The following is a 121,896-nucleotide window of genomic DNA, read 5'->3' on the forward strand; positions in this document are numbered from 1 at the left end:
TTTCTTGTATCTTGAAGCCATTGGGTCAAGCCCTACCGTCCAGAGCAGGAGGAAACAGACTTGTTCTGTCTTCCATGTGACAGCCCTAGAGATATTTCCTCTCAGTCTCTTCTTTCCCAGGCGAAACATGCCCAGCTCCTTCAACCGTTCCTCATAAGGCTTGGTTTCCAGACCCTGGATCATCTTGATCGCCTTCTTTGGGTTCAGTCAGTCAACCATCTACAAATTTGCCTAAAAGGTATCTCATCCAGTCCATATTTTACTAGCTTCTCCACAAGAATATCATAGGGGACTTTGTCCAATGCCTTACTGAAATCAAGATACACTACATCCACAGCCTTCCCCTGATCCATATCTCCTCTCAGTCTCCTCTTTACCAGGCTAAACATGCCCAGTTCCCTCGACCATTCCTCATAAGGCTTGGTCTCCAGTCCCTTGCTCATCTGGGTCACCCTCCTCTGCACACATTCCAGCTTGTCAACATCCTTCTTAAATTGTGGGGCCCACAGTAAGTAGAGCCGGCTGGATGTGGCCAGTGGCCTATCTAGTCCAGGATCCTGTTCTCACTGTGGCCAACAAGATGCCTGTGGCAAAACCTGGAAGCAGGATCCAAGTGCGAGAGCGACTCTCCCCTCCTGTTTTTTTCCAGCAACGGGCATCCAGAAGCAGAGCATGGCAAGATGGTGGACCAAAATGCAACTTTGGCGTGTCGGGCCCAAACTCACAAATTATACTATCCTCTTATAAATCCCTTTCTCCCCCCATTAAATATCTCTGGGTACTCTCCCTGCTAATTGAACCAGGGCCGGATTAAGGCCCTAAACTACTGAAGGTAATGGGGCCCTTTATATGTCCAGCTGTCCTTTGTCAACAATTGTCACTGTTTTTTGTGTAGAATATATGCTGTATGGTCATTTATGGACCTCATAGGTATCTAAAGCCATCTGCACATAACAAAATGTGTCTTTTATCCAAGTAATTGTTGAACTGAAATACAATTAAGAAGTATATTAATAGCAAAATAATTATTAAGCTCTAACTTAAAATGATTTTTTATTCATAACAAACTTAATAATGCAAACACATTGGCATTTGGCAATAACAAAAGTTCCTTTAGAAACACAATTTACAAAGACTCATAATCTAGTCTCTAGAAACTTGCTATAACATGAAATAATAATAGCAAACCAGTGATATTTTAGGAGAAGGCTAGCAGGCGGGGCCCATTACTTACGACATAGGAGCCTACACAACACAAAACACTGTTGCTGTATGTGTGTAGGTTTTATTTTATTTGTTTTTTATCTTATATTTTGGAAATGTACATCCAGTTTTTTTTCTCCTTTCATTTTTTGCCCCCCCCCCCCGCAAGAGAGTGGGGCCCTAAGCTATAGCTTGTTTAGCTTATACGTAAATCCAGCAGCAGAAGAAGAAGAGTTTGGATTTGATATCCCGCTTTATCACTACCCGAAGGAGTCTCAAAGCGGCTAACATTCTCCTTTCCCTTCCTCCCCCACAACAAACACTCTGTGAGGTGAGTGGGGCTGAGAGACTTCAAGGAAGTGTGACTGGCCCAAGGTCACCCAGCAGCTGCATGTGGAGGAGCGGAGACGTGAACCCGGTTCCCCAGATTACGAGACTACCGCTCTTTTTTTTTTTTTTTGTAATAATTTTTATTAACAGGCCAATCACATCACATTGTTCAAATCACATTAGTTCCAGATTATACAGCCAAATTTTAAAATTTTTGGGGGTACCCATACATCAAGCTCCACACGAGTCCAAAATTCCAGATGACTCCAGACATCACTTATTTGCTGCTTTTATTAAACAGTTCCATCCAGTTCGATTCGGATAGACCTTTATTACTTTCTTTCTCTTCTTGTTGTTATCATTTATTCCTTTCTTTGCGATCTCTGATGATTTTCACAAACAGATTGAAGATTTGGCGTCTCTGTGTGGGTTTTGTGCTCTTCCAAGCTCATATTATTCAGGAACGACCTCTGTTAAATACTTCCATAAACAAAGTTAATCTTCGGTCGGTCCATTATTTTTCCTCAGGCTAGCCCAATAAATCAGACAAATCAGGGGGCTCTGTCAGGTCAAACTTGCATTCCAACCTTCCTTCTCTTTCAAGTAGTCTGAATCTCCTCCCCCTGTTCCTTCTGTTCCTTCTCCGGCCAGCCTGTCTTGGCGAGACGCCATATTTTTTTTAACTGCGTCATAGAAATTTTCCTCCTTCTCGCCATTCGATCTTCTCTTATTGTAATTATTTCCTCCCACACAGTCTTAAAGTTCTGTTTATGATTTTTAAAACGCGACGTTCTTATTTCTTTCTGGGGTGGAGGATTATTATAGTCATATCATGCAAAGGAAATAGAAAGAGTTTTTTCCTCCACCCCCCCCCTTCGTTCCAGCCTTACATTCTCATAGTGGTAATTCATCAAAAGATTTACTTATCCATCCGTCACTCCCGGTCACAGAGATGCATTAATCAGCAGTTTTATCGTCGAGCTTCACTTGATATATGTGCTTCAGCCTTCTTTCCAATCCGTTATTTCCAATTAGTTCCAATTATAATTCCAAGCTGAAGCAACCAGCACGCGCTGATTGGAATCGGCGTCGGGAAGATCTGATTCCATCGAGGGCTTGTGCCAAGTGTTCCGCACCCCCGTCTCTCGGATCAGGGGGTGCATTATGAACACGGCTGGCAGGGCAGTCCCCCCCATACCCTTGGGGGGGCCAGGAAGGCTGCCAACTTCCCATAGCAGCCCCTTAATACCTCGTATGGGTCAGAGAGATGTTATTGTCGGCCATCTTCCAACGCGCCACCTAGTGGCCCCTCGAGACTACCGCTCTTAACCACTACACCACACTGGCTCACCATACTGGATTCAGCAGTGAATCGAACTATAAAGAGGTGTAAACTAAGATAGACGTATTGACAGTTATTGTATTGTTCGTGTGCGGTGAGGCCCCTCACTCTTTCTCCCTGCTTTTTAAAAATAAATTTGCAGTTAAAACACTTCTTCTGTTTCTACATTAAAACAAGAATGAGGAGAAACACATGAAATTGTCAAAAAAGTCAGTATCTGGATGAGAGATGGATAATGCTGTGTGGACAGTGTGGAAGAGACACTTGCACTGGGCACACCAAATGAATTTTAATGTGCTGTGTGTATTCAGCCTCTGTAGGAATCTCATCAAACAGCACTGGGGGCACAGATCTCGTACATTTATCCCCACAGACTTCCTGTCTGTGCTTATCTAACATGTTTTGGAACATCTGCATCACCCTATAGACACCCTGTCAAAGCGAAACTCCTTCTTTGACCAAACCATCAACTGAAAAATTCTGATTTACATTACTGTTTACGATAACCAGAGAATGTTAAGCTATAACAAGAAGACAGAAGTTTTGTGCATTCACACAAAAATGCACAGCAAAAGCAAATATGCCAACATTAAAAAAAAAAAAACTTAACCGAGGTCATTGTGCCAGCTTGAAAGAAAGAGGAAATAACGGGATTTGGTTCTAGGGCATGTTAGATACTAGAAGAAGAGAAGAAGAAGAGTTTGGATTTGATATCCCGTCTTTCACTCCCTTTAAGGAGTCTCAAAGCGGCTAACATTCTCCTTTCCCTTCCTCCCCCACAACAAACACTCCTCTATGTGACATCCTTTTATATATTTGAACATGGCTATCATATCACCCCTTAACCTCCTCTTCTCCAGGCTAAACATGCCCAGCTCCCTTAGCCGTTCCTCATAAGGCATCGTTTCCAGGCCTTGGACCATTTTGGTTGCCCAAAAGGTATGACCAAGCAAAACATGTCTCTACCCCCATTTTTCATCCTAGACACTGAGGTCCAGCTCCAAGAGCCCTCTGGTGGTTCCCTCACTGTGAAGAAGAAGAGGAGTTTAGATTTGATATCCCGCTTTATCACTACCCTAAGGAGTCTTAAAGCGGCTAACATTTTCCTTTCCTTTCATCCCCCACAACAAACACTCTGTGAGGTGAGTGGGGCTGAGAAACTTCAAGGAAGTGTGACTGGTCCAAGGTCACCCAGCAGCTGCATGTGGAGGAGCGGAGACGCGAACCCGGTTCCCCAGATTATGAGAGTACCGCTCTTAACCACTACACCACATTGGCTCTCTAAACTTTTGCGATACTAAACTTTTGCCTAACTCCTGTACAGAATTTTCAAGTCTTTCCATTATATTGATAATAGCAGACCGTCTCGAGAGAAGATCCTTGTGCACCTATGTTGGCAAAAATTCATTTACAATTTTTATTTGTTTCATTTCTTTCCAAATATGTAAACTGCTCTGCATTTAAACAGAACAGAATCTAGAACACAATACAAACCAAAAGATAATGTTAAAAACATGAAGCCAACAAGGATTTAAAGCTACAGAATTAAAACAAACTTAATTTGGGAAGACTTGGGGGGTGGGGAGTAGAAGAGCAGTTTTCAACAAATGTCAAAAACACAAGTATTGGGCTTGCTTCATGGCTAAGGCAAGAAAATCCAGAGATCTGGGGTCACAATACAAAAAGCTTTGGATTGCAGCATGCTTTACCTAAGAGGTATTCAGAGATCTAAGTGTCTGGGGTGGAATGTTCCAATGTTTTATTTATTCTTCTATTCTCCTGTTCTCTCTCTCTCTCTCTCTCTCTCTCTCTCACACACACACACACAAAAAAACACCATTTTTTAATATTTTTTCCTAATTTACATTTCAAAATATTCATTTAAACTAAGGTTATCAGATGTCCCCGTTTCCCAGAGACAGTCCCCAAATTTACAAAACAGCCCCCATACAAAAGCCATTGAAGTTGAAAAGTCTTCCCGGATTCATTGAAAAAAATCTGGTAACCTTAATTTAAACAACCTTAAATCAATGACTTCCCTTCTTCTCTTTCTGCGGTTCATTTTGCATACCATACATCCCTGCATATTTTACATGAGCTAAACCATTCAGTAATCCATTGTTACATCCATCAAAACCTATTTACACTGTTGAATTTATCTTAACACTACCAGCATTTTTAAATGAACACAATGCCCTCCATATCTTCAGTAAACATTTTCCACTCTTTCTTTAAACATATGTTCTTCTTGTTCTCTTATTCTGTATGTTAAATCTGCAAGCGGTGAATATTCCACTAGTTTAAGTTGCCATATTTCTTTAGTTGGGACCTCGCTCGTTTTCCATTTTGGGGCTAGCAAAACACGGGCCTGTGTTTTGCTAGCTCCTACGATCCTGTTCAAGGGCGTTTGCAGCTAACGAACATGGCTAATTGCTATAAGGTATTTCACACAACCTAATTGACAGGGGACAGTTGCAGAGCAAGCACATATGTGAAAAGTGAGTAAGTCCGTCTTCTGCTATTGTTGAAAGATGACATGCCTCCCATGGTGCCATAAAAAATGACAGGCTGTCATGGGTTTTCACAAGCATCCTATAACTTAGGGGAGGGGGCCCTGTGGCTGTCCAGGTGTTTCTGTCCAGAAACCAAGCCACATGAGGAATGGTTGAAGGAGCTGGGTATGTTTCGCCTGGAAAAGAGGATGTTGAAAGGAACTATGATAGCCATCATCAAATATCTCAAGGGCCATCACGTGAAAGATGTTTTCTCCTGTTCTGGAGGGTAGGACCCGAATCAATGGATTCAAGTTACAAGGAAGGAGATTCGGGCTCAGCATCAGGAATTTCTGATGGTAAGAGCAGTTTGACAGTAAAACAGACTCTGCTTCTGAACAGATTTAGCTTTGAATATATGATATATGGTAATTTATGGACCTAATGGGACACGGGTGGCGCTGTGGGTAAAAGCCTCAGTGCCTAAGGCTTGCCGATCGAAAGGTCGGCGGTTCGAATCCCCGCGGCGGGGTGCGCTCCCGCTGTTCGGTCCCAGCGCCTGCCAACCTAGCAGATCGAAAGCACTTTCGGGTGCAAGTAGATAAATAGGGACCGCTTACTAGCGGGAAGGTAAACGGCATTTCCGTGTGTGGCTCTGGCTCGCCAGAGCAGCGATGTCACGCTGGCCACGTGACCCGGAAGTGTCTCCGGACAGCGCTGGCCCCCGGCCTCTTGAGTGAGATGGGCGCACAACCCTAGAGTCTGTCAAGACTGGCCCGTACGGGCAGGGACCTTTACTTTTACCTATGGACCTAATAGGTATCCAAAGCCATTTGTACATAACAAAATATGTATTTTATCAAAGTAATTCTTGAGCTTATCTTATATTTTGGAAATGTACATCCAGTGGTTTTTTCCCTTTAAATTTTATGAGGGGCCCCAAGAGAGTGGGACCCTAAACTATAGCTTGTTTAGCTTATATATAAATCTGGCACTGCTTCTGAAGATGGATTGGATGTGCGCACTGCATACATTTTAAAGCAGGTTACTTCTCCTGAAGTATCCCGGATCCGGTAGGTTGTTAAGGCTGCTGGGAACTGTAGTTCTGTGAGGGGTGAACTACAGTTCCCAGGATTCTTGGGAGAAAGGTTCTTGAGAGCAGAAGCAGGAAGGCCTACAAGACCTACACAATTATTCAAGCCTGCTAACTGCTGTTTAACAGCAAACTGCTAAGTCAATGTGATTCGGGACCCATCTTGGGTGATGACGGATTATCCTAATAAAAAGTAGTCAACCGATCTATGGGCTTTAGTCAGAGAGCTGTATGGATAGTGCATGGCGTAGTCTGTGGAATAGTGCTAAGGCAGACAGAGTGGCTCCAGGACTCTAGTAAATCAGTCTTAGTTCCTGTGCATCTCTGGAGTCAGACAGCTGCTATGAGCACTCTGTGTATGCTCTTTAACTATGCTGTTTCTGAACAACTTTATTTTCTCAAGAAAAAGTTTTCTTCTGTTTGCGAAGAAGACTCTGCCTTGATTAATTTACCGCTGCGCAACAGGGAGGGTGTGCTTTAAAGGGGACGCGGGTGGTGCTCTGGGTTAAACCATAGAGCCCAGGACTTGCCGATCAGAAGGTCGGCGGTTCGAATCCCCTTGACGGGGTAAGCTCCCGTTGCTCGGTCCCTGCTCCTGCCAACCTAGCAGTTTGAAAGCACACCAGGGCAAGTAGATAAAGAGGTACCCCTCCGGCGGGAAGGTAGGCGTTTCCGTGTGCTGCTCTGGTTCACCAGAAGCGGCTTAGTCATGCTGGCCACATGACCCGGAAGCTGTCTGCGGACAAACGCCGGCTCTCTCGGCCTATAGAGCGAGATGAGCGCCGCAACCCCAGGGTCGGTCATGACTGGACCTAATGGTGAGGGGTCCCTTTACCTTTACGTAAGCAGTCAGTGTCATGGTCATTGGTATTCAGGCAGCCAGCCATCATCATCAGCTATTAAGCACAGGATTTTTCTGAATTCATCAGAGACAATATATCCAGCTTCCAGCACGGATTCTGACTTTTCTGTACCTTCTGTTCCCCACTTGAACTGTCGATAAGACATTTTTCTGCTGATTTCTTTCTATGGTGGTTGTAAATCCCCTCTCACGAACATTCTTTAGAGGCAGCAAACTTTTGAAGAGAGGGGCATTCCCAAGAAAGCTGTTATCATGGCAAAGAGGAAGGGGACGAGCTCTTTTGTATTGAAGATGCCAAAATGCCCTGTTTGCGAGAATAATTAGGGTAGGAGAAAGGGAAATGGAAAAAAAAGTGCTGGTTCAGTTTACAGATTAGACCCCTAACTCTGCCAATAACCATTTTAGGGGCTTTTTTTTTCCAATTTCAGAATGCATGCATTCAAACCAGACCAGTAAGAAAGCAAATTCCCCTGTCTGAATGATTTTGGGAGATCAAGAGCATAACTTCCTTTTAAACTATTGTCTTTTGACTGAAGGTTTGTTCTGCTGTTGCACCCCACTTTTTGGGAACCTTTCCCCCCCATAGATAGATAGATAATGTTCTGTTAATGGAAAAATCCGAGGGCTCCCTTGGACAAAAAAACAAGGACACCAGCCAGGAATACCAGAGCAAAACAGCAGCCAGGTGAAACAAAATGGAAGCCCAGAACAAAAGAAGACGCCAACTTTTATTAGTTACTAATCCCCCAAACTACACCCCCAGAACTACATCACAACTACATCATGACTACATCATTGACACATCACAAAAAGGCGGGGTTGAGGGAGGAGTTATGGAGGTAACCTGAGTGTCTTGTCACCTGGCTGGTTCCTCCTTTCCCCCTCCCCATGAGTCTCTTCCAGGAGACAAAGGGGAGCTGGCAGTTTCCTGCCACCAGAGGGAAGATCTGATCATTGCCCTTTGTTCCAGTCCATGTTGAATCCACTCCCATATGCAAGTCCTTTGTGACCTTGATGGTCTTCTGTCTGGGACCATCAAGGTTGTCATGCCAACTGGGCAGGGCTCCTGTGTATGTGCTGGTATGGTTAAGGGATTATGGCCGTCCTATATCAAACCATCCCCCTTTGATAGTCCTTCCTTCATGGAGTCAAATAAAAGTGGACAGGTGTAAATCTGATGTATGGTTGATTTACTTTGAATTTATAACAGAATCATCGTGTGTGAGTGTGTGTGTGTGTCGTGTTTGTACAAACTGAATGATTGGGGTTCTGCAACAGTTCTAAACATTTTTTTAAAAAAACCTCCAGAATGAAAAATGCTCCTGCATTTCCTCGTTTGTAGCCACTGAGTCAAGTCAGAGCAGTGACTGACAAGTGAGTTGTTTAGTCATCAGACAAGAGGAATCATTGGGGTTCCTAAAGAATGTTGTTTTACCCTCCCCTTTAGTACACTTCTGTATCATTTCCTAGTCCTTGGGATCACTGCAGTTCGCCCTTCCTTTTCTTCTAGCAACTGGATCTTTCCTGTGGTGGTTTTCTCTGAGATCAGGTACTCTCTAGAAATTTAACAAAAAAGACGCTACACAATGAGTTTGTGTGGATGTCAAAGAACCCCACACTCTCCCCAAATGGCGATGCAAACTGAATTCTTTGCAGAGATCCGAGATCCTTAAATGTCTTCTGTTGCAAAGGTACTCATTAAGACAGGCATGTCCAAAGTCCGTTTTGGAGGTCTAATACAGCCCGCCTGTCTGTTTAACAACTTTGGGGTAAGATGATTGTTAAAAAAGCTGAGGAACCTCATGCATGTTCACTTCATCAATCTGGCTCTCTTTGAAAGAAGTCCCTGGTATACATGCAACGGTATATGTGTTTACTCGGAAGTAAGTCCTTTTGCTTGTAATGGGGCTTACCTCCAGGTAATTTTATGCAGGACTGTAGTCCTTGTGCCTTTAAGAACGGTGTGGTAGATACCTTGCAAGGGCTTGGTTGTTGGGGCTGCCACTGTCTTTTTATCCCCAAAATTTTTTATTGGTTTTCACAAAATTGCAAACACACACACAAACAAACAAACAAAAATCATAACCTTATTAAAATTAATCTTATTAACATTGTTAAGTGACTTCCTCGCATCCCCCTGGTTGAATTTCAATGCATATCCTTTTAACGGTTTTGCAAACAAAGTTCTTATAAGCTTAACTTAAACACTTAACATCATTCTATCTTACCAATTCAACATTAAACATATTGATTCAACACTTAACTTATTTAAATCCTAAGTCAATCTAGTAAAGGTAAAGGTAAAGGGACCCCTGACCATTAGGTCCAGTTGTGACCGACTCTGGGGTTGCGGCGCTCATCTCGCTTTATTGGCCGAGGGAGCTGGCGTACAGCTTCCGGGTCATGTGGCCAGCATGACTAAGCCACTTCTGGCGAACCAGAGCAACGCACGGAAACGCCGGAACGGTACCTATTTATCCACTTGCACTTTGACGTGCTTTCGAACTGCTAGGTTGGCAGGAGAAGGGACCGAGCAACGGGAGCTTACCCTGTCACAGGGATTCAAACCGCCGACCTTCCGATCGGCAAGTCCTAGGCTCTGTGGTTTAACCCACAGTGCCACCCGCATCCCTAGCCAATCTAGTACTTGCAAGCTATTTCCAATTAATGTAACTTAACGTATTTAACTAAGGGGCTGCCACTGTCTTGCTCTGTGCTGCGATCTGGTGGCTTAAGATGCAACAGCAGCGCTTCTGGTCTCCTTTCCTCCTGTCTTGGCAGGATCGGGCTATACCGGTAACTGTTGCCCTAGGGAAGCCAAACCATGTCTTCGGGTGAGGTAGAGGGCTGTTACCAGTGCTCCTGAGGATCATGCCAATGGCAGCAGAGAACTGCAACCCTTCTGATGTTTATGAACTGCAACTGCTCATCGGCCCTGACTATTGGCCATGTTTGCTTGGCCTGATGGGTTCTGAAGGACCACAGGCCAGCCATTCCTGGTCTACAGGCTCTTTGATCCCTATTCTTCCTGCACAGCTACAGTTCCCAAAGTAGTTTAACAGGGAACTCTGGGAGTTGTCGCTCTGTGAGGAACAATGATTCTTCAACATCAACTTCGTTGGACTGGTCATGTTGTGTGGATGCCTGATGATCGTCTTCAAAAAAATCTACTCTATTCCGAACTTTAAATTGGAAAGCGTAATGCTGGTAGTCAACAAAAGAGGTTGAAAGACTCTCTCAAGGCGAACCTAAAAAAAATGTAGTATAAACACTGACAATTGGGAAACACTTGCCTGTGAGCGCTCCAGTTGGAGAACAGCCTTTACCAAAGGTGTCATGGGCTTTGAAGACGCTTGATCTCAGGACACAAGAGGAAACTCGATCTCAGGACACAAGGGAGAAATGTGCTAAGAGGAAGGCACGCTTGGCAAATCCACACCATGATCAACTCCCGCCTGGAAACCTATGTCCACACTGGGGAAGGACGTGTGGATCCAGAATTGGCCTCCACAGTCACTTATGGATTCACTGTTAAAACTGTGTTTATGGAAGACAATCTTACTCGGCTACGAGGAATCACCAAAGAAGAAGACAACAATACTAGCAGAAGGGAGGTTTCTGACTGTTTTGCAGCCATGAGAGAGAGACAGAGAACACGCAGAGGAAACTTAGAGGAAGAATCACAGGAGCTGCTTGAATTGGCTGTCATTTCCCCCTTGCTACTTGTTGTTAGAATTCCTGCACCGTGATTGCAGTCATGGGATTATTGTCTATCACATGACGGTGTATGTTTTGTCTCCACAGAGTGGGAAGTGACGGAGACAGGATGTTTGTGTTACTGTGTTCCGTGAAGTGGGACTATTGTCCTTTGTTCTTTTTCTCTTTGCTGTCTGATGCTGGAGAGAGAGGAGCCATGTTGCAATGCTCTGTGTGTGTTTATATGTAGATTTATAAAGTAGATTAGCCAAAGTGCTGAGTTGCTGAGGTCTGTCATGTGAAATGCGCAAACTCTGTGGATCCCTAAGTGTGCCAGTGTCTGTTGGCATCGGTTGCTGTGATATTTGGGCTGAAGAAAGCTTATGAAGCTCCTGAAAATGCCAGTCGGGCATGTGTCTCTGCCAGAGTCCTACTCGAGTGTAGGCTGAACTCCTGACACTTATATGTGTTTCTTTTCTTCCAACCTCAGGTTTGGATGCTACTCACTAATCATAGAATCAAGGAATGTAGAGTCAGAAGGGACCCCCAAAGCTCATCTAGTTTAACCCCCTTCAGTGCAGAAATCACAGCCCAAAAATCCTGGACAAGACAACCATCCAACCTCTCTTTAGAAACCTCCAAGGAAGGAGAGTCCATCACTTTCTGAGGGTGCCCATTCCACTGTCGAACAGCTCAGGAAGTTCTTCCTAACGTTTAGTTGGAATCTCTTGGGCTCCGTCCACACGAGACTTTTATAAAAGCAGCCTCATGCCAGTTTAAACAGTCACGGTTCTCCCCCCAAAGCATTATGGGAACTGTGGTTTGCTGACTGCTGTTCGGAAAACACTATCCCCCTCAAAGGGCTACAGTTCTTACGGAGGTTCCTGTGAAGAGGGATTGATTTGGGAAACCAATCTGAGTGCTGTAGCTCTGGGAGAGAACTAATAATAATAATAATAATAATAATAATAAATTTTATTTATACCCTGCCCTCCCCGGCCAGAGCCGGGCTCAGGGCAGCTAACACCAATAAAACCACAGTAAAATCACAGAGAAGAAAAACAACAACAACAAAAACAAAAACCACAAATTAAAATACAGGTCAAAATGCAGTTTAAAATGCAGCCTCATTTTAAAGTAGCCGATAAATCAAGACCATAAGGGGAGGGAAACATAAGGGTCAGACTAAGTCCAAACCAAAGGCCAGGCGGAACAGCTCTGTCTTGCAGTCCCTGCGGAAAGATGTCAAGTCCTGCAGGGCCCTAGTCTCTTGTGACAAAGCGTTCCACCAACTCGGGGCCAGTACTGAAAAGGCCCTGGCCCTAGTTGAGACCAATCTAACCTCCTTGAGGCTTGGGACCTCCAAAGTGTTGTCATTTGTGGACCTTAAGGTCCTCCCGGGGCATACCAGGAGAGGCGGTCCGTAGGTACGTGGGTCCTAGGGGTGTCTTAACATCTCTCAGCACCCTGAACAAACTACAGTTCCCAGGATTGCTGGCAGGGAAACGACGACTGTTTAAAGGGGCAGAGTAGTGTTTCAAATGTGCAGAGGTTGCCTTTGGTGCCTAGAAAAAGAGACGACAGAAGAACAGCAGCAGCAGCAGCAAAATAAGTAAATTGCTGGAGCAGAGAGGAGACAGAAGCGATGGAAGCTTGAAGGAGAAGGTGGCAAGACCTGTAATGGAAAGGTAGCTTAGAAAGGAGAAGTGAGAAAGGACATTGGTTTTTTGGGAAGTTTTCTGTGCTTCAAATTGCCAATTCAGCAATGCAAATTCTGAGGCAAAGGGTGGGAAGGGGACTATGATGCAACTTTGCATATAGGATTTCTAAAAATAGCCCCTTGGCTGATGATGTAAAGGCCGGCTGTGGAATAAATAGAGCCCGTCTTGGCCACCAAAACTGCACCCTGGCAAGCGCTGAAGGCTGAGTTCTCCCTTTGCTGAGTGTGCAGCTGACAACCGAATTCAGAATGGGATCACGCTTCCTGGCTGTGCTGTTTGCCCTGCTTCTTACCTGCCACATCAGCTACGCAGGTAAGTGCCATCGTGGGGTTTTCTTCTCCTGCTATCCCCCTCTGATTGGTCATTCATGGTTTACGCCTTTGATTCGTTTAATGTATTTCTATACTGCCCAGTAACCGAGGTCCTCTGGCCAATTTACAGAATGGAGCTTAGAAACCATCAAATTTATAAAGCAAACTGCTTTTGTCTTTTGTTTCCCTGCCACCGTTTTGTCCGCAGAGCTCGAGTCTTTGCCTCACAACAATCCTGTGACGGAGGGCTGGGCCTGAGAGACAGTAGCCACCCTTTCTCTTGGAGGTGGGCAGAATTCTGAACCTGCCAGAAATGTTATTTCCTTTTACATTTCTATACCGCCTTTGCTCCAGAGGGTTTGAGGTGGGACAGGGCTCCCCCCCCCAACTGCTCGCTCGCTCAGAAACTAAAGGCCAGACCTATCGAGTGAGTTGTAAGGAAGCAGCAAACACTGACTTTACTATTGTGCCTCCTCTAGAGCATTTGCCCTTCCCCTGGTTTTCTCCACCTCCATCGTTCTGCCCGGACACTGAGGTCCAGCGCCGAGGGCCTTCTGGCGGTTCCCTCCCTGCGAGAAGCCAAGTTACAGGGAACCAGGCAGAGGGCCTTCTCGGTGGTGGCACCCGCCCTGTGGAACGCCCTCCCAGCAGATGTCAAAGAGAAAAACAACTACCAGACTTTTAGAAGACATCTGAAGGCAGCCCTGTTTAGGGAAGCTTTTAATGTTGAATAGGTTATTGTATTTTAATATTCTGTTGGAAGCCGCCCAGAGTGGCTGGGGAAACCCAGCCAGATGGGTGGGGTATAAATAAATTATTATTATTATTATTATTATTATTATTATTATTATTATTATTATATTGGCAGCCTTTGCCTCCCTCCCCAAGAAATTAGTGAGAAACTACAGTGGTACCTCGGGTTACATACGCTTCAGGTTACATACGCTTCAGGTTACAGACTCCGCTAACCCAGAAATATTACCTTGCGTTAAGAACTTTGCTTCAGGATGAGAACATAAATCGTGTAGCGGCGGTGCAGCGGCAGCAGGAGCCCCATTAGCTAAAATGGTGCTTCAGGTTAAGAACAGTTTCAGGTTAGGAACAGACCTCCAGAACGAATTAAGTTCTTAACCCGAGGTACCACTGTATAGGATTAGTGCTAAACAATGTAGAGATGCTGTTCTCAGTAAGCAGCTCTGCAAAGTCCCAGGTGCTTCGAAATGCCTTTATGCCTGCCTAGAGATGTCTCAAATTCTCAATCACTGTATCTTCTGCCCGCAGCTATCTTTGACCCGACAATAGGCTGCAAATGTGCAAAAGTAAGGTCCAGATTCATCCCTCCTTCTCAATACGAAAGTGTCAGCATTTTTCCGCCCGGAAGCGCCTGCAACAAGATGGAAGTAATGTAAGTGACCTCAGTCATGAATGACCATCATAGCAGAGATCCAAAATAACTTCCACGTTTCCTACATAACTTAGGGTTGCCATACGTCCGGAATTCCACACCCCCCCCCAACCTCTCCGGAATGCTGCAGTTGGAAGCAGTGTCCAGGCAGAAATCACTTAAAAATGTCTAGAAAAATCTGGAGGCATGGCAGCCTACGTTTTCTTTAAAAAATACAGCAAACAACAACAAAACATAGCTCAATGATTTTGGGCAAAACAGCTCAACAACTTTGCCAGAAAAAGTTCAACAGCTTTTCTGCCCGGATTTTCAATGTTATGGCAATCGTAACATAACTAATTACTCCCCTCCCCTCCATCTTTCAACTGATTTCTGTCTTCTGGTGTGGAAACAAGCCCTGTGCAAGTGTTCAGTATATAAAAAGAGCATGCTAAAGTTATTTGTGGTTAAGCCCAATGGCTTAAGTGTTCACTGACACTTAAAAGCACAATTCTTCGCAGGTTTACCAGGTTTACCTGGAAGTAAGCCTCACTCTCTTCAGTGGGTCTTATTCCCTAATTAGCAGATTTCGTCTATTTCCTATTTGCAGACAGGCAATTCCTGCACAGCGACGGCTCAGTGAGTACAGCATGAGACTCTCAATCTCAGGGCTGTGGGTTTGAGCCCCCTGTTGGGCAAAAGATTTCTAAATTGCAGGGGGTTCGACTAAACGACCCTCGTGGTCCTTTCACCTCTATGAATCACATCCCGACATCCAATGTTGTATATTTCCATTATTTTGTTTGGCTGTTATCCTTGCCATCTCTTGTGTATTTTTTTGTGTTCACACACTCCTGCTTCTCAGCACATATCTGCATTAAAGGTAAAGGGACCCCTGACCATTAGGTCCAGTCGTGGCCGACTCTGGGGTTGCAGACCTCATCTCGCTTTATTGGCCGAGGGAGCCGGCGTACAGCTTCCGGGTCATGTGGCCAGCATGACTAAGCCACTTCTGGCGAACCAGAGCAGCGCACAGAAACGCCGTTTACCTTCCCGCCACAGTGGTACCTATTTATCTACTTGCACTTTGATGTGCTTTCGAACTGCTAGGTTGGCAGGAGCTGGGACTGAGCAACGGGAGCTCACCCCGTCACGGGGATTCGAACCGCCGACCTTCTGATCGGCAAGTCCTGTGCTCTGTGGTTTAACCCACAGCACCACCCGCATCCCGCTATCCGCATTACTTGCCATTAAATATCACCCTGGCATGTGCTTTATTATGCCTATGGTGGGAAACCTCTGGCCTATGTGGTCCTAACTGACCTCCCCATTTGGCCCATGAGGTCATTTTGGTTACAAGAGATGTTCACACGTTATGCAACATGCATGTAAAGGTGCTTTGTGTGAATGACATTCCTGCATCTCAGGGGGTTGGACTGGATGACCCTCGGGGTCTCTTCCAACGCGACAATGCTATGGTTCTATGACTGCGCAGATGCTGGTTTTCAAAGTCAAAATAGCAACAAGATGCCTGAAAAAAATGTAGAGTAGCAATTGCAGGTGCTGCTGTACTTGCATGGTTGTTCCTGGGTGCAGGCTGCAAGTTGTCCTTCCTTGCTATCATAGAAGGAAACACAAAACTGATTAGACAAATAGGTGGGTGAGCTGGAGATAGGTCTCTGTGGCCATCAAGCAGTCTCCTCTCAAAGGTTTCTTGATGAGGCTTCCAGTTCAGCTTGTCTGCTTTGCACAAAACTGCTAATTCCAAATTCTTTCCACTTTCCTTGTTTTACAGAATCACAATCAGGGAGAAAGGAACCAAAGTATGCGTCAACCCCGAAGTAAAATGGGTGCAGAATTTAGTGAAGATAGTTAAAAGTAAGTAAGTTCTAATAGACATTCCCTTCCCTGGCTGCCTTTGAGCCTGCGAACTGGTCTGTCTAGCCGGACCAGCATTCTCTAACAGCCTGGAAGCAACATTCAATACTACTGCTACTACTAATTTATTTATACCCCGCCCATCTGGCTGGGTTTCCCCAGCCACTATGGGTGGTTTCCAACAGAACACAGAACACTAAAATACAATAACCAAAAGGTAAAGGGACCCCTGACCATAGGTCCAGTCATGGCCGACTCTGGGGTTGCAGAGCTCATCTCGCTTTATTGGCCGAGGGAGCCGGTGTACAGCTTCCGGGTCATGTGGCCAGCATGACTAAGCTGCTTCTGGCAAACCAGAGCAGCACACAGAAACGCCGTTTACGTTCCTACCGGAATGGTATCTATTTATTTACTTGCACTATGACGTGCTTTCGAACTGCTAGGTTGGCAGGAGCAGGGACCGAGCAACAGGAGCTCACCCTGTCGCGGGGATTCGAACCACCAACCTTCTGATTGGCAAGTCCTAGGCTCTATGGTTTAACCCACAGCGTCACCCGCATCCCTTTTATTAAACATTAAAAGCTTCCCTAAACAGGGCTGCCTTCAGATGTCTTCTAAAAGTCTGGTAGTTGTTCTTCTCTTTGACATCTGGTGGGAGGGTGTTCCACAGGGCGGGCGCCACTACCGAGAAGGCCCTCTGCCTGGTTCCCTGTAACGTGGCTTCTCGCAGGGAGGGAACCGCCAGAAGGCCGTTGGCACTGGACCTCAAGGACCCAGGCAGTGATCATTCTCTCCTCTCCTACTTGGAGATGCCCCTGCCCCCTTTCAGTGCTGATAAAGGATGCATTTCGGATAGCATGCACTTTGGCCTTAGAATGGAATTTCCCCATCTTTTAAACAAGCAGCCTGCAGAATGTGCAGGCCGCCAAGCTGACCGCGGTATTACTGGATTCTTGCCCACAGGCCTGCCGCGAAAAGAAAAGAGGAAGTTTACTGATCCTCAGCCTCTCTGTTCACCTTGGCTGGGGGTCACAAGTTCTGCAGGCCTGTGTCAACACAGAAAACGCGCTTTGGTGATTTTAACCATATTCCATTTCTGCAATTCAGTTGCAGGAACTCAAAGGTCTGCTGCTGCTGCGAACCGACGTCTGTGATGGCCTCAGAAGGCAAAAGGATGGATGGTGCCCAGGCCAGTCCCAAATGTGAAGCTTGACACTTTTCCTCTGCTTTTCAAATTCTGTCTGCCCAAGGAAATGGGGGGGGGGGAGACCCAGGGGCGGAGGAAGGGAGGTGCAGTGGGGGCGGGCCACCCCGGGCGTCACCACTGAGGGGGTGACAAAATACTGGGCGGCACTCAACGCGGGGCCTGCTGTGCGCCCGAGCCACGCGTCTCTCCTGGGAGCGACACGGTGGCTTGGGCTCCCACAGGCTCCGCGCTGCCCCATGTGTTGGTCCTGGGGGCTAACCGAGAGGCGAGGTCTGAGTCCAGTCCGAGGTTGAAGGTGTGGTATGGAGGCTGTCCGTCAAAGCTGTAGCTGGGTCCAAGGCGGGGAGTCGGGTGGGATCAGGAACTCTGACATAAGAGCAGGACAGGGTGCAGGCAGGAACAGGCTAGCGACAATGTTGCTCCCGCAACCTGGGACTGGGGCTGGCTGGCTTTTATCTGCCCCAAGGCATAGGGCGGCCCCGGTCCACAGGTGTCTCGCCTCTCCTGGCCTGGAGGCGAGCACTCCTCCTGCGGGAACTTAGTTCCCTCTGCCTCTCTGCCCTGAGCCTCTGCAGCTCAGGAGAGGCTGGAGGGTTACCGGACTCAGAGGCAACCTCAGCTTCCTCTGACGGGGCTGAGAGTGGAGCACCTGCAGGCAATGGGTCCTCCATCACCTCAGGAGCCAGAGCAGACTCAGCTGGTGCCTGCACCTGAGGATCCAGCACAGGTGAGAACCCTTCAGGCTCAAGCCCCAGCCCTGGCTCAGCTGGTTCTGGAGGCGGGGACTCCTGTCCAGGCTGGAATTCCTCAGGTTCAGCCTCTGAGTCTGAATCCCAGGCCATCATACCCCAAATGGACCACCCACCTCCTCCCCCTCAGCTGTAGGGTGGTTGAGTGGGAGGAGGCAGGCAGACAGACGCTTTAGAGCCCCCCCAGAGTGTCCTGCCCTGGCTGGCCCCACCCCCATGGCAGCTGGTCCTGCCCCTGGACGCATGGCACACGCACCACCCGATCGGCTTGCTCCACCGCTGGGGAGACCCCCAATCTTGTCCGAGCCGTAAATTAGACTGGGCTTGCATTTCTGAAAACCTGCCTCTCTCTCTCTCTCCAGTTCTGTGATTCTAACTCCACCTCTCCGCAAAATTGTAGCTTTAGGTGAGACTTAGGGAGACTTCCGCAGAACCTCAGGATATCTTAACATGGCGTTAGTATGAACTGTGCAAGATTTTCAGAAATGCAAAATTGTGATAAAGTATATGGGTCGTTGTGGGGAGGTTCGCCTGAAATTGAGAAGTGGCAACTGTTGTCCCACCGTGTGGTTGGAAGAAAATCTGATTGGGTTGGGGGACAAGCAGGAAAGTGGAGATGTTCCAGTTCTGCTTGCCTTTTCCACATGTGCCAATGTAGCCCTATATCTTTCCTCCACACCCTCCATTTTTCTCTGTCCTTCTGTGTTTTGAAATGCAGGTCTCTCCCTTCCCATAAATGCAGTTCCCAAAATTCTCAGGTTTGGCCTTTCCTTGGTTCAGCCTCTTTTCAGAAGCCTAACCACTTGCTTTCTAGCAGAATCGAAATATATTTAAAATACTGCTGGAGCAGGAATTGCAATATGATTAGAACCACGGAAGAATAATGTGGCAGTTCACTTGTTAGCATAAATGAAGGCAATTTAAAAAAACAGAAACGTGCTATTATATCTTCTAGCAGACTGTTGCTGTTTCCTGTAATCTGTTGTTGTTTTTTTAATTTACAATCCCGCTAGAATGTGATTATATTTAAAGTGATTGGGTTTTGGTTTTTTTGTTACTGTATGTTTAAGTACATAAAAGTCAAACAATAAAATTTATCTCGCTAAGTGATGTGTCTCCTTTTAATCGGATTTTAGAGAGTACTGGGTTTTGGCATTCACACAACAAGCATTTTGTGCAGCTACAGAAGCACTCAGAAGTGAAAGTCTTATATTTTGCTAGCAGGGCAATTCTATGAAAATGAAAAACCTACAGACTCTTTTTATTTTCATCTATAAGTCTGTATCATTCTAAAGGTGATTTTGCATTAAGTTTCATTACCTGGCAATAGTTTTTCAAACAGACATTTTACTTGTGTGTAAAACAACCAAAAATATGGCATGCAATATGACTAAGAATTTATCTGTTCCCTGTAGCCTTATGAGGCTTTGCCCTCGGGTGGGAAAAATATTGCGCCCGGGAAAGGAAAGTGGGAGTCAACAGACACTCAAGGAATAGTTTCGGAGAAAAAGCTTTTCTTTCTACCATCCATGAACTGGTAGAAGGAGCAAGTGTGATAGTTCACAAACAAGCACGAGTTCACAGTCATTTGCACAGAGTATATATTCCCCTTCCATTTCCCTCCCCCTTTCTCCTCCCTCAGGAGTCCTGCCCCATGAGTTCCTCTGAGCATGAACAGAAAGCTCATGTCTTGGGACTCTTCCCAGGAAAGGGGGAGGGGTGAGAAGCCAAGGGGTTTCAGAGTGTTCAGATATGTTTCAATCTTTTGTTCTGGCATAGTTCCTGGAAAGAAAATTGCAAGTCAAATGTACCGTTTGGCAAGGTCAACTATAGCCTGAGAAGCGACCTTTGTTACAGCAGAGCCAAATGTTTCTGATGCTTAGCTAATGCCTTTTAGCTGCTGAGAAAAATGATTTTGAAAAGCTTAGCTTTGAGCCTGCTTTGGGGGGGGTGACTTCGGGCCTAGGTGGGGTCACCTGTCCTCACCTCCTACATCCCCACCCCCTAAAGTTGTGTAAAAGAGCTCTCCAAGAGGTTAATTATCCTTTGTTTTATTGATACATTTGCCTTCTTGTCTGCTGAAATGACAATAAATTTTATGTTAGGAACAAAATCAGATGCACTCAGGGCAATAAAATTTGGTTGGCTGAGCCTGTTGTGTTAGTCACAAAAACACACACTCCTCCCTCTCTCAGACAGCAAAGGAGGATTCCTTGGGGCAAGGTGTTGAGCAGTGCTATTTCTCTAGAAAAAGAGGTACTGGAACTCACCATGAACACCTCCCTTGATCTATTAAACAACAACAACAATAAGAATAATAAACAAATTTTATTTATATCCCGCCCTCTCCAGCCAAAGCTGGGCTCAGAGCGGCTAACAACAGTAAAATTATACAGCATTCTAAAATCAATTCATTATAAAATCAGTCCAAATCAAATTAATGGCAACCCAATGGTTGGGTTGGCTAGAGTTCTGTGAAGAATTACCAAAGGAGGGGGTCAGGCTGTGCCCTGGCCAAAGGCCTGGTGGAGCAGCTCTGTCTTGCAGGCCCTGCGGAAAGATGTCAATTCCCACAGGGCCCTAGTCTCTTGTGACAGAGCGTTCCACCAGAAAGGAGCCACAGCCGAAAAAGCCCTGGCTCTGGTTGAGGCCAGTCTAACCTCTCTGTGGCCTGGGACCTCCAAGATGTTTTTATTTGAAGACCGTAAGGTCCTCCGTGGGACATACCAGGACTTTGAATTCTGTGACTCAAGGGCCAGCCCATGCCCAGGGTTTTCTTGCACATTTTGCTTCATCCTGACATGCAATAGTGATGCTTGCAAGCAATACAGTGGTACCTCTAGATATGAACGGGATCCGTTCCAGAGCCCCGTTCGCATCTAGAGGTAAACGTATCTAGCGACAGCACATCTGTGCACATGCGCGTCGCTTTTCGTCACTTCTGCGCATGCGCGTGACGTCATTTTGAGTGTCTGCACATGCACAAGTGGCGAAACCCGGAAGTAACACGCTCTATTACTTCCGGGTTGCCACGGAGCACAATTCGAACACGCTCAACTCAAAGCGTATTTAACCCGAGTTACGACTGTACAACAACAACAACAACAATAATAAAATAAAAAATGGCAATAATAAAATGGCTGAAATCCAGGACCATGCATGCGGGAAGCAGCGATTTCCTAAGCAAGACCCTCTGGGAGCAATGAAACACCTTCTCCAAAACCTATCAGTTCAGTTTTGTTTGAAGAAGTTGTGCTGATACGGACAAACTATTGCAGGGATCATTCCAAAAGTACAGGAGCTGAGACGTGTTCCTGGGCATATGCAGAGTGCATGTGTCTGTCCTCAGGCAGGGATGAGCAACCTGCAGCCTTGCAGATGTTATCCAGGTGAGTAGCCTCCAGCCCTCCATGCTATCTGGGGCTGATGGAAGTTGGAAATCCAATAGCTGCATGTCAAGATCCTACATTGGCTCCCAGTACATTTCCGAGCACAATTCAATGTGTTGGTGCTGGCCTTTAAATCCCTAAATGGCCTCAGTCCAGTATACCAGAAGGAGCATCTCCACCTCCATCATTCAGCCCAGACATTGAGGACCAGCACCAAGGGTCTTCTGGCGGTTCCCTCCCTGAGAGATGTGAGGTTACAGGGAACCAGGCAGAGGGCCTTCTCGGTGGTGGCACCTGCCCTGTGGAATGACCTCCCATCAGATGTCAAGGAAATAAACAACAATCTGACTTTTAGAAGACAACTGAAGGCAGCCCTGTTTAGGGAATTTTTTAATGTTAGATGTTTTATTCTGTTTTTAATCTGTTGGGAGCCACCCAGAGTGGCTGAGGAAACCCAGCCGGACAGGCAGGGTATAAGTAATAAATTTATTATTATTATTATTATTATTATTATTATTATTATTATTATTATTATTATTATCCCCACTGGTTAGGGGGTCAGGGTCTCTATGGAAGCTTGAGTCCTTTCAAGTTTTAAAGGACTCAACTTCTCACTGAAAAAAAACACAGGGTATCACAGGGTACATTTTCAAGAGAAGATGTAGGGAAGCAGGAATGTTCAAGTTGTGCTCCCTGCGTTGCTTTCAACCTCGTTCTCTATTTGTCTCAGGCGTCTGAGACATTGAACTTTCCTCCATAACCACAAGGCCACACTGCGCTCTGGTGGGCAGAGAGATCTCTGCAAGTCCCATTGCAATGAGTTCTTTTCAGTGACTAGCAGTTCATTTGCCAAATGTTGTGCAAATCAGCCTTGCAAGAGGGTTAAGAAAAACAAAACTCCTCTGAACTAACTTGTAGATCTCTTGGTCTATCTGTAGACTTTGAATTCTGTGACTCACGGGCCAGCCCACGCCCAGGGTTTTCTTGCAAATTTTGCAGGCAATACTATTCCTATTCACAACAGACCCGTCAAAGCTCTTTGTAAGGGCGAACTTAGATTTATTAATTTCAGTGGTTCTGTTCTAAGTAGGGCTAGCCTTGGCTACCTTTATATCCCTTCTGAGCCAAAGGGATGTTACTGAAGATAGGCAAGACCGCTTGCTAGTTTCTTTCTTTAGAGATGCCCTACTACCACATTTAAAGGTAAAGGGACCCCTGACCGTTAGGTCCAGTTGCGGACGACTCTGGGGTTGTGGCGCTCATCTCGCTTTATTGGCCAAGGGAGCCGGCATACAGTTTCCGGGTCATGTGGCCAGCATGACTAAGCCGCTTCTGGCAAACCAGAACAGCGTACGGAAACGCCGTTTACCTTCCCGCTGGAGCGGTACCTATTTATCTACTTGCACTTTGACGTGCTTTTGAACTGCTAGGTTGGCAGGAGCAGGGACCGAGCAACGGGAGCTCATCCCATCGCGGGGATTCGAACCACCGACCTTCTGATCGGCAAGTCCTAGGCTCTGTGGTTTAACCCAAAGCGCCACCCGCGTCCCGTGGAAGTTGTAAAAAAAAAAAATAGAAATCAGGGCTGTCCGTGCAAATTCAGAACAGAGGAAAAGTACTTTGTACAATGTTAGGCTCTGTGGTTTACCCCACAGCGCCACCTGTGTTCCTTCCACATTTACATGCATATAAACTGGCAGGGAACTGGCAGGACAATGAGGACTGGGCACCGGGAGACGAGGGGTTGGAGATTGGCTTGGAAGAAGGGCTTAGTAAACGGGGAGCTTATAACAACCAGGAGACGAGATACAGTTTAATGTTTAATGACTGACGTATAAATAATAATGTTTTTATTATTATTATTGAATAGGATGTCCCTATTTACACTGGAGAAATGTTGGAGGGCATGATTTTTTAAGGGGCAAGATTAGAAGCAGAGGCACAAACCATCTTTTTTTTTAAAAAATAAATCAAGTGTCACGGTCTGGTTCACGGGCGATCGAAGTCCCGGCAGGGGACATCGGGACCTGGGGCAAGATGGTGGGGTGGGAGCAGGAACGGGGGTCCAGAAGCCAGGAGTCAGGAAGCCAGGAGTCTGAGGGTCAGGAAACAAGGAGTCAGGAAGCCAAGAGTCCAAGGATCAAGAAGCAATGAGTCAAGAAGTCAGGGGTCCGAAGATCAAGAAGCAAGGAGTCAAGAAGTTAAGGGTCCGAGGATCAAGGATCAAGGATCAAGAATCATAGAATCATAGAATCATAGAATTGGAAGAGACCACAAGGGCCATCGAGTCCAACCCCCTGCCAAGCAGGAAACACCATCAGAGCACTCCTGACATATGGTTGTCAAGCCTCTGCTTAAAGACCTCCAAAGAAGGAGACTCCACCACACTCCTTGGCAGCAAATTCCACTGTCAAACAGCTCTAACTGTCAGGAAGTTTTTCCTAATGTTTAGGTGGAATCTTCTTACTTGTAGTTTGGATCCATTGCTCCGTGTCCACTTCTCTGGAGCAGCAGAAAACAACCTTTCTCCCTCCTCTATGTGACATCCTTTTATATATTTGAACATGGCTATCATATCACCCCTTAACCTCCTCTTCTCCAGGCTAAACATGCCCAGCTCCCTTAGCCGTTCCTCATAAGGCATCGTTTCCAGGCCTTTGACCATTTTGGTTGCCCTCCTCTGGACACGTTCCAGTTTGTCAGTGTCCTTCTTGAACTGTGGTGCCCAGAACTGGACACAGTACCCCAGGTGAGGTCTGACCAGAGCAGAATACAGTGGCACTATTACTTCCCTTGATCTAGATGCTATACTCCTATTGATGCAGCCCAGAATTGCATTGGCTTTTTTAGCTGCCACGTCACACTGTTGGCTCACGTCAAGTTTGTGGTCAACCAAGACTCCTAGATCCTTTTCACATGTACTGCTCTCAAGCCAGGTGTCACCCATCTTGTATTTGTCCCTCTCATTTTTTTTGCCCAAGTGCAATACTTTACATTTCCCCTGTTAAAGAAGCAAGGAGTCACGAAGTCAGCGGTCCGAGAATCAAGGAGTCACGAAATCAGGGGTTCCAAGGATCAAGAAGCAAGGAGTCAAGAAGCCAAGGTTCAAGGAAGCAAGGGTCCGAGGATCAGGAAGCAATAAGCCAAACACAGCAAGGCAGGGAACATGTTGCTGTGGCAAAGAGCCGAAGGGAAATGCTGACCTTATATCCCTTCCCAGCTCTTGCCACCAGGTGCTGTGAGTTACCAATCGGCCTCACCTGTGAGGCCGCGCCTTGCCTCTCCAGAACAAACTTAGGAAGGCTCCAGCCCTGCAAAGTCCTATTGGTCACAGGGCTTGGCTCCTGCACACACACCTGACATCAAGACTCCTTGCGCTCTGCTCTGTTCCCTCTTTCATCCTGCCCAGGGGCCCCTGTCCTTTGTCTGTCCCTCAGAGCTGGCTGTCACACAGGGCTGGGCTTCGGCGATGGCAGCTTCTCCTCCTCCTCGCCCGCTTTCCAGCTGCCGCCATGAGCTGCCCAAGAGAGGAGTCCGGCAGCAGCAACAGACATGGAGAGGCAATAGGATGCTCCCTCGCACTCAGGGCAAGCGCTGTCTCAACCTCCGCCTTGCGCTCAGTGGTGGCAGCACTGCAGGGTGGCTGGGTGGGAACCAGGGCCAGATTTAGGTTTGATGAGGCCCTAAGCTACTGACGGTAATGGGGCCCTTTATATGTCCAGCTGTCCTTTGTCAACAACAAATTGTCGCTGTTTTTTGTGTAGAATATATGCTATATGGTAATTTATGGGCCTAGCAGGTATCGAAAGCCATTTGCACATAACAAAATGTGTCTTTTATCCAAGTAATTGTTGAACTGAAATACAATTAAGAAGAAGTATATTAATAGCGAAATAATTATTAAGCTCTAACTTAAAATGATTTTTTGTTCGTAACAAACTTAATAATGCAAACACACTGGCAATTGGCAATAACAAAATAGAAATGCAATTTACAAAGACTCATAATCTAGTCTCTAGAAACTTGCTACAACATGAAATAATAATAGGAAACCAGTGATATTTTAGGGAGCAGGCTAGCAGGCGGGGCCCATGACTTACATCAGAGGAGCCTACACAACACAAAACACTGTTGCTGTATGTAGGTTTTATTTTATTTCCTTTTTGTCTTATATTTTGTAAATGTACATTATTATTTTTCCTTCAATTTTTTTTGGGGCCCCCAAGAGAGTGGGGCCCTAAGCTATAGCTTGTCTAGCTTATACATAAATCTGGCACTGGGGGGGGGGGGGATAGGGAATCAAAGCTTCTGGGATCAAATCAGAAGCTGGGACGGCTTTCATAATTCCGGGACTGTCCCTGGAAAATTGGGACCTTGGAGGGAATGGCAAAAGGTGGGGGAGAAAGTTCCACAGCACAAGTGGAAATCCTTGCCCTTCCGAAACTCTGAATATTGACTGCGAAATTTGCTCTGATGTTTCTTCAATTTGCACGGGTTTTGCATCATTCGCTGTTTGACTTCCACTAGTCACAGGCGAAGGGTTTTCCCAATGCAGTTTTTCAGGCCCTGAGACCTTGGCTGGTCCTGTTGCAAAAGGTGAAGACAGAACAATGACTTCCTTTGTGGCTCTGTTTAGGTCTTGGCAAGAAACCCCCCGTTTTCATCCTTCCCTGTTTCCTTTCTATTGCAGAACTCAAAAGGAAGAAACGTTTTTTGCTAAGAACAAAAATAACCTGAGTTGCGTTTCTTTCTTGTCCTCCGGCGTCTCGGAGAATAGAAAATTAAAAGACGTGTTCCGTATCTCTCCCATACATTCAGCTACTGAGTCAATGCCACTACTAGTCGTGATTGCTTTATAATTTCCAATATTAAAGACAAGATGCCTCAGAACATCAGTTTTTTGGGAATCCTGTTGTGGTTGTGTCCATAAGGCACTGTGAATTTTTCAACTTTCAAATTCCAAAAATGAGAGGTGCTAAGAAGTTGTAACCTGACTTGGGACTGCAAACGATATCTGGGTTAAATTTAAAATGATTGCCAAGTACTTGCAGTTATACAATAGAGTAATGTTGATGTTGATGATGATGATTTAGTTATACCCCACGCCAGCCACTCTGGGTGGCTTCCAACACACAAAAAACACAATAAAATATCAAGCATTAATTGTAGCAATCTGATCCAATATAAAAGTCACAATAACTTTAAAATAAACAGCTTATATCAAACAAAGCAATATTCAACAATCCATCGGATTCTAATACTAAGCAGTAAAATTAAACACCAGCAAATAATAATTCAGCAGTTCACACTTATCAACCACAATAATTACCAGTCTATAATCAATAAAAATAGCAGCAAATCACAATTCATAAACTACTACAAAACATACAAAACCTTGTAAAGAAACAAAAACACACAACTTATAAAACTTTTTATTTTAAAAAAATCCGGGAACGCTTCTCTTCCCAGCTGCTACTGTTCTCAAAGTTGTTGTTGTTTAGCATTACCTGACATTTTCAGAAGGTAAAATTACAATTCTTTGGTTTTCTGAGAACAGTTTGTGCTTTCTAATCAAACGCAACTTTACCAAGCTAAATGTTGTCCCGTCACAAAAATAATCGCAGATTTGAATTCCTCACACCCAAAAACATACTTTTAAGATCCGTCGCTGAAGAAGTTTGCAAAAATCAATTTTCACCCCTTAAAATGAGGTGTCCTTTTGCCTCCTGCTTGTGGCACCATCTTCATTCCTCTGCAACCAGGCCTTTGGCTGTTAATGAATGTTCGCATGTTAAAGTGTGTGTGGGGGGAGAGGTTTTAAAATGCATTTCTTCCCTTTGGCTTTAATGAATATCCAAGTTTTGCTTTGCTTTTGCAAAGTTGCTTTGAGTTGCCTGTGCTGAGAAAAAGCATGAATAAATCTAATCATCATCACTAGCCGGTTGAAAAGCATAATAATTAAAGCTGTTAAAAAACCAATTACAGCCGTTACATCAGGTAACAAATAAACCAACGAAACGACTTATGGCAGGGGTCAGAAACCTTTTTCAGCAGGGGGCCGGTCCACTGTCCCTCAGACCTTGTGGGGGGCCGGACTATATTTTGAAATAAATAATGAACGAATTCCTGTGCCCCACAAATAACCCAGAGATGCATTTTAAATAAAAGGGCACATTCTACTCATGTAAAAACACACTGATTCCTGGACCGTCCGCGGGCTGGATTGGGAAGTCAATTACGCCGGATCCTCCCCCGGGCCTTAGTTTGCCTACCCATGACTTATGGATACATTTTGCTGCTGCCGTTGTAGGGAGTTAGATTTGAGTTAAAGATTAAGGTAAAGATAATCTCCCATCCTCCCTCCCCACCCTGTAAGGGAAACTTCAGCAGAAGATAAGTTTGCTGGAAGTTACCATATGTGACGTGTGGAAAATTTGAATGGCTTTTCAACTGGGACTCAGAAGCAGAAGTGGTACAGACATTGAGGTGATTCCCTTGCTGCGTTAACCCCAAGAGCAGGGGGTACCCCCAAGAACCCAAAAAAACTTAAGCGATTGTGATCGCTTCCTGACACAGTTTGTGATTCTGAGCAGTTAGCCTCCTGGTTGCAGCTACATTCAGAGATGCCTGCCATGCATTCTCGGTGGTGGCACCCCGCCAACAGAATTTCCCCTCAGGGGAAATCCAGCAGCGGCCCCCTCTTTGTCTGCATTCTGGAAAATTCACATATGTGGGTTTTAAAAATCTTGACTTTTGGTGAGCACTTTTACAAAGTTTTCAGCCTGCTGCTGGTATCTGCAATATAGCATATATACAATTCTGCACCATTCGACATCCGGTGTGCTGGTCCGGGGTGTGTGTGTTACCGTGCGGCGTGGTCTGAGTCCGGTCCTAGATCGAGGGTAAGGAGGCTGTCCGTCAGGGGCAAAGCGAGGTCCAAAGCAAGGAGTCGGGCGAGGTCAGGAACTCCAGACGAGCAGGTCAGGGTGTTGGCAGGAACAGGTTTCCAGCGATGTTGCTCCCGCAACCTGGGACTGGGCTTGCTGGCCTTTGTCTCCTCTGGGGCGTAGGGCAGTCGCGGCCCACAGGTGATTCGCCTCTCCTGGCCTTAAGGCGAGCACTCCTCCTAAGAGAACTTAGTCCCCTCCGCCTCTCTGCCCTGAGCCTCTGCAGCTCAGGAGAGGCTGGAGGGTTACTGGACCCAGAGGCAACCTCACCTTCCCCTGACAGGGCTGGGAGAGGAGCACCTGCAGGCAATGGGTCCTCAGTCACCTCCGGAGCCAGAGTGGATTTATCTGGTGTCTGCTCCTGAGGATCCGGCACAGGTGCAGGCCCTTCAGATTCAAGCCCCTGCCCCGGCTCAGCTGGCCCTGGAGGCGGGGACTCCTGTGCAGGCTGGGATTCCTCAGGTTCAGCCTCTGAATCAGATTCCCAGGCCATCACATCTGCCCTTTAGTGCAGCAGAGGTTAAGGGGGGACACTGGCCCACCAAGCTCCACTTGTCTTTATCCGGTCCCACACCTACCTACCCGCCTTCTTGCAACTGGCCAGGGAGTGTGTGGCGGAGCTACATGTCTGTGATTTATTCTAGCCTAGGTATTTTCATACTTTAATTTCAGCCGAGTGGGGAAGGAGAGTTCTTAACCAGGAACTCTGGAGAAGGCTGACTACTGGAAAGCATGAAAACTCCTGATGTTTTGCTGGGATTGTACATGCTTTGCTGGTCACAATGGTTGAAGCGTGGTGGCGTAGCAACAGATAGCAGGTCCATGTTGGACAGGTCGTGGGCCAACTGACCTATACAAGTCGTGACATATGTGTGGGTGTGAATCCGGGCTCCACCCCTTTCCACACATCCTGATGTAGAAGAAAGAAGACTCGTCAGTGGTGGCTGGTGGGGCATAAGGTAGGGAGGTCAACAGCAGGGGGCGCCCAAGCCAGCAGCTGGCAGAGCTGACTCGTCCTCCTTGCTAAGTTCTATAAGGGGCAAACCTAAGGAGGAGGGAGTTGGTGGGCAACACCACCCCCAAGATTGGTTGTAAGTAAAAAGGCAGGCAGGTGTGGGCAGGGAGAGTGGCTGTGGATGGGCTGCGATGGATGGGGCAGTCTCAGTGGGTCTCCACTGAGACATTTAGGTATAGAATCATAGAATCATAGAGTTGGAAGAGACCACAAGGGCCATCGAGTCCAACCCCCTGCCACGCAGGAAACACCATCAGAGCACTCCTGACATATGGTTGTCAAGCCTCTGCTTAAAGACCTCCAAAGAAGGAGACTCCATCACACTCCTTGGCAGCAAATTCCACTGTCGAACAGCTCTTACTGTCAGGAAGTTCTTCCTAATGTTTAGGTGGAATCTTCTTTCTTGTAGTTTGGATCCATTGCTCCGTGTCCGCTTCTCTGGAGCAGCAGAAAACAACCTTTTTCCCTCCTCTATGTGACATCCTTTTATATATTTGAACATGGCTATCATATCACCCCTTAACCTCCTCTTCTCCAGGCTAAACATGCCCAGCTCCCTTAGCCGTTCCTCATAAGGCATCGTTTCCAGGCCTTTGACCATTTGGGTTGCCCTCCTCTGGACACGTTCCAGTTTGTCAGTGTCCTTCTTGAACTGTGGTGCCCAGAACTGGACACAGTACTCCAGGTGAGGTCTGACCAGAGCAGAATACAGTGGCACTATTACTTCCCTTGATCTAGATGCTATACTCCTATTGATGCAGCCCAGAATTGCATTGGCTTTTTTAGCTGCCGCGTCACATTGTTGGCTCATGTCAGGTTTGTGGTCAACCAAGTTTTCTGGAGCAGCAGAAAACAACCTTTCTCCCTCCTCTATGTGACATCCTTTTATATATTTGAACATGGCCCTTAACCTCCTCTTCTCCAGGCTAAACATGCCCAGCTCCCTTAGCCGTTCCTCATAAGGCATCGTTTCCAGGCCTTTGACCATTTTGGTTGCCCAAAATGTATGACCAAGCAAAACATGTCTCTACCCCCATTTTTCATCCTAGACACTGAGGTCCAGCTCCAAGAGCCCTCTGGTGGTTCCCTCATTGTGAAGAAGAAGAAGAGTTTGGATTTGATATCCCGCTTTATCACTACCCTAAGGAGTCTTAAAGCAGCTAACTTCTCTTTTCCCTTCCTCCCCCACAAAAAACACTCTGTGAGCTGAGTGGGGCTGAGAGACGTCAGAGAAGTGTGACTAGCCCAAGGTCACCCAGCAGCTGCATGTGGAGGAGCGGGGAAGCGAACCCAGTTCACCAGATTACGAGTCTACCGCTCTTAACCACTATACCCCACCGGCAAGAAATTAGGTTACAGGGAACCAGGCAGAGGGCCTTCTCAGTAGGGGCGCCCGCCCTATGGAACTCCCCCATCAGATATCAAGGAAACAAACAACTATCTGACTTTTAGAAGCTATCTGAAGCCAGCCCTTTTTAGGGAAGTTTTTAATGCTTGATGTTTTATTGTGTTTTTAATATTCTGTTGTGAGCAATCCAGAGCGGCTGGGGAAACCCAGCCAGATGGGCAGGGTATAATTATTATTATTATTATTATTATTATTATTATTATTATTATTATGTTATTATTATTACTACTACTACTATTTATATTCTCAGTAGAGTTGCTGTATTAAACTACAGTGGTGCCTCGGGTTACAGACGCTTCAGCTTACAGACGCTTCAGGTTACAGACTCCGCTAACCCAGAAATAGTACCTCGGGTTAAGAACTTTGCTTCAGAATGAGACCTGAAATCGTGCTCCGGCGGTGCAGTGGCAGCAGGAGGCCCCATTAGCTAAAGTGGTACCTCCGTTTAAGAATAGTTTCAGGTTAAGAACGGACCTCCAGAACGAATTAAGTTCTTAACCCGAGGTACCACTGTACAAGTTGAAAGCCAGCCTTATCAAGGAGGAAAGATCTTGAATGGTTTATTGTGCCCGATCGTGACCAATTCCTGTAAAACGCCAAGCAAATAGTACCATAGACAAAAGCAGGAATTACCCTACTTGTAAAGAAGTCAGTCCGTGTGGGAAGACACTTGTAACCACAGGAATTGCTCTTAGGTCAAGGGTCGCCAGTCTTTTCAAGCCCAGGGCACATTTGAATCATAGCATGGCCGAGTTAGAAGGGACCCTGAGGGTCATCTATTTCAACCCCCTACAATGCAGGAATTTGGAAGCCTAACCAGCTGCCCAAGGTACCATGGAATACCAATTCCACAGAGGAGAAACTACACCCAAAAATTTAGATTTTAAGTTTCAAACAGACTCAAAAACAGGGCTGAAGCGCTCCTGACTGCTGATGTTAAATCTCAATTTCTTAACAGGGCTATGTTTAAAACTTTTTTGAGTTTCTGCCCCGTTTTTTGAGTTTGCTTAAAACTTAAAACTTCAACTTCTTATCACTACTGCCTGATTCTTTTAAATAGAGCTACAGTGGTGCCTCGCAAGACGAAAAGAATCCGTTCCACGAGTCTCTTCGTCTAGCGGTTTTTTCGTCTTGCGAAGCAACCCTATTAGCGGATTAGCGCTATTAGCGGTTTAGCGGCTATTAGTGGCTATTAAAGGCTTAAGGGATTAGCGGATTAGCTGCTAAAAGGCTATTAGCAGCTTAGTGCCTTAGAAAAAGGGGGTGGGGAGCAAAAAAAAAATCGCAGGAACTCACAATACATTTTCGTCTTGCGAAGCAAGCCCATAGGAGATTCGTTTTGCGAAGCACCTCCAAAACGGGAAACCCTTTTGTCTAGCAGGTTTTCCGTCTTGCGAGGCATTCGTCTTGCGGGGCACCACTGTATGTTTAAAACGGGTCTTTGAGGTTTTCATACCTTTTTTGTAAACTCGAGGAAGCGTTTTCAGCCCTGTTCTTGAGCTTGTTTGATATCACTTAAAATATTATAATTTCCTTCTGAAGAAACTGATTAGTTCAGTGAAACGGGTTTTGTAGCCGGCATCCCGTAAAGTTTTTGTTTAATTCTAGTTTATTTTTTGATTTTTGTTATTTAATTCAATTCTTTAGTCGATTACTTCTCGTTTCAGGGATTTTCACGGTAATTCTTTTGCTCTATGTAATTTCTTGGTTCCGTGACCGTCTTTTTTCACAGAGGAGAAACTGGCTTTGAGCCCCACCCCACAAGCTAGGCACGCCATCTATGCGGGACCATGGGGGCTGAGCAGTGGCGTAGCGTGGGGGGTGCAGGGGGGGCCGGCCGCACCGGGCGCAACATCGGGGGGGGGGGCGCTCTCGCACTCGCAGCTCTCTGCCCCTACCTGGCTCACTCACTCTCTCTCACTGCAGTGCTGGCTGTGCAAATCTGATCCGAGCCGCCGGGTCGCCGCCCACTGTGGAGGGAAGGGTGCCAGGCGTGCGGTGCGGTGTGGTGCGGAGAGAGAGCGAGGGACTATCTAGGGGAGGGACAGTGCAGCGGGGGGGGGGCACAAATTACTTGCCTTGCCCCGGGTTAGGGGGCGCAAATTACTTGCCTTGCCCCGGGTGCTGACAACCCACGCTACGCCACTGGGGCTGAGGCTCCCCCAAAGTCCTCTGGTGGCTACATGCGCATGCGACAGGACGTGTTCGCTTCATACAAGCATGCCACAAGGCTTCCGCATGAAATGGGTTACTCTGATTGAGCCTGGAGACAGTGGCAAAGGGTCATGAGCCCCTTCGCCTGTGCCACAGTCTCTAACCAACTTTCCCTCCTTCCCACACCGTCCATTAAAGGCCCCCCAGACTGGTGAGTTGGGGGTTGTTGTTTTTTTTGAGCTTGTCCTCTGCAACATGTTACTGAAGCAATAGTTGCTGATGGATTTATTTCAGAGTGTCTGCACATCATTCTGCTGTATTAACTTGTTCCCGAGCACAATTCAAAATGTTGGTGTTGACCTTCAAAGCCCTCGGCCCAGTATACCTGAAGGAGCGTCTCCACCCCTATCATTCTGCCTGGACGCTGAGGTCCAGCACCAAGGGCCTTCTAGCAGTTCTCTCATTGCGAGAAGTGAGGTTACAGGGAACCAGGCAGAGGGCCTTCTCGATAGTGGCACCCGCCCTGTGGAATGCCCTCCCATCAGATGTCAAAGAGATAAACAACTACCTGACATTCAGAAGACATCTGAAGGCAGCCCTGTTCAGGGAAGTTTTTAATGTATGACATTTTACTGTTTTTTTTGTCTTTGTTGGAAGCTGCCCAGAATGGCTGGAAAAACCCAGCCAGATGGGCGGGGTACAAATAATAAATTTTATTATTATTATTATTATTATTATTATTATTATTATTATTATGCGATGCTTCCCCAAATTTTCTGTGTTATTTCCATTTGGAGGGACAAGTCTTGAACTACAGCGCAAGAAAAGCAGGACACAACCATGTCCAACCACGAACATTTGCAGCCGCGAAAGTTGCAGGATTTTGGGAAGAAGCTACAAGACGTGAGCCTCTGGCCAATTGGAAGCTCACTCACCCCAAAGCTTTTGCAGGTGCAAACGGGAACCCTTGGGATTGGCCGAGACGTGGAAATCGCTGCTTGGCCAGAGAATGGGAGATCGGTAGAAACAGGAGCAGCAGGAGAGGGTTGTTTTGTGCTCAATGGGTAGGGTGGGCTCCTGGTTTCTCTTTCCCGTTTGCATCTCTTTATTTAGACTTGAGGAAGCACAAAAGCATGGGGGATTTTCAGACTCACACAAATATATTTGTTGATGTGTTGTGTGGATTCCCTCTCACCCACCTCATACTGTATCTGAAAGTTCCCTTTTCCAGGGTGGTTATAAAGAGAAGGTTCCCCTCATCCACCCACAAAGCACAATCGCTGTGAATATCAAGGTGCGGCCACAATGAAGTCGTTGATGGTGGTGTTGCTGGGCTTCGCGCTGCTTGCAAGCAACATAGTCCCTCTCTATGGTGAGTAGCCTGGGTCTGCTTTCAGCTTTGCACTGTCAGTTCTCCGAATCTGAAGCTGGGCTTTACTAGAAGCCAACCCTGGAAGGTGTTAACTAATTATGAAAACGGTGTTCTGAGCTAGTGCAAACTGTCTTTCCATCACTCACCTGTCTGGGGCTAGAATCCACAATTTCAAGGAGAACTATTCATGTAAGTTCTAGCTGGAGCAATCACAATTTATTCTTTGGTTTGTCCCCCAAGGCTTCCACATTATTGCTGTCCGAAGGGGCTCTAGCGCAATCAAAGCCGGACAAAAATAAACCAGAGAATTTGTGGTGTAAGAAGTTAAGGGATTTCGGCAGAGAGTTGTGGGGGGGGTCTGCCTTGATTGGAAATGAAGCCAACATAAAAGTGACGAGGGACGGAGGATTGGAGCGATCATTCTATGATGTTGTGGCAGCGGGGAAGCATCCTGCACTCTCCAAATGGCTGTGGAAGAGCTTGGGGAAATGAGCTGTGGGATATGGACCACTCTGCCCTCCAAACCCTTGCCATCGCTCTCTGCCGTCTCCCGGCATCTGGCAACCCAGACCAGTGGCGTAGCGTGGGTTGTCAGCACCCGGGGCAAGGCAAGTAATTTGCGCCCCCTAACCCGGGGCAAGGCAAGTAATTTGTGCCACCCCGCTGCACTCTCCCTCCCCCAGATAGTCCCTCGCTCTCTCTCTGCACTGCACCGCACGCCTGGCACCCTCCCCTCCACAGTGGGTGGCGACCCGGCGGCTCGGATCGGATTCGCACAGCCAGCACTGCAGTGAGAGAGAGTGAGTGAGCCAGCTAGGGGCAGAGAGCTGCGAGTGCGAGCGTGCCCCCCCAGATGTTGCGCCCGGTGCGGCCGGCCCCCCTGCACCCCCCACGCTACGCCACTGACCCAGACAGCTGCCTCACTCTGCCTCATCTGAGAATCCAAAAGCAACACAGCAGGCTAATAATCTAATTACAATACTTTTATATCACTATTGAATTATATCTTAATTTACAATCAGATAACTTACACTACATACAGTAGTGATATAAAAGTATTGCAATTATATTATTGGCCTTACCCTGTTGCCTTTGGATTGTCAGATTGTTCTGTTTGCAACAGAAGGGATCTTTTTTGTTTCACTCTGCCGCATGGCAGAGCCGGCCCTTTACAGTGTGATAGGAATTTTATGGTCTTAGATATATGGTAATGTTCATAACTGCACATACATAGATCAGCACAGGAAGGCCAACCTGGAACCATTTTGATTCCTAAACTGACCAAATGTTTTCTCTACAAGGTCAAAATGGAAAAGCCTCCCCATTGTCTCTTTCCTCACAAATCCTGCCTTAAGCGTATATCTGTGTTTGAATAAGGTGTGAGCCTGTGACCTGGCCCAGGAACTAAGTATTTATCACTACTAAAGAATGACCAGGCTACCCAGGAAATCCAATCAAGTAACCTGCCAGACAGGAGATAAACAACGACAGGAGAAAAACAACATTCAAATGTTCTCTTTTAGACAGCTTTTTTTTGTGTGTGTTTATGTACGATGTTTCTGGGGGTGGTCTTGATCTACAGGATGGGAATTTCAAAAATCTTTATAAGGCCTTGCATGCGATTTTTCTGGGTCCTCCTCCTTTCCTCCATGTGAGGGGAGCACCCTGTTGCAACAGATCAATAAAGATCAAGCTTACTAGCTGCTTTGCTTCTCAATATTCTCTGGCTGGCCTCTGTTATTTTCTCCTACCAATAGGGAACCTATGTAGGGACTCTATATGGGCTCTTGGATACCCCATAAAGGAAAAGGGCTATTTTTGTTTACAACAACAGCAGGAAACAAGAGTGCAAAAACGAGAGTCATAAAACAATACAGTGGTACCTCGGGTTAAGAACTTAATTCGTTCTGGAGGTCTGTTCTTAACCTGAGGTACCACTTTAGCTAATGGGGCCTCCTGCTACTGCCGTGCTGCCGGAGCACGATTTCTGTTCTCATCCTGAAGCAAAGTTCTTACCCTGAGGTAATATTTCTGGGTTAGCGGAGTCTGTAACCTGAAGCGTATGTAACCTGAGGTACCACTGTAATGTAAAAGAGTCAGTTCAGTGGTTAGTGGACAAAGTGTCCTGGTAGGATCTGGGATAACGGGGTTCTGATCTGCACTCGACCACAGAGTTCGTCGGGTGACCTTGAACCCATCACACACACTCTCTCTCTCAGCCCTAACCTGCCTCACAGGGTTGTTGTGAGGCCGGAATGGGGAGTGAGAGAACAATCTATGCCACCTTGAGCACCTGGGAGAAAAGGTGCAATTGAAATGTAAAATAAATAAACAGTCACGGTCTGCTTGACAGAGAGTTTTTGGGTACCAGTGCTCCTCCTTTTGTGAAGCGAGCTATGCTTGCAATCTTATTGCTTGCATTGTGAACTTTATTTGATGGCTTTTTGTTTGAAATGATGTGCACCGGGGGAGGTAGCAGAGCTCAGCGGTAGAGCACATGTTTTTATGTAGAAGGTCTCCGCTTCAATCCCTGGCGTTAAAGGGGATCAGGCAGCTGGGGAAAGGATTCAGCCAGAGACCTTGGGCTTGTGTGTAGTCAGAACAGACAGTACTAAGATTAGAGATAGGGGAGAAATTTGATTCTGTTTGCATTTCAAGGCAAACGTGCCTAATTAGCCCTTGCTGGATTAATATGAGAACCAAAACTCAGCTTTCCTTCATAATTTGAACTTGTCTGAATCTTGCAGTGCAGTTTTCTAGCTAAGTAATGTGTACTAAAATGCATGTACTGCAGGTGTGCCTAAAAATGTATATTAGGGATGCAAAAATTATTAGGCAAAGATGTGTATATTTGGCAAAATTGCATTAAAATGCAGCAAGAGAAATATGTACTAAAAGGATGGTGAATTTCCGTGATGACTTTTTTTACAAATTGCAAACCGATACGGAAATGGGGAGAACTGGATTTAAGGTAGAAAAAAGGGGAAACTGAGAAAGACTGAAACTGGCAAATTCACCCATCCCTAACTGAGACAAATCCACGAATACCCTGTCCTTGCAAAACAGGGTTTGCGTCTTTCGGGTCTCTAACATGTTGCGCTATTGTTTGCAAAATTCATTTTTGCATATTCAGTGACTGCAAAGCTGGGGGGTGGTGGTGGTGGCTGAATGAAAATTGTGATCACACCCATTACGTTTGCTCACAACTCTCACCAACTTCAGCAGAAGGTAGAAACAGAATGTATACATGTGTCCGTGACAAGGGCACAGGCTCTCTCCACATGACCACACACTCCACAAATAACAGAGTATTCTACTGTACATGATGCAGAGCTGAAATACACTCAACTGTTTGCGCTGACCTTTGATTAAATGTAGAGAAGTTGGGGACGAAATTTGCAGAACCTGGAGAAACCTCTTCTGCTGGCAGTGAATTCCTGGGTCACCAGAGTCTGCCACGTATGAATAAACCCCCAAATTGAGAAAGAGAAGGAAGGCAAAATCAAAGATAACTCTGTTCGCAAATGTAACTGGGGAAGAACAAATAAATCTGAATTTGCTGTTTGGAGACATAATGAAATACAATGGAATTTCACGTCATTATACAGAAGACTTCACATTTTATTCTTTCATCTTAAATAAGATAGAAAAACGAGATATGAAACTTCTTTGTGTATTTGTGTAAAGTCATTATATTTAGTCAATTCTTAGTTGACTGTCCTATTACTATTGTAGTATTATTATTGGTAGTATTAGAAGCATAAATAACTCATGTAACATTAACTTATGTGTGTTTTCTTTTTCTTTCTTTCTTTCTTTCTTTCTTTCTTTCTTCTTTCATAATTTGTCATTCAACAATAAATGCACCTAGCTGTATGTTCTTAGGGCTTATTCACATTTTTGCTTGACCCGTATTTTGATCGTATCGGGTATTGTTTAATTCCCCTGGTTCTGAGGGCTTTTCTCATTTTTCTGCAGCCGTGCCTCTCAAAAATCAGATCTTACCCGCTGAACTGAAGCTCGTTTTTTAAGCAAAACCTCTCTTTGGATTTTCTGTGCACCTGGTAAGATCTGATTCGGCAGGTAAGATCGGATTTCACAAGGCACAGCTGCAGAACAACATAAAAGCTCTAGGACTTGAGAAAATGAATCGGTACACAAAACAATCAAAATATGGGCCAAGCGAATGTTTCAAAGGTTGGGGGGGGCAGGTGCAATCCTTCCTCTTTCCACAGCCCCTTTTGGGTGCTTCCCTCATGCAATTTCAATTGCACAAGGGGGAAGAGCAGGGCTGCGCTTCCTGCCCCCCCCGCCGCATTTGATGCGCCCTTGTCGCCTGGGGTGTCTGCCTCTCTCGTGCTCTGAAGTCCTTAGGCTTACAGCAGGCTTCCTGCTGCAAAACGTTACCCTTGCAACATGCTGGAGGCACATGGGCTGAGGCACCAGAAGGGTCAAGATGAGGCCAAGAAATGTGACCCCAGTCTCCCATTTATGCCCTTGGAAGTGCATGAAGTGAGGGACACGGGTGGCGCTGTGGGTTAAACCACAGAGCCTAGGACTTGCCGATCAGAAGGTCGGCGGTTTGAATCCTCGCGACAGGGTGAGCTCCCGTTGCTCGGTCCCAGCTCCTGCCAACCTAGCAGTTCGAAAGCACATCAAAGTGCAAGTAGATAAAGAGGTACCGCTCTGGCGGGAAGGTAAACGGCATTTCCGTGCACTGCTCTGGTTAGCCAGAAGCGGCTTAGTCATGCTGGCCACATGAGCTGTATGCCAGCTCCCTCGGTCAATAAAGCGAGATGAGCGCCGCAACCCCAGAGTCGGCCATGACCGGACCTAATGGTCAGGGGTCCCTTTACCTTTAAGTGCATGAAGAGGAAAGCCCAACAAGGACTCAATGGGCTTAGGGTATTCGCTCCTGTATGAAAAGGACGTGCGTTTATCCCATTGCACAACAGGCTTATGGTACAGGCAACTCCCTATTTATGTGGGGGTTATGCTCTATGCCTTTGCAGATGTAACTGAAATTGCGTATATTGGGAGCATCCTGGAGAGTCTGCCTGGCTCACGAGGAGACCCTCTCTGGAGCCTGAAGAGGACATCTGCATCAGGCTCTGGGGAGGGTGTCCCTGCAAGCTGGAGGCACAGCAGGGCTTTGCTGAGGCCTCCCCGACTAACAGCCGACTTGCAGGGTAGCGCAGCAGCCTCCGCTTCCTCGTGCTTCAGCTCTGCAAGCTGCAGCGTCCCTCCAGCTCACGTGCGAAACATCTGTAGGTCTTTTGCTCTTTTTAGGGTTCTGAGCACTGCCAGTCATTTATTCAGCTAGCCAAATATGTCTGCCCTTGCTTGCAGAACCAGCATGGGACAGGCAGGAGCTCTGCAAATTGCTTGAGGGATCGGGCTGGGACGTAAAGCAAAACTGCGCATCTCTTTCTTGCTGTTTAAGGACCTGCTGTATGTCCACTGCATACCCCCTACAATAGTAATTTGCTAAGAGCGTTGGGCTAAGACCAGTGGAGGCCGCTCCGTTAGTTAATAGGACGCTGACCCACCAACCTAAGTCAATCTCACTTGGCTGACCTCTTTCTTACAATCTTGGTCCAGGGGGGTAGTACTGCCTATCAGCCTCCTTCTTCCTTACTATCTGCTGCTCTTGTGACTTGTCAAGCTCAGCAGGGAGGATGGGGACAAAGCTAGAGTTAGTTTGACTCTGGCTGCACCTAACGTTGGGTCCCTTACCTTCTGCCCTACAAGTCCACCCCTTGCTAGGACTGGGGGAATCTGGGCTCAACCCTTGCTCAGCAGTGAAGCTCACAGGGACCTGTTCTATCTGTTAAGTATATCTCAGCCTAAGTTACTTCGCAGGGCTACTGGGAGAATCAGTGCAGGGGGGCCTCCCATGTCACCCGAAACTCTTTGTAGTAAAGGAAGCATAAACACAGAATGAAATTAACATTATGCGTGCAGGAATCTGAGTATTTCTCGTGGTGTTTCCACAAAGGTCTTGCGATGGAGGGTCACCTAGTCCACATGGGAAGTTGCAAATGCCAGAAGCACACCTCCACGGCCTTTGGCCCGAAACAGATCCAATCCATTCAAGTCATTCCCAAGAGAATACAGTGTGGGAGGACAGAAATAATGTAAGTGAAGCCAGCACGCCCACATCCTACCATTCTGAAGAGGGTGAGGAAGAACGCTAATAATGACCTCATCCTTACATTTCAGATTAACCCTGAAAAGCAAATGGCAGGTCTGTGTGGCACCTACTGCCCAGTGGGTGCAGAAATTGCTGAAGAGGCTGATAAAGAGGTACGATTTTGCATATTCAGTTACAGCTGGGTGACTTCCCTTGGCACCTACCAAGGCCCTCAGACCCTCCATTTTTTAAAAAAATGTTTTTGTTTGTTTGTTTAGCTGCTTGGTAGAAGGGCTTGCTTGACTTTCTGTATGAATTTTGCTTGTTGGGGGGGGGTTGTAGGTATTCTGCTCCTTTTACAGGGAGGGGTCTGAGCTGTGCCAGTTTTCCTTCTGCAAAACAGGTGTTATGTGTTGCCGGCAACATTTGCAGAAGTGCCCTGAAGCCTCCCAAAATATGAGGGCCTCCTGATTTAGGAGAATGCGGAGTTTTATTTGATAGTCAAGAAAAAATTCCAGCAACACGCAAATAGCAGTGGTCCTAATATTGTTCTCACCTGCATCCAGCCAATGTAGATATTAATATGCTTAATCAAGCTGCTCACTGGCGCAAGAACCAGCCCTGTACCAAGTCTGGGCATTCACAAATCTAGCTTAGTATCATCTAGAATAGGGTTACAAGACGTCCCCAGTTCCCGGGGACAGTCCCTGGATTTGCAAATCTGTCCCCGGACAAATTCCGTCCTCAGGATGTCCCCAGATTTGCAAATCTGTCCCTGGGAAACGTGGCAGCGGCAGCCTCAGCAGCCTGGTAGTGCAGTTGCTCTGGCTGGCTTCAGGAGCTGCTCACTGCCATGGTGCCCGCCATTTTCCTGCGCCACGGCAGTGAGGAGCCAGCAGCTCCTGAAGCCAGCCAGAGCCAACTGCACTACCAAGCTGGCACCTCCTGGGGCAACGCCTGCCCGCCCATGATTCCTGAGCCTCCCCCGATCTGTCAAAACAAAGGGGGAAGGAGATCGGGGAAGGCTCTGGAGTGGAGTCACGGGTGCGGGGCGCGCCATTGCCCAGTTTTTTTAAAAAAACTCTATGCAGTTATGTTTCACAGGGTGCGAAAGAAGGGCTTTGCACCTTTATACAATATGCATGTGTGCTTGGGCCCAGGGTCTTTCGCCTCTCCATCCCCACTACTGACTCCCTGTTGCTACTCAGCTTTTAAAAAAGTGTTCCCAGATTCATTTAAAAAAATCTGGTAACCATAAACTAAGACTATAATTGCTAGCCAGGGATGATGGTAGTTGTAACCCCAAAAGAGCTGGAAACTCAAGTTTGGGAAACACTGATCTAGAAGAACTTGCAGCGATTCTCCAGGGTTTCAGACCCAAGTCTTTCTCAGCCCCACCTATAAATGCCAGAGACTTAATCCAGGGATACTTGCATGCTCTACCACTGAGCTGAAGCTCTTCCCTTCATCTTTCATGCAGAAGTTAAGTCTGAAATTTGCTACCTGGGAAAATGCAAGCCAAGCAGCCCAAACTCTCAGTGTATAACCAGGAAAAACTAACGCTTGGCACACACATCGTCTAAGGCACCCCAATGACCAAAAAATTCTAGAAATGGGGACCTTTCACACCTGTCCCTTAAAATATGATTGTGTGTTATTGTTGAATAGTCCAAGTCACCTGAATCATAGGAAAAATCAAAAACCAAGCATTCTTTAATGTCCCGTCTCAGAGCAGAGAACACAAAATCCCTGTGTAGATGGCATGAATCGCTGAGATAATCTATGCAGTTTTCTGCTGAAAAGCAGTAGGAGGAGGTGCCTCTTAGAGGAGCTGCAGCGAGGGATGCTTAACCCAACACCCTGCTTTTTCACAGCTTCTACGCACCATTCCCATGGGGTTCAAGCTCAGCATACACCTGGAATTCTGCTGGGGGAAAGCAGCTGAGGAGGGTTGCAGCAGGAACGTGGTTACGGGAAAGGGTCAAGTCCCTCCTCCCTCCTCCTGCTTCTCTTCTGAAAACGGCTCCTCTCCAGGTGCTACTTTTCATTCAAGAAGCAGGTTGCAGGGTGGTGTTTTTTTTTTTGTTTAAAGGTTATGATTGATTTTCCTATATGTCCAGTTTAGTCTGAACACTCAGTGGCGTAGCGTGGGGGGTGCAGGGGGGGCCGGCCACACCGGGTGCAACATCTGGGGGTTAGGGGGCACAAATCCACGGGTTAGGGGGTGCAAATCCACGGGTTAGGGGGCGCAAATTACTTGCCTTGCCCCGGGTGCTGACAACCCACGCTACGCCACTGTGAACACTAACAGCAAAGGGACTGTGCCATGAATGAGGAAGTCTGCAGTTCGGTCTACCATGATCTCATTTTTAAAGCCTTACACACCTTAAGGAAGTCACATGACCTCTCCCAAAGATTCCTGGAAATTGCAGCTTACCCCTGACAGAGCTACAATTTCAACAAACTGTGGCTCCCAAGGTGGAAGTCATGTCCTTTAAATGTATAGTTTAAGTATGCAGCCGTCACTAGCTGACCTTAGGGCGAGGAATCTCTGCTCTCCATTTGCAATATGGGGACAATACTAGCTTACTTTGCTGGGTTGTGTAAGGATTATAAGGTAGCTTAATTTGAACACTCAGAGGTATTATTTTTACTTTTGGGGGGGGGTGAAGGGTGCCCAAATCCCACCACAACAAACAGCCAGGGCACTACACTTGTTCCTTATCGCTTCTGATGGGAGCCACTGATGAATGTGCCATCCTTACTGCGAAGAACATCTGTGACAGTCATGGCTTAAGTAATGGAATTTAACCAGTTTCTCTTTTACTAATTTCAACATATAGCAGCCAGTGACCGCAAATGGGAGTCTTCCTAAAGGTGGAAAAATGCACAAGGAGCCCGAAGAAACAGTGATGCAGTGCTGCCCTGTTATCATGCTTTCTATATTGTAATTATATATATATATTCAAAACCACACTTTAAAACCACTGTGTCCTTCTGAGATGGTTGAACGGTGGACATCAGTGACTGCTTTGGCTCATTTGGAATAAAGCACCAAGAATGCAAATTAGCACTAAGAAAGACGAATGCTAGCAGCCATTAAACAATTATACTGAACGGCTACTGTGCAATTTCTACATTATCAGCAGAGACGTTGCTCAAAATGTGCCAAATAGCTTGGGATAATTGGGCGATGTTACATTGCAAAAGGAAAGAGAGCTCTTCTTCTAGTTAAAGAAGCTTCCATTACCCATGAGTCTAGACCGGGGTTTCCTGAACTTGGGTCTCCAGCTGCTTTTGGACTGCAATTCCCATCATCCCAGACCACTGGTCCTGCTATCTAGGGATGATGGGAGTTGTAGTTCTAAAGCAACTGGAGACCCAAGTTTGGGAAACACTGGTCTAGCACAAATTCCAAATCTGAGCCCCAAGGCCTGCTCACACCCAGGCACTTGTTGTCTTCTTTGCAGGGCTGTCTTTCTAAAAAGTTTCCAAACTCTTGCCCTAATCGGAATGTAAGATCCTGCTGAATCAGGCCAAAGGCCCATCTAGTCCAGCATCCAATTATTGCAGTGGCTGACCACTGAAGACCATGAGAAGTCCAAAAGCAGGACATGAATGCAACTGCACCCTCTCCCTCCCTGACATTCAGACACAACCTAGCCCCAACAGGCAGAACATAGCAATTATGGCTAGTAGTCATTGATAAAGGTAAAGGTAAAGGTAAAGGTACCCCTGCCCGTACGGGCCAGTCTTGACAGACTCTAGGGTTGTGTGCCCATGTCACTCAAGAGGCCGGGGGCCAGCGCTGTCCGAAGACACTTCCGGGTCACGTGGCCAGCGTGACATCACTGCTCTGGCGAGCCAGAGCCGCACACGGAAACGCCGTTTACCTTCCCGCTAGTAAGCGGTCCCTATTTATCTACTTGCACCCGGGAGTGCTTTTGAACTGCTAGGTTGGCAGGCGCTGGGACCAAACAACGGGAGCGCACCTGCCGCGGGGATTCGAACCGCCGACCTTTCGATCGGCAAGCCCTAGGCGCTGAGGTTTTACCCACAGCGCCACCCGCGTCCCAGTAGTCATTGATAGCCTTATTCTTATTCCATTGACAGTCCTCCATTCATGTCATCCTCTTCTGAAACCGTATCTGTGCTATGTGTGTTGGGAATGAATTCCTATCTGCTAATACAAGTGTCAATGGTATTGTAAGAACACAACGTTTTGGTGGGTCACACAGAATGCAGAAGTCCTGCATTCGGTTTCAAAGAGGTGCCACCCAGCTATACCTGGAAAGCTCTGAACCAAATGCAATAAAACTCTAGTGTGGTGCAGCTGAAATATATACGCAAGGACGACGAATAAAGGACATGATGCCTGATAGCCATTCAGGCTTATTTTCAATGAATTTGTCCAGTCCCATTTTACCAAAGCAAGAGCTCAGAAGCCTGCATATATGCATGCAGATGCGTTCCAAGTTTGGTTCCCCCCCCTTAAGCGTTAAGATGTATTCAGAGTCAAATACATAACACTAATGCACACCAAGGCAGCCTAAGCAAAATGCGAACCCTCCCTGCTTCGTCTCTGACGAGTGGTAATCCATAGTCTAAATCATGAACACGGATCTCTCAGGTTCAGAGAGGTGTATGGCTAGTTCTACCTAAAAATGTAATGTTGAACAGGGTGTGGATCTAAGTAGTACTGGGGATTTCTGACAGAATGAATTTCTTCTTCTCACACAATATGCTTACTGATAAAGAGGAATTAAATTCTTTGTTGATTATCCTGTTTGTAGATAAGGAAAAAAACCTTTCAAGTCTGTTGACGGGAAAGTGGATTACAATACTAGCCTTCTCCCTATGCCTTGTTTAATCAGAATGGAAAACAGAGAAGCAAGCCATTTTTACCTCAAAAAGTCAGCAATAGGCAATGAGCAATACCTTTTCCCAGAGCCATTAATGGACCATCCCAGAGGCTGCCTATCTGCCTACAATCCACACTAGTAGAACTTCGGGTAGGTGGGTGGGTTAGTTTTTTCACAGTTCTGCCTGTTAATAAAGTTTTTTGGGGGGGCTCACATTAAATTTAATGATCAACTTTTCTTCTGAAAACATACTGTGTGCCAACACTTAACGGTACACAGGCGTCTCTCCACTTACACAGGGGCTACATTCCTGGGTACCGTGAAATTGTGTATAGTGGGGAACACCATCTGAAAAGCCAAAACTCCACCAAACTCCACAATCGCTCCCTCCAAACCGCCTTTCTCAAATGCCAACCCTCCACAGGACTCTTAAGGGCGGTACAATGGCATTTGGGTTGCTAGTCATTTCCTCTCTCTTTTTGCAGTTTTCCCTGTTCTTTCTGTGCCTTTCTGTGGTTTAAACTGATTTATTTATTTCCCGGCACCACGCAAATGTGTGTCAATGGGGAGACCCCTGTATACATTTTATTAGTTTCCAGCAATGCCTTAGGACACACGGAGGTGCTGCTGTGCGTGACGAGTGGGACTTCCGACACTTGGGGTTTTTACACACATAACCATTGCGATTTGTTCAACTGCAACGTCCTTTCCAGGTTCCACCCAAACATAGGGTCACAGTAGACCTTTAAGGGGCTTTTGTGGAGGAAACACTTTAACATGAACCAGCTTCTACATCTCAGCATACTGACAGCAGTGTTTACGATTACCTGAGCACGTTCAATGCAATATTTCCTTTTGAAAACGTGGGGGGGGGGGGGGGGAGAATGCTTATTCCCATTAAGAATAGGTGGACATGCCCAGTGCATCCAGCTGTCCCCATAGAAAACAGCCCTGATTTAATGAAATTGTTTCTTCACATGGGGAGAGTGTCTGGAAAGAAGAGGTTCTGTCTTCCTAGTGTCCTCAGCCACACACACACACAGCCCTACTTTGCACCTTCTTTGAGTGTTCCTGCCTGATTGGAACACCTCTTGCAATCAAACGCTGTCAATTTCTCTTGCTTCCCTGCATGGGGTGTGTGTGTGTGTGTCTCTCTGTGTAGCAACTAGCCGACTGTACAAATGTTAAGATTACATTCACTGTTCCACCTACTTTTTGCTTCTGGATCCACCCAGCATTGGTATGTGGGTGGCCCCAGAAGAAAATTCAGCCCTTGTTCTGAACAAATATTTCCAGTCCCTGCTTTTAAACCAACACTTTGGTATGTGGAAAAGGCACAAAGTCCTTTCAGCAACGGAAACCTCCTCCTGGCGCTTCTATGGCCAACGAAACAACAACTGCTTAAAGAAAAGAATTGTGCAACATTTCAAACAGGTGGTGTTTTTTTTTTAAAGACGGAGAGAAAAACCAAGAGAGTTACACAGGTTAAGATACAAGTCAACTTTGAAGCAGAGGAAAGCCATCTCAACTCCCGACTGCATCGGCTAATTACAACTAAACAAAAAGAGGAACTTAAACTGTTTGCAATGTTTCCCAATATTTTTATTTTATTCCCCACCCCCAACCTCCCAACAGCATTACAAAAGATTGGTGGGTTTTTATTAATAATAATAATTATCATTTAATAAACCGGCTCCTCTGCAGTTCATATACAATCACAGGCGATTTTTTTTTTTTAAACTCCATTTTATACAAACATCTCAAAAAAAATAGTTGGGAGTGAAGTATGGTAGGAAATATTGCTCACATTGCTAGTTAACATGCACATATGAAAAGGAGGAAAATTGTTAGTGCATACCTCCCAAGTGAAGATACAGCAGATGTCTTGGAACACATTCCAGGAGGGAAGTCTTTCGCGCAAGCCCCATTGAAATGAACAGGGAGTTGGGCAGCTCTTGCACATTTCAGTGGGGCTGGAGCAGGAGGACCTCCCAGCGGATTGGGTCCTTACAAAAATAAAAATAAAAAGAACCGAAAAGGCTAATGTCCACCAAATTAAGTTTTTCATGCTATTCTACTTTCCAGTACTATATTTTATTTGGGTTATCAATTCATATATACACGGCCGTGTAAGTAACACTTTTTGAGGTATATAAGAAGAGATACCTGCACCAATATTGGGGAGGGGAAAATGTTCTCTCTGAAAAGGAGATAACTTTGTCGTGCTTTATAAGCTGTTCTACACATTGGATGGAGCTACATGTTGTAAGAAACACAGGACGGCTGTCAAAAAGGGGGGGAAAAGGAGAAGCTCAGTGTCAAATCCCTTCCAAATCCAATACAATATACCTTCTTTGCTGCTGCTGTGACGTTTGGTGTTTCCCCATTCCCACTGGGGTGAGGGAACCAAAGATGTGATGTGAAAGGTTGGCAAGCACACAGAGGGAAAATTCGACCCAAGCCTGCCCTGCATTTGTTGCCTAATGTAGTTCCATCCTGAAAGTTTCACATAAATACAACCAATTCCAATCGCTAAAGAACTGTCAGCTGCAGGCACTTCCGAGAGCAAATTGCGGTCGTCACCAAAGCAACTCCTTCCTCTACGCACCAAAATGAGGCAGCATTTCCTTCTTTAGCCCAATTCCAAATTTCCTTTGCCGTTCTATACATAGCTAGCAAAGTGAGTGTGGGTAGGTGGGAAGAAATTAACTTAAGGTATATGTTTTGTGCAACAAACCGATTCAGCCGTTTCGCTTTTGTTTTTTTAAATTCTTCCTTTTTTAAGCGTATGAATGAGACAGATATAAGCTCTTTAAAAATTTTCATTCACATAATGGAAAAAAAAATTCTCATTTATTAAAAATATCACATTTTGAGACTAGAAACAGTAAAGTGCATGAAAAGTTTAAAATATAAGCTCAAGGAATCGTATATAGCAGCAAAGAAGCAGAATACAGAAAAACTTAAAGGAACGCAGACACAACCTTTCCTTGTTGACTGGGCTTTTTGCTGTTTGAAAGGCAGAGTCGGGCTCAATCTGCTCAAGAGGCTTTGCTGAAGCAACGTCCGTTCATTCTAACAGGCTTGCACAAGCTCCACCGAAATGAACAGAAGCTGCTTGACAGCTCCTCTGAGCAAACTGCAGCCACGGCTTTCTGAAGAGATGGCATGTATGGTTTTCCTGCTCTTTCAAGGCAAAAAGCTTATTATTATTATTAATGGCCACCAAGAAGAATGTGGGGGAAGGAAAGCGGAAGAAAAGTTTCCAAGTACATCTTAAAGGGAGCAATTAACTGTTGGGAATGAACCAGCAGCTTAAAAAGAAACCTTGATAGAAAACAAAACCAAATAAGGGCAGTTAAAAGCATGGGATGACTATTTGGCGACTAGGTCAGGAAGAAGATGAATCTGAGGATTGATGATGGCCAACACTTTCTCACCTTCGCATAGGAAAAGGGCACCCAGGAAAGCCAGCTCTCACACACAGAGGTGCAAGATGGCTTTCGGAGGCATTTCCTCATCTGCTCTTCTCAACTGAGTAATCCTAAAAGTTTTCTGGGGGAAGGGGAGGACGATGGAAAAGGTACAACAAAAAAGGGACCAGCGGATTGGATTGAAATGCATTTTCACTTTGTGAAAATCAAACCCAGATTTTTAATGGAGGACCCCCGCACCTGCCTCCTGGAAACTGCTGACACTCCCAAATTCTCCTCCGGTTAATGCAGTGTGTCTGTTCCCCAAAGCGGTCTGTTGAATTGCCAGTGTTACTCTGCTGGTTACTGTCGAACTGATCCCATCCATTATGCCGGCATCCTTCAAAATTCTTTGCAAGGGAGATGGTTCTCTTTTGGTAAGAATCCACAGCTATAAGCCAGTAGTTGGGCCTTATGATGGCACCTCATTGTCAGCTAGGCTTGTTCCTTCTATAGCAATACACAGAGCTCACTGGAGTCAGAGATCTATAGGTTGCACACAAGCCCAATTTGTTTTCCTGGGCTTGGACAGGATGAGAACTCCTACTGATCAGAAATGAAGATTAGAACAAACAAGTGGACCCTGGTATATGCAATTAGATGCTCCCAGGCAAATTCTCCACTGGAACAGCAGAATATTTTTTTCTGTGGCAGGAAGTCTTGCGTCTTGTACCACCTTTGGCTTTCTAAATTAACTTAACATTTCAGTAGAGATAAAGAGAGCAGTCTGTGCTGCAAATAATTTACAACGGCAAGTGCTATCTCCAGTTACCAAACCTTTCCCAACAGGACCGAAACATCAAATAGACCTACTCTATTTCAGGATGCTGTTTAAAATAAAATAAAATGTGAGAGTGGGCTGGGGGAAGAGAGGTATGGCTCGTTTTGCTAAGATGTGAAAGAAAGCATACGCAAACCCCGCTGTCTGACGTTGTTTTACAAAGGCAGCTTCCCAACGAAACAAACAAGAGCCCACCGGCTTAAAATGTGTGGGTTTTATATATATATATGCATACCTTAAAAGCAAAAACCTGGAAAAAGGGAACAAACAAAAACTTTGGTTCCAGCCCTAGTGCCAAATGGTACCAATATGCACCCGGGGGGAAAAAAGTGCAAAATTGTATCATCAACACATATAATGAGAGGAGCTTGAAGCAGCAGCTTTTAAAAGGTCGGCCATACTTCACTCCTACATACTTTGATTTACAACTGTACAGGTCCATAAACAAACAAACGGGTCCCAGCCCTCAAAAAGGGCAGGGGCCCCACTACCGCCTGCTGGCCAAGTGGATGCCATTGACAGGAGGCAGGAACAGAGGATGTAGCTCCAGCTGCGTCAACAGTGAGAAGTGGTCTGAAGGGATGTGAGGGTGGGGGCACCCGGTGATGTTGTTCTCAACCAGCCACTGAGGGTCCAAAGGCCCCAGGACACCAAGCACGTTCATGTGAGTGTTGGAATAAAAAATGTAGTCAATCACACCCTGCGGAAGGGAGGGAGGAAAAGTCAATTCAGAACGGGATCCTATGAACAAATCAAGCCACCAAGAACCTTCTATGCTGCCTGCCTTTGTTCCAATGCAATCCCTGCGCCACCTGTTGCACTGCTAGGTAGTAAGAGATGCTGGGAGCGTCTCGACTGAAGCCCAGGGAGAAATGCAAGGTTGCTTAGAAGCTGGCTGGGGGGGGGGGGGACACCTGGAATTTGCTGCAGCTCCACCAATCCTATAAACAGCAAAGGTGGTTGCGACATGTTAATAAAAGCAGGAGGAGATGCTTAAAGGAAAACATGAAGTGGGCACACCCTTGCAAGCTGCAGCCAGGACTGGGCTCTCCAATTCAAAGTGTTGGTGCTGACCTTTAAAGCCCTAAACGGCCTCGGTCCAGTATACCTGAAGGAGCATCTCCACCTCCATCGTTCTGCCCCGAGACTGAGGTCCAGCGCCAAGGGCCTTCTGGCGGTTCCCTCGCTGCGAGAGGCCAAGTTACAGGGAACTAGGCAGAGGGCCTTCTCGGTAGTGGCACCCACCCTGTGGAACGCCCTCCCACCAGATGTCAAAGAGAAAAATAACTACCAGACTTTTAGAAGACATCTGAAGGCAGCCCGGTTTAGGGAAGCTTTTAATGTTTAATAGGTTATTGTATTTTAGTGTTTTGTTGGAAGCCGCCCAGAGTGGCTGGGGAAGCCCAGCCACATGGGCGGGGTATAAATAAATTTGTTGTTGTTGTTGTTGTTATTGCCAATCAATGCCAAGAAGCACCAGCCTGCCTTTCATGTACAGGAGAATCAGAGCCAGGGATCAGAACTTAAATCTTGCTTCTACTTCTTCATACAGAAATGGCACGAAGCAGGGTGATCCTGCAACGACCACAGGGATCGTGGCAGGCAGATGGCAACAGTGGCCATTCATCTGTGCACTTCAATGCATTTGCAACTGAATCACGGTCTAAGCTGCAACTACCCATAGGTTTAAATGTGTTTGGTTTGAATCACGGTAAATATAATCATCCGTCATTCCAGTACCCAGCTGATATATTCCTAGTTGCTTCTGCCACAGCTCCACTTACTTTGAAATCAAAGGTGTAATTGGTATAAGGCATCAAGTTGTTTTCGTAAGCGCTCTTCAGCTGGAAGCCGTGAGTGATTCTTCCTTCAGGAGCCCCGTTCTTCCCATTGCCACTGAAGTTCATGAGACACTCGTTGTAACGCAGCTCCTTGAAATCTTTATGGTTGTCAGCTACTATTCCATTGCTTAAGTATTCCACGACACCTGTTTGCAAAACAAAACGGTCAATCTGTTGCTGCCGGATGCTAATGCTGAATTGTGCCACCTGTTTTCCTGTAGCTTAACATGAACTCAGTTCTGGAGCTCTATGCACACCATCAGCAGCCAGGGAATTATTAACACTGCAAATGTTTTCATGACCAGGAGGGAAGAATTATCACCCAAGTACCTATATAACCAGCTGCTTAAAATAGGAAATAAGCTATTTAGCAGTTAGAGAAATACCACCAGGAGTTGATTAAGGCTGACAGCATTTGTAATTAGAAAGGAAGTGATTATTTATGTACTAAATGTGATGGCGGTTCTTGTAATTTATCATTCATCTGGTTTTAAATAGCAGTTTCCCTGGGCAAACAATACTGGTTCAACAGAGGGTCTTGTTCACCTTACCAACCTTACTTGTTCACCTTACCAACCCCCAAATCTACCCTATTACCTCCTCTCCTCATTTTAGAATGCAAGACAACAATTCAGCAATTCACATTAAAATTTGCCCTTGAGACACAAGACATTGAAAAAGATCATTTTCCACTAGGTGTAATGTTGGTGGAAAGTTGATACAAGATAGTATTAACTTTCAATAATATATCCCTCCCCCCACAGCATACAAATCGATATGGTTAATCTGATCCAGTAACATTCCCCTCACAACACACAAACAAGACACACTTGCAGCCCACCGACTGCAACCAGCCATGCCTTGGGCCCTCTGGTCTCTTGTACCACCAACAAAAATAAAACACGTTTTAAGTGATGCTAACACAAAAGCTTTAAAGGTAAAGGGACCCCTGACCTTAGGGTCCAGTCGTGGCAGACTTTGGGGTTGCAACGCTCATCTTGCTTTATTGGCCGAGGGAGCCGGCGTACAGCTTCCGGGTCATGTGGCCAGCATGACTAAGCCGCTTCTGGCGAACCAGAGCAACGCATGGAAATGTCGTTTACCTTCCCGCCAGAGCGGTACCTATTTATCTACTTGCACTCTGATGTGCTTTCGAACTGCTAGGTTGGCAGGAGCAAGGACTGAGCAAAGGGAGTTCACCCCGTCATGGGGATTTGAACCGCCAACCTTCTGATCGGCAAGTCCTAGGCTCTGTGGTTTAACCCACAGCGCCACCCACGTCCCACACAAAAGCTTTACTCATATACTATATAAAAGAATGGAATTTTACTGTCTCCCCTTTTCCTGCCTTCTTTCCCCCCTCAATTCCATATCGCCTGTAACAGTAATGTCTCACTCTGAATGTGACTGACTTGTTTGAAGGATTCTATGACTTGAAAACGGAGACTCTGCATGTACTACTGTTACCCAATAAAACCTTTTAATAAATACAGTTTTAATAAAAAAGGTAAGTCTTAACTTTGAAGTAAAAGCAAAACTGCTATTTCTAAATACCTGAATCCGGCAGTGAGTTGAGATCTGCACACAGCACCAGAGGGATGGAATTCTTATCTGTTATTGGGCTTCCAGGCCGGCTAGAGGCTTTCTCAAGGATACTTTTCAGTTCCGAGACAAACATCATTGTCTGGACAAGTTTTACATCTGAATATTCAGGGTCCCAATGCATGTGGGCGTTTGCTATAATAAGCAGCTGGTTGTCCACGGTATGGAGAGGCTTCATACCTAAAGGCAATGAATTCTAAGTTAATTCAACTCCTTCCAAGATACAGAAACAAACAGAAAAGCATTTAATTACATGCAAAGGAAATGTTCTTCACTGTGCAGATACTGCTGGACTCGTGGCCTGGGAGGGTTTATGTGAACAACAGAGCACCTTCCCATGGCCAGCGTATCTGCATTTGTCTCAATTCCCGTGACAGTGGTGGCCTGGTAGAAATTATTACAGAAATTAAGGCAGTTGAGGGTACACTATGCACATGGCTGTGCCAATTCAGACCAAACAGTACTGTGACTTTGATCCCAGTCACGCGGCATACCTAGTGGCATCCATGCAGAGTTCCAGAGAGAATTGTGTTAGGAAAAACAAAATGCTATGGAAAAAAAAGGTCAGACTGAAGAAAGAAGGAACACATTCTTCCTAAGTGAGTGAGCTATGTGCTTTGGAGTGGCAAAAACCACACCTGCATGGACAAACTCACACATTGCATGCAGGAAATACAGACAGCTCCCCACCCCCCCACGCATGACGTTGGCAAATAATTAAATAATTCAATTCAAATCCGGAAATGGCGCTCGAGAGAGAGCTTGTGGCTTGCAAGGAGACCTTCCCCGGTGTTTGAAGAGGAAATCTGGGAAGGAGCCCTGAAGAGACCAGAGGCACAGCAGGGCTTTGTTTACGCTGCTCCGCCTCCCTGCCTAACAGCTGATGTGTGGAGTGGAGTAGTGCAGCAGCAGCAGTATGGATTGAAGAGAGAGTTGGCCAAGAGGGTGTTTAAGGGGTGCTGAGAAGGTTCTCCCCACTTTACGCAATTTCACTTATGCAGGGGCCGGAATGTCGCCCTTGCGCAAGTGGGGGGCCGCCTGTACCAGGTTCAAGCTCTAACATATCCTGTAGAAAGGATCACTGATGGGAAAGACCCCTGACTGAGCACTACCACAAGTCATAGCAGCCAGAACAACACTGGATAGACCAATGGTCACACTCAATTTAAGATAGCATTTTTGTTCATAGGGATGAACGGATCTGTTTCAGAAATTGCTTCAGCAAAGCGGTCCACTGAGCTGGTACTGTTTTGTCTCCACTTAATTTGTACTATAAAGTGACATTATTTCTATACAGTAAAGTTTCACTTGTTTAAAAACTAGTATGCCTTATGAAGCCTCTCCCCCTTCGTGTTGAAAATGCCTGGCACCCACCTGTCCCAAACAGTTCCTTATGCACCTCTAACACGACAGCAACGCCAATGTTGTCCTTTGTCATCACTCGATTCAACATAGCTTCTGATCCTTCGGAGTTCGCCATTGCCACCTGGTTGAATTCTACCGTGTGCTTCTGCACCAATGTGAACCTGAAACATGTAAAACATACCCAAGAACTCAGTCAACAGATATAAAAACCTACAAAGGTAAAGGGGGAAAAAAAAAAGACTACCAGAAAGCCAGGATATAAAACTTCTCCCTCTCATTTTTTAAATACAAAGGTCAATTTCATGTCCACATTAAAGCAACAGACACTGCTTTGCAAACTATCAGAGACATCTGAGGTACGGGCATGAAACAACAAAGTCAAATCAGCGAAAGTCTCTTACTTTTCTGTTTTGAAGAATACTGCACAACCATCCACATGCTTTCGCTCCTGCTCAGACATGATTTTGGCACGTGACTTTGGAGAAAAAAATCCATCATATCCACGCTCTTTTAATGCTGGCAGAAAGAGGGTGAAGTATTGCTCAGTTTCTACTTCCTGAAAAGGAACATCACACAATGGGTAAGTGTGTCTGGCTGTCAACCAGAAGGCTGGTGGTTTGAATCCATCCAGGGATGGCTGTGGACAGGATTCCTGCATTGCAGGGGATTGAACTAAATGACCCTTGGTTGTTAACATTGAAGAAAACTGTGCTGAGAAATGTAGGCTGTCTCATTTTTGCCTGTTTCAGGGAGGGTTACATTGGCATGGGAAGGACTGAGCAGTCACATTCACAAGTCATCATAAGCCACGGTTGCCAAGTTATTATGCTTTATTCAAAATGAACAATGGACAAAGGGCCCTGCAAAAAGTATTTGGCCAATGGCGATTTTTTGCTATTTTCGCATCTTAACATGTCTTTAACATACTTTTTTAAAAAAATTAAAGCTGTAAGACTACAGAAGAAAACATGAAGAAGTACTTTGAAGAGAGGCCCTTGACTTTCTATCAACATTTTAAGAAGAGAATAAGGGAACCCTATTCCTACTATTTCCTGATGAAAATCAAAGGGCTATATTCTGTTATCATTACCTGAAGACTAATGATATCTGCATCCCAGTTCACAATTTCTTCCATGATTCCCTTTTTTCTGTATTCCCAATTTAATGCCCATGATGGGCAGTAGCCATAGAGCTGTCGGGTGGCGTATTTATCACACAACACATTATAACACATGACTGTAAAAGAAGCTGGAAGGAGAGAAAATAAACATTTGGTGATGAGAACGTTGAGGTACCACACACTTTTCACTTAGAACAAGGAGATATCTCTGACTTAAAGGCCAGTTTTGCAAAAGCTTCCAGAATTCCTCTAATTTTTACATTGCAATTCTTTTATTTGTATTTTCAATGTTGTATTTTATTTTTGTGAGCCACCCAGAGAACTAAGTTGCTGTGTGGCCAACATAAAGACTGTAATTAAATCGTAACATTAAGAAAAAGAAACGTCTTTCAGATGCCAAGTACTAGTTTAAGAAGCTAGAGTTCATTAACCTCCATTTTAACTACATGGCTAACTGCTTTGCATAGGTGGAACTATCTGCATAAATAAACTTATACAGTACATTGCGGAGATGATCTAGCATACTTTTCAGGTTTACATATTTTTGCACATTACTTCAGCCAGAACAGATAACATAAAAGGCTATTAGGTTTTTCTTAAATGAGATAAAGCTGCAGCTCGTTGCTAATTAAATTATTCAAGTTGCTAAGAACCTCAGGTGAAAACTTAGATTCAACAGACAGATTCATACATTATGAATTGGCCCTTTCACCCTTAACGGTTCATATGAGCAGTACAACACCAGAGGATGACCATACTGATATTTCTGTTAAAAGGACTTTTCACTTTCTCAGCACTCCTCACAAAGTAGCTACACATTCTTCCAAGTGAACCCTGCTCTGATATTTCACTGATCGCATGCACAGAGCAAGTTTGAACAGATTCGTAGCACACAAACTGGTCCTCTCTCTACAAGTGGAAGCAGTTGTTGCTCAGTTACACTGACAGTAACTTCAGCACCAGCCCATTTGCCAATCTCTTAATGGTGATCACATGCTCCTGCCCCATAGCTTCTCCACTGAGATTAAGGCTTATGTTGGTACTGGCCCTATCCACAGCAAACTCTAATGAGGCCTCTTGAAGCAGGATTTGGCAACCAGTTGGTTAGCTCAAGGGGGAAGGAGCACATCTTCCTCATTCTCTTAACTGGATAAAGAGATTGCAAGCCTCACTTCTGCACGTGGCCTTATGATGGCCATGGAGAAAAATGTTCCAATGACCCTTTCTGGGAGCAGATTTTGAGTAGTTTAAAAAGGCCTGATAAATATGTGGATTTGTATCACGTTACCAGCCATCTGATACTATTGCAGACAGTTCAACCCCTGCTCCTTGGCTTCACCTACTGCAGCAGCACAAAGCTGGGGTCTTTCTGGGGTTCCAGTAACTTTGAGCTCTCCTTGCCTACTGCTGCCTTCAGACCCTCAAGGAACTTCCTGTTTCTGTCCCAGGCAGCTGCTTGGTTACACAAATAAAGCAGGCGGAGAACTCTCTTTTGGGGGCTGTGAGGTTTCTTCAATCATCATCAAGGATGAATAAAACTTGACAAATGAGGAGTGCAGCTGTACAAAAAGATATCTCCTTGCTTATCTTTAATTTACAGGAAGAAGAGAAAGTCACATAATTACCGGAGGGCAGAATTTGGTCTCGCTCTTTCAAAGTAATCCATGGCCTTGGAGGCAGCTGCTCCGGATGAACTGAAATATTGAGAAAGTAAACATTAATGAGCGCTAGAAAGCCCAGTATCCCTCAAGAACTTGCAATAGTCACACTCCATATTGTAGTACAGAAGTTCAGAAAAGAAAACATTTAACTGCAAGCTGAAAGTGGGATATGGGTAGAGAAAATGTTTAGATGGTGCAGGTTTCTCGTACTTTTAGATATAGATGGGCCCTGAACAGAACTGCTTTGTCTTTTAAGTAGCCTTTAGTTTCCATTTCACTTTTATCCTCACTGAGATTTCCAATGGTAGTACCAATTTTATTTGGGAACAATTATGCCTGATTTCATTCACCTTCTCTCTCACTCACTCAAACATGCACACAGGAACCTAAAGGAATAGCCACATTCTGGTGTGATCACTTTGTTGGATCAACTAAAGCCTGTGTAACATATACCCTAGTGGCATAGTTGCCACCCAAAACTGCTTCAAAGGTGCTGGGCGGAAATGTATGAATAGTTTATTATTTTGCCCATATGGTTGAATGATCACAAACCATTATCTGCAACTGCAAAAGAGGTTCAACAGGCATGCAACATTCCATGTGATGGGAATAAGTTACAGGGTAAACAATTCATACCACCAGCCTGCTGAGCCCTTCCATATTGAAGGGTTTTTCCAGTGACAATCATCCCATGCAAGCTTAATTAAAAGATAGAGCATGGTTTCCACTTGGCTCTTCAATCCAGAACAACTGAGATTAGCTGAAGCCAGATCCAGAAAGCTGTTTTGAGTATTGAAGACCTGGTGTACACACATAAGTTTACCAGCTACAAATGGTCTCTTTTAAAAAGGAATTATCAATATATACAAGCCAGTTCCTCCACCGAATGAACGGAAAACCTCACCAAGTAAGAGATGAATCCCTGATCTGGGAATAGCTACTACGTGGACCTTTGAACTCAAGACTCTTGCTGAGCTGACACTCAGCATCATTGGGCAGGTGTTAGACAGTTAGACAGATAGAGCCAGCTCCCAATATTACATCCCCCTGCAGTGTAACTGAGAAACAAGACCCAAGACAGAGCTATACAGGCAGGAGTAGGATCAGGCTTGATTTTGAATGGTTGGGATCAATGGGGAAGGGGAACAGGGGTTTCGCTTCTATCCTAATGTTATCAAGTGCATGCCTTTACTTTAGCCCACATAACCAAATGCCCACCATGTTTCGTTACAGTAAAGTATACTGCATTTGTGGCAGTTTTGTCATAATAGGCAAAGGCAATCCTCCCAATTAGCATTGCGTAGTGTACTGAAAGGGGCACATTGTGTTGGGAATGCATAGCACACCCACTACCCATCTAGGAGTGCCTGCAGTATGAAAACTCCCCCTCTACATAAATGCCATCTGTCATATAAGACGAGCCTTTCGCTGCTATCAAACTGAAGGCAAACACTTCTTACCCGCTAGATTGTCAAGCATGTAGTTCAGTAACTTCCGTGTTCCATCTGAGTCCTGGTACAGGCTGAGAATATCTTGTGATAAAGGATTGCCTAGAATAAAAGTGAGACATTGAACATCAGTTAGAGCCCTACTTCTCATTCTGTCAGAGGGGAGGACGGTAGATTTGAAAGGGATGTCCAAAGCAGTATCTGAATTCCAGAGGAGTGAAAGAGTGGTCAGAGCGTCAGGCTTCAAGTTACAAGAAAGGAGATTCCGATTAAACATTAGGAAGAGCCTTCTGACAGTAAAAGCTTTTTGAAAGTGGAACAGGCTCCCTCGGGACGTGGTGACTCTCCTTCAGTGGAGATTTTTAAACAGATATTGGATGGCCTTCTGCTATGGATGTTTTAGTTGAGATTCCGGTATTGCAGGATTAAGTGGGGTCCCTTCCGATTCTAGTCTATGATTCTAAGGGCTTTGTCTGGTCTGGATACAGCAGGAAGGCAGCAAGACAAAGGGCACAGCAAAAACCCAAAAGGACAATTCAGAACGCCTCCTAAAGCTTATTCATGAATAAATAGATAAACAAAATAGTAGGCTAAGAAACCCATTACCTACACTTTGCAAAAGGTTTTGTCCTTCAGCCCTACAGGGTTCTTTGGTTAGAAGACTGATCAAGGAATTGATAAAGGAAAGAAAGGATAGAGAACAAGGAATCATGGACATGTATGGTTTAATATTTCAATTACCTTTCAAACCTAGTGTTTGCAGCTGGAATAGCCGTCCAAGTTCATAAGGCAAAACTCGTAACAAATTGTTGTTTAAAAGCAATTCCCTAAAGACAGAAGAAACACATTAGCAGGGTCAACTTTAGAAGAATTCACATATTGTATGTTCTGTTTATCTTGCAAAATGTCAACTTTTGTTTTTATATTCCTTTGAGTGGCTCCATTGCTGAAGGGGAAATATGTGTGCATTAATGCACACATTAATGGCCACAAATAAATTAGCTATACAGTGGTTAAGTGTCTGCAGTTTGGTGTTCTGGAACAGCCTGCCCAGCTAGATGCCCCCCAGAGGCTTTGAACTATAGCCCCCAGCCATCACCTCTGAGAGAGGTTGATGTTCACAACTTCTGGGGGGCACTGAGTTGGAGAAGGCTGTTGGGGGGGGACCCAACATCCAACTCTGACTTGTTTTCACACTGAAAGGATGTTGGAAGGAAGTCAACAACCCCTGAAAAAATGCTAAATCCCCACCCAAGCCTATCATTCATCCTTGGATAAGGATCAAAAAAGCAGAAGGTGATGTCCATTGCTTTTCAGGGGAAAACTCCATCTCCCTTTTCGCATAGTAACAGTAAGTTAATCATTTTGGCACAAAATCCCAAAGGAAGACCTTCTCTATACAATGAACCATTAACATTATGAAGTTTGTGAGCAAATATGAAGGTGAAGATTGGCGTCATTGTGAAAGGTAGCCTAATGACATAACTACATTTAGGAGAAATGTGAGGGTGCTGCTGCTGTGTTCTCTTCTCCCCCCCCCCCCCCCCGTAATGTGTAGTAAAATGTAACACCGTCATCCTAGCGCTGCCCATTTCCTCACCCCCATCCATCATCATTGGCATCAGGTGGGCAAGGCACAATAAGAGCTACCAGAACTTGAGTATCATACCATGTAGTGCCACCCAAAATGGTTCAAAAAGAAGGCAGTCAAATTAAGTTCTGAAACTGTGTATATCGACAGCCAAGTTAAACTGCAACATCAATTTAACAAGCTGGACTAAAAGTAAAGTTGCAGCCGAAAACTTCTCTGTAATTATTTTGTAAGAGGCAGTGAAACTCCTCACCTGAGAGATACCATGTTTCCTAGTTCTGCTGGTAAACTTCTGAGTTTGTTGGATGAGAGATCCAAGTAAACCAGATTATGAAGCTTGGCAATATCAGGTGGAATGCGAGTCAGATAGTTGTCATTGAGGTGGAGAGCAGTCAAGTGTGTTAGTGACCAAAGAGACGTACTTAAGCTCCGCACTCTGCCTAAAATGAAGAGCATGTGGAGAATGTTAAGCGTTCAGGCAGCTGTTTCTACAAGTATACTGATAGTTTTGCAAGAAAAATGTGCTGATTTATCATCTCACGCCCACCACAAAGCATAATAAAAGGCAGGATATCTGCTATGACTTTTTGGCAAATGTAGCTTTTTTTCCTGGGGAGGGTGAGAAAAGCAGCTGAAAGGGTTTTTTTTGCTAAGGGGAGGGGGACGAAAGAGGGCTTCCCTCCAATTTGGAAGGGGGAAGGAAACAACTCTGTAGTCACGTATTTTAATTATTAATTAATTAACTAACTAGCTACATTTATATGCTGCTGTTCATCAAAAATACCATTGTGTACTTTACAACGTAACATAATACATAACTTAATATCTATACATTATAGAAATCAAAAGTTACATAAATGCAATTATAATAAAAATACATAATACAAATACAAACTAAAAATACAAAATACATAATAAAAATATAGATTCTCATAACAGCAAAAGCATAAAAATGAAGGAAGAGAAAATCAGATGCAGGCTATCTAAAGTGCACAAATATTACATTAATCTGATGATATCAGATGGGTTGAGTTCTATTATTCCCCATTAACACCCCTCACCTTCATCCCCAACTATCAACGATAACCAACAAGGGTCTAACCCAATCCCTTCTGAATTCATATTAATTAATGATTATTACTTTTTAATGGAGCCATGCAACTTTCAAGTTGCTTGAGCTTATTGTAGAAAATTGTACATGAAACCACTTTGAAGCCACTTTTGGAAGTAAGTGATAAATGGAAAACATGTTTTTTTCCTGAAATGAACATTAGATGCCCACCCCCCAATTTCAGATCTGAGAGGGGGCAGAACAATAGAAACACACATATTTCTCTGTCCAATCACCCCAGATGCATATCTCTAACTCTTACAGTGCCTTTTCTAAGGCATTTCATAAGGGATGCCCACTTGCATCTTAATAATGTGAATGGTTTCAAGCGCTCAGGCTGCAGGCAAACTGAAACCAGATATCTTGAAGGCAAGATTTTCACACACTGATGAACTCGCCTCTGAGGACCTGCTCCGCACTCACAAGTTTTATCAGGCAGGTGGATAGATACCTGGCCTAAAGCCAGATAGAACCACCTCCGCCTCCCACCTGATAGGCAAATCATTTCATAACTCACCCGAGATTTCCAATTCTGCCCAATGGGACTTCTTCCCATTGGCTACCTCCTCTGCTGACATGATGGTGTAAATTCTGCGAGGATCTGGAGGATCATATTTTTCCTTTGGCATCCCTATTAGTCTGAAAGAGAAACCATATGATTACCACAATGTGCTACCAATATTTTTCTTATCATTAAATGGGCCACCAGACTGAGCAGAACCCTAGTGTATAACATGTAAGACAGAAGCCTTGTCTGTTACAAGCATCCCTCCCAGTGAGTAATGAACTAGACATGATGGCAGACACTCTGCGTGTTTAAACAGAACTATTCCTGTTATGTATGCAGGGCAGAACTGGGAGAAGAAAACGGGGCACATACATGAGAAGCACAGAATCCTCCATCCAGTCAGTTTGTTGCTTCAATTTTCTCTCTCTCTTTAGGCACTTTCAGCTCAGATACTAGAAATCACAACAGCTGGACAAAGACTTAAACGGCAAGCACAGGGAATGTTCAACACCCCACACTGGGATTCTGCCATCATTTCAGCAGTTAAATTTTTTAGCCACACGAGGCAGTAAAGGTAAAGGACCCCTGGATGGTTAAGTCCAGTCAAAGGCGACTATGGGGTGCGCCGCTTATCTCGCTTTTCAGGCCGAGGGAGCCGGCGTTTCCCCACAGACAGCTTTCTGGGTCATGTGGCAAGCATGACCAAACCGCTTCTGGTGCAGCGGGACACCGTGACATGTGTCAGAACGCATGGAAACGCTGTTTACCTTCCCACCACAGTGGTACCTATTTATCTACTTACACTGGTGTGCTTTCGAACTGCTAGATTGTCTGGGAAAGAACAATGAGAGCTCACCCCGAACTGCCAACCTTCTGATCAGCAAGCCCAAGAGGCTCAGTGGTTTAGACCACAGCGCCTGCAACTGTCATGTCTAGTTTGGCCTTTAAGCAAATGCTGGAGAAGAATTGAACTAAGCACACAAACAAGAAAACCCAAGATGAGCAACATGAATTAAAGTGATGAATGTCTCTCCCCAAAAGCTCACAATTCAATCTTTTATGGTTGATAAAATTATTTTTCTGGCCTCAGCATAATATCCCAAGAGAGATACTATTTTTGCAGCAATTTAATGATGATTCCCAGTTTCTCTTCATGAACTAAAAACATTTTTTTTCTGGAAAACTTGTAACTAGGTATTTTTTTCCTAGTCAAAGTGTGCTGTTAACAAAAGTGATATTGATTAACTTAAAACATTCAAACCTTGGAATATATCACACAATTAATTGTTTCTTAGCCTAACGATTATAAAAAGCTAGTGAACTATGCTTTCCTTTAGAGTACTGTACTGACCCAAAATTTTGTGGACAGAAAAGTTATTACTTCCTGAATTCAAGTTAGTGAAGAAAAGCACAATTTGGGGGATGATGATGATGATTGACACTGTAGACTATGAGATACAAGAGTGAGTAACTTGTGTTTAGGAATTTTGAGATCCATGGTCTTCAACTTCATTTCATAATAGCCAGCAGGCAACACTATGGAGAAGAAGAGGGATCCTCTCCCACCCCATATCAAGGTATTCAGTGGTCATAAGTCTCCCTTCTATTCCACCTTCAAAGAAAGCTGTCCCTGGTCACCCAGACCTTTCACTTTATCAGTCCTGGCTTTGAACTCTAACCAGTCAGGAGAAAGGGTTGAGGGTCACATTCCCTTGGGGGAGAATCTGTGCAAGGCCAGATGCTGGCAGTGGGCAGGCCAGACCCCAAAGTGGCTTTTCCCTCTCTGCCATCTTCTCTCACTTTCCCAGTCTTCCTCTTCATCACCACCCAACAGGCTGCTAGGGCAGGGAAAGTTCACTCTCGTCAGAGGTGCACCAATTACCTGCAGAAGGCTTTCACCCCCTCCTTCCTCATTCCACCTGTTCTGACTCCCTCCACCATTCCCCCCCTGCCCCCACCCACCCACATGTATTTAGGCGCAGCGCCACAGGTTGCCCACCCATGATCTGATGGGAAAGACGAAGAGAACTTGATAGCTCCAAAGCTCTATTGTAACTAACTGACTTGAAATGAACTTGTAGCTAGCTAGTCCCTGCAGTGTACAAATCTCCAGGCAAGCCCCTAGTCACCCTTCCTGCCCTTAAAAACTGCTGGCTCTTTAAGGATAGATGGGAGTCAACAACAGCCCTTTGAATACCTTCACCTTCCACCCTGATTAAAATAAATCTATGCTCTGCAAGCTACATGTAACCAAGTACGGTATGTTTCTTTTGAAGTACCTCTAATTTCAATGGGACAAATTCCCATGCAAATATCATGATTACTGCCTTAGATCTAACAGCTGTAAATCAGAGAGAGGGGGGGGGGGAGAGAGAAATTTAGAACCAGACCTGCTGGTAGAAATTTTAATGGAAAGTTTCCATTTCACCCTGATGGATTGCTGCAAAAGATGGTGTATCTTTAAAAACAATTTTAAAAATTTCCAATTAGCAAAGGATTCATGGATTATTGGTGGTTCTTTCATTGTAACTTGATGTACGCTGCTTTCTTCCAGTGAATAATGCTCTTAGCCCTAGTTCAGAGTACATGTCAGTTACTGTATGTCCACAAAAAGGTTTGAAGAACTGAATGTACAGCGATCCAGTTTGGCAGAAACATGTTGAAAAGACCTTGCATCCCACGTATGTATCTCAAGAGTTGGCATTTGTGTTTAATGGAGACAAAACAATCCTCCAGGCTACAAATTTCCAAAGGCATCATTGGAAATACAAGTTGCCAAAAGAATTGCATTCCAGCCTGAAACACAACTGTACTTAGAACAAACAACCATTTTCTTAAAATAGCTGTTATCGTTCTAAACACATCTACTGTGGAAAGTACTCCTGTACCCTTAACAGTGTTTGAGAAAAGGATTTTGAAAGGGTAGCATAGAGCGTTACCACGCAAAGAGAGGAAAAGCTACAGATGCTGAAATACTCCTTTCACAGAATTATTCAAAGAGACAGGAGCCCCATCTGGGACTGATTATCACAATGTTTTACACTTACTAAGGTGGCTGCTTTGAGCTGTAAGTCTCTGCACAATACTCTCAAAAAAAGTGACAGGGGTTTTAAAAACAAACAGACAATCTCCACCAAGTCCCTATACTACCACTCATTCATACAGAGCGGGAGAACGATGGTGTGACAGGGGCAGGCCGGCCTGTGGCCCCTGAAGTTAGTAGCTGCAGATCTCGCATCCAAATAAGAGACTTGAGAGTAGAGGCAAGGCAGAGCCCTACTGTTGCCCCCCAGCCCTCACTTTGCCTGGCCTCTGTCCGGCCCTTCCCCACCCTGAGATGGGTTTTTACTCTGCCTGGTTCGCCCACAGGCAGATCAGGCCCAATCGCCTTCTAGGTCCGGCCCGCGGACGGTCTGGGAATCGCTACGTGGAGCACCAGCACGCATGTTCATTCCCTCTCCCTCACACGGTGGCGCTTTTCTCCTCAGGGACAGAGCAATCTTGTCCCATGCTGGGTGCCATTGAGTATGCTAGCCTGCCTGCCCGCCTCAGCAGGTTGGTGGCAGGCTCTGTCTTCTCCATGGTGCCTCTCTGGAAAAAGCAGGTGGTGGGTAAAAGCTCCAGCAAGGCTCCGGTTCCCCTACTTCCATCTCTGGCTCCTCCGCCAGGGCTGCTGCTTCTGTCTTCACCGGCCAACATAGCCTGCTATCCCACCACAGCGCCTGTCTGGCTGGAGAAGCCCAATTACGGCTATTGGGATGACAACTGGGACAGGTAAAGCAAAGCATCTTCAGGGCTCTTTGTGGGCAGGCAAAAATTGTTCACCCCCCCCTAATATAGTCTGGCCCCCCACAAGGTCTAAGCAACAGTGGACTGGCCCCCTGCTGGAAAAGTTTGCTGACCCCTGGATTAGACATTTCTTTTTCTTAGGAACAACTCAAAGGATGTTTGTAATATTCTGAATTCACAGTCACAATCAGATTTTAAGTGCATTCCCACTGAAACTAAGTGTTAATTTTCAGAGCTGTGCAGAGGAAAGGAAAACAGAAAAGCTACAAAGCAGAAAAGCTGCCCGACTCATTGCAAAAAGGCCACGCAGCAGCCTCTAGTCCTAACACAAGCTCTGCTCAGATATAAGTATGCAAAACAAAAAAGAGGCAATGTCCTGCGAACATTCCAAACAGAAGATATGCCTCCAGTTCCTCACACAATCAGCAGCTGCAGGCTGTTCTCAAAAACATCAATGAAGTAGGACAAAGGAAAGATCCCAGGTGAAGTTCAGCTAGCCATTAAAGTTTAGCCTCTAAATCTTAACTCTAGGCTTTTAATGTTTAAAAGGTTTATTTTAAGCAATGTAAACACTGTCAGATTCTCTAAATACAGTTTCAGAAAACTGACCAAAAAAGGTGGACTGATATTTTTGCTTTCAAGGCTTATTTATCCTGGAGAGCCAGCTAGATTGCTGTGCAAAGATATTCGTGGTAGATGACTGATGGCTTGCCAGAGGAACGCTATAAGCAGCTGTGCTGTTCCTATCTGGACACTGGTCAGCAGCTTTATCTGGAGTGGGGAGTTTCCTGCCTCTAAGGAGGAAGCCAACTTTTTCCTCTGTACACACTGCCAAATGATTTACACGATGGTATCCCCAAACATCCTTTATGAATCTACCATACAAACACTTATAAAGAAGAGTGATCAAAGGCCAATTCACACAACCGTTTCCTCTTTACAAACTGATTTCTGCAACTGTGGGATACTTGCAGAATAAAGGAATGCATAATTTATACACCACCGTACTGACACCCATGCCCCTTTTCCTGGGGCAGCTACAGAAATGTCTAGCAGCTGAGAAAATAGCAGTGGATGAAGGCCAGTTGCTTTGATCTAAGGCTAAGCAAGACCTCAGGGCAGGTGTTGGCTCTAAAATCTGTGTTAAGGAGCCATATAAATTATAACAAAATATAGCTGAGTCAAAACACTGGCTATTGCAGACTGCCAAACTGCACCTGAGGGTAGATTTAGGATGTTATTCTCCTCTTTCATCTGACTGAATATTGGATTTTATGTTTAGCTGGTTGACTGTTGTTATTTGAACTCTAGGTTTATTTAATAAAGGTCAGGATCTTGTTAAGTCACTTAGATAATAAACATAAAAAATATTTTGCCCAACTGTTCACAAAAGATCTCAGGGTGTTTGAGACTTTGTAGAGATATGCTGTCATGGTTGTAAATGCAACTCAGAAATTTGCCATCTAAAAACTTCCACCTTAATTGAGACACAGCAATAATTTCCGTTTCCTTCTTTGCCTTATAAAAAAAGGCACAGTGTTTGCTACTAAATTAAAGGTTATACACCAAAATATAGGCAAACATCTCAATGAGCATTTGTCTGAAGCCTAAGAGACATTTACAAGGTGTTTTTCTCAGTGCCAACTGCAGAAATTGTATAAAAGGGTCTTTTTCACAAATTAAAATTTTAATGCATACACCTAGAAAGGCAGGATGTGAACATGACAAACGAGGGTTTCAGGAATTTGTGTATGATACATCAGAAAACTGGCATTGTCTCCTGTTTGTCTCAATACTGTATGAAAAATGTGGTTTGGTGCTGAGTAATGTCTCCAAGTAACTAAAGTTTATACCTAGGGTTTCTAGACTCTGGCCCCCGAACCTCAATCAGGTGGGACATGATGTTTCTGTGGATGTGGTTGAAGACAGGAGATGGCATATCCATCAGAATACATATTCACATTGCCTTTTTATTGTTTCCTTTATTTCTTATATTGAATTTTATTCTACAGGCAACCCCCAGTTTGCATGGGGGCTGTGTTCTGGGTACACCAGCACACACCAGCAGTCATGCATAAGCCCATTCTACCCTCACCCTGCCACCTTCTCGGGTCAAAAGCATGTGTCAGCAGACATGTATCCATCAGTCACATGCGAAGTGGTTGCCAGCTGTATTACAACTTGAACACTATGGAATTGCAATTGCTACAACAAACAGAAAAATAGTTAAGGGTCATTCCACGCCAAATCACCTGATTTTAATACTCAATTGTGCTCTCATGTATCTGATTTTATTCAAAAATTTTGTGTGTGTACATACATATGCGATAATCTCTAATTAATTTTTTAAGATTTTTTTTTTGGTCCAAAATTGGTGTGGAATGACCCTTAAGTAGTCAATACCCTTAGCGATTTTCAAGTGGCCCATGAGGGGAAAGTTTGGGACCCACTGGTTTAGACTAAACTTCCATTTATGATACAGTATTCTGCTTTCAGAAGACTACTTCCCTATGAAAGAAATACTAACAGGTTCTGGGTTTGGGGCATTCTGGTGATTGGTTTTGAGCTACCGTTGCCCCACACTCATCATGCAAGGGGTGGAGCAACAGCTTTCTGCATGACAAGCGGCACAGTTCATATGTGTGTTGCAGGCATCTCACATGGGAATGGCTGGGTGAATGGTTTTTTCCATTGCAATATGCTTACGAAGCTGGCACTAGGCAGAACTTCTATATTATGCATGCTTTTCTTGGTATAGATATTAATACTCATGGCATAAAAAGTAATGCATTAAGTTTCTGTTTGTTCAAGTCCTAATATAGTACACAGATCACATGAAGTAGATTATGTTGATGCCTACAGGTTCTGGTGATACAGCTTGTCCTTGCTAGCACACACCACATGTTTTGCAAACTGGTGCAGATGACAGGCTTTTAATATATACTATACATTTAATGATTTATGCTTTTACACCTGACTCCTAAAAAATTCCACAGGTAATTAAAATGCTTCAGCTTCTATGAACACACTACTACGTATGTGTGCTTAGAGATGCGGAATACAAAAGCCAGCAAGTAGGAAACCACTAGGGCTTAGTTAGCAAGTCAGGAGAACCTATGATTCACACACAACTCAAGCATAAAATACACAATATTTTATGGATAGAGGGATGGAAAACCTGTGACCCTTCAGACGTTACTGGACTCCAAATCTCATTAGCCCCAGCAAGCAATGCTAATAGGGATTATACTCCGCTGCAATCTACACATCATTCTTCCACCTGTCGCAAGTTTGCTAAGCTTTCCCCATCCACTCCATGATGGACACAGATTTTGGGAACAGTTCCCATCTTCTTTCTTTCCATTCCTCACACTGAATAGAAGAGCGACTGTATAGATTACTCCATATCTGCATGTAACCCGTTGCAGTTTTATACAGTATATATACAATTTTCCTAAAGAGAAGTAAAAAAAAAAAAAAAAGCATGTAGGAAAAATCTTATGTGAAGCTGCCCCATTTGGGGATGATTATTCTGAGAAATTTCAGCTGGATGTTCTTCTAGTGCACGGGCAACAGCCATGTCCTGCCTGCCCCTCCATTTCAAAGGTTATTGACACTGTGGAATGGTACCACCAAAGCAGCCCACTTTTCAACTCACTTTGCAACATGAAGCGGAAAAAACCCTTTTTCTTTGCATCAGAAAAGAGACACAAGTGCTTAACTCTTCTGTCCTGGATCGTCAGATACAGAACTATGCGTCTCAGAGAAAGCTGTTTTGGGACTACAACTCCCACCATCCCTAGCTAACAGGACCAGTGGTCAGTGATGAACGTTTGTTCCCTTTCCCCCTGGTTGGCAGAAGTCAGCAGGGAAGTGAATATGACAGATTCCACTATATAGAATCCACCATTCCAACCCCAGCTACAATGGCTAGTTCATGTTAAAACATTAGTCAAACGTATGAACAACATGCCAGGTAAACACAATGTGATTTTATGCCAGCCATATGATTACATATACTGTGGTGGACACTGCAATCCCCCCTTCCCACACACGCAATCCTTTGATGCAGGTTCCCCTGTATGTTTTCTACAAAATGTGCCTTGAACAATTTACAGCAAATATTATAAATAACGCAAAAATAATCCTTGGGTAGGCACATGACTCCGTAGAGAATTTGGTCAGGGTTACATGCTATTTTCCAGTAAATAAGGGCTAGAAACTACTGTAGACATTAATTATTATTGTGCACAAGCTCCTTAACCACCAGACCTGACTCAATACTGACAAAATAAACCTTAAGATGAAGCAGCTGAAAAGTTGGAACATGGGCACAATTAAGAATGTTGTTTCTGTTTGTGCTGTACTTTTGTACTGTTTTATTGCTGTTAGCTGCCCTGTGCCCGGCTTCGGCTGGGGAGGGCGGGATATAAATAAATTTTATTATTATTATTATTATTATTATTATTATTATTATTATTAATCTGGAGCACCTAGTTTAATTTATGGGCTCTAACTGTTCATTTAAAAAAGCTTTGTTTTACAGGTTAAATAAATACACCAACCTGAAGATCTGTCCAGTGCCCTTTTAGAATATCTAATTTCTTTTTTAAAATTTGCCTTGTGGTTTACTGAAAGCAACTTTCATTCTATGAAACATTCTAAGAACATCAGCTGTTCTTTTAACATGGTAAGCCAAAGCTGCATATCTGGCCCTATCCCCAATATTCCCTCCAGCCTCCCTAAGACCCCACTGATTCTGGTGGAAGCAAAAATAAAATTAAAGAGTAGATGCAACACTGGAGCAGGTAGAGACATTTAAGCTTCTCCCAGCACCTGAACAGAGATGCAAATCAACCCTTTCCCAATGATCCAATTGATCATTTGATAAGCTGGGAGGGGGTAATAGCTCCTCCACCACCTCAACTAATCTGCATGGATCAGCCAAGGGGAATGGGTGTGTGTCTGCATGTACCTTGTGAGGTGGTAAGGTGGCCATACCCAACACTGGCACCCACAAAGGCTTGGCCAAGGGTAAATATGACCCTTACTACAAAAAGGTTAGTTGTTTTTATTATAAAAAATACCAAGGTTATGTTTCTGAGAGTTCTTCTAACACAAGTAAAAAAGTCAGCATACCACAAATAAATAGAAACTTCAGTACAGGGCTCAAGTTTGCTAGTAATTGCAAGTAAATTGTAAGTTTGCTAGTAATCAGCACAACTATTAACATAAATCTTGCAAATAAATTATTAACCCGGTGCGTCTCACATGCTATGCAAGTCAGTGTAAAGAAAGAAAGAAAAAAAGAGCAATTTACAAAATTTCCCTGAATGATCACCTGGAGGCAATTTTCACTCAAAGATGAACTTTGAAAATGGCTATATACTTGCCCAGAGGAGAACCACAATCAATACTGGAATATATTTAGCAACTCTTGATATACTGTTTTCCTCAAATAGACTAAAGCTGGCAGAGTACAGGGGTGCGCTTAATACTTGGGGAAAATAACCTGTGATATCAGAGCCTTAATTGGCACAGCTAGTCTATTTAAAATGTGTGCTAGCCAAAACCTGAGGCAAGGATAAGATGTATCAGCTGAGATCTGGCCCTGGGTCTTACAAGCACTCGATTCTACTACTTAATTTTTTAGTCTTAATTTACCCTTCAAAAGGGCAAATTTGTTACGTTTCCACAACAAAAGGATGCAAAAGAAGTCTCACACAAAGTGGAACATTCTACTGGGTGGGGAATGAATCTTGTGCCGGTTATTGAATCCCCAGAATTAGCCACTCTTTGCATTTACAAATAGACCAAACAACAAGAAAAATAAAATCCCAGCGCTTAAAAAAAAAAAAAAAGTTGGCGGGGGGGGGGGGGAGAGAAGAACTTGTCAGGTTACATTTCCAATAGTAGGAACTGATAATTCTGTACGTCCATCATCTAAAGCAGGGGTGGCTAACTTTTTTGTCCAGAGGGCCACTTTTGCTCTTGGTTAAATCTCTGGGAACTGCATGCCACCAGTGGGTACAGCTAAAAATTGTTGTGGGCATCTCACACTGCACGTGTGGACACACACAGGCATACAGCCTCCTACTGAATGGTCAATCTGATGATTGGGGAGGGGGCAATATAAGGCTACTGGGCTCTGCCCACTCCAGCACTGTGTCATTTTAAGTAGGTAGAATCTTGGAGTAGGGGGGAAGAGAAAATATTACTTAGCAGGCCAACTCAGACCTCTGAACTGAGGGTTAGCTGCAACAACTTCAAATAAAAGAATTACCAATAATGCTTTACCATAATTTGCCTATTCTTGATAACATTAATCAGGCATCGATTAATCAAACATGCAGAGTCCTGTATTGTAGCCATTTAGATGTCTCCAGTGTCTTTTGGCTGGAGGGAGGAGGAAGGAGGACAAAGAGACACTCAAACATGCATTTTTCTCTGGGAACACCAACTTTCCCCCGAGGTCATCCCTATTTCTAGGCTCTGAAAGGGCTGTAAGGGGTTGGGTTTATCAAACTGACATTCAGAGGGGCCTCCAAATCTATTTGGAATGACTGCAAACCCACTATTAGCTGAGAAGTCTGATCAAGAGCTGTAAGGAAAGAGGTCACATAGATGGCAACCAGCTGGTCTATAAATCAAGACCTTAGTCAACAACAGGTTGCATCACCTGATGTCTTCAGTTTCAAAGACACAAATACTTCTGTAAATTCAATTCCAGGACACATAGTTGTGCAACATTGAGATACAAACAAGCTGCACACTTCAATTGTAGCAAAGATTGTGAAAATGCAGCTTGGACAACCATTTTAATATGTTATGAAATTAGACCTTCAAATATATCTACCATTTTTGCTTTAAAAAAACATGTGCAGGGTTACAACCCCTCACATTAAATTGCCAAACAATTTGCTTGTTTATCAGATCCCTTTATTTTACAGCTTCAATTTACAGTTCTATTTTCTCATCTAACTTAAAAGCAAATGTGAGACACTGAATCCACACAGCTGAAGAGACTGAGCAGCTCTTCCATTTGTTTTTTGTTTACTCAGATTTCTATAGAATGAAGGCAGCCTTGAAACCCAAGCACTTGCTCCAAGAAATAAAGCATTGTATATGCAAGCAAGTCTTCATTCACTAATTTGCTCTAGTGAAAGTCTGCAACGCAAAAGATTTGGCTTCCCTTTTTTAAATAAAACTATGTATAGGCAGAGAAACAAGCTAAACATTATTCAACTGTAAAGCAGTTGCGAAGGCACTTGAGGCAGTATCATCATGTGATAGAAATTCTCACACAAGTGTGTAATAATTCATACCACACAGTCATAAATCCACTAGAGAACTTGGATCAGATCCAGCAAGCCTGCCTATTAACAGGTTTTAACTTGCTTTACAAACTATTTACATGGAACTGCTGCCTCTATCTACAAGCTGCTGAACATTAAGCTACATTGAGAGGAGCACTGCACATGTATACAGGGGAAACTTGAAAAATTAGAATATCGTGGAAAAGTTCATTTATTTCAGTAATTCAACTTAAAAGGTGAAACTAATATATGAGATAGACTCATGGCATGCAAAGCAAGACATGTCAAGCCTTTATTTGTTATAATTGTGATGATTATGGCGTACAGCTGATGAAAACCCCAAATTAACAATATCAGAAAATTAGAATATTAAATGAAATCAGCAAAACAAGGATTGCAAATAGAGCAGTATTGGACCTCTGAGAAGTAGATGCATGCATATGTACTCAGTACTTGGTTTGGGCCCATTCTGTATCAATTACTGCCTCAGTGCGGCGTGGCATGGATGCTATCAGCCTGTGGCAACTGCTGAGGTGTTATGGAAGACCAGGATGCTTCAATAGCGGCCTTCAGCTCTTCTGTATTGCTCGGTCTCATGTCTCTCATCTTTCTCTTGGCAAGAGAATCTATGGGGTTCAGGTCAGGCGAGTTTGCTGGCCAATCAAGCACAGTAATCCCATGGGCATTGAACCAGGTTTTGGTACTTTTGGCAGTGTGGGCAGGAGCCAACTCCTGTTGGAAAATGAAGTCAGCATCTCCATAAAGCTCATTTGCAGAAGGAAGCATGAAGTGCTCCAAAATCTCCTGGTAGACGGCTGCGTTGACCCTGGACTTAATGAAGCACAGTGGACCAACACCAGCTGATGACATGGCTCCCCAAATCAACACAGACTGTGCAAACTTCACACTGGACTTCAAGCATCTGACATTGTGTGCCTCCCCATTTTTCCTCCAGACTCTGGGTCCTTGGTTTCCAAATGAGATGCAAAAGTTGCTCTCATCAGAAAAGAGGACTTGGGAATACTGAGCAACAGACCAGTTCTTTTTTTCTTTTGCCCAGGTAAGACACTTCTGATGTTGTTTCTTGTTCAGGAGCGGCTTGACAAGAGGAATACAACATTTGAAGCCGTCTGTGTGTGGTGGCTCTTGATGCACTAACTCCAACCTCAGTCCACTCCTTGTGAAAGTCCCCAATACGTTTGAATGGTCTTTGCCTGACAATCCTCTCCAGGCTGCGGTCATCCTTGCTGCTTGTGCACCTTTTTCTTCCACACTTTTCCCTTCCGCATAACTTTCCATTAATGTGCTTCAATACAGCACTTTGGGAATATCCAACTTCTTCTGCAATTACCTTTTCAGGCTTTACCTCCTTATGGAGGGTCTCAATGACGGCTTTCTGCACAACTGTCAGGTCAGCAGCCTTCCCCATGATTGTGCTTCCTACTGAACCAGACTGAGACCATTTAAAGGCTCAGGAATCCATTGCAGGTGTTATGGATTGAATAGCTACTGCACCTTTTCACAATATTCTAATTTTCTGAGATTGTTAATTTGGGGTTTTCATCAGCTGTACGCCATAATATAACAATTATAACAAAGAAAGGCTTGACATATCTCGCTTTGCATGTCATGAGTCTATCTCATATATTAGTTTCACCTTTTAAGATGAATTACTGAAACAAATGAACTTTTCCAAGATATTCTAATTTTTCAAGTTTCACCTGTATTGGGAGGCCCCCTACTAAGAAAAGCTTAACAACTTTGGGGAGCCCCCCTAAAAAAACCCCTAAATTTGGGGGCATTGGGCGGATCTTTGCACCATGGCGCCGCATATGTTAAAGTCGGCCCTGAGAATGGTCATACAAGAATGAGCCTTTTCTGCAGTGTCTCCCTGCTTGTGGAATGTTCTCCCCCCAGGGAAGCTCACCTGACACCTTCACCTTTAGGCACCAGGCAAAAATATTCTTCTTCAACCAGGCTGATTAATATTCTATGTTCTTTTAAGTGTGGTGTGTGTTTTTTGGTGGGAGAATTATAGGTTTGCTTTGTTTTTATCATGTATTTAGCGTTTTTATTTCACATTTTTATGCTGTGAACCACCCTGAGATTTCTCAATGAAGGGCAGCATACAAGTTTAACAAACAAACAAACAAGCACAGTGGTTCTAGTCTAAGGGATTAATAACTTCATCAGCTATCTTACATTACAGCAATTATCTATAAATGCTGAGAAATATTTATAATGGGAAACAAAGAAAACTAACACTAATAAATTGCTATGCTGATTAATACATAATCATATCTGTTTGACTTTATCTTAACAGAAAATGATTTCTTAGCCAAAAGGCTGAGAATATATTTTATATGCTTACACACTTTTAAAAAAAGTTCATCGGATCATTCCAAGTTTTATTAAAAACACTGAACTTAGTTCAACCAACTACCAAGTCCTAGCTTTGAAGCATTAAGCATGAAGAGACACGGACTACCAGTCCAAAGTGTCAGTGGTCAAAAACCAGTCTAACAGAAATCCCATTTGAATGTACTAGAGAATGTATTTCTTACTCCTCAGTAGTACACTGCAATGACCCACTAACTCTATGGAGGGTGTTTCTAGTTTTGACATTTTTTATTCAATTGTTCTCACTTTCTTTACCAAAAACTTGGTACTTACAAATGGCCTGACACGGAATAGTTTTGCCTGGAAAATTACAAAACCTCAAAAATGCAACAACTACTTTCCCCAGAAGTATTAATTCTAAACAGCACAGATGTTACATTTTCTACAAAGCAAACCCTCTGTTCAGTTCTTTTTGGGAAGCATTTGCAAACTGGTGGTTAGAATAAAGAGCTGGAAACCTGGTGTATTCTATTATGGATAGATACACAACACGGCTTATGAGCTCCCAATCCCTAAGAAAATCGACTAATACATTTACACTGGAAGAAGTTAACAAAATGTAACACCCATGACAGCCTTCAAAGCTCTCTCACATCTTATAAGCATCATTTCTAATTAGCCCTCAAACATATGCCTCTACTAAAGTGCCAAAAGCAGATGTTTTCCTTTTCAGTAGCTTAATATTGCTGCATAATTATGCTATGTTAAATGGGCAGTGATGAGATTTCCATTTTTATACTAAGACTGTGCCATTAAACACACTTTGCATGAGTATCAATTGGGGCGCGCACATGTTATTCCACTAGTAAAGCATAGCTCATACCATTTGTTGGACTGGTGAATGTTTGGCCTTCTTATTTTGCATTACATTATTTGTCAAGGAAGGACACTAACTGCCAAATCCTATTCACAACCAAGCTTAGCTTGTGGGGCTTTATGTTTATCTGAATTACACCCGATCAATCACGTCCTCTGGTGAAGTACTTTGCATGCCACTGAACTTGATCAGACTTAAGAAGGAACTGAAGCTTTGCTTCCAAATGAGGTTACTATTAAACGTGTACTAGCTTTGCTTAAAGGTCTTAACATTGTTCAACACAGAAAAGGCAAACAAAACAATTCTTGGAATATAGCTCTCTCGGAAAAAAACGCTGAGGAAAGGGTGTATTGGGAAATCAAGCCATGCAGTGAGAGATTAAAAATTCAAGCCATTGCAATATATTAAATGTGACCATTATAAACCTTGCCTTTGCTTAATTTTATCCATAGACCATACCCACAATTATCACTGCATAACCAACTGCAGGTAAATAAAATCCAGCATAGTACTTCCAATACTGTATCCTGTTCTCCCATTTTGTTTCAGTATCCAACAAGTATGTCATTAAAATGTGTCATTTGTTTAATCACCATGAAATAATAGTGAAACCACAGGATTGTGACTATCCTGGTAAGTGTAACCTAAAAGTTTGTACCAAGTTTATGAATTCAGACACTCAGGGATCCATAAAAGCCATAAGAATACAAGGCGGTTAACACGACATCTAAGAAAGTTTCTGTGCCAATATGCTATTTGCTAGGGAGATTATATTACTTTTTCCCCACTGTGGCAACAGTGAAGGGAAAATCTATGCATCAGTCTATATGTAAGGTACAGAAGTTTCTGTCTCTGGCCTATGAGTAAGATGTGGATGAATTAATCCAGACAGCTTTGTCACTCATCAGAAAAATACTGTGAACCCTTATTTTTCCTGATGCTGTGACGTCTACATAATACATTCAAACTCTATTTTCTCCCTTATAAGAGAAGCAAAAATGCTATACAAAACTAGACTAAGAAGGTGCAACCCTGAACACCCTGTTCATGCATCCTTGCCTAGCTAGAGCAAGGGTAGCCAATGTAGCACCCTCTAAATACTGTTGGACTACAATTCCCATAATCCCTGACCTTTGGCTATACCAGCTGAGGCTGATGGCAGTTGGGAGTTCAACAACATCTGGATGTCAGAGCGTTGGCTACCCCAGAGCTAGGACAAGCTAATATCGATGAACAAAAGATGATAGTGAAATTGCTTGAAAATAGGAGTTGGAAGGTCAGGAACCAGAGGTTTTTCAAGAAATCCAGCATGTTCAAATAAGGAGCTATTTTGCGTGTTTTTATATATCCATAGTGCATTTCAAACAAAGTTAGCTGAATATGCTAGATGCCAGCCTGCAGCTGGTGTACAGCCTGAATGTGAGTAATGCCTGTTCTGTGAAAAAGGATAGGTTCCTCAGAAGCACCTGTTGCATATGAATATGCTCACTATGCCGGAGACCCACTCACTTGAGATCAGCAAACACTGAATACACAAAGGACACCATTATCATTGTCAGAGTTGATTTTAGCTTGCCTGAAGTTAATGTGCCTAATCAATGTAGAGGATTGCCAAAAGTTTAAATGCTAACACAGGAATTTTAGGCCAAGCTGCCTGCATTATTTTATTTTTTAAAAAATAGTTCCACGTGTCAAGTCTTATTACAGTAAAAAGGTTGACATGCTGTAACTTATTTACATCTGGTGGGCAGGGTAGAAGTGGAGCAAATGGTGAAATCAGATCAAGCAGTATCCATTCTTTCATCAGCTTCACTTCCTATTAGTCAGTAACTAGGCACAATGCTGACTGAAGTGACTAGGCTTGGTAATATGTTTAAATAGGACACAGATTCTTCAATTAAAGTTATTTTTCCAGGTCATTCTGTACATTTAGCAGTGTCTGTTGCATTCATTCTTGTTTGCACAGATTATTTCACCATGGTTATGGAAAACAGCAAACCCACCAAGTTTGTAGTGGAACAAGAGTCAGAGCAACAAGATTAAATTCTGAGCTCACGGCTAGTTTTGAGTGTTTTTCTCTTGGTGTTTTTCCTCACTTTAAAGACAAGGCCAATCCAATGCTTCTTCCAATAATTAGCTCTAGAGAAAATCAGATAAACAGGGGAATTCAGTCCACTTACATGAAAGTTTGTCTACCACATACTAAACCTGATCCTATTCTGACAAACTTTTTACAAAGGTATGCTTAGCAACCATACTATTTACTGAAATCCAAGGGTCTATTCAGAAGCATAAAGATAGCTATGTAATTAAAGGAAGGCGCTCAAACTCACAATTTTGCCATGCTGAAACAAATCTTTCCACTCAACATTGGAAACTTATTAACTTTCGTAACTTTAGTGTTCATTACACCTTGTAGAACACCATAAACAAAAGACAGATCTCTTCCCATTGGAGCTTCATTCTAAATTTCATTTCCAACTTCTTCTGAAATCACTGTGTGCCTTAAAGCTGTTTCCAGTATTTTATGGACAGTCAGAATACACTAGTTAACACTTAAAAGCATATATTGGTTTTGTCATGCTTTTCACATGCTACGTTATGTGTCTGTACCTGTCAAATATGCTAGGTAATTTTACATAATAAGCTATCAGTACAAAACTGTGCATGACAATAGGTTAGTCTAACAGGACATAAATTAATAAAATGTGAAGATAAACCTGTCTTAAAGTACAGACACTAAAATAAAAACTCCTGAGACTACCAAGATCCATTTATAAAAACTGAAGGATTAACCTAGAATTAAAACACAACTACATTGCCAAATATCCTAGATAATGCCTATCAGTGGTGGCTTTCTCATGTGTTACATACCCACATTCAGCATGCCTGACAGCACTAGTCCACACGGGGACTGCAATTTCAGGTCCTTTGCCTGAGCCCTACTAGTCCAAATAGTATATTGGGGAAGAGGGGGATTAGTGCAGTTTTCCACCTCACTCTGATCTTGAAAATATCGTGAAATATGACACCTTGATTGGACAGGATTGCTACTTGTACATGATCCAAAGAAAGGTGGAAAAGAGCAACAGTTCTGAAGCAGTACGGAAGCTGCAAATCAAATATTAACATTTAGAGTGACTACTAGGGTTTTGAAAGTTCTCACGTTAAGAGTGTATGCAGACTGAAAAGGAGTAGCCAGGGTTTTCTGTCCTGTAGAATGAGCCTGGCTTCCCCTCTCCTTTGCACTGCTTTAGACAGACATATGCATCAGCAAACCAAATGTTCATTCAGGGGCCATGCCTTCTACATGTCTACATTTTTAAAGCTCTGTGTGTATGCTTATTCAATTTAATTAATGTGGGGAGTTTTTAAAACATTATTTTCAAGACAGCAGAAACAACTAACCTTGCAAAGGCGGAGAACAAAACACAGAAGTTTCAACACACCAAGTACATACATCAGGACATGCCCCAAGCTATATCCACGTGCATACAGCCCCTCCTTACTCACACCATTTTACAGTGCAATTCTATCCAAGTCTAATCAGAAGTAAGCCCCACTGGGGTTCAGTGGGATTACGCCAGGTAAATGGATGTAGGATTGAGCCCAGACTTGATGCGTAAATTCACAGTGTTCTTGCTGTTAGGGAACAGTCCATATAAACTGCCCAGATTTCCTCTGAACACATGCACTTCTTAAAGAACACAGTTGTCAAATCCCCCTAATTTCCTTATTCCAGACCATCTCACAACACAATATTACATGCTAATAGAAAACATAATGGACACCAGCTATCTATAGCTCACATTTCCACCATTCCTCCAAGGATCTCAGGTTGGTATGCAGGCGGAGGGAGATGTTATGATCCCATTTTACAACAACACTAAAAAGGTAAAGGTACCCCTGCCCGTACGGGCCAGTCGTGTCCGACTCTAAGGTTGTGCGCCCATCTCACTTAAGAGGCCAGGGGCCAGCGCTGTCCGGAGACACTTCCGGGTCACATGGCCAGCGTGACGAAGCTGCTCTGGCGAGCCAGCACCAGCGCAGCACACGGAAACGCCTTTTACCTTCCCGCTATAAAGCAGTACCTATTTATCTACTTGCACTTAGGGGTGCTTTCGAACTGCTAGGTGGGCAGGAGCTGGGACCGAAAGACGGGAGCTCACCCCGCCGTGGGGATTCGAACCGCCGACCATACGATCGGCAAGTCCTAGGCACTGAGGTTTTACCCACAGCGCCACCCGCGTCCCAGTACAACAACACTAAGGGAAGTGCAACTGGCAGGAAGCTTTATGGTTATGAAGTGAGTCAATCCCAGCTCTCCTTGGTCCAGTTCCAACACCCTAACAATTAACCCTACACTGGATCAGGTTGTGTTTCAATCTAGAACACATACAACATATTTATTTGGGCCCCTTCACATATTAAGGGTTTTTAAGTGGTCACCCAAAGATGAAAATTATGTGACAGACAAGAATTGAAAATACACATATCAGAAAGCTGCATCCAGCCTATAATTCTGTTGAGCATAATTTATTGCCATGTTACATGGAAAAGTGTCCTAGCAGTCCCACTCCAATATAAAATCACATCGCAATCCCCACTCACAATCTAATAGTTATCCTCAGAATATCACCGACATATTTAGAACTGATGAGCTGGAAGGGACCAAGAGAGTCATCTAGTCCAGCCCCCTGCAATGCAGGAATCTTTTGCCAGATGTGGGGCAAGAACCCACAACCCTGAGATTAAGAGTCTCATGCTGTACTGACTGAGCCACATATTTATTTCGAAGCGCTTCTATCCCTCCTCTCCAGCCAGAGAAGGCTTACAACAGTGAAGTCACCCAAGGACAAACATGAGCTAAACCCTTACATTCATAAGTTTATAGTATTGGAAGCAGGCAGTTTCCAAGTCAGGGTTTGTTTGGTGTGTGTGTGCTCAGTGCCCTGCAATTTCAGGCGCAGTTAATCGTTTCAGGAGTGCCTGTGAGCGAGAAGAGATTAAGAACCAAACTGCCACGTTAAAATGCAGCAAGCGGTTACAACACATGGAATCGTAGGAGTTGTGGAAGGGGCCCTGAGGATCATCTAGTCCAACCCCCTGCAATGCAGGAATATATTGTTTTAACACTCGATTGGGAGCTGCCCAGAGTGGCTGGGGAAACTCAGCCAGATGGGCTGTGTATAAATTATTATTATTATTATTATTATTATTAATGCAGCCCTCTCGCAGGAACCTGCGACCTTGGTGTTAACAACACTGCGTTCTAACCAAACTGAGCTATCCAGGGAAGCATACGTGTACACACACACACACGCACTTAAAAGCACAACTGCCTGGGTCGGCCACGCTGGCCACCCCCCCCCCCGCCTCGAAGCACGACGCTCCCGTCACTCTTCGTGCAACCGCCACGGACACAACCCGGCAGCCTTTCGCCACCATGCCGTGACCACAACCCGGCAGCAGCCCTATGAACACACGCAAACACAAACACGCAGCCCACTCGGGAGCTAAGTCCCGTGGATTCCTGCGCCACTGACTCCGGCCAGGGTCCGACCCGCGCGCCGCCCGTTCACACGCTCCTCCGTCTCCCCGCTTCCACTTCCACACGTACGCGCCCCGACCGTCTCCGCCACACGGCCAGACACAACCACCACCACCACCCCAACCCCCGCGTGTCAGGAGGGGCAGGCTCTCCGTCCCCGGGGGGTGGTCGCCTGAGGGGGCGACGGGGCCTCTCTCCCGGCTCCTCACCTCCACCGGGCCGAGGCCGCGGGGAAGAAGCGGCCATTTCCACCACAGGCCGCCTCGGAAACAAACAAGGCCTCGCTCTCGGTCGCCGCCGCCTCAGTTCCCTCCACCCGTCAGCCACCCGAGCCGGGCGGTGGGTCTGTCTGTGGGCGGGACGCGCGCGGCCTTGTCTCCCCCCTCGGGAGGCTCACCTGCATCCAGCAGCCTGGGCGTCTGTCGAGGGGGCTGAGGCGGCTGCTCAGGCGGCGGGGCTGAGGGCAGCAAAGACATGCAGGAGGCGGCGGCCGGGCCGGGCCGAGCCGAGCGCGGAGGAGTCGCGGGCCTGGCGCTGAGGCGGACGAGGAGGGGGGAAAGAGAGAGGCGCGCCCGGGTGTCTCTCCTAGAGGAATACAGACGTGCGCGCGTGTCTGTGGGGGGTAAGAGGGAAAGCGCGGGCAGGCGGCGCCTCCGCCGCTGCTGACAGGACGGTATGGACTGCGTGTGGGGAAGCGGGCAGTCCCGGGCCGCCTCTTCTTTCCACCCTCCCCCCTTCAATAAGAGGGATTAATAACGGAGGAGGGGCCTGGATGACACGGCGAGGAGGGACGGACTCAGCCGCCGCCGCCGCCGCTTCTTCTTCCCGCCTCTTTCTTCTTCGGCTAAGGCGTCCCGACGAGCTCCCCTCGCGCGCGCGCACCCGCGACCCAGATTCGAGGCTTTTCGCCCGCGACACGCGCGTTACCCCGGCGCAAGGGCGCTTCCACACGCGCGGGGTTTGTTTGCGGGCGTGTGGCTGCCCAGTGCGGAAGACCATGCCAGGACGCAGCCCTGTATTTCCCTCCTCGCCTTTTCCGGGAGTTTCATTTGTTTTCACTTGTTGGATTTCTATACCGCCCTCCCTCCAAGGAGCGCAAGGTGGTTTTACAATATAAGAACACAAAAATATTGTTATGAGAGCTGAATGCCTTGGCCCCCTTCTAGTTCAATTCGGATTTATCCTTGCCCGAAGTTCCATTTACTGTATTTCTTTTGTTAGATTTCTAAACGGCCCTCTCCGTGGAGCACAAGGTGGTTTACAATATAAGAACACATAAATACTGCTATGTGGGGGTTTTGGGGGGGGGGCGGGCAGGGTGTTAGGCTGTATGCCTTGGCGTCCTTCTAATTTTTTGGACTAGCCAAGATAGCTTCCTGCTGAGATGATGGGGCTGCCAAGGAATCAAAGGAAAGGGTTCTGAGTTTGGAGTGATGTGAGCCAGAAGCAAAGCAGCAAGCTGGGAACTGAGAAAGTCAAGAGTGATGTTTGATTTCTGTTTGAATCCAAGGCCGCGGCTATGGGGGAAGCAAGGTTTCCCCCCCAGTTTCACTCACACTGCATGACTTTCTAATCTCCACAATTACTAGGAACAGTTGTTGCCACCCCATTCAATCTGCCGCCCTGAGCATCTGCTCCTTTAGCTCATAAAAATATCTCTGCTGCACATATAGTTTTCCAATGGTGGCAGCTCACACATTTAGCTGCAGGTCAGCGAGCGAGGTAAGCAATGTATATGTTATGTGATCTGGCCTTAAGGCATAAGTATCAGGTTTCCTTAAAGGCAATGCCTTTGTGAACTGGAAGCCCAAATTATGTTCAGAGACTGGTTACGAACAATTCAGTCAAAGGTAATATATCTTCTTTAAAACACCCCCCCCCCCAACAAATTCTCACAGCCTGACAACCCTTAAATCACTGATTTGACTAATACCTATGGTATGTTACAGTTTTGCATACACATTTAATTGTTCACTATTTTGCAACAGAAGAAGAACTACAGTATTTTATTTTCTATACTTGCGTTAGAAATGGATGTGTTCACAGCATAGTGGACCACACAAACACATTAGTGCTTTGGAAGGACCATTCTGACATTAGCATAATTCAGTGGTGTTAATCTGGAGAACCAATCAACACTGGTCCAAATCTTGGCCAGTGCACCAATGTTCATTGGATTCCAGTCAAATTCACTTTTGCTTAGTAGCAACCCAGAGGAACAAGGAGCACAGCTTACACTCATACGTTTGCAAATAACCCACACACACCCTGGCTCCTGAATGTAACATAAATTCATTACTCCATTTATGGATATACAAAGCTTAATGGAAATGAAAAATGGAAATGACATGAAATCCTTAGCGCAGGCAAAGCAAGGCAGGTCAGAGCAGGGAAGGAAATCACAGAATTGCAGAGTTGAAAGGAACCATGAGGGTCATGAAGCCAATGCAATGCAGGAATTTATTGCCCAAACTCTGAGACTGAGAGTCTCATATTCTACCAAAGGACATCCCCAAGCAGTGGGCTCATCCACACTTACCTTTTGGCTTGTGGTTTCCAGGTACAAGTCCACTCTAAAGCTGTGTGTCAGAGAGCTCTCCCTTTCACTCTGGAGCCTTCCCCTCAATGCCTAGCACCTCCAAAAAAAAGAAAGAAGAAAAAAAAGGAGGCGGGACCTTTCTATCAAAACTTTCCGTCAATTTTACTGTTCATAAAGCATGGACTGAATTATCACCATCCATCTGGGAGGTGGAGAAATGAGCAACTGGGAACTCTGCTGTATCAAGGACCTTTAACGCATTTCCGGGATTAGTTTACCAAAACATGTTAAGCTGTCTCCCTGTTGTTTAGGCGACAAGGCTCCTTTCCCGTCACTAATGAGAATGCCAAGGTCTCTGGAAGCCTTTATTGAAAGCAGTAGTTGTGATAATACAAACCTTTGAAACGCAGACCAGAAGGTTATTGAAATCTAGGGGGGTGTTTTTTTACATCCCTCTTCTGTCTCTCATACTGTGCGCCCACTAAAAGCACAATTACTTGATGAAATTAATCTGCAGTAATCCCTGGCCATCTTTGAAATGCTCAGTTTCTCCAACCTTCCTTAATCTCATCTTCAAACCATGGTGGAATTATTGGGGGCTCGGGATCTCTCTGGTTACAGATCTTGTGGAGAAGGCGAAATAAAGTTTTTCGGGACAATGGATTATAAAAGTGTGTGATTCAGTGGCGTAGCGTGGGTTGTCAGCACCCGGGGCAAGGCAAGTAATTTGCGCCCCCTAACCCGTGGATTTGCGCCCCCTAACCCGTGGATTTGTGCCCCCTAACCCTAACCCCCAGATGTTGCGCCCGGTGCGGCCGGCCCCCCCTGCACCCCCCACGCTACACCACTGGTGTGATTTACTTTTTCTGTGAATATCATATAAAGAAGGGCTTCAAGGCTTTTCCCCTCGGTGTCCTCATGCAGACAGATAATTAACAGTGGAATCCAAGATGATCTGTTTGGGAATATCCCTCCTTTTGTAGGTTTCCCATTCACTTGCTCTGTCCGAACCCCATAACTGTTCCTACCATCGAGTCCAATGACACAGTAGCCATTCTGAAGAGAAAGTGCAAATTTTCATTTTTTTAACGGCAGAAGATTCAAGGTCAGCCTCTAATCCTACTTTTTGTTCCTATGGGCCTCCGCTTCCCAGTAATGTTTTTCTCTGGAAAAACATTATGTTGCCATGACCCTTCTGTTACAGACTTAACGGGAAATTATGCATGCATGCATGCGAACGAAGGCTTTTTTATTTTTGCAAACATTCCTGTCATAATACTAAAGCACAGTTAAGTTATGTTTTGTTTTGGCCACAGTGAACAACATGTACCAATCTGTAGCCCCTAGATCTTCAGCATTTTGGCTTTCATTACATTGCTGTCATAAGTAAACATCTTCAGAATTTAGAATAATGTTTCCAGTATTAAACTACTAATGGGGCGCAGAATTACTAAACCCTTCTGATGAGTCTGTGGTGTGTGTGTGTGTGTGTGTGTGTGTGTATATATATATATATATATATATTGTTTGTATGCCCTCTCACATACAGAGTTACATCCTCTCCTTTACAGAGTCTACATCCTCAGATAATTATCACTGATTATCTCCATTCCATCAGATTTCTGTTTTCATCTCCCAAGATTTATTATTTCTGTATATAACCAGGCATACCTCCTCTGTCACGATTCAGAGGCTTCTAGGATGAGCAAATAAGAACCCCTATTTATTTACAAAAACCCTATTGGTTATTTTATTGTGCGGTTTAAGAATCTTTCACAGGTTCTTCCTGATGTTTGGTCGGAATCTCCTTTCTCGTAACTTAAAGCCATTGGTTTGAGTCCTACCCTCCAGAGCAGGAGAAAGCAAGCTTGCTTCATCTTCCATATGGTAGCCCTTGAGATATTTGAAAATAGTTATCCTGTCTCCTCTCAGTCTCCTCTTTTCCAGGCTAAACATGCCCAGCTCCCTCAACCATTCCTCATAAGGCTTGGTTCCCAGACCCTTGATCATCTTGGTTGCCCTCCTCCGCATACGTTCTAGGTTGTCAATATCGTTCTTAAATTGTGGCACCTAGAACTGGACACAGTACTCCATGTGTGGTCTGACCAAAGCAGAATAGAGTGGCACTATTACTTCCCTTGATCTGGACACTATGCTTTTGTTGATGCATACCCATTGACAATTTTCTTGGTGTGTGTAGGGTGGGACGCGGGTGGTGCTGTGGATAAAAGCCTCAGCGCCTAGGGCTTGCCGATCGAAAGGTCGGCAGTTCGAATCCCCGCGGCGGGGTGCACTCCCGTCGTTCGGTCCCAGCGCCTGCCAACCTAGCAGTTCGAAAGCACTCCCGGGTGCAAGTAGATAAATAGGAACAGCTTACTAGCGGGAAGGTAAACGGCATTTCCGTGTGCGGCTCTGGCTCGCCAGAGCAGTGATGTCACGCTGGCCACGTGACCCGGAAGTGTCTCCGGACAGCGCTGGCCCCCGGCCTCTTGAGTGAGATGGGTGCACAACCCTAGAGTCTGTTAAGACTGGCCCGTACGGGCAGGGGTACCTTTACCTTTACCTTACCCATTGACAATTTTCTTGGTGTGTGTAGGGTGTGTGTGTGTGCGTGGAACTTTCCCTTTACGTATTAAATCTACATCCCGACTTTCCTCCCAAAGGAGCCCTGGGCCGGCAAAACAGCAAGTGATAAACAACAAAAACCTATTTAAAACATATTATTTTCTGACTGAGGCGAAAGTGTCCTTGATTGTTGAAAATGCCGTGAGTGTATAGGAGAAAGAAATGCCGGTTAACTCTAATGAAGGGTGAAAAACATTTGTATAATTTAAATAAAAGGTGGGGATTTCAGTGAGCACTTTTGGGGGGTTTGATCAGTCAACCAGCTGCGAATCCACTGAACAGTAACATCGTCTAACCAGCATTTTACTAGCTTCTCCACAAGTCCTCTTAGATCTTATCTGGAGCAGCAACAGATGAAGTTATTCAGGCCAAACTACAATCTGACGAGTTGCCTTTTGGTATCAGTTGGAACACTTCAAGTAATTATAACCTACAAGGTATGAGCAGCTGTTATTAAGATGATGTTTTGGGAATGATGGAAGAAGGAAGTGACTCATGCAGGGCTGTGGTTTTGCTTTGCTTTTTCCCTCGGTGTCATCATGCAGACTGATAATTAACGGTGGAATCCAGATGAAACTTGAGTGGATCTATACAACCAACTCTCCTCGCCCCCACCAACACTTGATACAGATCCGCCTTCTTCCAAGTAAGCGACTTTGGATCTGCTCTTACAGTCATCACTCTGATTTTGTGTGTGATTCTACCCTGACCTTTCTTGCTCATGGCCTCTAATTTCCATATCACACATTTATATCTCTGGTTATAGCTCTTTGTCTGCCTTCATCACCACGCCAAGCATTAAAGTACGCACCTGAAGAGTGCGAAAGAGGGCAAGGAAAAAGAGATGCAGTATATCAGGCCCCTTTTTCGGGGCCGCAATCTCACGCAGTGCCCCAGAACGTGTTTTGGGGAAGCTGCCATGAAGAAACTGTGTATTTCAGGGGCCATGATCTCCCCCGGATCACGTGACTCATGCAGGAGCAGTGCCCTGGTGTGTTGGAGGGTATGCTTTTTTTTTTTTTTTAAAAAAAAGGTAAAGGGCCCCTGGATAGTTAAGTCCAGTCAAAGGTGACTATGGGGTTGCGGTGCTCATCTCGCTTTCAGGTCGAGGGAGCTGGCGTTTGCCCACAGACAGGTTTCCGGGTCATGTGGCCTGCATGATTAAACCACTTCGGGCGCAACGGGACACCGTGACGGAAACCAGAACGCACGGAAATGCCGTTTACTATCCCGCCACAACGGTACCTATTTATCTACTTGCACTGGTGTGCTTTTGAACTGCTAGGTTGGCAGGAGCTGGGATAAAGCAATCAGAGCTCATCCCGTTGTGGGGATTTGAACCGCTGACCTTCTGATCGGCAAGCCCAAGAGGCACAGTGGTTTAGACCACAGCGCTACTTGCGTTCCTTTGAGGGTATGCTATGGAGGGCACGGCAAAACAAAATGGCTTCCATGGGGAGTGTGGCGTAACACAAAATTAGAGACAGCCACCCCTGAAAACATAATAGTTACTATGGGAAGTCAGCTATGTGCTGCTTGTTCTGATGGTGGAGATTATTGATTTTACACACACATATAAACTCTTTTGCTGTCTAATAGCAACAGGGAACATTCCTTAGCTCCAGGAAAATATACAAAGTGGCCACACAACACTCATGCTCATTTCACAGAATTCACTCATAAGATACCTGCACATTTTGCCCTATAACTTTCTTCGTAGGAGGGCTAAAGACTTACTTTATATTTTTATCTGAAAGCTCAGAGTCTGGGGGTACCAGTGCAAGACTTCATGGGTGCCACATCTCCCATGGGTGCCAGGTTCACAACCCTGGACTAGATATGCCTTCACACACAAATGGCCTGCTCCAGATCAGATAACCGTCCCCTCTCCATGGTTGCCCCGTTTTGTTCCCACATGCAATTATTGTAGTATTAAGAAAACACAAGTAGTTAAATCTGGAGTACATGATCCCATTTAAACTTACTTGACCCGAGACCAAAGCTGAGCTAATTAAAAAAGGAAACAGAATAATGAATGCTTAAAGCAAGTCCCTAGTGTTTTACTCAGCAGGTGAACTAAAAGCTTTGATTTAGCCCAACCGTGCGGGCTCTGTTCCTGTAATAAGAGCACAGGCAGATTATAAAACCGCAGTCTTGGGATGGAACGCCCTGAATCCTTGCCAGCCTCTGAGACTCCGAAGGAGTAATGCGGAGGTTGAACTAAACTCAAAAGGTCAAGAATCCCTTGTGAAATCGCAAGCCTGATGATTCACCTCCTTTTCATTTCAGGAGGAGTGACCTGGCACTGTTGTTTCCCTCTTGCAGAGTTACAAAACTCAGCAATCCTAAACAAGCTATAGCGCCCAGAATTCTTTGAGGGGGGAAATGTGCTTTGAATGTGCTTTAAAGCCAAAGTGTACACAGGGCTGCTTCCAGACAGGTGGCTCCAGAGAAGCGGACACGGAGCAATGGATCCAAACTACAAGAAAGAAGATTCCACCTAAACATTAAGAAGAACTTCCTGACAGTAAGAGCTGTTCGACAGTGGAATTTGCTGCCAAGGAGTGTGGTGGAGTCTCCTTCTTTGGAGGTCTTTAAGCAGAGGCTTGACAACCATATGTCAGGAGTGCTCTGATGGTGTTTCCTGCTTGGCAGGGGGTTGGACTTGATGGCCCTTGTGGTCTATTCCAACTCTATGATTCTATGATTCTATGAAATAACAAACATTTCTCTTCTGTCAGGGCCAGCACCAAGGAACAGTGTAGCTGGGCCTCTGCTGTGGGTCTACTTTCCAGCGGAGGGGAGCATTGGCATGAGTTGGTTGTATCTGCCGCAATGCGGAGGTAGGCTCATCGAAGTGAGGGACCATGGAGGGTGTCTTGCCTAAGAGCTCTCCAAAACCTGGAGCTGAAACTGTCTTCCACTGTAAGATACAAGTGGAATTGCAATTGACCTCCCACACTATCGGGGCTAATGTTGCCCCTCGAGTGTCGCTGTGGGACCAACAAGGTTTGGACTGTTCATTTGAACATTTCTGACAACATGGGGGATGAACTGAAAAGATTCCTGTACAAAAAGCTCTCAACAGCATGACGGACTCCATGCTATTGTAGTGTCAGAGATGGTGTACCTGTTATCAAAACTTCTGGAGTCCCTGAGGATCCCTAAATGTTGGACCGCTTCAAGTTTGCTGTTCTTAATAGTTTTTATTTTTAACATTCTTAACTGCCTTGAAGGACCTTTTGTGCAACAGGCAGAAAAATGTTTTAGTATTTCCCCCTTTGGATTAAAATTAGAATAAAGAGATGAATTTTTAAAAGGTTAGTCTATTGGTGTTTAATTGTGTGGTTTTTTAAGGATTGCTTTTTCCCTTATGTTTGTAGCTGTTTCTATTTTAGTTGTAAGCTGCCTTGAGTTGTAAGCTGCCTGTGATAGAAAAAGGTGGGATATAAATAAGCACCACCACCACCACCATCATGTTCTTTCTGTAACAGCAGTTGCAGCATATTTGTTGCGGGTGGGGAAGTGGTGGTCTGATTCACCAGAAACCAGAATCGTAGATGAAATATACTCAGAGTCGCAAAGTGATTTCATGCTCTTTATTCAGCTCATAGTGGTGGTGAGGAGGAATGAATGAAAGTCCCCTCAGAGTATCTGCTTTATATACATTATTTACACAATGGGCTGCACATGATTGGCTAATTCCGGAATTCTACTGTAAGCCAATCAGGTTGGGGATTCACTTCTATCTGGAGCATGATTGGGTGGTTCCTGCCAACCAATCATACTGCTGCATTGTTCTAGGACCAATCAGACTGCTGCATTCTGAATCCTATTGTTCTAGGACCAATCAGACTGCTGCCTTTTGGATCCTATTGTTCTAGGGCCAATCAGACTGCTGCAGTTTGGATTCTATTCACTCAGTACATAACAGTAGAGTTGGAAGGGACCACGAGGGTCATCTAGTCCAACCCCTTGCAATGCCCCCAGTGTGAGACTTGAATCCACAACCCTGAGATTAAGAGTCTTGTGCTCTACCAACTGAGTTATCCCAATAACTCCCAAGCCATGATAAATACATGATAGTTGGATCTACCCAGCTACACACCTCTCTAAGTACTTACTCATTTAAGTGTGATTGCCCATTATTACTCATGAAATGTCAAAAACCAAAACACTTGTTGTGGACTGGAAGCATAGATCAAAAGTGTTTAACTGGGTGAAACCGCATCTCTAACATGATGGCCACCAAATATATATATATAAAAAAAATGTCCAGTAGCACCTAAGAAACCAACTAGGTTTGATCTTGGTATAAGCTTTCATGCACACTTCTTCAGATAACATGCACATGAAAGCTTATACCAAGAACAAACTTAGTCGGTCTCTAAGGTGCTACTGGACAATTTTTTAAAAATATATATTTCACCTGTGTCAGACCAACCTGAATCTAGAATAATGGCCACTGGTAAGACTGCTTTTAGTATTGCAGCATTACACATATCACTTTGGTTTAAGCAATAGTTTGCTAATTATTTTTTAATGGACCATAAGCGTAGATTGGAAGCGTTTAATTAGGGAAAAGAACATGTTGCACTGTTGCTGTTTTTTCTTAATTAGCATTAAAGAGTTATAGTGCTATAACATTCTTTCATTTCAGCAATATTTCACTAATATTTAAATACCGGTTAAAAAAAATTATTATAGCCAGGAAAGCATTTTAGCACTAATTGAAAAAATTTAATTGAAAAAATTGTTGAGATGAGATTGTAAAATAGTTTCCACCACTGAAAAGATGTGAACGTCTACATCAGGAACAAGGTGAAGGGGAAAGAAAGATGGACATCGTGATCTGCTGCACCAGGGAATCCTGCCACCTGAGGCAACCTCTTCACCGTGCCCCATAGGTGGGCCGGACCTGTTAACGGAGCATCCATTCTCATGGTATTTCCGAGGAATCATTAAACTGTAGAGTTGGAAGGGACCTTGAGGGTCATCTAGTTCAGCCTCCTGCAATGCAGGAATCTTTTGCCCTATGTGGTGCTCGAACCTACATTTAAGAGCTACACGCTTTACCGACAATGTTGCATTGCTGCTCTCCCTACCTCCTCACCTTGTCAATTTCCTTCTCCAGAAAAGTCAAGGCCAGCTTTAATGGTGCTTCTTCTTCTTTGGCGATCACCTGTAGCTGAGTAAGATTGCCTTCCATAAACATGGTTTTAACAATGAGTTTGTAAGTGACTGTGGAGGCCAATTCTGGATCCACACGTCCTTCCATGGTGGGGACATTGGTTTCCGGACAGGAGTTGATCGCGGTGTGGATATGCCAAGTGTGCCTTCCTCTTAGCACGTTGCTCCCTTTCGTCCTGAGTTTGAGCATCTTCAAAGTCCATGACACTGGCTTGCAGGCCAGTGTATCCCAGTTGTCGGTGTTTATACTACATTTTTTTTAGATTTGCCTTGAGAGAGTCTTTAAACCTCTGTTATTGACCACCAGCATTACGCTTTCCATTTTTAAGTTTGGAATAGAGTAGTTACATTGGAAGACGATAATTAGGCATCCGCACAACATGACCAGTCCAACGAAGTTGATGTTGAAGAATCATTGCTTCAACACTGGTGATCTTTGCTTCTTCCAGTACACTGGAATTAGTCCACCTATTCTTTCCAAGTGATGCAGATAAATGAACACAGGGCCTCACCATCAACTGTTTGGTGCATTTTTCGGTGCATTATTATTGCTCTGTGCCCTGGCGCATTTTGGTTATTGCTTTGAACTAAGCTGGGTGGCGCTGTGGGTTAAACCACAGAGCCTAGGGCTTGCTGATCATAAGGTCGGCGGTTCGAATCCCCGTGACGGGGTGAGCTCCCGTTGCTCGGTCCCTGCTCCTGCCAACCTAGCAGTTCGAAAGCACGTCAAAGTGCAAGTAGATAAATAGGCACCACTCCGGCGGGAAGGTAAACGGCATTTCTGTGCACTGCTCTGGTTTCCCAGAAGCGGCTTAGTCATGCAGGGCACATGACCCGGAAGCTGTATGCTGGCTCCCTCGGCCAATAAAGCGAGATGAGCGCCGCAACCCCAGAGTCGTCTGCGACTGGACCTAACGGTCAGGGGTCCCTTTACCTTTATCTTAAGCTCCTTTATATCTCTCTGTCTTTTGTAATGGGTGTCTTTACATGTTTATAAGCCACCTTGAATCTCCACTTGGGGAGAAAGGTGGGGATATGAACGTTTTGAATAAGAAGAGGAACTTTAATCCCTTCGCCTCAGGGGCGGAACCTTCCTTGCCCGGCTTCGCGAGGCAACCGGGGACGGTTTGCCGTTGCACACTTCGGCTTCCTCCCTCCCGCCGGCAAGATGGCGGCGCCCGTGTTGAGATGCTGCTGGAGGACAGGTGAGAGCTGAGAAGTGGGGCGGCTGCTTTCTGTGTCCCCCCCCCAGGCCCTCCTCGAAATATTTTAGGGCTGAGGGTCTCTTTTCCCGAGAGCCGGCTCCCATTGAGGTCGGTGCATGCGGGTTTTAGGTGAGAGAGGCGTCCCCGCTTCCCCGGTCCTGGAAAACGTGCTTTGTTTTGGGGTTTGTTTGGGGGGTTTTGTGTGTGCTTGGTCTCCCTTTTGCGAGATTTTAAGACGGAAGGCGCCGTAGTTAGCAGGGTCTTCTGCTCCTCCACTTGTAAGCAAAACCCCATAGAACTCAAATGGGACTTACTTCTAAGTAGACGTATATAGCACTGCCAGGGCTGCCAGAAAAGGCGGCAGAGAAGCAATTATTTCCAGCAATAAGGGCTAGGATTGGATTTATTTACAAATAAGCTGTAAACAGATAAGAGCATTGGTAGGATTATTGAAACAACCTGCAGTTTTATAAGAGTATACAGTATGTTTAAAGCGGATGAACAAATGAGCAAATTGAGTTAATTTGGATACGCAGAAAATATTTTCAAAAATAAATTTAAGGAACCCCAGAAAGAGGGTTTTGAAATGTTTAAAATGATCATAAAATTATTGAAATGTACAAGATTGAAAATCGTTTTAAAAAATTGGAATGCATTTATTTATTTATTTATTTTACTTGATGAGATTTAGACACTGCTCAAACCAACCAACCAACCTCCATGCGGTTTACAATAAGAGAAAACAAAAGAGAGGTTTGCCACACTGCTTTAAAGCATGCAATAGTTTATGAAAGGCTTGTAGGGAAAGACATGTGTGAGGATCAGTATAGTAATGGAATTTTCATTTCATTTCATTTATTAAATTTGCATACTGCCGCTCAACTGGAGATCACAAGGTGGTTCACAACATAAAAATACGTAATGAGATGCTCTTTGTTTTGCTGGGATTTTTCTTCTTCTTCCAGAGCCAGGTTTTGGTTTCTCTTCCCTAAATTAATGGAATGTACTATTAAGGTGGGACGCGGGTTAAACCACAGAGCCTAGGACTTGCTGATCTGAAGGTCGGTGTTTCGAATCCCAGCGACGGGGTGAGCTCCCGTTGCTCGGTCCCTGCTTCTGCTAACCTAGCAGTTTGAAAGCATGTCAAAGTGCAAGTAGATAAATAGGTACCTCTCCGGCGGGAAGGTAAATGGCATTTCCGTGCGCTGCTCTGGTTCTCCAGAAGCGGCTTAGTCATGCTGGCCACATGACCCGGAAGCTGTACGCCAGCTCCCTCGGCCAATAAAGCGAGATGAGCGCTGCAACCCCAGAGTCGGTCATGACTGGACCTAATGGTCAGGGTCCCTTTACCTTTACTATTAAGGTACTGTAGTTTGTTCTTGAGAACCCTATGGCAGCATTATACCATATGAGTGGTAGTGTTAATTGCTGCACACTGTGTTTAGTCACTTACCTAAAAGGACTAAAGTTGGTGAATCAATCATGATTTTTATATGTGGTGGCCCATAACTTGCATTGAACTTGGAAGGGTCTCACACCGAAACTCGGGCTGATAACTTTAGCATCAATAAGTTTCATTAAAATACGAACATGAGTTAGAATGGTGCATGAGTTAAATACCACACTTTACATGCCATATTCCTAATAGGTGTACTCAATGTAACCACCCCTCAGGTAGTTGGGTTGAGCTCCCTAGCGCTAGAGTTACTTCTTTAACCTGGTAAACATCCCATATCATAGCACATTTTTGCTTACTGATGGACCAACTCATTCTATCTAAGCAGCCAAATGGATTTTGATGACTGGAGTAAAAACAGTTATTCTCTAGATTTTAACATAACTCTCAATGAAATAATAAACCTTTTGGCTTTATCATTTCTGGCAGCAGACTGAATGCTCCTCTACACAAAAAGTTCCTTTCAGAAAGAAGACCAGGGAAGAATGTGTTCTAACTTAGCCTCAAACATGACATTTCGTTTTCTGTGTGGAGGCATGTTTTAATGGATGAACGTTCAGATATGTGAGCACCCATCTGCAGTCAGGAGCGGTGAAGACCAGAGAAATAAGTGAGAACTGTACCAGAAATCTCTCTAGTTGGAAGCATAAACCATTGATTTCAACAAATTTTACTTTCAAGTAAGGCTGTGTACATAATATCAGCTTAAAATGCAGTTAAAGGTAAAGGGACCCCTGACCGTTAGGTCCAGTTGTGGCCGACTCTGGGGTTGCGGCGCTCGTCTTGCTTTATTGGCCGAGGGAGCCGGTGTACAACTTCTGGGTCATGTGGCCAGCATGACTAAGCCGCTTCTGGCGAACCAGAGCAGTGCACGGAAACGCCATTTAACTTCCCACTGGAGCGGTACCTATTTATCTACTTGCACTTTGACGTGCTTTCGAACTGCAAGGTTGGCAGAAGCTGGGACCAAGCAACGGGAGCTCACCCCGTCGCGGGGATTCGAACCGCCGACCTTCTGATCGGCAAGTCCTAGGCTCTGTGGTTTAACCCACAGCGCCACCCGCGTCCCAAAATGCAGTTAGGTTGTTCTTTTTCTTAGTTTACTTCAAAGCTCATCAAAATGCAGCATATAGTAAGAAATGACCGGATAGATGCAGTATAAATATAAATTCTGACTGATGTGTGAGCACTCCTTCCCAAACTAGTGGTGGAGAGAAGTACGTAGGCAGCTCAAGTGTGGTCGGTCTTGAACCTTACATAGGCCTTTTGGTGTCACATTTAATCTATACTGTACTTTTGTTTGGAACTGTTTTATTTGTTGTTATAATTGTGTAATTATATTGTTATAACCTGCAGTGGGATCTTACGGTGCAAGGAGGGTAAGAAATCATATATCCTTGGAATCACTAAATGCAAAGGCCTATTAATGCAAGTTCTGTCACATAACTTCGTTTGCAGCTTTGCTGATTCCTGGCTCTCACTAGCATGGTTTCTCTCTCCCCTGCCCTCATCTTTAAACAGTTTCAGCTCAGTGCCCTAGCCGTATTTTCCCCAGAATTGGTCAGCATTCTGCAGTGCTTCCCAGTTTTGCCAGTTTGCTGATTTCCAATAGACACTATGCTGCAAAGTAAGTAAATAACTTTTATTTCTTTTAAACTTACTAATAAAAGACACTTGAAATCAAAGTATAAATAGCAACATTGAATAGGTTCAGGCAAGCATGTCACTGGTAGCTGAGTTCAGAAAGGCAACCTGTTTCTGGGGCAGGACCCGGTCCCCAAGATCTCCCCATACTTTTCATTCACTGTATTTTTTGCTCTATAAGACTCGCTTTTTCCTTTCTAAAAAGTAAGGGGAAATGGGTGTGCGTCTTATGGAGCGAATGCAGGCTGCGCAGCTACCACAGAAGCCAGAACAGCAAGAGGGATTGCTGCTTTCACTGCGCAGCGATCCCTCTTGCTGTTCTGGCTTCTGAGATTCAGAATATTTTTTTCTTGTTTTCCTCCTCCAAAAACTAGGTGCGTGTGATGGGATGAAGAGCTGCTTGTGTGTAAATTGCAATCCCTCAGAGTTTGAACAGCTTCTCAAACCTCTGCCTGTGACGGAGCCCCTCCAGCATGGCTGCGTCAGTCGCTAGCAGAATCCGAAAGTGGCTGCTTTCGGAAACGTTTCCAACATAAAAGCTCCTTAACGGAAACACGTCTTCTGGACTCTCTGCGTGACAGTTTCCGCCGAGGAACGGGTGTTCCTATAGGAGGTCCTGAGACTTCCCCACTGTTTTCACTGGAAGCATCTCTGAGCCATTCCTCCGACTCTCCTTCTCTTGACGTTCCTGTTCGCCCCCTACTGGTTCCCTCTTCAGGTGTCAAGTCTCTCTCTACCTCGGAGAGCCTTGGCACCTCCTGTCCTGCCGATGGCAGTTCCCTGACATCCACCTCCCCTCCAGGGCCCCCTTCACCCCCTCCCGTCTCCTCCCCTACGGGTTGTGAGGAGGTAAAACCCCGGAAAGAACCTTCCTCATCGTCTGAAGTTTCGAACACCTTTCTCCACTCGTTGTGGTTCCTAGTCTCTCGGTACTCCTCGTCATCTGAGTCCGTTCCTTCTTCCAACTCCGACTCCGCGAATCCTTCCAGTTCCTCTTCCTCGTCTGTGGTGCCGAAATACTCCCTTCTAAACCTTGTTACCGGCTGTGGTTTCCGCGGGAATCTTTGGTGGAACGTTTCTGTTAAAACCTCGTCATTGACCTCCTCTGCAGTCACCCAGGTGTTTTCTGACTCCGGTTCCCCTTCCCACGCCACTAAATACTCCACCTGATTGCCCTTCCACCTGGAATCGAGGATTTCCGCTACATGGTTACTGCTTTCCCTCTCTTCCAAGACCGGTCCCCTGGTGTGCTCCTCTTCACCTCCCCCCTTGTACGGTGACAGTAATGACCTGTGGAACACTGGATGCAATTTCATGTGGTTGGGTAACCGGAGTTTGAAAGCCACTGGGTTGACCTGCTGAATGACCTCAAAGGGTCCCAATCTCTTGGGTCTTAATTTCTTACAACCCCCTTTGAACGGCACCCCTTGGGTGGACAACCACACCTGATCCCCCACCCTTATGGTTTCACCTTCCCTCCTGTTCTTGTCTGCCTGCTTCTTATATTGAGCCTTGGCCCTTTCTAAGTTGAGCTGAAGCTGACGATGGATCGCTTCCATCTCTTCTACAAAATGTTCGGCCGCTTGGACGCTCCATCTCTCCCCCCCCTCCCCCGGGAATGCCCTGGGGTGACACCCGTAATTGGCCAAAAAGGGGCTCATCCCTGTGGACACATGCTCCGCATTGTTGTAGGCAAATTCTGCCAGCGCCAGCTTTTCGACCCAATCATTCCCTCTGTCATTGACATAGCACCTCAGATATTGTTGGAGGATGCCATTTGCTCTTTCCGCCTGCCCGTTGGTTTCAGGATGCCGGGCCGTCGAAAAATTGACTTCCACGTGCAGCAAGCTCATGAGCTTCCTCCAGAACCTGGAAGTAAATTGTTTCCCGCGGTCCGAGACAACCCTCAAGGGGGCGCCATGCAGCCGGAAGACGTGTTCTACAAACAACTTCGCTGTTTCTTCCGCTGTGACTGCATGTGAACATGCTACAAAGTGGCACATCTTAGTTAACAGGTCCACTACTACCATGATGGCCGTCTTCCCTTTGGATTTGGGCAGATCCGTCATAAAATCTATTGATACCGCCTCCCAAGGCCGTTCTGGCGTGGGTAGTGGTTCCAATAACCCTGCCGGCGCCCTTCTTTCCCCCTTGGCCCTCTGGCATTGGTCACACCCTCTTACATACTCCTTTACATCTTCCCTCACCTTGGGCCACCAAAACTCCCTGGTGACCATCCACATGGTCTTGTGTTGTCCAAAATGTCCCGCCGTGGGACTATCATGCAACTGCTTGAGTACCCTCCCTCTCAATTCACCTTCTGGTATATACAGTGCCCCTTTGTAATACAATGCCCCATTTCTTTCTTCAAAACCCTCCGGGCTCTCACCCTCTCCCCTGAGGCCTCTGAGCTTATTTTGGGCATATTCGTCAGTTTCCGTTTCTTCTACCAGCTCTCGTCTCCCCACCAGTGCCGCCCCACACACCCAGCGGTCCTCAGGAATGACATGTCTTTCTTCGCTTGCCCCCTCCCCTTCCAAGTACTCTGGTTTGCGTGAGAGAGCGTCCGCCCTGACGTTCTCTGGGCCTGGTACATAACAAATCTCAAAGTGGAATTTGGAAAATTCCTGTGCCCATCTCACTTGCCGTTGGTTGAGTACTCGAGCTGTTCTCCAATACTCCAAATTCTTGTGGTCGGTGCACACTTGCACCTTGTGTTGTGCCCCAATCAATAAATGTCTCCACCTCCGGAACGCTTCGTGAATGGCAAGTAGTTCCCTGTCATACACCGTGTAGTTCCGCTCGGACTTATTCAGCTTCCTCGAGAAAAAGGCACACGGTCTCCACTCCGACGTATTTCTTCCCGGCTGAAGAAGCACAGCCCCCACCGCTCTGTCTGACGCGTCTGTCTCCACCCTCATGGGCTTCTGTAGGTCCACATGCAGAAGTTGTTCTTCCGAAGCGAAAGCCCTTTTCAGTTCTTCAAAAGCTCTCTCCGCCTCCGCCGTCCAAACAAATTTCTTCTTGCTACTGAGGCAGTCGGTGATGGGCGCCGTCAAGTGTGCAAAATTCTTGATGAACTTCCGATAAAAGTTCCCAAATCCCAGGAATCTTTGCACATCCTTCTTGGTTTTCGGTGTCTTCCATTCCAGCACCGCCTGGACCTTGCCTGGATCCATGGCCAATCCTTGGTCTGACAGGCGGTACCCCAGGAATTCCACCTCCTTGGCATGAAACTGGCACTTCTCCAGTTTCACCCACAGCTGATTGGCTTGCAGCCGGCCCAACACTTCTCTCACGTCCCTCACATGCTGCTCTTCATTTTCCGAATACACCAACACGTCATCCAAAAAGGCCACACAATTCTTGTAGAGCAACGGCCCCAGGACGTGGTTGATGAAAGCTTGAAAACATGCGGAGCCGGCTTGGAGACCGAAGGGCATTACGAGGTATTCAAATGCTCCCAAAGGGGTGAACATGGTGGTCTTCCATTCATCCCCCTTCCTTATTCGTATCAGATTATACGCCCCCCGCAGGTCCAGTTTTGTAAAAATCTTCCCCTTCCTCACCCTGGTCAGAATGTCATCAATTCGGGGCATAGGAAAGGCCAGGGGTTCCGACACGGCGTTTAGGGCCCTGAAATCCACTACAAGTCTCGGCTTATCTGTGTTTTTTTTGTCCACAAAAAACACTGGGCTGCCCCCCACCGCTCGGGACTCTCTGATGAAACCCCTCTTCAGGTTTTTGTCAATGAACTCCCTCAGCTCCTGCATCTCCCTGTCTGACATGGCGTACAGCTTGCCCACTGGGAGTTGAGCCCCCGGGAGTAGGTTGATTTGACAGTCAAAGGGTCTATGCGGCGGCAGTTTGTCCGCTTCTCTTTCGCTGAATACGTTGCTCAGATCTGCATATTGCGGAGGCACCTCCCCTTGCTTCATTACCTCCATCCCAGCTAAGGTGATCTTGGCTCCCCCTGGATCCTTCCCCTGCTTGCAGTGTTCCAGGCAATGCGCCGACCCAAAGGAGACCACCCTCTGGTGCCATCCCACTAGAGGATCGTGAAGTGCCAGCCAGCTCATCCCCAAAATAATGGGAGCTCCTCCCAAGGTGGCCACATTAAACGCTATCCTCTCGGTGTGTCTTGCCACCCTCATTATCATGGGAACTGTCTGTTGGTTCACTTCTCCTCCCAACAGCTCTCTGCCGTCAATCGTGGTTACCTGCAGGGGTTTACTTAAGGGGAGGGTTTGTATCTGGTGCTCAGCTGCGAACTCCTTACTCATGAAATTACAGGAGCTGCCTGAATCCAGCAGGGCCTTGATCTGTAGGGGGTGTCCATTTGGCAGCTCTAGCAACACCTCTATCACTAGAGCAGGCCTGGGAGGTTCTGGTGCGGGCACTCTCACTGCTTTTGAGCCTGGCTGCTGTGCCCCGACGGCAGCCAGGCGTTGGCTTTTACTTGCTCTGTGCTTTCCTCCTCCTCTCCCCCAACAGCTCCTGCCATGCCTTGCCATTCCTTTCTCCGTGGACAGACTCTGGCAAAGTGTCCTGGCTGTTGGCAGAGATAGCATTTTTTCCCGCCCTTTCCCTCTTTCTTCCGCCCTTCACCGATGTTTGAAACTGTGCGCGCACGCGCTGTTCCCACTTCCATCGGCTCTGCCGGCGGGAAAGGCTGCTCTGGAATGTCTGGAATGCGGAGCTCCCTCCAACGTTCTCCTTTCCCCTCCCGCTTCTCCAAAGCCCTCGCTTCCTGGCGCGCTCCAATGGCTAGCGCGGCTTTAGTCAGCTGGTCCATAGACTCTGCTCTGGGGTTCCGGGAAAGTTCATCTTTCAAGGACGAAGACAGACCCTCTTCGAAAAGCATTTGAATGGGCTCAGAAGCCAAGTCCCACCCCAATCGATGAATCAACATAGTGAACTCAGTCCAGTACTCACGGACAGTCCGGTTTCCCTGTTTGCAAGCCATTAACTGCCTTCGCACCCCTCCCTGCTCAATGTCACTGGAAAACATCAGGTCCATGGCATGAAAAAACTTCATTGCGTCCTTTAGGATCTCATTATTTGCTGCCATCAAGGGTCTAACCCAGTCCTTCGCCCCTGATTCGAGGTGGCTAATTACAAAAGCCACTCGCGATTCCTCATCAGGGAAGTCATCGAATTGCAGATTGAGAGCATATTGCATCTCTGTCCTAAAGGCATGGTAGTTCCTGGGGTCCCCCCCAAATTTCTGCACCAATCCTGGCATCTTTCTGTTGAGTGGGGTGGCTTTCTCCCTCCCCCTCTCTGCATCCTGAGCCCTCCTTTCTTCCAGCCTCGCCGTCTGCAAGGCAAGCTGGATTTCCAACGTCCTATACCTTTCCTCCAGGCTTGGACCTCCTCCAGCTGCCCCTCCGGTTCCTGCTGGTTCGCTCATGATGCCTCTCCCTGGCACAAGCTAGCTTTCGGTGACTTTCGGATTGCTGTGATGGGATGAAGAGCTGCTTGTGTGTAAATTGCAATCCCTCAGAGTTTGAACAGCTTCTCAAACCTCTGCCTGTGACGGAGCCCCTCCAGCATGGCTGCGTCAGTCGCTAGCAGAATCCGAAAGTGGCTGCTTTCGGAAACGTTTCCAACATAAAAGCTCCTTAACGGAAACACGTCTTCTGGACTCTCTGCGTGACAGTTTCCGCCGAGGAACGGGTGTTCCTATAGGAGGTCCTGAGACTTCCCCACTGTTTTCACTGGAAGCATCTCTGAGCCATTCCTCCGACTCTCCTTCTCTTGACGTTCCTGTTCGCCCCCTACTGGTTCCCTCTTCAGGTGTCAAGTCTCTCTCTACCTCGGAGAGCCTTGGCACCTCCTGTCCTGCCGATGGCAGTTCCCTGACAGTGCGTCTTGTGGTCTGGTGCGTCTTATAGAGCAAAAAATACGGTCATTTTTAAAATTTGTTTTCATATCTGTTCTTTTAATTGTTGTTTTGTTTGTATTGTAGTTAGGGTCCTTATTACATTGCAGAGCAGTGGGAGAGGGACACATTTGCGGGTCCCAATCTGCTAGTTGAAGATTAGTGCTAGACAATTGGTTTTATTTCTGGGTGTGATTGAAGAAAGAGAACCGATTATCTGGGGGAAAGTTTAAAAATAAAGTATCCAAGGGGAAGGAAAAGCAGTGAGTTCAAAACCTGGCAGGCAGTTTTCTAAAACAAAGCAGCCTCCATGGGCACCTTGAAATGTTTTGCCACGGATTGAGGCAGCTCTCCTGTTTTAGTTCCAGCTTCCAGCCATCAGAAACATGTGTTTTTATAGTAAGTGTATTGAGCTGGGCTCTTTTATTTATCACTTCCATTTCCTTAAAGAAAAGAGAAAAAACCCAGAAGGGACCCCAAAAAGAAGACCGCAGAATCAGAGCCCAAGAAAAAAAAGGACCCTTACACATTTCCCTTGCCAAGTGAGCCAAAGGACGATGTTTATTTGACGTGGTGCTATCAAAGGCCGGTTTATGAGGCAGAAGTGGCTTTAGAGATGCTGAAGAAATTTCAGCAACTGGACTTCACTTCCCCTAAGCAGCACGTATTCATCGATATGACCCTGGACATGGGAATGGAGAAGAAGGTACGCTGGCAAAGCTTCATAGTTTGCAAGTACTGTATTAGTGGCCGCTTTCCTTTATAACTGGCATTATTTCTGGGACTTTGAAAGTTAGTTTGTTTTTTAAAACACTCAGTGCAATTTTTCGAAGTTGTTCATTCAGACATGATGCCCGAAGAAGGGCTCCCAAAACGTTTAGCTGAAATATCTTCACTTGGAATTTAAAAACTTGCACTGAATTGCGAGTTCTGCCCCTCTCTGCCCTGGGCCTTCATTCCACTGGGGAGACCTTTGTCTAAATTTGTGTCAGCGCAATTATCGATGCAAAAATGCTGTTGGAAGGAGAAGCAAAGGCGAGGTGGAAGCCTCTAGGCATCCAGGATATTTTCTGAAACACACCACAGAATGTTTGGCTTGTGGTGATGATCTTTGAAGAGGATTATAGGGATATTTTCAGGGGCTTCCTTCAGCTCATAGAAGCTAGTTGAACAGTTATTTGGACCTTGACTATCGTGCATTTTATGTATATTTTAAATAGTTTTTAAAAATCTTAATGTGGTTTCTGTGCACGTGAAAAGAAATACAGAGCGCATATCTAAATTTTGGACCAACTTCCTTTTTTTAATAATAATATTTATTAGTGGTTTTGTAGTTGCAGAAGAAAAAAGAAAAAATATGAGAGAGAAAAAAACAATAGAAAAATTAACAAACAGTACATCAAAAATAGAAAGAAAAAACAAACATCAAGACAACAAGAAAAAACAAAAACATTTAAAAACACATCCAATTTCCATATCGTTATCTTTCATTTACTTGTTTCCTCGTCTTCCTCACACCTCCCTTTTTTTGTATTCTAGTTCAACTTAGCTAATTCAGCAAATCCTTTCCCTCTTTCTCAATTTTTTGTTGTATAATTTATCTTAACACAACTTCCTTTGTCAATTAAGTAAATTTATTTTGCTGAATTCAATAATGTGAGGCTTTTCAATTTTGCTTGTTTGCTTTGGCACTTTTCAGAAACCTCTGGAACCATTCGTTGGTACGGTTCGTCTGCCTCACCATTTCACAGATGACATCCATAAGGTCGTAGTATTCACAGCGGTGAGTTATAGCATGTTGCTGCAATGCCCCCTTGAGCTTGTATGTATAGGTTAGTCAGGCAAGTGTTTTGAGGCAGTGGCCTCGATGCCACTTTTGCAGAATCTAGCAGATATCTCACCGTTTTGGATATATCCAGAAGGTTTTCTAAATGTATATTTTATTCTCCGTGGTGTGTGTTTGGTACAGTGTGTTCTAGATTATGATGTTCAAGAGAACACTTGAGCCAGAGCTTGATCTTGGAATGGGTGAAGTGATTGCTGACATTTCCATTCCACCTTAAGGAGCAGACATGTGGAACTGTTGTGTGTCACATGTCTGTTTACATTCCAGCACAGTTTGCTGGGAACTTCTGTTGTGTATAGCTTTTGGTTTTGCGGTTCTCTCTGAGACGACGAGCGAGAGAGCGGCGACATGTTTCTTTGTCTTGATTTATGATTAATAAATCTGTAGTTGTAGTATGCTTCCAGAAGCCTCACGCCTATTCTGTGTGTGCGGTTCGATCTGCTGATAGTGTGTCCAGGCTCAGAAGCCTGGGTTGCTGATTTACGTCGGAGCAGAGGTGATGGTCTTCGCAGCAAGACGGCTGGAAGGAGACGGCCCAGCCGGGGCTAGCCAGCTGGCCTCCTGGCCGTCTGCATGCCCACAGTGACATCAGAGAATGTTCAAAGTACTTCACATCCATAACCCCTTACAACAGCCCTATTAAGTAGGACTGGGAAGAAGGAAAACCGCAGTCTGCTAGTGGACCTGTCAAATAGCCAGCAGGTCATCCTGGTTCTGTTGGGTACTGTGATTCCTGCAAAATATGCTCAATTAACTTGACCTTTGGCCATCCAAAGCACTTTTTAAAGCATTAATGCATGCTCAAGATTTCTAACTGGTTAGCTGATACCTCAAGAGATCATGGCCATGCCCATTGTGCCCATCCAACTTCTGGTGCAGTCATTGGGGTCACCCAGTCAAAACACACCTATAACTTAGCCAGAGGGGAGAGGGTCTGCATTTCCTACCTAGCAGCACCTTCACCTGCCTAAGAAAGCCTTGAAGAAATGCCAGCTGTATGGGAAAATATCTAGTGCATCTTATTGTCTTCATTCTGAACTTTTGTTTCCTTACAGGATGCAGAGCAAGCTGCTCTAGCAAGAGAAAATGGAGCTACATTTGCAGGAGGGACTGAATTAATCAAGCCGGTAATTAACAGATGACGTTAATTAAGTACTGTGAGAAGACCTAAAGAAAAGTAGAAAGCATCTACGTAATCTGAAATCAGTTCTTTTAATCTTTCTCACTTTTGATCATTTGTATCTTGTCTTGCAGGAGAAACCCATTCAGATAGGTGGAGTACAGTGGTGCCTCCAAGACGAAATTAATTCGTTCTGCGAGTCTCTTCGTCTAGCGGTTTTTTCGTCTTGCGAAGCAACCCTATTAGCGGCTTAGCGGATTAGCGCTATTAGCGGTTTAGCGGCTATTAGCGGCTATTAAAGGCTTAAGGGATTGGCGGATTAGCTGCTAAAAGGCTATTAGCGGCTTAGCGGCTTAGAAAAAGGGGGTGGGGAGCGAAAAAAAATCTCAAGACTCGCAAGACATTTTCGCCTTGCGAAGCAAGCCCATAGAGAAATTCGTCCTGCGAAGCGCATCGAAAAACGGAAAACCCTTTCGTCTAGCGGGTTTTCCGTCTTGCGATGCATTCGTCTTGCGGGGTACCACTGTATAAATAAAATTATTACTATTATTATTATTATTATTATTATTACTATTATTACTACAAGCAGCCAGGTTGCTGCCATTCAAAAGAGTCCACTGCCAGAACCTACTGAGATACATGTATTATCCTGCTCCTTTTTTTGAGATCACATTTCCCCCCCGTATAGCTACCCTTATCATTGTTTGTGGTGCCACTCAAGGCTGCTGTAATTCTGGAGGTACTAGGAAGGCAAACAGGATCCCACAACTTCAGAAGGTTAGAATCTAAAGTATATTTTCAGATTCCTTATAAGTGCAGAGATATATTGGCATCAAGGGTCTCCTGAAGTTGTTGCAGAACAGAATTTTAAAGTCTGTTATAAATTCCCTTAAAATGTACCTCTTCTGGGTTTTGTGTGTATGTGCATATGTTTCTTTTAAGGGATTCTGCCAACTGAAATGAAGATATATTTGTAATTTTCTAATTATTGGCTCAAATTGATGCATGTCTGTCAGGACGGGTTACCCAAGATTTGCCCAGACACCGAGGTCCACCTCCAAGGGCCTTTTGGTGGTTCCCACATTCTGAGGAGTGAAGTTAAAGGAAACTAGGCAGAGGACATGCTCAGCAATGGCACCCACCCTGTGGAATGCCCTCCCAGCACATGTCAAGCAGATAAATAACTATACAACTTTTAGAAGACATCTTTTAGAAGCCCTGTATTAGGAAGTTGTTAATGCTTGACGTTTGTTTACCATGTTTTTATATGTTCTAGAAGCCACCCAGAGTGGCTGGGGAAACCCCAGGCCGATGGGCGGAGTATAAATAATAAAATTATTATTATTAAAATGTGTTCTCAGCTGAATAGTTGCATCTCTCTGTTTCAGAGTTTAGATTAGAACGAATGATTCAGCATTTTGATTTCTTGGTTGGGTGTTTTTCCAGAATGAGGATGCCTCCTGCGAACCAAAAAAATAGAATTTCAAATATTTGTATATACAGATTGCTTTCGCCCCTTTGGCTCATGCCAGAGTAGGACCTTGACATGCTGTGATATTGTTATGTCTTGAAAATTATTTAGCCAATTGTGCTGCAATTTGCACATGGAGAAACTTGCTGTCTTTCGATTTCAGCAAATGCTGTCCCTGGGAATGTAGTGGGAATGTACTGTAATATTCCCTACAAGCTACACATTATGAGACAGAAAATAGAGGCCATTCCACTTCACTTTTTTTTTGTTTGTCCTAGAACTGAGAGTGCACAAAGTAAATATTTGCCTCAGCTGCAGAATGATCATGAACATTGTGGTCATTTATGCAGAAGCAAAGGAAAAGCAGCCCTCCTGCTTTCAAATGAAAATAAATGCCCTTCTTTTTGCACTAGCATTGTCTGAGTATTACTGAAGCTTATATGTTAGATTGCCATCTTGACAAATCATTAAATATTTGTCTCCAACACGGGGTTGTTGCGTATCTGATAAAGTAGACCAAACCCTTACTACTTTATGTGTAAGAAACACGTTCTTGCTGCCGTTTGTAGCCGTTGAAAAAGTTATCGTCAGCTTCTGAATGTTATGACTTCTGGCCTTGATGCTAAGCTTTGAACTTTAAGCGATATACAGTGGTGCCCCGCAAGACGGAAAACCCGCTAGACGAAAGGGTTTTCCGTTTTGGAGGTGCTTCGCAAAACGAATTTCCTATGGGCTTGTTTCGCAAGACGAAAATGTCTTGCGAGTTCCTGCGGGGTTTTTTTCCTCCCCCCCCCCTTTTCCCCAAGCCGCTAAGCCGCTTAACAGCTGATCCGCTAAGCCGCTTAACAGCTGATCCGCTAAGCCGCTTATCAGCTGATCCGCTAAGCCTGCTAAGCCACTAATAGCGCTAATCCGCTAAGCCGCTAATGGGCTTGCTTCGCAAGACGAAAAAAAACGCAAGACGAAGAGACTCACGGAACGGATTCTTTTCGTCTTGCGAGGCACCACTGTATTTGCATCATTGCTTTCATGGGAGGGGTAAGTGAATCCCCACTGGGAGGCCGTCTCATGAAGGACATTGATATAGGAGCAGCAAAAAACAAGGAAGGAAACGTAGGTCCGTCTGAGAAACAGCAGCTAAACAGAACTAGCATGGCAAAGGGCTGTTGTGCATGGCCTGGTGCTATGATTATCCTGTTTTAAAGAGGATGCAGCTCCCAGCTTTGCTTCAGCATTAGGACAAATGTAAAGGGTAAAGGGACCCCTGACCATTAGGTCCAGTCGTGACCAACTCTGGGGTTGCGGCGCTCATCTCGCTTTATTGGCCGAGGGAGCCGGCGTACAGCTTCCGGGTCATGTGGCCAGCATGACTAAGCCGCTTCTGGCGAACCAGAGCAGCGCACGGAAACACCCTTTACCGTATTTTTCGCTCCATAGGGCGCACCGGACCATAGGGGGCACCTAGTTTTGGGAGGAGGAAAACAAGAAAAATTTATTCTGAATCCCAGAAGCCAGAACAGCAAGAGGGATCTGGCTTCTGGAATACCGTGTGGCTGTTCTGGCTTCTGGGATAACCGTGCCAAGCCTCTTCAGGGCAGCGGGATGAAGGCTCCCCCTGCCCGAAGAGGCTGCGCAGGGCTAAGGCAGAAGCCAGGACAGCATTGCTTCAGCGAAGCTGGAGAAGGAACAGAAGGAGACCATTCTGTTACTCCTCGGGCTTCCAGGACAGGCGCATTGCAGGAGAGGCGCTGTGCCTTCTCTCTTTCTGCGCAGCGCCTCTCCTTCACAGGAGAGGCGCTGCGCAGAGAGGGAGAAGGCGCGGCGCCCTTCAGCGCTTCTCTTCCTCCTCTGGCTTCGCATGACAGGCGCGTCGCTGTGAAGCAGGAGGAGGAACAGAAGGAGTCCCTTCTGTTTCTTCTCCGGCTTCGCATGACAGACACTCGCAGTTCTCTCTCTCTGCGCAGCGCCTCTCCTTCACAGGAGAGGCGCTGCGCAGAGAGGGAGAAGGCGCAGCGCCCCTTCAGCAAAGCTGGAGAAGGAACAGAAGGAGACCCTTCTGTTCCTCCTCCGGCTTCCAGGTCAGGCGCGTCGCTGCGAAGCCAAGGAGCCTGCATTCACTCCATAGGACGCACACACATTTCCCCTTCATTTTTGGAGGGGGGAAAGTGCGTCCTATAGAGCGAAAAATACGGTACCTTCCCGCTGGAGCGGTACCTATTTATCTACTTGCACTTTGACGTGCTTTCAAACTGCTAGGTTAGCAGGAGCAGAGACTGAGCAACGGGAGCCCACCCATCGCGGGGATTCGAACCGCCGACCTTTTGATCAGCAAGTCCTAGGCTCTGTGGTTTAACCCACAGCGCCACCTGCATCCCACAGGACAAACATAGCTACCACATTTTCGTCCTTGTTACCTTTGTGCAAGGATGAGAAGCTCGTGGCCCATCCCACGTTGCCAGACTACAGCTCCCATCATCCCTGACTACTACCCATGCTGGCCGGGGCTGGTGGGAGTTGAAGTCCCCTAGAGGACCACAGGTTCATCTCTTCTCTCTCCCCCGCTTGCTCTTCTTCGGCCTAGCAAGGAAGTAAGGAGGCAAATTGGGTGTTCGTTTTTTTATTACAGTGAATGCTTGGGTTGCGAACGTGATCCGTGCGGGAGGCACGTTCGCAACCCGCAGCGCCGTGTCTGCACACACGGGGGTTGTAATTTGCTGCTTCTGTGCATGCGCAAAGTGCGATTTAGCACTTCTGCGCATGCATGATCGCCGAAACCCAGAAGTAACCCGTTCCAGTACTTCCAGGTTTTGGTGCATCCGTAACCCGAAAAAACGCAACCCGAAGCATCTGTAAACCGAGGTATGACAGTTTTGACTTTTGCTAGACTTAATTTCTAAAAGGGACATAAGCACAAATCATAATAATCTTTTCTTCTTTCCTGCCAGATTTTGGATGGTGAAATCAAGGCAGATTTTTATGTTGGCGTGCCGACGATGTCATCCAAGATTACTCCTCTAAGGGGGATGCTGAAGCAAAGGTTCCCAAAGGCCAGAAATGGTGAGGGTCAAAATTTTAGTGAGCATGCTGTGTCTCCTTAAGAATGTAAGGCTACAACACTGTAGACACTTGCATGAGTGTAACCTTCCTTTCCAGTAATTACCGTATTTTTCACTCTATAGGACGCACTTTTTCCCCTCCAAAAATTAAGGGGAAATGTGTGTGCATCCTATAGAGCGAATGCAGGCTGCGCCGCTAAGCCGAAAGGCAGAACAGGGAGACGGAGCGCTGCGGAGGGCTCTGTCTTGCTGTTCTAGCTTGGAGACGGCTGCGCGCAAAGCCTCTCCAGGGCAGCGGGGTGCCTTCACCCCGCTCTCCTGCAGAGGCTAGCAAGGCTGTTCCCAAGCCAGAACAGCGAGATGGAGGGCTCCATCTCGCTGTTCTGGCTTGGGGACGGCTACGCGCAAAGCCTCTCCAGGACAGCGGGGTGAAGGCACCCCGCTCTCCTGCAGAGGCTAGCAAGGCTGTTCCCAAGCCAGAACAGCGAGACGGAGGGCTTCTAGCTTGGGGACGGCTGCGCGCAAAGCCTCTGCAGGGCAGCAGGGCACTGCGCTCCAAAGGCTTCAGGGATCTTTGAGACTGGGGGTGGGGGGAAGCAGCGCTTCCCCCCACCGCCTGCTCCACACGCTCGGGTGAATGCACCTTGAACGCACCTTGTTTTAGAGGGGGAGAACAAGGAAAAAAAATATTTTTTCCCTGTTCTCCCCCTCCTATGGTCCGGTGCGTCCTATGGTCCGGTGCGTCCAATAGAGCGAAAAATACGGTATATCTGAGGTTTTTCTGTAGGAAGCATTTTCAACTTTCAACAAACCCCATAAAGCAGGTGTGAAATCAGCTGCAGACACACCCGATGATGTTCCACGAGCCACATCGATAGGCCGATTTATTAGGCTGTCTGTCAGCATGCTTTTTATTATGTTCTTCTTATGTTTTTATCATTGATGTTCTGCAATGTGTTTTTAAGGTTGTACACTGCCCTGGGATATTTTGATAAAGGGCATTATACAAATTGTAACAGCGGCAACAATTGGATATGCAGTTGTTGCACAGGAGTCAGGCCAGGGGCAGGGAATCTGTGGCCCTCCAGAACTGCAACTCCCCCCACCCCTGACCATGGGAGTTGTAGTTCAGCAAGATCTGGAAGGCCTAAAGGTCTCGGCCTCCACTTGTTAAGCCTTTGAGGGGTCACGGGACTCTTCCTGCAAAAGGCTTAACACAGGGGACGTTGTGGGAACGGGGAATTTCCACTGCACTTGTGTGGAAGCTTCTCTGTGATTTAGTTGAATGCAACCCTAAGCCTTAATGGTGATTAGCTTAATGGTGATGTAGTGTAAGGGTGCTGAGAGAATCCTGCAGACCAAGGAGTGGTTGTAAAAGGGATCAAGGATGCAGGATACCTCCCTTCCTCAGTGGAGCCCTTGTCATCTAGAGATCAGTCGAGAAGAAGTGGAGGTCAGCTGTTGGGCTGCATTTCAATATTTTGCAGATTATAAACATGAATGCCAGTTCCTCCCCCTGTTACCTAGATTGGGAACCTGCTCAACTTGCAAATGTTGGCCATAGCAAGGCTTTGCCGTGCAGACAGGATTCCAGGGAATGATACTCTAAGGGACACGGGTGGCACTGTGGTCTAAACCACTGAGCCTAGGGCTTGCCGATGAGAAGGTCGGCGGTTCGAATCTCTGCGACGGGGTGAGCTCCTGTTGCTCGGTCCCTGCTCCTGCCAACCTAGCAGTTCGAAAGCACGTCAAGTGCAAGTAGATAAATAGGTACCGCTCTGGCGGGAAGGTAAACGGCGTTTCCATGCGCTGCTCTGGTTCGCCAGAAGCGGCCTAGTCATGCTGGCCACACGACCCGGAAGCTGTACGCCGGCTCCCTTGGCCAATAAAGTGAGATGAGCGCTGCAACCCCAGAGTTGGCCATGACTGGACCTAATGGTCAGGGGTCCCTGTACCTTTACTAATGATACTCTGCACACAGGTCCCCACTGTGGCGTGTGACGCGCTTCTCGGCCTCACCAAAGAACGCCTGTTGACACACAGCTCTTGTATGTCCTGCGGCATTTTTCTTGACACCTCCCTCCCCCTCTTTCCCCACTTTGAACCAGGTTCTCTCAGTTACGACATTCTCCAGATGCTTGAGTTCTTTAAAGTGTGCCACGAATACGAAGTAGAGAACGGTAACCTCATCCACACTCCCATCGGAATGGTAAGTTTCACAAGGGATTTTGGCAGCCTGTGTGGCCTAATTCGAGCCGTTGTTAATCATTTACCGAAAGTACGCACAGGTACACAGCTTTCGTTCTTCGTTTGCTCCGCTGCATTTCAGGAACACTTCGAAATGGGTCATCCCGCAGGACAGTCAGTTAGTGGGGAAAGTCTGCAAATCATTACCCTGTGCTAACGTAAGAGGTTTCCTTTCTGAATACACCAGAAAGCAAGGTTTACATCACATTGGCAAGGAGCAGCCCCTTAATGATATACATTAATAGCCTGCCCTATCCTAAAAGCCCAGGGTGGGTAGCAAACTGTATACTGAATAGGTCAGTATTTTTCAGATTATGGGATAGTCCCCTGGGCAGCGGGGGGTGGTGACTCAGTTATCTGGGTGGATTTGCCTCTGTAAAACATACTGTACAAAATGGCATTGAAATGCAGTGTCGAGGTGACATTCAGCAACAGCCTAGTTGTAATACCTGGCAGAAAACCATGCGTTCTAAAAATCGGATTGTCACGTAGTTAAAGAAATCTTAGTGACTTTAATCATATGCCTTTTAATTTAATAAAGCTACACATGAATAAAAAGCTATTCTGGAGCAAGACACATACTTTGTTTGACAGTGTACCGGTGCTTTGTGGCCCATCAGCTTAGAAGAGGCACTTCCACTCACAGGAAGACAGAGTCAGCCGCTTGAGTTTCTAAAATACATTCTGTATATTAAAAACTATTTTGTGTTCAGATCTGCTTGGCTACCTGTGGATCTGGCAAATGCCAGAAATATACAGTCATACCTCATGTTGCGTCCGCTCCAGGTTACATGTTTTCGTGTTGCGTCCTGCGGCAACCCGGAAGTACCGGAAACAGTTACTTCCAGGTTTTGCGGCTCGCACATGCACAGAAGCGCTAAATCATACCGCATGCGTGCGCAGAAGTGCTAAATCGTGCTGCGTGCATGCGCAGACACAGCGCTTCAGCCTGTGTCAGTTCCATGTTGTGGACGGGCCTCCAGAACAGATCCCGTCCGTAACACAAGGTTCCACTGTAGTTGGAACTATATGGGAAAGTCTTCAGAGTTTCCAAGACGAGACTGTCATTGTGGCCACATATGCGAGTCTGAAGCGAGGGAAGAAAGAGAGCTGTTCTCCCTATTTGAAGAATAAGAAGAAGAAGAGTTTGGATTTGATATCCCACCTTTCACTCCCTTTAAGGAGTCTCAAAGTGGCTCACATTCTCCTTTCCCTTCCTCCCCCACAACAAACACTCTGTGAGGTGAGCGGGGCTGAGAGACGTCAGAGAAGTGTGACTGGCTGCTTCTCAGTGGCCTAGGGCACAGGGGAACTCTCCTATGTGCCTACCAGAAAGCACATTTTTTTGAAGAAACATTTATTTAGTGGCTGGGCTAGGATGAAGAACCTCCCATTTACTCCCTAAAGGCACTCCGCTGTCAGAGGCTTTGAATACCAGTTGCTGTGAATCACCAGTGGGAAAAGGGTCCTGCTTTCGGGTTTCCCATAGGCATCAAATTGGCCACTGTGTGAATGGGATGCTGGACTAGGTAGGCCTTTTCCCAATCCAGCAGAGCTCTTCTTACACTCTTGGTCTCACCTCACCCTTCCTCTACATCAGTGTTTCCCAAACTTGGGTCTCCAGCTGTTTTTTGGACTACAGTTCCCATCATCCCTGACCACTGGTCCTGCTAGCTAGGGATGATGGGAGTTGTAGTCCAAAAAAAACAGCTGTGGATACTCAAATTTGGGAAGCCCCGCTCTACATTGGGGAAGTCTTCTGTACTAAATCAGCCTTACAACCTGTGGCCTTTTCAAGTGTCTTTGTGTGGGAGAGAGGTATTGCTTGCGTTTGCTAAGTGTGCTGTGGGTTTTTGTGTTTTCCATGTTGCAGTCTGCCCTGCAAAGTCTCCCAGGGCCAATTCAGACTGCCAGCCTCACCCTCTTCCTGAACAATACTGCCCCAATATCTGTGTAGGATAGGTGTGGGGGACTACAACCCTAGTCATCCCAGGCCATTGGCTACATGCTTGCTGGGGCTGATGGGAGATGTAGTTCATCAAAACCTGGAGGGCTGGTGGTTTCGCCACCTCTGGTGCGCGAAGTCAGCCCTCAGCCCTTTGTTGATGAGATGCTATGGAATGTTCACAAACAGTTTTGCTCGCAGATGAGAATTTTACAATCCGTGGCTGATCTTGAGAGCCAGTGTGGTGTAGTGGTTAAGAGCGGTGGACTTGTAATCTGGTGAACCGGGTTCGCGTCTCCGCTCCTCCACATGCAGCTGCTGGGTGCCCTTGGGCCAGTCACACTTCTCTGACGTCTCTCAGCCCCACTCACCTCACAGAGTGTTTGTTGTGGGGGAGGAAGGGAAAGGAGAATGTTAGCTGCTTTGAGACTCCTTCAGGTAGTGATAAAGCGGGATATCAAATCCAAACTCTTCTTCTTCTTCTTTGTGCAGTATGTAATTTTATCTCAATCCATATTTTAACCAAGACTGATAGATTGATTTACTTCAGACCACAGCTTCTGTCTGACCAGTTTGCCTTCCTGTCCTCCCCTTTACTCCCAAGGAGATGGTGTTTTCCCTAGGCTCCCAGGCTGCTTGTTGCATATTAAACCTTACAGATTTGACTTTATCTGAGGACTTGCATATTGACAGCCAATCCCATAGCAGGCTGCCTAAGCAGGGGGTATATACACCTATACAGTGGTACCCCGCAAGACGAATGCCTCGGAAGACGAAAAACTCGCTAGACGAAAAAGTTTTTCGTTTTCTGAGGTGCTTCGCAAGACGGATTTTCCTAAGGGCTTGCTTCGATAGATGAAATGGCCCTGCCTCTTGTGTCATGGCGACGGTCACTGCACGCACACTCGCTTCCCCACTCCTCCGGCTCCCTCCCACCTTCCGGCTGACGGTTACGCCGCTGCCCACCCCCCTCGTGCGCTCCCCTCAGAGAGCCGTTGCTGCCAGCGCCTCTCTCTCCCTGGAGTCGCACTCCTGAGCCCCGCCGCCCTCCAGCAGCCGCGTCGCACGGTGGCCACAACGCGCGGGTGAGTCTGAGGTACCGGCTGCGGCAGCTGTCCTGCTTCTCCCCGCCCCTCCCTGCCGTTGTCAGTGTTTAAATGCAGTGGTGCTTCGCAAGACGGAAAAACTCGCATAACGAAAAACTCGCGGAACGAATTAATTTCGTCTTGCGAGGCACCACTGTATATTTACAGTGGTTGAGTTGGAGTACAAATATATCTCTTTTTTCCACAGCAGAATATATTTAAGCTAATGACACTAATGGCATTTATGGCACTTTGCATCTTTAATAGAGAGGAAAATGTCCCCCCCCTTTTTTTATTAAAAAACAAAAGCCCAGAACTCTGATTAAATATTTACCCCAGCCGCTGCAGTTTTTATTAATCCGGGAGCGTTTAATGTTTTCTGCTTCATTAATTTTGCATTAACTTCTTTTCAGCTGGATATGCCTAATGATCAGATCGTTGCCAATCTGGATGCGGTTATTAAAGACGTTTGTAAATACAAACCTTTGAGCTATGGTAAGCTGCTCTTCTCTTTTAGTCCCTTAATTGACACTAAAAGCTAATTATATTACACAGATGAATAAAGGGAGCACCTTTCTACCACTGAGGAGGGGAAATGACTTTATTATTTTTTAAAAACCCACGCAGACAAGCCCGGCAATAAGGAACACTTAACAGGCAGCGCTACGTCAAGAGGGATGTACTTAAAGGATATCATTAACAGTAGTAAGCCTGCTTCTTTCCTTTCAGAGGGAAGCTTTTGGAAGCTATTTTCTCATCCTCTTGGAATGGTGTGTGGCGTTTTCCTGGCTCCAGCCTAATCCTGGCAGCTTTTGAAACATCAGGCACCATCTTTTTGCAGATTCCTATGGAATGGCTTTGAAAAGTCCCAGTGCAAATTTTGATATTTCTCTCTCTCTCTCTCTCTTTTTAAAGAATTATTATCTGAAAAGTTTAAGGTGGGGTATGTCCCTAAATTTGCAAGTGTTGATATATATTCAGTCCCTGTATGGTACAGCTGCATATTCCTGCAGTGATCCTCAGAGTCCCTTCCAACTCTTCTATGATTTAAGCAGTTTGGTTTTGCCTTAGGGAAGTCCTTTTAAAAAGAGATGGTCTTCGCAGTTAAGGACATACACTTTAGGCTGGAATCCCCAGTTCCAACCTCAGCTTGGCTATGAATTTAGAGGGGGTGCCCTCGCACACACCTGCAATATGGGACTTTAAAGTCACTGTACTGGATGAAACGAGAAACACTATATAAATGCTAATTGGACGGTTGTCATTCAGCCCTTGCACCCTCTCCACTGCCTGTAATGACTAGAGCGGCAACCTCCACTTGGCTGCCTTAGCAAATACCTTCTCATTTGCCTCATGTGAGAAAGCTGGGTGGTCCTGGGACCCAGTAGCATCTCTAAAAATTTCAACCAGCGTAGCAACCAACCAGGAGGCATTGATCTGTCCAGGAATCCGCTAGAGCCTGGTCTCCCACCTTCCCCTTGCATTCAAAGAAAAGAGATTTAAAGCTTCTGTTCGCGTCTTAGAAGAAACCACAATTATTATTTTTTTGTTCGTCTGAACTTGGCAAAGGGTGGTTTGTTCAAACCATCGTGCACCAAGGGAGCATGGTTTGGTATGTTGGCCTGTTAAGAAACTGTGGTTTGAACAAACCACTAATTTTGGCTGTTAAGAAACTGTGGTTTGAACAAACCACTATTTTTGCCGAGTTCAGACACGAACTGTTCTAAAATACGAACAGTCATGGCTCCTCCTGGGCTCCTCCACATGGGAGCCAGTGTGGTGTAGTGGTTAAGAGTGGTAGTCTCGTAATCTGGGGAACCGAGTTCACGTCCCCACTCACCTCACAGAGTGTTTGTTGTGGGGGAGGAAGGGAAAGGAGAATGTTAGCCGCTTTGAGACTCCTGAAGGGGAGTGATAAAGCGGGATATCAAATCCAAACTCCTCTTCTTCCTGCCGTGCACAGAGAGGAGAAGGAGGGTGCAAGCTCCAGGCTCTTGCACGTAACAAAATCCATGGTTGGGTGTGACATTTATACGGGGCCTCTATACTCCATTGTCCTGGAGATTTCTGCCTGCTGTTCCTTTGCCCTTCTCCAGCTAATACAGGATAGGCACCAAGAATAAAGATAACCCAGGCAGGGACTGGCAGCCATTCTGTTCTCTGCTTGTGTTAAGCCTTACACCTCCTTGAGTAGAAGTCGCATAATAAACATTAACACGGCAGTAAAGAGTGCTCAGGTTCGAATCCCCGCAACGGGGTGAGCTCCCATTGCTCGGTCCCTGCTCCTGCCAGCCTAGCAGTTCGAAAGCACGTCAAAGTGCAAGTAGATAAATAGCTACCACTCCGGCGGGAAGGTAAACGGCATTTCCGTGCGTTGCTCTGGTTCACCAGAAGCGGCTTAGTCATGCTGGTCACAGATGTGTTTACAGAAGTAATGCAGATTGCCACATTCACAATCCCAGCATGAAAGCAGGGTCTTCTCTTGTGGTCAGATGTGGAGGTGAAAGAGCTCAATCTATCAGATATCAATTTGGTTGACGGCAGCAAATTTTTATTTTTACACATTTCATTACAGCATTTAGGTCGAAGCTAAGTTTCTCAGCCAAAGCTGAGAACAGATACAGGATGTCCATTTTCCATAGGCAAGTTTAGTACATTCCTAAATCTATCACAGGGACGCGGGTGGCGCTGTGGGTAAAACCTCAGCGCCTAGGACTTGCTGATCGCATGGTCGGCGGTTCGAATCCCCGCAGCAGGGTGCGCTCCCGTCGTTCGGTCCCAGCGCCTGCCAACCTAGCAGTTCGAAAGCACCCCCGGGTGCAAGTAGATAAATAGGGACCGCTTACTAGCGGGAAGGTAAACGGCGTTCCGTGTGCTGCGCTGGCTCGCCAGATGCAGCTTGTCACGCTGGCCACGTGACCCGGAAGTGTCTGCAGACAGTGCTGGCTCCTGGCCTATAGAGTGAGATGAGCGCACAACCCTAGAGTCTGTCAAGACTGGCCCGTACGGGCAGGGGTACCTTTACCTAAATCTATCACACTGAAATTTAAGAGCCTTAAAAGTGCTTTACTTTTGGCTAGGCCTGACCCTGTACTATTTTCTACAACACTTTTAATAACTTGAGGACAGTGTGATCAGTGTTCTAGATCTCGCAGCGCATGCTGTTTGGCTTGTCAGCAAGAGCACCAAAGTGATAAGCTGAGTTTTTCCTCCCCCTTTTCTTTTTTTCTAGGCCCGTTTGTGACACACTTGAGCATTTGCAGTTCAACAAGCGAAAGCTTGGATTTAAAAGTCGAGCGCTTTCTCCCCAAAAGAACTGTGAAGGAGAAAGTGGAAGAGAAGGTGAAAGACGAGGACAGTGATGATGACGAAGAAGAAGAAAGGCAGAAGTCCAACTAACTTGAGTGTTGCACACAAGTCTCTGTACAAAACCCTTTTACGGAAGCAACTCTGTGACAGCGTCCTAATCTACAAGACCTCCCAGCTGTTCTCCCGTCAGGGCATAAGGAATTGGCAATAAGATGTATTTTAAAAGTTTTTGTTGAGAGTCCAACCCGATATTTGGGGAGCCAATTGTTTTATGAAAATGTCTTGCATAGCAGCACCTCTCTCAGTTCATATGAGCAGTTGAACTGCCCTATTGCCTTTGACTATAAATGAGCAGTCATTGTTCAATTTGTGTGTGTGTGTATGTCTTCGAAGGAGATTTACAGAAGTCGTTGTGGATTCTGATTTGATCCCTGAATGTCCTGCCAGTGTGGTGTAGTGGTTGAGAGCGGTAGTCTTGTAATTTGGGGAACCGGGTTCGCGTCTCCGCTCCTCCACATGCAGTTGCTGGGTGACCTTGGGCCAGTCACACTTCTCTGAAGTCTCTCAGCCTCACTCACCTCACAGAGTGTTTGTTGTGGAGGAGGAAGGGAAAGGAGAATGTTAGCCGCTTTGAGACTCCTTAAAGGGAGTGAAAGGCCGGATATCAAATCCAAACTCCTCTTCTTCTTCTTCTTCTTCTTCTTCTTCTTCTTCTTCTTGACATCCAAATGTTAGAGGGTATGGAGTTATGTGACCCCCAAGCAAAGGAATGTAAAATCTCTCCTTTCCCTTGTTACTCCAGTCATTTGTGTAATCAACATAAGAATTGATTGCATCATTCCAAATACATGTTTGTTTTTTAAAAACCCCACTAGATTCTTCTGTCGTGACCTCATCAGTTGGTCTGTCTTTTTGTTTCTTAACTTAGCACATTGACACGTTACCATGACAGATTTCACGCAAGTGTCTGTCTAAACGCCCTCATCCTGCATGAATTCCTGGGACAATGCTAGCTGCTAAGATCCAGCATGAAGTCACTTGGAGACCTGAATTCAGATCCCATCCCAGGTCCACAAATTGGGGGTCATTGGACAAACCAGTTTCTCAGTCTTGGTTCCCCTACTTTGACATGTCTGGTTCTCTTAAATCCTTACAAGAACTGGTTCCAGAGGTGAAAAATATATATATTGCGCTGTCACGAAGCAGAGGAGCATATGAAGATCTGTGCTGGATCAGACCAAAGGCTTATCTGGTCTGGCTTCCTGTCCTTGCAGTGGCCAACCAGATGTCTATGAAAGCCCACAAGCGGGACATGAGTCCTGTAGTTGGTTCACATGCTTGGTACTTGGGTTGGTTAGCAATAAGAACACAATTTAAAAACCAACGATAAAAATGTAATATTAAAGTAGAGGAGCAGATAAAAACAAAAGCTACTCAGGAGCTGGAACAATACAGAATGAAGCATGAATTTGCAGCCATGGGCATAGCCGGCGTGGGGGTGGGCAGGGGAAGGACAGCTGCCCCCCCGTCAAGTAAATAAAAATGCTTAATTAACTGACTGTGTCAGATATAGCTCGGTTCTGCCCCACCCCTAGCATAACTCCTACCCCCATAACATAAATCCTGGCTATGTCTATGCTGTTTAGTCGTTTAGTCATGTCCGACTCTTTGTGACCCCATGAACCAGAGCACGACAGGCACTCCTGTCTTCCACTGCCTCCCCCAGTTTGGTCAGACTCATGCTGGTAGCTTCGAGAACACTGTCCCACCATCTCGTCCTCTGTAGTCCCCTTCTCCTTGTGCCCTCAATCTTTCCCAACATCAGGGTTTTTTCCAGGGAGTCTTCTCTTCTCATGAGGTGGCCAAAGTATTGGAGCCTCAGCTTCAGGATTTGTCCTTCCAGTGAGCACTCAGGGCTGATTTCCTTCAGAATGGAGAGGTTTGATCTTCTTGCAGTCCACGGGACTCTCAAGAGTCTCCTCCAGCACCATAATTCAAAGCATCAATTCTTCGGCAATCAGCCTTCTTTATGGTCCAGCTCTCACTTCCATACATCACTACAGTGGTACCTCAGCTTAAGTACTTAATTCATTCTGGAGGTCCGTACTTAACCTGAAACTGTTCTTAACCTGAAGCACCACTTTAGCTAATGGGGCCTCCTGCTGTCGCTGCGCCGCCAAGAGCACGATTTCTGTTCTCATCCTGAAGCAAAGTTCTTAACCTGAAGCACTATTTCTGGGTTAGCGGAGTCTGTAACACGAAGCGTATGTAACCTGAAGCATATGTAACTGAGGCACCACTGTACTGGGAAAACCATAGCTTTTACAATACAGACCTTTGTCGACAAGGTGATGTCTCTGCTTTTTAAGATGCTGTCTAGGTTTGTCATTGCTTGTAGCCAGTTTAAAAGCACCTTGATAGTCAAAGACCTGTCTACAAAAATGTTGGAAGTCTCTAGGGCAGGCATGTCCAAAGTCCATTTCAGGGGCCTAATCTGGCCTGCTGATCAGTTTAATTCGGCCTCTGTAGCAGTCTATGTCCTGGGTTAAAATCTTAAAAAAAACACGCAACATCAATCCTAAAGAAAGCTCAACTATTTCAACCCTAAAAAATTAGCTCAACAACTTCAATCCTAAAAAAAGGTCATGGCCCTTCACTTCATCAAATCTGGCCCTCTTTGAAAAAGATTTGACACCTCTTTTTCTCTCTTTGGCGATCACTCTTGGCTGAGTAAGATTGTCTTCCATACTCTTGGGGCAAGAGGACAATAAGTGGTGAGAATCTCTAGGAAAGAGTTTATAGCCTCTGCCCCCACGCGCAATTAGTTGCCTAGACTTTTAGGAGTAGGAAAACTTTTAATTCCCTTTTTATTAGGAGCATGCCATCTTCGAAACAAAGAAAATTGCAGCAACCAATCAACGTAACAGAGACAAGGTACACATTAACTGCTTCCAAAATATTTATATATTTAACAGGATGTATATACAGTTTAATTGATCAAACCGCTGTGTAGTTTATATAAAATTAGACACTAAAAATATCAATAAAATCTGGTGTGGAAAAAAACCAACCTCTCCACGCACCCCAAAATTAGTAAAAGCCAGCAGTTACATGTTAAAATGACATGTCTGGGCAGCCTTGCCTAAACAAAGTTTTTAGCACGCGCTGCAAACTAGCCAGGTGAGCTTGGCCTGAGATTCTTGCAGTTTCTGCAGCCTCGTGAAGAGCCTTCCAGCTTGATCTCACCTGCGCAATTCATCTTGTTTCTGGCCTCAGATTATGGCAAACAAACTTCGGTTCCAGGGAGGACACTCCAGCAGCGTCGGCAACTTGCCTGCCCCGGGCACCAGCA

General features: G+C 45.4%; 4 protein-coding genes and 1 long non-coding RNA gene across 13 annotated transcripts; 4 read left to right on the forward strand and 1 right to left on the reverse strand.

Annotated features, from left to right (window-relative positions):
• The first annotated feature begins 12,885 nt into the window (after window positions 1-12,885).
• LOC310685128 (C-X-C motif chemokine 10-like) lies at window positions 12,886-19,374 on the forward strand. Of its 2 annotated transcripts, none has more exons than XM_083456741.1 (4): window positions 12,886-13,051; window positions 14,332-14,455; window positions 16,230-16,312; window positions 17,420-17,572. In XM_083456741.1, the coding sequence occupies exons 1-4, from the start codon at window positions 12,988-12,990 to the stop codon at window positions 17,464-17,466; spliced, it is 318 nt and encodes a 105-aa protein (XP_083312867.1). In that variant the 5' UTR covers window positions 12,886-12,987; the 3' UTR covers window positions 17,467-17,572. The 2 variants fall into 2 exon arrangements, with proteins under 2 accessions (XP_083312867.1, XP_083312868.1); XM_083456742.1 differs by having other exon boundaries at window positions 12,898-13,051; window positions 17,426-19,374.
• A 15,060-nt stretch (window positions 19,375-34,434) lies between these two features.
• On the forward strand, window positions 34,435-43,803 carry LOC310657733 (alveolar macrophage chemotactic factor-like). 2 transcript variants are annotated; one of them, XM_083398853.1, is made up of 4 exons: window positions 34,435-34,553; window positions 40,552-40,690; window positions 40,776-40,859; window positions 43,533-43,803. In XM_083398853.1, exons 1-4 carry the CDS (start codon window positions 34,487-34,489, stop codon window positions 43,537-43,539), a joined length of 297 nt encoding a protein of 98 aa, XP_083254979.1. In that variant the 5' UTR covers window positions 34,435-34,486; the 3' UTR covers window positions 43,540-43,803. The 2 variants fall into 2 exon arrangements, with proteins under 2 accessions (XP_083254979.1, XP_083254978.1); XM_083398852.1 differs by having other exon boundaries at window positions 34,437-34,553; window positions 43,530-43,803.
• Window positions 43,804-46,969: 3,166 nt separating this feature from the next.
• Window positions 46,970-84,795, reverse strand: CNOT6L (CCR4-NOT transcription complex subunit 6 like). Of its 6 annotated transcripts, none has more exons than XM_083398441.1 (13): window positions 84,462-84,527; window positions 78,428-78,510; window positions 62,059-62,180; window positions 60,684-60,870; window positions 59,581-59,666; window positions 58,852-58,941; window positions 57,356-57,424; window positions 55,701-55,858; window positions 55,012-55,166; window positions 54,620-54,771; window positions 53,198-53,425; window positions 51,587-51,789; window positions 46,970-50,502 (listed from the first exon to the last, which is right to left on the reverse strand). In XM_083398441.1, exons 3-13 carry the CDS (start codon window positions 62,168-62,170, stop codon window positions 50,290-50,292), a joined length of 1,653 nt encoding a protein of 550 aa, XP_083254567.1. In that variant the 5' UTR covers window positions 62,171-62,180; window positions 78,428-78,510; window positions 84,462-84,527; the 3' UTR covers window positions 46,970-50,289. The 6 variants fall into 6 exon arrangements, with proteins under 6 accessions (XP_083254567.1, XP_083254562.1, XP_083254566.1 ...); XM_083398436.1 differs by lacking the exon at window positions 84,462-84,527 and adding an exon at window positions 82,320-82,744 and having other exon boundaries at window positions 78,468-78,510; XM_083398440.1 differs by lacking the exon at window positions 84,462-84,527 and adding an exon at window positions 82,132-82,247.
• Window positions 84,796-85,988: 1,193 nt separating this feature from the next.
• Window positions 85,989-90,347, forward strand: LOC310657783. The gene is made up of 4 exons (XR_014501932.1): window positions 85,989-86,657; window positions 87,058-87,732; window positions 88,191-88,327; window positions 89,828-90,347. It is a non-coding gene; the product is annotated as an uncharacterized lncRNA (long non-coding RNA).
• A 3,020-nt stretch (window positions 90,348-93,367) lies between these two features.
• Window positions 93,368-118,910, forward strand: MRPL1 (mitochondrial ribosomal protein L1). 2 transcript variants are annotated; one of them, XM_083398616.1, is made up of 9 exons: window positions 93,368-93,481; window positions 96,459-96,564; window positions 102,916-103,171; window positions 104,165-104,248; window positions 105,367-105,438; window positions 109,848-109,959; window positions 112,067-112,167; window positions 115,649-115,730; window positions 118,468-118,910. In XM_083398616.1, the coding sequence occupies exons 1-9, from the start codon at window positions 93,445-93,447 to the stop codon at window positions 118,632-118,634; spliced, it is 1,017 nt and encodes a 338-aa protein (XP_083254742.1). In that variant the 5' UTR covers window positions 93,368-93,444; the 3' UTR covers window positions 118,635-118,910. The 2 variants fall into 2 exon arrangements, with proteins under 2 accessions (XP_083254742.1, XP_083254743.1); XM_083398617.1 differs by having other exon boundaries at window positions 93,436-93,610.
• Window positions 118,911-121,896: the final 2,986 nt, after the last annotated feature.

Source organism: Podarcis tiliguerta, assembly GCF_965153285.1.
Source record: "Podarcis tiliguerta genome assembly, chromosome: 9".
Taxonomy (NCBI): Eukaryota; Metazoa; Chordata; class Lepidosauria; order Squamata; family Lacertidae; genus Podarcis; species Podarcis tiliguerta.

What these genes read in the sequence shown, in the direction of transcription:
- LOC310685128 (XM_083456741.1), top strand. Translation starts at nt 12,988, where the DNA reads ATGGGATCACGCTTCCTGGCTGTGCTGTTTGCCCTGCTTCTTACCTGC. An exon ending in CTGCCACATCAGCTACGCAG is followed by an intron (nt 13,052 to 14,331) that starts GTAAGTGCCATC and finishes TTCTGCCCGCAG; the next exon opens with CTATCTTTGACCCGACAATA. An exon ending in TTTAGTGAAGATAGTTAAAA is followed by an intron (nt 16,313 to 17,419) that starts GTAAGTAAGTTC and finishes TCTGCAATTCAG; the next exon opens with TTGCAGGAACTCAAAGGTCT.
- LOC310657733 (XM_083398852.1), top strand. Translation starts at nt 34,487, where the DNA reads ATGAAGTCGTTGATGGTGGTGTTGCTGGGCTTCGCGCTGCTTGCAAGC. An exon ending in CAACATAGTCCCTCTCTATG is followed by an intron (nt 34,554 to 40,551) that starts GTGAGTAGCCTG and finishes GTTTCCACAAAG; the next exon opens with GTCTTGCGATGGAGGGTCAC. An exon ending in TGTGGGAGGACAGAAATAAT is followed by an intron (nt 40,691 to 40,775) that starts GTAAGTGAAGCC and finishes CTTACATTTCAG; the next exon opens with ATTAACCCTGAAAAGCAAAT.
- CNOT6L (XM_083398436.1), bottom strand. Translation starts at nt 82,398, where the DNA reads ATGTCTTTGCTGCCCTCAGCCCCGCCGCCTGAGCAGCCGCCTCAGCCC. An exon ending in CATGCTTGACAATCTAGCGG is followed by an intron (nt 57,425 to 58,851) that starts GTAAGAAGTGTT and finishes TCAATATTTCAG; the next exon opens with TTCATCCGGAGCAGCTGCCT. An exon ending in AGACCAAATTCTGCCCTCCG is followed by an intron (nt 55,859 to 57,355) that starts GTAATTATGTGA and finishes CTCTCCTTCCAG; the next exon opens with CTTCTTTTACAGTCATGTGT.
- MRPL1 (XM_083398616.1), top strand. Translation starts at nt 93,445, where the DNA reads ATGGCGGCGCCCGTGTTGAGATGCTGCTGGAGGACAG. An exon ending in AGGTCGTAGTATTCACAGCG is followed by an intron (nt 104,249 to 105,366) that starts GTGAGTTATAGC and finishes GTTTCCTTACAG; the next exon opens with GATGCAGAGCAAGCTGCTCT. An exon ending in TCCACACTCCCATCGGAATG is followed by an intron (nt 112,168 to 115,648) that starts GTAAGTTTCACA and finishes ACTTCTTTTCAG; the next exon opens with CTGGATATGCCTAATGATCA.